Source organism: Pelecanus crispus, chromosome 5 (genome assembly GCF_030463565.1).
Source record: "Pelecanus crispus isolate bPelCri1 chromosome 5, bPelCri1.pri, whole genome shotgun sequence".
NCBI classification, from domain to species: Eukaryota; Metazoa; Chordata; class Aves; order Pelecaniformes; family Pelecanidae; genus Pelecanus; species Pelecanus crispus.
Window position 1 is genome coordinate 469,177 of NC_134647.1, and position 144,179 is coordinate 613,355.

At 40.6% G+C, this 144,179-nt stretch overlaps 1 protein-coding gene across 7 annotated transcripts; it reads right to left on the reverse strand.

The window, feature by feature from the left end:
* Positions 1-21,774: 21,774 nt before the first annotated feature.
* PKP4 (plakophilin 4) lies at positions 21,775-99,492 on the reverse strand. 7 transcript variants are annotated; one of them, XM_075711694.1, is made up of 22 exons: positions 99,432-99,492; positions 98,213-98,349; positions 85,004-85,116; positions 72,702-72,736; positions 67,964-68,095; positions 67,615-67,805; positions 66,226-66,784; positions 61,818-62,009; positions 60,030-60,250; positions 57,208-57,336; positions 52,899-53,112; positions 34,955-35,138; positions 33,438-33,555; positions 32,758-32,949; positions 32,442-32,615; positions 31,445-31,595; positions 29,081-29,276; positions 27,051-27,135; positions 26,828-26,945; positions 23,464-23,595; positions 22,604-22,677; positions 21,775-22,023 (listed from the first exon to the last, which is right to left on the reverse strand). In XM_075711694.1, the coding sequence occupies exons 2-22, from the start codon at positions 98,339-98,341 to the stop codon at positions 21,775-21,777; spliced, it is 3,588 nt and encodes a 1,195-aa protein (XP_075567809.1). In that variant the 5' UTR covers positions 98,342-98,349; positions 99,432-99,492. The 7 variants fall into 7 exon arrangements, with proteins under 7 accessions (XP_075567809.1, XP_075567807.1, XP_075567808.1 ...); XM_075711692.1 differs by lacking the exon at positions 99,432-99,492 and having other exon boundaries at positions 67,970-68,095; positions 98,213-98,341; XM_075711693.1 differs by lacking the exon at positions 99,432-99,492 and having other exon boundaries at positions 21,775-21,951; positions 98,213-98,341.
* Positions 99,493-144,179: the final 44,687 nt, after the last annotated feature.

The following is a 144,179-nucleotide window of genomic DNA, read 5'->3' on the forward strand; positions in this document are numbered from 1 at the left end:
TGGATGACAACTGTTGGCTTGGATTTTTAGAGCAGAAAAAGTTAAAGGACATCCAGTCTGAACCAGGTCTATTTGATATTTTAGTTCTGTATGTATGAGGCAGGGAATAGCTTTGAAACGCAGCAATTTCCTCCCTAGAAAAGCAACTTACTTTGCAAATATTAAAGTCAATAGTACTGCATGTCTCTGCTAATAAGTATTTAGCTTGAAATGGATGATGACAGTTTTGATTGGGGAAAGGAATTCTTTCAGATAAAATAATCTGAAGGAGAGATAATGTCGTGGTTCAACCCCAGCCGGCAACTCAGCCCCACCCAGCCGCTTGCTCACTCCCCCCCGGGTGGGATGGGGGAGAGAATCGGAAGGGTAAAAGTGAGAAAAGTCATGGGTTGAGATAAAGACAGCTTAATAGGTAAAGCAAAAGCCGTGCACGCAAGCAAAGCAAAGCGAAGGGGTTCATTCACCCCTTCCCATGGGCAGGCATCTCCAGGGAAGCCGGGTCCATCATGTGTAGCGGTGCCTTGGGCAGCCAAACGCCATCGCTCCCAACGTCCCCCCCTTCCTCCTCCTCCCCCAGCCCATCGTGCCGAGCACGACGCCGTGCGGTGTGGGATGTCCCGGGGCTCAGCTGGGCTCCGCTGTCCCGGCCGTGTCCCCTCCAGCTCCCTGTGCCCCCCGGCTGCTCGCTGTGGGGTGGGTGAGGAGCACAACCGGCCTTGGCTGTGTGCAAGCGCTGCTCAGCAGGAACGGACACATCCCCGCCTTAGCAGCGCTGCTTTCAGCACAAATCCAAACCACAGCCTCGTGCTGGCTGCTGTGAAGATCTCTATCCCAGCCCAAACCAGCACAGATAACAAAAGAAGCTTTTTCTGAAGTATTTATTCAGTAGTAAGGGTTTTTCATAGTAATGTTACTCTGCCTCAGCAGAGAAATATTTATTTTTTAGTTTATTTACATGAACTTGGGTATGATACCCTCCTTGTATCAGAGCTGAATGATTCGGGAGCTTTTTCTTAAGATAATGCAGCATTTATTTTCTCTGTAGCTGCTAATAGCAATGAGAAATGTACCAAAGTCAGTATCTCTTTACACTGGTTAGGTATCAGAAGTTTCTTTTTTCTCTTTGCATGCTAGTCACTATTAGATATTGTCCACAGGTTTCAGTCCTAGAAGTCAAAGCATGCAATAGCAAACCTATTAAATCTTTACATCATTCCTTCTCCCAGCAGCAGCGTAGTTCTCAGGCAGACATTGTAAAAGAGCTATGGAGTTACGTATTTCATTATTGACATGTTTTGGACAGTTGTGGTGGTCATTCCCATCCATGGTGCTTTCATTTCAAATATAAGGCCCCATTACAGCTTATCTACTCAGATCAGACATAACCCTCACCAGTGGATACTTTTTGTAAATAGCTGTTATTTTAATGTGCTGACACAGCCTACTTTACTTTTTTGGGAGTGGACTTAGAATTTACATAGGAAAATGAGGTATCTTGGAGATGCTGCTGAATCTGCTGGCAGGATAAGAAAGAAATAGATGTCAAGAAAAGCAAGAGTGAGAAAATTAAAATAAAAAAAGCACGGAGAGCAGAAAAATCTGGAAAACCCATGTGAGCCTGCTTACCTTGCTGCAGCTTGCATCTCCTGCATGCAGGCTCAGTGTCAAACTCTTCTCCATTACTCTGTTCCCTCAGTACCCTCAATTCAAACTCGGAGTTTGGCAGCTGAACTGTTGGGATTCTTTTGATACCGTGAGAACTAATAATTATATATATTGGCTTCATGTTTCTGCTTAAAATACTAGCTGTGTTAGTGAGGTAACCATCTCTACCCATTGTCTACAAGCATACTTCAGTATCGAAACCTAGTCCTTCTTGGCTTCAGTTAAAAACAAAACAGTATTCCTACTGAGGCATAAAAGCCATAGCAATTCTCATCCATGCTTCCTGCAATATCTTCCACAACCTTTATAAAACTGATTGAAAGGCGGCAATTCTGAACAGGTTTACATTTGTACCTGTTGGTTTGAATGTTTGAGCTTGGATTTTGAGGGAGTTGTCTAAAAGGCAACTCCTTCACTGCATTTAAAATCCAGACTTCAGGTCATCTAGTAAGCGTCTATGCTTTTAATGCTAAAACCATAGCAGCAAACCGAGCCATTGACCCATGCTAAATTAGTCCCATAGTATGCAAATGTAAGTGCAAAAACGAAAACCACTTTGTGCAATCTGATAATGAGTGTGAACCATGAAATATATGGAACATAAAAGAAACTGATTTTTACCGTACAGATTGGTGAGGTGATGGTTCATAACTTAGCACATAAGACAGTCATGTAATATGGATTTGGTGTGCTGCCTAAAGCATTAATAATAAAAAAGTTTAGTGCCATTGTACATCTGTTCCAGAAATTCTTGTGAAAATTGTGGGAACTTGGTTTAAACAACAAATAGTAAGTTGATGTGGATTTCTTATGATATTAAATATAATTCACCATTTCTTTTTTGTTTTTCTTCCACCCTCTCTCTTCAATACCTCTGTCACTGTTGTGGTTTAACCCAGTAGGCAGCTAAACACCACACAGCCGTTCGCTCACTCTCCCCTGCCCAGTGGGATGGGGGAGAGAATTGGAAAAAGAAGTAAAATTCCTGGGTTGAGATAATGACAGTATAATAGGACTGAAAAGGAAGGGGAAATAATATTAATAATAATAAAGGATATGCAAAACAAGTGATGCACAATGCAATTGCTCACCACCTGCTGACCGCTACCCAGTGAGTTCTGGAGCAGCAGTTCTCCACCCCCCCCAGTTTCTATACCAAGGTCTTAAAGGTCTTTTCCAACCTAAACGATTCTATGATTCTATGATGCTGGGGATAGATTTCTTTTAATGGTAGTAGCCTGTGAATGACTGAATTAGGAATGGAATTTATATTGTAATGCTTCTATGTATTTTTAGAATGTGGGTTTTTTTATAATGGAGGCAGATGTGGGAAAGGACAAGGAATAACGGATTTAAACTACAGAAGAATAGATTTAGACTGGCTATAAGGAAGAAATGTTTTACAGTGAGGGTGGTGAGGCACTGGAAGGGGTTGCCCAGAGAGGCGGTGGAGGCCCCATCCCTGGCACCATCCCAGGCCAGGCTGGACGGGGCTCTGAGCACCCTGGGCTGGTTAAAGCTGTCCCTGGCACTGCAGGGGCTGGGCTGGGTGGGCTCTGAAGGGCCCTGCCCACCCAAAGCATTCCATGGTTCTACGAAAGCCTGGGGGCAGACACAGAATTTTAACTGTGATGAAGAGACAGTAGTCATAGGAAATCTTTTTGAGTGGTGTTCTCAGTGCTCTGGAACTCTTTCACCTTTCATGACAATTCCTCCTTTAAAATCTACATTCTACAGGCAAGTTATTACCTGATTACAAAGTTTGAAAAGTCACTTGGCAGAATCAAGAGTCAACATGTTTCCAAGCTGACTGTCTGATTACTTGATCTAATCTAGCTAATAGCTATTAGCATAATTATACACCAGGCATAGTCCACATCTAATACAAGCACTTCAGCACACAGGCATATGGAATATCTTTCTCATGTATCATGTTTTAATTCATATCTCTGTGTTGTTAAATCTATTGCTCATGATTCTGCAGTATTTTCCCTTATCCACGTTATCTCCAGTATTGCTCGTTTTCAAATGTCAGAATTACTAATTTGTGGCTACTGATAGAAACTCATACTGGTTTTGCATCTGGTAATTGAATGGTGAAACACTATTGCTGTTTTCTTAAGCTCAGTTACAGATAGGCAATACATTTTTCAACTGAGTCAATGTAGCTATTTTTAGATGCTGCAGGAGCATGATGGAGACAACATATTCTGGTGCAGGTCTGTGACTTATTTTTTATTAATACATGCTTTAAAATTTTTTTTCCTCTGATCTGGGTTTTTATTGTCTGTTTATAGTAGTTCAGCATAAAGATAATAATGTTACAAATAATATAATTGTTAAGTAGCTAAAGCATGGAGAAGACCAATTAGTGAATGCAGCCATATGTTCAGTGATTTTTATATTGACATAATTGTTCACTAGTGCATGTATTATGCATTTGACAAAATCTGTAGGAAGTCTGGCTTCACTTCTGTAAAGCTTACCTGTTTCTTCCAGGAAACTTCAGAAATTCAAGTCCTGGTTCTTATCTGGATGCCAGTTGTTTCACAGACTACAAGAGAAAAAGAAGTGTCCAGGCACTGTATGATAGTGCTGGAAGGTAAAGGGTAATATCATTAAGGTGAAGATATACCTTATTGGCTAATTTTTGGATATAATCAAACTTCTTTGACAGTATGACTAGAAAGATACACCTTTGTCATCACGTGTTTTATCCACCTAAGTGTCCTTGTTAAAAAAAAATATTACTGGGTAGTGGAATAAGTGGATCAGTTCTAAAGGATTAAATTGCAACACACTGAGCTGTAGGGAAGCCCTTACACAGATTTCACCATTTCTGTCATATCATAACAGCAACACTTGTTTCCTCAAAGGTTAAACTTGAAAATTCACTGTATTTTGTTGCTGTTGATCATGGCTTTGGACCTTCACCCTCAGAAAACAGCTTAATGGTGGGAAGCAAAGGAAAAGCCAAACATCTTTTGTATCTTGGAGGTTTTACATGTCATGTGATATTGAACTCCTTGGAGCTAGCCAACTGCAAATTACTTGTCATCGTATGTATTTTTCTGAGCAAGTACACAAAAGCAACTTTTTGCATTAGAGTGACTAGCCACTAGAGGGCACATGATATTCGGTGATGGAATGGTAATTCTTTACCATGCATGACTTCATACTGGGACCCAGTGGTAAACAAGAAATTTACCTTTTTCATGGTGGGTAGAAACTGGTTCAAATTCTCCGGTAACTGCCATTGGAATAGCAGCTTTCTGAAACAGTAGTGATTACAGGATACTCCTTGGAAGCACATCAATAAGCTGGAAAATGCAGGGAGAGAACTGTGAATTGCCCCTGCTCTTGTTTGGCTGGTTATCGTTTATAGCAGGGTTGGGATAACATTGTAGTAGTATGGAGCTAAAATGTAATTGCTGTATTTACACAGAGGAATAAAAATGAAAGTTAAACAAGAGGAGAATATTATAATTTATAGTCTTTGCAGAATGTCATAAAAATTATACAAAGGTGCTAAAATTGAATAATCAGAATTAGTTTTAGGATACACATTTTTCTTCTGTTTGTGTTGTTACAATAGTTATGGGGAGATTCATCTTGCGAGGTAGATTACAGTCTGTCTTTGTTTGAGTGTACAGGTCAAGGTTAAGGATAAGTAAACTGCAAGTCTCCTCTCTGGTTGCTACCCAGTTAGCTTTGTCAAAGGCAGTGTTGTGCAGACAGAGTGGGTTAGTCCGTCTGCCTCGTGAGGTGCCAATCACTCAGAAGAAAATGAGGAGGAAACAGAGACACAAGGCTTCCTCTCTTTCCCCTGTCAGACTACAGAATAGGATCAGCATGTATGGGACAGTAATACATATTATGCTATATAAATAATATGTGTTGCAGACTGTGGAAATAGAAGTTTTGGGGAAGCACATCCTCATGATCTTACTTACATGGTGCTTGGAAAGTGCAGGAAGTTATTTGTCTGTACTGTGTTGACAGGGAAACAAAAGTATTTCATATTCTCATAAACGTAGCTGTGTAGATAAACTGCCACTAGATGGTGGTCATGAAGCAGAGGATTTTAGCTTTTGTAGGACCAACAGAGCTGGCAAGCTGAAATGAGTTTTCCCAGCTCTTCATATCTCCTCTTAACACACAGTCTTTGTAAACTACACAGCCTATACTCCTGTGCATCACTAGGGCAGTTTCATGCTATTTGAAGAGAAATCTTCATCTTAGTATGTTTGTCCCCATAGCAGCATAGCAGCTATAATGCTATAGGGACAGTTTGTCCCTATAGCCCTATAATTTACAGCCAGACAGTTTGTCCTTCTAGCACCATGGCAGGGTAGCGCTGCTTTCCACACCACCTTCTGTGCCATTGGACCAACAGGCTTTATGGTCTTACTTGTTAACTGCCACCATATCTAGCACATTATTTTAAAACCACTTAGATTAGGGAAGATAATTACTGAGGCAAAGAAAATTGCATGGCAGCTAGATCTGCAAAAAATATATGGAGACACCTAGTAAGCATTTTCAGAGCGACTTGCTTTTTTGTGCAATTTGTTAAGTCAGTAGGCCCTGTTGAAAACTGTAGTCTTAGGTTTCAAGTTTGGTTTCAAATATGGGTCATTTTCAACCTTGTTCAAACAAATGGATTCAGAAGTTTACTTGTGCTATATGGGAAAAGTTTAAAAAAACAGCTGAGAGTGGTTCTGCTTAGTCTTTTTTACAAGCTTCATTGTCAAAATTCGTAACTGGTAAACAGTCAAACAGGACAGATGTTGCAGAGAGTTACAGTCATGTGAAAGGAGTAGGGTTATAACAGAATTTCCTTTGTAGCCCTTAGTATGTCAGACATGAGCAGGGGTTAACATACCTATAAAATTTAAAAGATTTTCTTCTTTTTTGTTTCCAGTGTTTGAATGTTTAATAATATCAGCAAGCTAGACAAATTCAAACTAAATGTCTTTTTTGACAATTGATGAATCACCTTATCCCTGTTTCATTGTATGGGCTTATAATTGTATGCAATATTTGCAATTAGATAAATCGTCTTCTAAAACAACATAGTAACCTCTCTGGATGAGTGTTGTGGTTTAACCTGGCAGGCAGCTAAACACCACACAGCTGTTTGCTCACTCCCCCCTGCCCAGTGGGACAGGGGAGAGAACTGGAAAAAAAAGAAGTAAAATTCATGGGTTTGAGATAAAGACAGTTTACTAGGACAGAAAAGGAAGGGAAAATAATCATCATCATCAAAATAAGCGATGCACAATGCAATTGCTCACCACCCGCTGACCGATGCCCAGCCAGTCCCCAAGCAGCGATGGCTGTACCCCAGCCAACTCCCCCCAGTTTATATACTGGGCATGACGCCATATAGTATGGAATATCCCTCTGGCCAGTTTGGGTCGGCTATCTTGGCTGTGCCCCCTCCCAGTTTCTTGTGCCCCTGGCAGAGCACGGGAAGCTGAAAAGTCCTTGACTTAGTGTAAGCGCTACTTAGCAACAACTACAACATCAGTGTGTTATCAGCATTATTCTCACGCTAAATCCAAAACACAGCACTATGCTCGCTACTAGGAAGAAAATTAACTCTATCCCAGCTGAAACCAGGACAATGAGTGACAGCTTTAAATAGGATCTGCATCAACAGGAGCGCTGGAGAATTTACAGCCAAACGGAAGTAATGTCTATTTTGTTCCCTTATTAAGCACTCATATACAAGGATTGATTTTTGGGGAGAGAGGAGATTGTCAACAGTAGTAATTCAGCATTTCATGTGATATGATGATCTCAGTTTCCTGTATCTCTCTGGCCATTCTGGATGATGCACTGCAAGATTCTGGGTTTACCTAACTATTTGAATAATTTTAGGACATAGTCAAATGAACTGTGCTACAATGCAGTGACTTGATTATAAGCCTTTTGTAATGAGCTGGAGGTCTTTTCTTTTTAGTCCTAATGGAGATCAATCTCTTCTCATAGTGTGTGATTACTTTGTGCTGATGGACAGGTAGATAATTCATTTCACACTCTTCCTAGTCAAGAAAAATGAACCCACATAGGACTTTAAGAACTAGTTGGATATTACCCCATTAAATATCCTGCTGCTTGTGTTATTCTTTTGCATGTAATTCATATGAAGTAGAACAGACTACAAGGTGATATTTAGTATAAAAATGGTATGTGTACAGATACTAATATTTAGGTGCCCTAAGTGGTAAGGAGATACGGTGCTGGAGACTGTTGTGCCTGAGATTATTGGCCTGCTCTAGGACTCGGACTGGTCAACTTCATGGCTAAGGTCAGTGAACCAGCTGACCCTGACAAGCTGATCCAGCCCTTCAAATGTCTGTGGAAATGCTACTGCTGTAATCTCCCAAAGGGAATGCCTGCTTTGCTTTTTACAGCATTATCAGCCTCTATTGGCATGACAAAAAGAAGTTGACCTTCGTTTCTTCCTGTGGCAGGATAGTGCTCTTTGCACAAACCACCTGCAGGCAGTTGGACCAGTCAGCTGTTGTGACCTTGTTTGTTATTAGCTGCTGCCACACCCATTACATTCTTTTATAACCACTTTTATTCCCTAGACTAACCACAGAAGCAAGAACTTTCTATTTTTGCAATTTAATAGCATACCTTTGCAGTGAACACTGCCTTACTGTGTACTTTTCCTGGTCTGTGTTCAGAAGGGGTGTGATCAACACCTGAAATTTCATCTGTCCACATTAACTAGTCTGCCGTCACTCGGTGGTAGCACTCCTCATATCTTCAAATAATGTGTAGGAGTTGAATCAACTTTTCATGTGGCTTGAGCAGAAAGAAATGCTTTGAACATATAAAGAGAATCAGTACCTTAATATTATCTATGGATACCCATGTTCAACAATGGAATGAGCAGTTACATATGATGGTATCTCTGAAGAAGCTGTTGCATTCTCTTTTTAAAACTCCATAAAGTATTCCTGTTCTGATATTTTTTCTTGTCTTCACATCCCCCTCTAGAGCTTGCCAACGGATGTGATTAATTCCTCAATTTTCTTTTTCAACTTCACTCTCCGTCTTTTTTTTCTTTTTAAACTCACTAGGTTCCACAGAGAAGGGAAACTGTTGTCTTAATTCTTTGCTTGCATGAGTCAACACGTCACTGAAGATTTAATGTGCAGATTCATAGTATTCTCACTGGCAAAGTATTTTAGGACAGATCATCATCATTCTTTGAATTACTAAATCCTTTTGCTATTGGGAGAGAGCCTATTTTAAAATATTTACAGCGACAGACTTCACAGTGGAAGAGCAAATGTTTAGTTTTCTGCTCTGTGGGTAGGCTTAACCCTCCTCCTAATAGTTCCATTGATGGAGCTTTGAGTGTCTGCCGTTTACTTTCCTAGGGTAACACTGCTGCTGGTGACTGGCAGGTTTTCATTGTTTTTCATGAGGCCTTCTGTTAACACACTGATGGATCTCTGAGTCCAAAAACGTCCACTGTGTTAGTGGTCAGCTCGTGTGAACTGATGGAAGTCTACCCTAGAAATGTCAGACAGTCTGCACATTAGCTATGACATGTAAAGCTTTCATGTGGCATGCTGGCTTTTTCCCAGCTTATCTTCAGTAACTCATGAAAAAAAAAAAAAGATCCCTTGTGTGAAAGTACTGCAGGACTCATTTCAACAGAAATAGGGATTAAAAGTTCTTGTCCACAACATTACTTTGTAATTGTTTTCTAACATTCGTATGAAGCTTTGTATAGATGCATGTTACAGTCTGAGGACATATATGTCCTATCTAGGATATACAGAAGTTGTCTTTAAATTTGCTAGTGTGAGCACATCTAGGAATAACAAGAAGCTCAATTAACAACCTGAGTATTTATGGAGCTTCTTGGATAGGTTTTGCAGCCTCCACTGACTTCCATACTATTGAAGCTACACATTTAACAATAATCAAAGTAGACTAAAGCTTTAGTTCCCAAACTGTGCCACCTGGGCCTTTGGGGTTATTGAATTAATATTAACTGTTTTAGAGAAGTGCGTTGTCATTACAGCATTTCCAGTTACACATAGGAAGAGACAGATTGACATGCAATACAAGTTACCAACACATAACTGTAACCCCTTTCCCTGCTCCTTGCAGGACACACTAACTGTGTTACCAGTCTATTGGTTTTAAATCTCTTTGTATTCTATAAGCTCCTCTGGCCAGACAATTAGTTTCCTGAGTGAAAGTTGAAACACACTAATATCATTAGATAAATGAAATCAATGTAAATTCAGGGTTAGTCTGAACTGAATGTTGTCCAATATGCTTTTCCTTCTCTCATGAACTGTAATTGTTCTATTGTGTGGAATATACAAGTAATTCCCCCCGTTTTGCAGTTCTCCACTGACCTTTGTCAAGAAACAAGTCAACTCTTCCTCATGCATTTTCCACTGTGCTGGGCAGTCATACATGTAGATGACAAGGTGGAGCAAAGCAGAATGCCAAAACAGTAATAGGTCATGAAGGCTGCATCAAAGTAAGTCTTTTGACTTGCTCTTATTAGAAGAATGTTTTGTTTCTCAGGCACAGATCCTCAGTCTTGCTCTATGGGCGCTTGCTTGCTTTGTTTTGGCACTGCCCATTTTAAAATGCTGCCATAAATGAAATTGTGCTCATGGCAGATTGAAACTGAAGTACAGAAGTCTCAGAGAAGTCCCCATGTTTTCTTCTCAAAATTGAGAACATGGGCTTTTGACAGTTAATGTTTACTCTGGGAAATAATCTATTCCAGATATTCTCCTGAAACTTGTACCAGGTTTGTGGAGACACAAACACAGTCCCACACAGACTTGAGGAAGGGCTTAATGAAGCAAACTGGCAGTGCAGTAGTTGAGTAGTTGGTACATGCTCTGTGTGTTACTTCAGTTTTATTTATTTGGTTGGTTGGTTTTAGCAGTATGGTTTCAGAATAGATGTCTGGTGTGGAAAGCTATATAGCTGATGATGGATTTGATTGTCCTACATCATGTTCACAAAACCCCACAGAACTGTTTTTCTGGGGTTAATCTAAAAGTCCTCTAGAATGTTCCAGTTACATGTTTTCAGCATACCTGATTAGGTTTTATGAAAATAGCACATCTAGGATGATTACACTAGCATGTCTAATTATGATGTAATTATCAACTCTACTGTTAATTAAAATGCCATAAAGAAAGCTAAGTAAATATTAAAATTTTTTGATAGCCTGAAAAAACTAGTAAGAGCAAAAAGAAAACTCCATATTTTTTGAGAATACATGCATTTTAAACTGATGAATGCCCTGTAAGTTGTATGCATCTCAATATAAAATATTTAGAATCTCTAATAAAGTAATGATACCTTTGGGTAAAGGAACTCACAAAATAACACTTTGATGCTAATTGTGAGCAAATGAAGTACCTTGCTGCTGATTTCTGCCTTCCTTTGCAGACTGTGACTTCTCCCAGCTATCTTACGTGTTTGGAGAGATGTGTCTCTCCATATTCCCTGACAGAACTCTCTGAACATTACCCTGCTGCTGATTTAGGCTCCTCTGAGATAAAACGTCAAGGTCTTCTCCTTAACAAGAAGTAATTGCATACTGCAAACAGTGCTTTATGTACACCAGTCTTATATCATGTTTTCATACGTTAAGGGCTTGGCTGGGAAAGAATTGGACTACTGGCTGTTTTCCTGTCTTAGATTTGCCAGACTCAGTGACTGACCATTTATTTCAAATCTGTCTTGATGACTAGAAGTGCTAATCTTTTAAGAACTTGTGTTTTGGATCCAGGCTTTGACAATATTCAACCCTAAGCTAATCGTGGGGTGCTCAGAGAATACAGCCAGCAGCATAATTCAGATCAGAATGTCCTGCAAGTTCATGGCTCTTTATTCAAGACCACTCACCGAGTGGCCACCCAGTAGAAAGCAGACTCATCTTCTCATGAGAGTGTGACAGAAAAAAAAAAGGAATAATTTTATGATCAGATGTTACAGGATCCACAGTGCAGTATATATGTTGCATTCCCATTGTGTTGAAGGCATGTTTTAGCTTTGGAAAATGCTGTTACGTGCTTCACAGAAAATGGTTGTGATAGGTAGTAAATGTTGCTCAGTACTCACGGCAGGGCCTGAGGCCTCTGCAACCAGTTCCTCTGAAAAAGTTGGTCTAAAAGGCATCAGACATTTTGCTGTAGGTCTAAACTGACAAAAGTCAGCCTTTTCAGGTCTTCCTTTCTGCAGTCCAGTTGCCATGCTTACACATTCCTTGGCAAGATGGGAGGCAGCGTATCCCCTGTGAATTGTCTTTTGGCAGTCTGCTCTGCTGGCTTTCAATGATATGATGACGATTGTACTGACATATTTCCTGTCAGGCTTCCCATTCAAACCAGTAGTGCAAAAGGGGTGTGTAGCTGTTAGTTGTTTGTAAAGAGATTTGCAGAAACTGAGAGAGATATTTCTTGAAACTAAAAACTATTGCCATGTGTGTGACAAGTTTAGCTGAATAAACTTTGCCATAGGTGAGCAGGTTTAGCCAGCCAAAGCTTATGGTTGTGTTGCTATGGCTATCACATTTGGCATAGTTCTTATGAGTAAAGCATGGCATTTGTGTCACTAGCAGATCATTTTGGAAATGTTCTTTCCTGAAGCAGCATGGCATAGGTTTTGAGATTATTGAAGCTCTCCTTGGAGAAGAGGAAGTATGGTATGGCTGTCTGTAGAGAACTGGACATGGGGAGAGTGAGTGTTCATATGAATCTACTACTTGGATTGCTTGAAGTACTACTGGTCGTATAAAGGAAACGTCAACCTTACAGAAGTCAACATAACTCCCCTGCAGTTTTGGGCATATGTAAATGTTGGAATCCAACTGAGTTTGGACACTTCTCTTTGGAATGGTTGTACTTTGGATACAGTTTGTCTTTTGTCAAAGTTTCCCTAAGCAGTGAATGGCAAATCAGCAAGAGTATTGAAGTATACTGATTCACTGTCCCTTTTAGCTGGAGGAAAAGAATGATGCTTAGAAGAACTGAGAAGAATGTAAATTAATGATAAGAAGCATTTATACTGTACAAACAAGAATTTAGATATCTCGGCTTTAGTGAAAATAAGGCTAGTGTGGCATCTCAGATACGAACTCAGATAAGAATCAGTATGGCAAACCGACAGCTTGCAAATCCTGTTTAATTCTCTCATTACTCTTTTGTAGTGTAAATATGAGATGGTTGATAGATCATCTGGAAGAAATTTCAGACCAGACAAGTTCTTTCACTGAATTGAAACATGTACAGTTTTTAAAGGGGGAAAATCATATTTATTCTGAAATTATATCTATGCTGTGGCCCTGCCTCTTTTGGGCCAAAATGGGCAATAGAAAGAGTGTACATTGTCTGATTTTTTAAGAGCAGGGAAAGACGTGTACATTAAAAGGATTAATCGCCAAGTGCTTTGATTAACAACCAGTTATGTTATAGTTTGTGGTGTTTCTGTGCAGTTCTTCAGTTCTGTGTGTTAAATCGTAATCCTGGCTCTATGAGTGGAGTGGAGCATGCAGAAGTTGACTGTGCTTAGTATTTTATGCAGTAGTTGTTTGCCAAGGTGTGGTGGGGTTCTGTGTTTGGGTTTTTTTTTTTTTTTTAAGTGGGCTATATTAGGAATTTATAAGCACAGGGGCAAGGAAAATGTGGGACAGGAAGATAATGAACAAATGGGATATCAAGAACATATGGCTCTGGAGTTATGAGGGAATTCTTGGTCTCACACGCCAAGGTACTGATGCTAAAAAGGCATGACTTTTCCCTGGCAAGAGGTGATTCCATCTCTAGGAGAAAACAGAAAAGCAAAAAGCAGTGAGCTGTATGTGTTTGCATATCAGTGAGCTCTATGTGTTTGTGTATTCTTCTGTTCACTGCCTGTGTTTAGAAAGGACCTTTTTAAATGAAAATACGCATTTCGGATGAATCAGCCTTGATTTGAAGCCTGCAATTGTTGCTCTCAAAACAACTCAAATGGGCTAGTTCCAATGGAAGAGAGCTTCCTAGAAGTATGTGAATGCTATGCAAATGCAGTAGTCTCTAAACACTAGTTTAGCTGTTATTCAGGAATGGATGGAACTCTCAATATTAGAAAGAGGAGGAGTTATTGTGTCTATCAACTTGAAAACAAGGTATTTGCTGGTTCTTACGTAGAAGCAGAAAGCTGTATTCAGTGCTATTTGCAACTGCTGCGGAGATGAGAAAGTTCTTAGTGCTTTTTCTGTCTGCGGAAAGATAAAAAACAGGGACATTTTCCATGCAGTTCAGAAGAACCCACCTTTTGTTCTGCCATATGCTGCTCAAACTATGGACTAGACATGGCCCCTTCCACCTCCTTAACTGGCACGCTGAGTGGGTGAACACATGTACTTATCAGATCATGCTGTGCTAACCATATCCTTTTCCATAATATTTCAAATCCCGTGGGGAAGGGCATGGTCAAATTTTAGCTTAGCATAAAACATAGAGTCACTGCTGTGTATTTTCTTGTCATCTTAAGAACAGGCCATTAATTCTGTCTGTAAAGATACTCAGAACACACAGACTACTTTGCTGTAGAAAAACCAACCCTGAAATACAAGTTTTGACAGTCTTTTTTATATCCAACAGTACAAAACCAGTAGATTCAGCTCAGTTTCTTTCCTTAATTTGACCTTGTCCCACAGGAGATACTTTTTATGTGGTCAGGTCTGGAAGTTCACATCCTGTTTGATACACTTGTGTTGAAAACCATCCCTGTTCTATTTATTAATCAGAGCAAAAACATTTAAAAATATATTGTCTGATCTTCAAACAAAAATAAATAGGGGAGAAACATGCATTAATGTAAATATCCCCACATAAAGTGTGTAAAACAGACATGCCCCGGGAGCTAGACAGATCTCCCTCTACAGAGATACTTGGCTTGTATTTATGTTCCAGTTCTTTCATAGAGATGATAAATATGATTGCTGTTCTGATGTTTTCTGAAAAACAAATAGCTTTGCAAATAGTAATGATCAAAATAAAGCAAGAAAATGAGAAAGTGATTTACATCAAAGTTCCAGATACTCATCATCATAATGGCCCCTACGTACTGGGTATTTCAGTAATTATTCTTAATCCGCTAGATGAGTCTAAACTTAACTTGTTTTACATAAAAAATAAATCTCAGTTAGAATCTCAAAAGATTTGTTTTTCCTTCTCTTGATGTTTTTAAGCTTTCCTGCTCTCTAGCTCTGCATTTCCACTTTAGCTCATTAACCTAGGCACTAAGAAACTCAGTTTGTCCTCTTTATCATCTTCACTGCTGAAGGTTAATGACAGAATGCACAAAGCTTTTGAAGAGACAAGCAGACTTCAGAGGCATATGCTAATAGATTTTTTTTTTTTTTAAATGTAGTATAGTAGCACATGGACAGATAAAACACTTAAGCTATGGAATGAAAGCAGTACATCTCGAGACCTAGTGTAACAATCCAGGAAGAATACCTAATAGAGACGGTCATGGTCATTTGCACTAAGCTGCTTTGGACAAGCACAATTCGAGCTATTCAAAGACCAGCTGCGGTGCCTTTTTTTCCCCTCTCCTGCTAGTGAGCCATGGTAACACAGATGAGCTGCTGACACATAACGGCAACAGAAGAAACAGTTCAGGAGCTTCACTAATGAGCTTGTTAATAGTCATAATCAATAAAGCCTAACTATGCTCATGCTCACCGTGCAAGCATACAGCGTAATTCAGACCATGTTCTCCACAGTGCCCTCTGTAGACAGGTGCTTTAAGACCTTTCCATATCCTTGGTGTTTTTTTCAGAACTCTGCTAAGTGGTTTGGGTTTTTTTTTTTAATAGTTGAAGGGGTGAGTTGCATTGCTATGGCTTGCATGTTCCCTTAGCATGGCAGTAAGTGATTACACAAGCACAGATGAAGGGAGGGTGTCCTGTGGACCAGTCTGAAGACTATGTAAAAAATGCTCAGTCCCTGCTTGCTGCTGTCTTTTTGGCAGCAGCTAGAAGGAGCCTGGGGAAGAAATGCACCTTTCGTCTGGAGCAAGGTACTATGTGTCAGTGGTAGTAATAATCTCTGCAAACAAAGTGTTAAAATGCTTCATTTGGGCTCTGTATAAAGGTACAAGTTGATGAAATAGTAGGTCTAGGGAGTCTAAATTCCTTGATGTGGAAATAAATCTACAGTAGCTTTAGGTGAATCCATACAGCAGTCAGACTTGGAGTTAAACTTTGTTGCACAAGGTGATTATCACAATTAAAAAAAGTACTTGATAACAAGCCCCTAAATCTGTAAATATTAGGAAAAGTTTATTCCAAATTGTATATCTATTCTGTGACACTGAAGCAAGGTTTGTACTTTTCCAGAATGTTAAAAAAGTTCTATTGGAAATAGGCCCCAGGTGAATTGTATACACATGGATAAGTCCAGGTATTTTTGAGATCACATTGGTTATGATTATTTAGTGTTACGAAATCTGGCTGTATCGGATTTGGTGTGAGGATGTGAATTGGCGTTGCCTGCGCTGCAAGTTGAGCAAAACCCGTGCAAATGCAGTCTGTCTGTCAACCCAGACTTTTAGAAGCCAAAAGTGCAATTCAGCATCTTATTTACCCCCAGTAAATCATTAAAAATAATGTTTTATGTATTTTTGGTCTTCAGAAATGCTATTGTCCACCTTAAACCTAGCAACAGCTTTTCCCTGTCAGCCAAAAGACCTGAGCACTTTGCTTTGGCAGCGACCTGTTGGACTTGGCCGGGAATGGGATAGGCCCAGCGCATTAAACACTCACTACCTGCAGTGACTGTATTAATAGAGACAGAAGGACTCGCCTAGTCATTTTGCAGTGTACATGATGTTTTAATAGCCATAATATCCAGAGGCAAGGGAATATATGTGTTAGATGTTTGGCATTTCTTTTTTTTTTTTTTTCTTTTTTCCCCTTTAGCACCTTCAGGTGTACCTCTGTCAGGCTTACTCATTCTTCAGTATTTGAAAAAGGAATTAGTTTTTAAAATCCCTTCCCAAGTAAAGCACTTTTTTTTTCTCTTGGCAGAGTTTACTGTAGTTTTTTGCATTTAACCAACCGTTTTGACTCTTTTTTTCTTTTCCTCATTTGTACATAACTGCAGTCTTCTGAAGGACTGATGTTTACCTCTCTCTCATTCCGTTACCTTGCTGTTTAATCATACTAGCGCTTTTTTTTATCTTTTTGAAATATCTTGCTAGATATTGTGCGTTTTCTTCGAGCCTTTAATATAGTGTCATTAAGTACTCTTTCTGATTCACAAACATCCCTTTCACAGCACTTTTAAAATGTTTTTTACAAACTTTCAGTTCTTATGTAATCATAATTTTGAATTTAAACATCATAATGATAGCTATCTGTCTTTTCCTTAGCCTTGTTTAAAAAAAAATAAAAATGGAATAGTGAAAAGATTTCCTTAGCCTTGTTTAAAAAGATTAAAATGGACAAGGACAGTTCCCGAGTCCTAGTTCTGATACACTGTAGACACTGCTTGTGGCGTTTCAGCGTCATCATTTTGGAGCAGGAGCTGGGTGTTTAGGAGCAAGTCAAGAGTTACTTCCCCTCTAATGGAATATTTTTTTTCTAGGGAGAGGTTGCTTCCCTCAACTCAGCATTTATTTTCAGAGCTTATAAATGCTATTGTTATTCCTATCACCATTATCAGTTACTACCTCAGTGATGTTTCATTGCCTTTATATAAACAGGAGCTGCCCTCAGATGTAAATTCAGTGAAAAAACATCAGATGGTAGAAAATTAATGAAGGCCATGATTTCTTTCTGAAGACCTGTTGATTTCATATGTAGCAATGTACAATGTTAGGGGCTATTGCGTAAGAGTCATATATCAGCTGGAGACTTAGCTCTGGAAAAAGGCACAGAAAAAAATAACCCTGTTCTTGTCAGCAATTTACACGGCTCTCAAGAGGTGTAGTACCTTTGCCTAGCTTACTGTGGGTCCGCTTAAACATTACCTGACTTATTTTTTTCCCCTCATGGCTGATTCTGTCATACAGAGCCCATTACAACAGAAAAGTCTCTGAATACCTATTCAGAGGAGACTTTTTTTCCCCTTCTGTATAGTTTTAGTACAGTTAGCCTAACCAACTTTTAATTCCTAACCTGCTGAATTGTTACAGGCTATAGCACAGTGTGACAACTGCATATTTTAAGTACCTAAATAATTTTGTTACTCTCTCCATTTTATAGGCTGCATAGCAATTTCTCCCCTTAAAGTGTTTTGGAAGCCTAATGCTGCTGTATTTATGCTGATATTCAGCTTGACCATAGTTTGCAGAACCAAGGTTTGCTTGGAAGGCAGGAGTGTCACTGGCTGTGGGCTAGGTATTCTGAAGTTGTTTTGTTGAAAAGGGGCTATTTCCTTTTTGATGATGACTAGTGGATCTTTTCAAATCTGCAAGACAGACATCTCACTAGATGGTGAGCATTGTTAGGAAGGCAACATTGTGCACAACAGCATTAGACAGTCTTAATAATTGTAATAATTGTCCAGTTCCAAGGACAGATGGAGCGAAGCAAGTGGTGCAGCCAGAAATGAATCCTTGCACCTGTATGCCACAGCATGTGAAGATTCCTCCGGTATCTTCTGTCCAGCCTTACCTTTCACTTGGCAATTCACCCATACTCGTTAGGCCTGTTTGCACTTCGTGTAGCTGTGCTGTCATGCCACAGCGAGGTGTTCTCGCTGGAGCTGTATGCCTCTGTGTATGTGTCTAGCATTAGTATTTTAGGATATATCCTAGAACTTTGTGCTGCACTAAGATGAGTCACTCCATTTCTCTCCCTTTGAGCATACAGGAGAAATTTCATACGGCAGTGCAAGACTGCAGCACTTTAACTTCAGTTACAGGGGACTCTGTACGAGATAGCAACACCCAGCTTGGGCAGAAGCGATCTGCTGACTACCCTAAACCCCTGCACAAACGAAGTGCACGGTGGTCAAGAACGTGAGCTACAGCGTCTGAGGAAAGGTGCAAGCTGACTACAATTCAGGCATATGCTTCATGACAACGAATAGAGGTCAAAGAATCATCTCATGAATGCTGTTCTGAAAAAGATTTCTCATTTGTCCTTTCATACAACTTGTATGTAACTATGTCAGACTGTTGGAGTTATAAACATTCATGTATGACTTACATTGCCTAACTCTTCATAACGGACACTTCTCACTCAGGAAGGACTAGAGATCACAAAAAAAAAAAAGTCTCTTTCTAGGGGCCAGCAGTCTTTTGGGCCTATTTAAATAATAATCTTAATTCAGTTAGGATTCATCTCCTTTTTAAGCGTATTGTATTCAGGCTTTTTACAAGAGAATCATGGGCACATGTTACTTCAAGCACTTGTTTCCCATTGTTCTCTGGCATTTAGGGAGCATCACTGTTCAGAGGCCAGCGCTGCTTCCAGTTGTCCTCCATGGGAGTTACTTACACAGGACACATGCAAGTCTGCTGTTGAGTCTCACTGTACACCGTCTCAATCTGTTCGAATCCAAATCATATTTAACTCCCTGCTTTTGAAGTTTAATACCTCTTTTTTCTTTTAATTTGCAATTATTAAAAAGGTGGAAACAAAGCAGTGAATTTCCCCGGGCACCATTACTATTTAACTTCCAAATTAGCATCACCTTCTCCTAGACATCCACTTTTTCAAAAAGTTAACAATTTTTATCTTTCTCGGTGGACTAAGAATCTGAATTCAAAACTATGAATACAACACATTTTAAAAGCATTCAGCTTAAATTTGTGCTCCTGACATTTTGAAACAGACCCAAAAGCCAGACCGCACTATCAAAGCGAACAATGAAACGCAGTTGTGCCCTATGTCTTCCCCACTTCCACACATTCAGTCTGAAACTACACATAAAGGGAAATTAACCAACAAATACACTGTACAGATAATTTTAATCAGTATAGCACCAAGACATAATGTGTAAAAATACATAAATAAATGAGACCAATAAAACCAAAAGAAAAATAACATAATGAACTATATATATATTTTTTTTTCTACAGCATGAAAGATCCAAATTGGGGGTGCTGTCCCAAATCTTGCTGGTTTTGATCTTGATGAAACCCTCAGATGAGAAGCAAAAATAATTCCATCACACAGCTGTTATGTGGGACTACCTCCCTCTTTTTTGGAGAGTTATTAGCACATTCAAAGCAGCAAATAGTAACGGACTATGACCCTTTCAGTCTATTATTTTGTTATCTGAAGCTAATTTATGTCTTCCTGGGACAATGAAATGCCAACAGTATATTTGGCTCAGACACCTTACCACCTCTAGCAGGTTATAGGCATACCAGATAATCCACATTGATCTGCATTCCTCTGCGTGCCAAAGCTTCGGTATGATGCCCAAGGTAGTTAGAACAATGATGAAAGGTCAGTGGCGGAATTGTTGTTACAAGAAACAATCTCAAAGTCAAGTAAATGGAAACAACTTTCTATCAGAAAAGGAAAACCGGCGTCCTCTCGGACAGGAAAGGCACGACCTGCGCAGCCCTGGCCCTCACCAGCCCGTGTGCGCTGCCAGCAGCGGGGAACGCGTGGCTGCGCAGCCAAGCTCAGACCTGACTCCCCGCTTCCCCTGGGCTGTTCACCCCTTCGCTTCTGTTCCCTGTTACAGTCCAGGGCTGAAGTAGTCCAGCCTGTTAAGGAAAACTGAATTTGCCTTCTAATCTAAACTTGGAGCAGTTCTGCTTACCTTTTCTCATTTCACTGATGCAATCAGGGTATTTGGAAACACTGAAAACCAAAGTGCAGTGATGGGGAACAGTAATTATGATTACAGACAGTATAAAGTTAACAGGCTCTACGGCATGAGGAAAGAATGTGATTTAGTTACTTAAAATAATCAAAGATTTTTATTACAAGTAAATCCAAGCAGAATGTAGTCAATATGGAGACTATAATTTCTGTGAAAGCAAGATCATCTAATTTTCTTGGGGAGAGCAAGGAAAGGAGTGAAGGAGTAAAGGAGTGACAGGAAGAAAACAGGAGAGAGGTCTGAAATATCTTGGATTGCCCATATCAAAAGTAAAAATACCAGTCTAAGGAATAATGGGAGGAAAGTGCGTAATTTCACATTTTGGTCTGCCAGCCTGACAAATTCAGAATATATGCAGTGAAGAAAGCTGAGATAATGGCCCAAATGTTTTGATATATTTAACCTGCTTAAAAACATGCAATTAGACTTCATATTCATGGTATTTGTTTCCGAATATCACACACAGAAAATTTAAAAAAAAAAAAAAAAAATGAACAGGGAACAGCTTTCCATGGATGAGACTTCCATATTTATTGTTATTCCATGTGCATAGAAAATGGCAGTGAAGTTTCTTATGAAATAGGCAGGGAATGGGAGAGGTGTAGATATACTGGACTGGACTTTGTGCTTCAAAATTACACTATTCATTTTTAAAAGTTTTTTTTTTCCCTTTTAAAATTTATAACATTTTCTTGGATTTTCTTTTTGTGCATGATGTTTCAAATTCCTTTTAAAATGACACACTGCATTACAAATGGATGGCACTTTAAACCAATGTGGCATTTCCATATTTACACCAACAAAAGAAATTTACAAGACGTAATAGCATACAATCTTGACATTTAGTAATAGCAATAAAACAAGGGCATCCATTTTATTTTTTCTGTACAAACTATCAGAACAAGACTTTTATTCACATTAAAAAAAAAATCAGCTTTAATTTGCTCTGACCTACACACTTTCCAAATTCATTTTACTCAATTCTCAAACCTTTCATCACATCGCCCACACCCTCACCAGACTACAGGAGCTACGAGTAATTATACCTAACATCTAAACAGAGCAAAACCCCATCCCTTCCAGTTTTTCTTCCTGACAATTCCTCACTCAAAAAAATTAAAATTTAAAAAGAAAAAAAAATCTTCCTTGTTCCTTCTTTTATTTCACTTTCACATTTCATAACCAAAACAACAAATGAGGCCATTCCATTTCTTCTCAAGCAAGATGAGAAATACGCTGTTGTTTTTTCTCTTTGATGCTACACCCAGGAGTCAGGTGAACCTGGGTACTGTTCTGCTCTATAAGAAGATCGTCTGGTGGAATAAAAGTCTACGTAATTTGTGGTTGATTTCAGTCCATATTGTGTCGTGTAATCTGAAGTAGCAGGAAAGTGAACTCGATCATCAAAATATGGGTCTTCATAGCTATGCGGGGACTGCAAGTACAATCTGTACGCATCATAGTTTTTTCTGTTGGTGTCTTCTTGACTGTAGTACAACTGCTGATGCTGTTGACAAAATGATAGAAAAATAATCATTCAAAATATAATTAGCAGAGAAAATACTTGTTTCTCAAACTTACACACATTATACAGAACCTCTCCCTAAAAAGTTAAGCGCAGCTCTACCAGTGGTGATAGTAACATAGGTTTCAAACCTTCACGAAATGTACCTAATTTTTAAATGAAACTAAATGGAGGAAAAACCTCTAAGCCTGCCTGCATGTCTCCTTCCACGTTGACGGGGAAGCTAGTAGCTCTCCAAAAGTAGTACTTTTAGAACGTAAGTAGAAAATACAGAACCTGACCATACCTACAAAAAACCAAAAAGTCAAGTCAGCAAAGTGGTCTCCCACCGTAAGAATGCGCTAAAATATGTGACTATAAAAAGAAAGCACAAAGGTAATGGAAGTACATAAGCAACAGGCAGCTTGAGCACACTGATGCCCGATAACTAACTATGCTTATAGATACACTATAAAAAAGCACTTCTCATTACAAAGTGTACTCAAACTCCCGTAAGGTCTGTCAAACACTATATGCTGAGTCCAGTTACCAGTGTCATTTCAAAACAAAATTTGGAAGTCACCTGTAGTCGTCTGTTTTGTTCTCTTGCTGGTGAGGAATAGGAACTGATGTAAATTGGTGAAGGTTTGCTGGAACCTGTGAGAAAACAGTTTATGGCATAAACTTCAGTCTTTATTCTTTCGTCTGTAAGTCTATTTGCTTCTATGTTACCTAGAGGAAATTACGTAGCACCCAAACAATTAAGTCTGCAGATTTTAGTATCTACTAATAATATAACATAATATAATATAATAACACAATACAGGCAAATTTTGTCCCTCAGCAGTAGTTACATTGAAACCAAGAGGCTTTTTTGTGTTGCTGGTTTTTCTTTTACAGACTAATAACCTTTAAAACAAGGAATTTCCTTCTCTTTATTCACTGTCATCTCTACTGTTTTGTGCCTTGTGTCAAATAGTAAGAAGGAAAAGGGAGATCAGGGAAAAGATGAAATCTTGGTATAATTCAATAATAATAATAATAATAATAATAACAACAACAACAACAACAACAACAACAACAATAATAATATACAACCGCATGTTATTATTTATAACATAATAATAATTTTTATATATAATGTGCATAATAAAACAATTTTTTGTAATAGGATTTTAAATAAAAATAAAAATTCCAAACACCTCTCACCTCCCAATATAAACAGATCTTCTCTGCTAATGTGTACAGTTTTAAAGAAAATAGCAGACAGGTGAAAAACCTGCTCTATTCCACATGCAATGAATATAATGAATGAAAATGGAAAACAACCTTTAAGTACTAACAAGCCTGCTAATGCAACTGTCCATACTGTGATTGTATAAACTCCTCATATAAAGAATATTTACATATTCCAGTTAAAAGTTCACCTAACCGGTATCTTACCACTATATATGTCTTTATGTGTAATGACGTCGCCTTGGTTATTATAATACTGCATAGAAGGTTGTGTTCTATCGTACTCAGAGCGGGGTTCTCTAATTCCTAATAAAGCCGGTGATGAGGATGTGCTGCCAACTGATGAAAAAAGAAAGATTATCAGTACATACAAGAAAAGCCTTTCCCATACCTAACCACCTCTTTATTCTCTCCTCATCCCTCCCTTCCTCAAGGATTAACAAATGAGCGAGCTGTGGGTATTGGACAAAACCAGTACATAGTTCTTCCTGGATGAAGAGCCCCAACGACAAAAGCCATCAACAACGTACCACAAGATTGTAATTTTATACTTTAATGGCGAGTCACTGCCCTGTAATGCTTACAACTGAAATAAGAGCCCCTATTCATTTCAGTTTGCATATGACATAATTTGTTTGCATTTAGAAGATGCTACTCCTGCTGATGTTTATGATTTTATGTAAGTTATATTTAAATAGAATCTTTAAGTCCATCCTGCCGCTTAGGACAGGACAGAAAAACTTACAGTCTGCCTGGCTGAAGTGATCCGTGTACACACTTGTACTGCTGTTCTTTGATTAGCATGCAGAAGCGTATCTTGGACATTTTGTGCTCCAGTTGGCCGACAACCGTTGTAAGATCGTAACAACGGATTACTTACTTTATATTCTTAGAGGGAACAGCTGAATCTCTACTGTAGCTGTAGAAAGTTTGTTCTGCTGAATCTTCCTGTTTTACAGATCACTCAGGTTTTGTTGGCTTAGAAAGACTCCAGTAACACAGGAAAAAAATACTTGAAAATAATTTCTAGAAATTTTGCTTCAAAATATTAATCAATGATATCCTCTTCCATTAGCTGCGTCCATTACATCATATCTCACAATCTTGTGTTATTATGGAGAAGTTAATTACTGATATTATCCTGGCATATTCATGGCTAAAAAAGCTAAATTTGGGGGTGTCATTAAAATTCTGACATGGGTCAACATAATGCGTGTGTCGTCGTGGTTTAAACCCGGCTGGTGACTGAGCCCCACCCAGCCACTGGCTCACTCCCCCGCGCCGTGGGGCAGGGGAGAGAATCGGAGGAGTGAGAAAACTCACGGGTAGAGATAAGAACAGTTTGATAACTGAAATTAATAATAATAATATTATACAAAGCAAGCGATGCACAATGCAATTGCTCCCCACCTGCTGACCGATGCCCAGCCCAGCCCTGAGCAGCGGCCTCCCGGCCAGCTTTCCCCGTTTCTACGCTGAGCACGCCGCCGTATAGCACGGAATGTCCCTTTGGGCAGTCTGGGTCAGCTCTCTCGGCTGTGCCCCCTCCCAGCTCCTTGAGCATCTCCAGCCTTTTCAGTCGGCAGAGCACGGGAAGCTGAAAGTCCTTGGCTAGTGTAAGCACTACTTAGCAACAACTGAAACGTCTGTGTGTTATCAACATTATTCGCATACCAAATCCAAAACACAGCACTGTGCCAGCTACTAGGAAGAAAATTAACTCTATCCCAGCCGAAACCAGGACAGGGTGGTAATAACTGAGTGACTGAAAGAGGAACAACTGTTACGGGCCAGGTGTAACTGTTCTACCGCGCTCTGCTGTGCATGCTGCAATCAGCAGGGCCGCTGCCACAGCACCCTCTGCGGGCACGTTCTTGGCACCAAACTCCCACCCTACCAGTTTAAGCTTGTTCGTGCTCTGGAACAGAAAAGCAGACACTTCCATTAGGATTTTTTACTAAGCGTTCTTTGAAGTACAACAGCCCCTGAATATTATGTTAGAGCTGCCGATCTGACTTCCTACATATAGTTCAAAGAATGGGAGTAACACAGTTGTTCTGCTAGCGCATCTCAGGAGAGAAAGTGCGGAGATAAGAATTTGACAGTATGTATCAGAATATCCCTTTACACTTTCGTATAATCTGGTCAGTTCCCTGAGCCTACACCATATTTGCTTCCTTGTCATTGCTTATTTTGAGAAGATATTTTTGGCTCTGGCAGTAGATTCATAGCTTAAACGGTCTGTGAATTCAAGGTGGTGTTTTGATGCCAGTATGTGCAACTTGGCAACTAGGTTTAAAAGTGAAAACCACCTTCAGTACCATGTGCTTTGAGAGTGACAAAGACACTTGGTCGGGACATTCTTTTGGAATCCCGAAGGGCTGGGAGAAAACCAAACGTGGAACACAGTAAGATCGGAATAACAAAATCCTCTCGAATTGGTAACGGCAGTCTGCTGTTGTATGGCACGAGACAAAGGAATCGGTCCTGTATGTTGTACTGTGGGGCTTGAGAGGAACTCTGGGCACGAAAGATACATTTTCTTTCCTTTCTTAAGACACTACAGGTATACTTCTCATAGGAAAATAAATCCCTGGTTGAGTCCTTGCTTTTCAACTCAACCATGTCACGAAGGAATGTGTGAGGGCTGTTACTTTTATGTAAAGAAGTAATTAAACAAGAGTATTGTAGGAACTGGTCACTTATTTTTGCAGTCATGGTAGATAGATACTTCTTGGTATTAACAGAGATCTATTCACATAAAAATAGAAGAGTAAATTGGATAAAATAAAATGCCAAATGAAGACAATATATAAGGCTTCAAGTAGGTTTTGTATCAGCCCCCTCATGAAGATCTAAATCCTAGCACTGAAGATGTTAAAGGAACAAAGGTGAGAAATAAATGAGGAGGAGCCAGGAAAGTACAATTTTTGTATTTGTCTTGCTCATCCTAATGGGACATTATGTAAATGGGAATGCAAATAGCTTCCTGGCTGTTGGTCTGTTGCTTTCTATGCTATCAAGTACCCGTGTTCTGTGAGGCTACCTCTACAATGCCAAGTCATACAGCACAGGAGTGGCTCTGTAAACAGAAATAGTTGGTAACAAAGTCCAGGTGTGTACTCCAAGGATTTTACTGAGCACCAAACCTAACCCGGTCCCACAAACTGAACGCCCATCAGCAGCTGGAGTGTCTTAGTGGTCTGGAAGCACACCATCTGATTTGGTTTCATCCATAAGGAATACAATTCACACATTTGGACACTGCAGTTTGATTTGCATTAAGGAGTAAGTGGGGAGATTTGCTTCAAAGTGCTCCTTATCCAAACTAAAATGCTAATGTAGAGACATCCACAAATCCTGTGGAATCTGAAGCCTGCCAAAAGTAACAGCTAAGGTAACATTTGGAGTACGTGAAGTACTTATGTTGAAATACAGAGGAGAGACAGCATAACCTCTGTGTTTCAGATAGAATTATAGTAGTAAAATTGTAGTAAACAGAGGGTATTTGAGTCTAAAAATGGGATACCAGGTACCCCTTCAGTAAATCTCTTCACATTTCTTGACTGACCTGACTGTATGACAGGTGACATCTGTTGATTCGTTGTTGATAAAGAAGGATGTGATTTGAATCTCTCTCGCTCTAGTGTTGATACTGGTGTAATAAAATGACTTTGATTCCATCCATCCTGTGGAGTGACAAAAAGAAAAAAACATCAAAATAAGTTGCTTTTCATTAAATCAGGATTTTTTTGTAGAACTACTTTCCAGTGTAGGCTAATTTTATAATTTACCTTTTTATAAATGCTACGGAGATCTCGGTATTGCCATAATGTATTCAGTACCTGGGCGGCTGCCTTGACAACTTTCAGTGACGATCTAAGGAAGTAAAGAATATGACATTATTAGAAAGCCACTTAATTCCACTTAAAAAGAACAATGTTCCTGAGCTACATAATAGCCTAAACCTTGATGCTGTGAAGCAAGTAAGGCCATCTCTCCAGGTGTCAATAAGGCATGCCTGCATTACCACAGTGTGAACACAGCTGCGTCAGCAGCCTCGCCAAAAGGCTAGTGCAGAACCTGATCAAACATGACAATCATGCCCCTCCCCAGCCTAGAAACTTTCTCTTCAGGTCACCCATGTGAGGAACACAGATAGAAGGGCTGAAATAGCTACTGTCATTGTCTGCAAGAATTAAAAATCATGAAAAGAAACATTCTATTTAGTGCATTTCACAAAAACTGAGACTACATACTTCAAATCACTGTACAAAATTCCTAACTGTAGAAAAAGGATAAACAAATAAAAGAGAGCTGGTATTAAAAGTCTCCAGACATCCTCACAGTGAGACTTTGTTCTCAGTTCAGTGTTGCACTGCTGAAAACTTTTATTGGTTGGGAAAACACTTTTCCACTCTCAAGAGCAAAGCTAGGAAAATTGCTCTAGCTATTATTAAAAATAAAATCATGCCATCTTTTAAAAGAGACGTGGTAGTAAGCTGGTAGTGGTACTGAAGCAGTGATTTGACATTAAATGCCACAGCATGACATCTGTGTTAAACATACGCCTTTGTCTGTCACTGTGAAGATTCATCCAAATACAGTACTTGAAAGAAAAGACTGAAAAAATTTGCAGTTGATACTGTTCATCAATGAGTACATGCTCTTAATATGTTGACAAGATTTTAAATTTTAGCGTACTCTGTTGCCTCCTAAATCTAGGTGCAGATGCAGCTTTGCACATTGTCTCCACCGACCAGTGAAGTCACATAAAGGATCACTGCATTCACACCTGAGGTTGAAATGAGCCTGTGTCCTTGGACATATAAAGCATTATCAATTGTGGATACTCAAAATATAGCCGTTTCCTTTTAAGACAAAACCTTTGTTAAAAATGTGGGATGTTTAATTTGCACTGACCAACCTCTCTGTGAAGAGATCCTTTTCTCTGCCTTAGCGCCTGATCACACGCTGGAACAGTCCGCAGGGCGGACTGTACAAGCAGCTTGCCGCTGCCCACAGACCCCCGGCTTGCACAGGAGTCCTGCTAACACGCTTTGCATCAGCCACGCTGCCAAGGAGCGCAGAGCAGCCACGCTGACCACAGCCAGATGGGGTCCACGAGGCTGACTTAGGGCTGGCCCCGCACCACGCAGGAGCCATCACACGTTCCTGTCCCTCGATGCTCAGCTGGCCAGTTCTGAAAGGTTTTGTTACGACTAAAGAAACACGATGCCTGATCGGGCCCGGTGCTGAACTCGGCTAACACACCCCCTAGCACAGGGCTTGGCACAGCCATACCCGAGTGAGTCTGCAGAGAGCCAGGTCTTCTCAATCACCACTGGCTTTGCAATCCTACTCGAGAAGATGCCACTGGCCAGGTAAACTGCTTGGCAGGCCAAGTCTTCCTTTCAACCTACCTAATGGTCATGCTAGGTGTAATTAGCAGCTATTGCGATACATCCTGACAAAGGTGCTAACATATTCTGACTTTGAAAAGCTCTAAATATTCTATTAGTCTTGTAGGTGTTTAAGAGGGGACAATTTTTTTTTTAATACCATTTAGCCTGAACAGGCCGCACTAATGTGATGACTGTGTGCCACTGCAAAAGCCTCCGGAAGCTTCAGGAAGAGAACATGCTGCAGGAGAACGGTGGGACCCGCTGCCTCTCCCTTCCCAGTGTGATTCAGACTCAGCTACTCAGATCAGCAGTGCAAAAGCAGATCCTTTTTTTTAACTCAAAAAAACATTTCCTGCATTCTTAAGCATTTTGAATGGACTAGAGAAACAGTTCAGGTATGAACTTTGTTGCCTACTTGCCTGTCACCCCTTCCTTTCGTTATGTTCACCAGCTTTTCTATTCCTCCAGTATCAGCGAGGGCTTTGGCATTTTCCATGTTTTTACTAGTGACCTCATGCAACGCACAGCAGATTGCCGCTACAGTCTCATCAGACAATACGCTTGGACCATTGCCTCCTGGAAGTCGATTAACCAGATCTCGCATAGCGTATTTACCTATAAAAACCCATCAACAGAACCGAGTAAGAAAAAAAATACATTTTGGTACTTAAGACTTGAAATTACAGGACTCATCACAACACTGTGTCTGAAAGCAATAAAAAGAAACACACAATCAAAACCATGGAAACTTTCCAAGAGCTCACATTTTACACAGAGTCAAGAGAGACTAGAGATCAATTTTTGAATCTTTTTTTCCGTTTAACTTAAAAACGTGAGAAGTTGCATTTTTGCATTAAACCAGGAACATTTGTAAACAGGAACTATTTGGAGAAAGAATCATTCAAGGAAAAATGTTACACTATTTATTATGATTGAAGGAGTGGTGCACATTCCTAGGCTTCACTTGTGGAAGGATTAAAGGAATCCTTACAGGAACTTGGAATTTTTTTTTCTTTCAGACATTCTGTTCACCTTATTTGTTACCCATAAGAGATCAGATCTCAGCTCTTCCAGATTTCAATTACTGACTGATGCACAGGACTAATCACACTGCAGACAAAGGAAATTAACTAAAGCTAAGGTAGTATTTTTTTTTCCTGTTCAGGCTGTGCTGTTAATTGAATGATTAATCAATTTTATTTAAGACATATATTTGTACATAACAGTGAATAATGAATAAGCTTTACACAAAGCCATTAGCTATCTATTTGCATGATGTGCCTGAAGGGAAAAAAAAAAAATATCCAAAAAGGAATTCTGCAAACAAAAGGAACAACTTTTCAAACACACTGGAAAACTATCACCAACAATGCTGTGTACAGTAGTGCCCTGTCACTGCCCAACTTTTAGCAAGATCATCAACACGTTTGCATATACCAATTAGTATTGTTATTTGAGGAGTCCCCAATCTCTTATTTTCTTCAGAGTTTGGACTAGGTAAACCCATTATTCCTGCCCCTACCAATAGCAGTAAAGTTGCATAAAACAGATTACTAGCATGGAGTAGTTCATGGCTCACTTCATGTCTCAAAATACTTTATACAAAGATTCGTTTCCAAGTGTATCTGGAAAGCCAATAATTCTTTCATAGTTAAGGCTTTGACAGGGAGAGGGACAGGTGGAGGTGCAGTCCTGAACTGAAAAGTTCTGCCAGGAAGGGAAAAAAAAAATAAATCCTGAAAAGAGAGTATCACCTGAGTAGTATGACCTGTATATGTCTAGTGCTATAGAACAGAATTTTCTTTTTACTAATTCCTTATGTATGTAATACCTAAACTGCAAGAAGACATGTTCTGAACATCCAGGATGGAGAAGCTCAGAAATACACAATAAAATTCTGTTCGCCTGCATTTATCTCTTTGAGAATAATGATACTCTTATCTGTATAAATAGTTGTTATGTACTTATCGAACTAGTCTACAACACAGAAAATACTTCTGTAACAAAAATGAAACTTTTAGATCATGCCATGTGTTAGCAGGGCCTGCTAACCTGTTAGCAGGTTAGTTTAGGCCAGAGCAGCCTGAAGCGGAGGGTGAGGCATGTTCAACACTTGCTGTAATAGACTGAGATTCCTGATCAAGGCAGGAAAAATGTTGTTTGGGTTTTTTTTAAACGCTCGATGAGAAAGGCACAGATGAATGCTTAAAGTATTAAATATTAGAACTGACAAAAGGGAAACAGTTTTTCTAGCAAGCATCCTTGTTGATTACTTAATTCAACAAAGGCACATATATATTGCTCTGTATCTGGGTATTTGTGGAATTATTGTACTTGGAGAGGATTTCTTCCCCCTCTCCCTATCCAGTACTATTAAATAAAGTGTTTACTGATGCACTGGCAGCCGAGCTGTCCTATGCTCTTAGAATATGTAAGGGACCTTGAAACCCTCTAAGGAGGTTACTGTTTAGCTCCAAGGAAGCAGAGCTGTGTTTCCCATCATATTTTGTACTGACAGCTTCCTGTCCAGTTTCGTTTAGCTGAGGTGACTTCCATCCACTGTAAAGAGATTGCCATGCAAGATGGCTAAAGGCAAACTAAAATGTCAATATCATTCTGAAAAGCTACTGTTGTCAAAAAGATTAATTTCTGTGACACAACTGACATGATACAGTAAAATCAAGCATGCTATTTCTATTGGTAGAATCTCATCCTGGTATTTTTGCAGTACAAGGTCTGACAAGTTGGTAATTGTGCTTTCTTCGGTACGGTTCTGTACTTACCAATAAGCTCCTTGTTACGAACGTCTAATGCCATATTCCTTAGGGCAGTGGCCACAGATGAAACAACTCGATCATTATCCATTCTCAGCAGCTCCACAAGGATTGGTAGTCCTTTTTCTTTTCTTACAGCAGCTCGAATGTATGCTGCAAACTATAATACAACTCCAGTTACTCACAAATATACTACAACATTCTGATTGAAATAATTTCTTACTAGATTGTAATTCTAGTATGTTAGGGGACATTTTCCAAAGAAAAGATGACATGTTAAATACATATCTTTTCTATTGTTATAAAGGGTTGGCTCTTTGTTGTTTTTCACTCATTACTCTTACAAAACAATGTTTAAAAAAGGTGGTCTAACAGACAAAATATCTTAATAGATGACAAATTATTGAAAAGGGAACAGGGTTTTTTTTTTAAACACACCAATTTTATAATGGTCATAAAATGAAAAAGTCTTAGCTGTTTTTCTACAAGCAAAGGAAGCAATTAACTTCTTTTAATCTCTCCATAACAAATACATAAGATTAATAAGATGTTCTCATGTGGTGCTTTGGTAACATATTGTATGCAAGGGCCACAAGCAAGAATGTATGGAAATAAATAATACAAATAATAAAGCAAATACAAACAATTTATTTATGCTGGTCTTATTTTGACACTACCTTCCCACCAGAACTCACAGCTAGAAGATGCTACAAGATTATTTTGACCTAATATGCACCGGAAGAAAGCTTTTTCTGTTTATTTAAAACAAATGGTACCAATTTCAAGGCCAGTTTCCATATTGCTCTTCCTGTCTACCATCTTTGTCATTGCTTTTTACCATGGAAATAACATTACTGCAGCACATAAGCACTAATGGTACACACTAGAGAGAAACGCTCAGATGCATGCTAGAAAATGACACGTTCCTTCCAAACACATGCCAATATCTAATTAAAAAAACCCAGCTAAAATACGACAATAGGAGGAAGAGCAGGAATTCACATACCTTCCAGTTGCCTGCAGAAAGATTCTGGAGGGATCCTGCAGAGCCCTCGAGAGTAGCTGGGTTGGAGCTTTCTGCTAGAAGCGTCAGGTATGGCTTTACCACAGATGGGTGCCACAGCATTTCCACCCCTTTAGGAGACTTGGAAAATCCTGGTATAGGGCCAACTCCATCCCACTGAGAAATGAACATATATTTGTAACTACATGAAACCTCTGTATTTTCATTCAACATACGATACTTCTTCAAGCTACGTACTCCCCCCCATCGTTAGCTAATCTACAGCTGATACATTCGTAATACAAGGAAAACAGCAAACCTGATCCTCCTGCGAAGTTTTTTTTTTCTTCTTCTTTTTTTTCCCCCAGCAACTTGGCTCTGAGTCTTTGCTAGGTGATTCTTTTCCTAACAAGTCATCCAATTCATTGATTCCTAGCAGACGTGCCTGAGGTACCTCCAGTTCCAGACGGTAGGAAAGGTTTCTCAAGGTACACACACAGTTTTCCACTGTCTGAAGCCAAACCAGAAAGACGTCATGTAGTTAGTTACTTTCTTACATAGTGATAAAGCAAACCAAACAAATTAAGTAGAAGTGAAAAGGCATTTGGAGCACAAGCACTAAATTCTAAGTCTGGGCCTTGGGCATTGCTTTGTTTCTCTGGGAAAACTGCAATCTCTCTGCTGATATCCTCCAATATGAAAACATTTATAACAGTGAACTCTACTATTTTTTCAGTATTCTGAAAATGAAAGCACAAGAGCTTATTATTATTTTATTAACGAATGAATACTTCAACACTGATGAAAATGAAAAGCGCAGAACAAGTTACGCTGTACTATGCAACAGAATTTGTTTGTGCATCAGTAAACTGGGGTTGGGAGAGAAGCCCAGTTGAGCTAAGCACATCACAGTACTACACTGTACTATACAAACCCCAAAAGATCCTGTCAGACACACAGTTTAGCACTCAAAATCACTTGGATGGAATGCGCACACACCTTGCTGTCATAATCTGATGTGTTCACACACGTGTGGATTACGTAGAGCAGTGAATCAACCAGCCCTTCGCAAGACCTCATCTGCTTCCGGGCTTCTTCACCTGCGGAGCTTAGATTCCTAAAGGTTTGAAATGATAGAGGAACACAGTGTGTTCACAGACAGACACACACACAATCATTTTATTAGCTAGTTTGCAGAAGTTTTTTATACATCTGATTGATAACTGGGAAGTTAAAGGCAAACACACCATTTTGCAACAACCCACCACCAATTCTTATAAAAGCTAAATATGATTCAAAACTGCCATTTCAAGATCGCATTGACTCATTGGCAACACCGGCCATAAGGAGAACCCCTTTCCCACAAGCTCTTCCATTCCAAGCCCTCTCTTGTAAAAGCCCAAATCCATGGTTTGTATGTGCTGTAGAACAGATTGCTGAGTTTGTCTGTGTTAGAAATGCCCTTTGTTACCTCTTTTTTAAATTGGATCCATTCAGTGATCCGTTCTGTGGTGCAGCCTCATTAACATTTGTAATAGTGCTACACAGACAGAAGTATAAATGTCTAAATCAGGGTGTAGGGAAAATAAAGGCAGCAAAGGATGTGGCCAAGTATTTGCCTTCAAGGCCACCATGCTGCAAAACCTGAGGCTTACACTGTGACTGGATGCACGCTGAAAATGGTACTGCTGCTAAAAAAATACCACCGTGCCTGTCCGTGGAGGTGCTGCTTCTCTAGACATCACGTTTGCACTACTATGCTAGCACAACCCTATGTTCAAAAGCAGCGTGAAACTCGTCATCTGGAAAAACCACCCAATGAACAACAGCAAAAAAGTAGTTTATGACAATATGCTGAAGTTCAGAAGGGTTACCAGCAAATAAAAAGCACTTGCAATTCTGTTTAAACACAGTGGCCTTACTCTGCTGTTTAACAGAACACAATTTGAAATCTGATAAATCAAAATTATAAACAAACCTACAAACGAACAGAAAGAGCTCACATACTACCCCAGCCCTTAAATTCTCTTTTCAGATATTTTAGTTTTGCTTTTTGTCGTTGTGAATACTTTTTTCTTCTTACTGCTGTTTGAGAAATCCACAAAGGGAATAGTCATTCTTTACTGATATGTATGCATATACAAACATTAAATGCATACAACAATAAAGAATCACCAAATGCACAATTTTTTTCATAAATAATATTCATAAGCCCTACACACAATACAAAAACTGCAGTAATTAATGAAAGTGCAGTGATTGTAAATTATAAGCAAAAAGCCCAAATTTTAACCACTAGCCATTATAGGTAGCATCTGTTAGTGACTCACTTCATATTGTTCATATTTTTCTAACATGGGAAAAAAACCCCAAATGCCAAAGCTGCCTAAATGATACAACTATATGTAATTTATAGAACGCAACAACTCCTTTGTCTTAAAAATTACAGTATAAAAAGGACCTGTTGGATAACATGATTACTCTGTAAAAGGGAGTCTTCTAGAACAGAGAATTACCTCAGGCATCCTGTAGTATTGCGTAGAACTAGGGAAGTCTGAAATTTAATTTTATGATCATCATCAAAAGAAGAACTGTTCCATCCAGAATGTGGCACTATCACAGTGTTTGTTAGTGTTGACAGAGCATCTCTAATGATTGTCATCTTTACTGCATCGCATGAAGACAAGTTCCAGAGAACCCCTTAAGAAAAGATTTCCATTGCAGTAAAGTCAGAAAAGACTCAGCAAACGAATATAAAGCAACATTGACAACTTAAAACACATCACTTTAAACAGGAGAAAGGTAATTTACCTATGCAAAACCAAAAGCACTATGATTAGTCTGCAATGTAACTTTAACATTATTCCAACATTATTGGTCACTACATGGTCAAAGCTGCCATTAAAAGATTCACTTTACAGACTGAAATAAGTATTTCTAAACTTCAGGTTATAATGTATTCAGCAGCCTTCACTCTAGCTGTCTGGCTGCTGCGTAAGCTCTTTGATGAAGAAGTTGGAATGCGAGACGATGATCAGAACAACCCCAACAGGTCAGCAGCGAGGTCTCCCACAACACCGAGGAGGAAAACATGCGTATCAGTGAGTAAATACTCTTTTCTTAAGGAAAAATACCCAGCAGAAACACACACTGACTGACAGGACACATTCCCTTCCTCCTTTCCTGAGGAACAGCTCATTCTGCTACCCGAGAGGAGACGGGCAAGTCCCCACTGCACGACAGGAGTCTAGAGGAACATTCCCTACAAGCACTCAAACTCACCTCACTCGCAAAACATCTTTCCATCTTTCTGAAACATATGTGCCTTGAGCTCACTGTATCTCTCTAATGCTCATATCTTTCTTAGATACCTAAAGATCAATCCCATACTGACTACCTGGAATGGGAAGAAAAATCTGTCTTTTTTTGTAGTATGCCAGGCAACATGCCAATCAGCGCAAGCTGGTGTAAACATGCCGTAGCAGACACTTCTGTTCCTAAAGAGGTCACTAATGGATTGGCCAGATTAATTCAGCACAAAACTTCATGAAAAACAAAACCAGAAAGTTTTACTGTTGTCTGTCACCTATACGCACATTTGTAGGTGCGCACGCAGTCGCTGCAGCTGGAACGGAGCAGGGCCCCAGCGGCACCGCTTCCCCAGCGTGCCCGGCAGGAATGGCACCCTACACTACTAGCTGGTTCCTCTCCCAGAGGAGAATTCCGGTGTAGAAGGAAAGGTGTGAATATTTACATGAACAGAAAAAATATCTCTGAAGAAAGCAGCTGCTGGTAGCCTCCCAGCAGCTCTTGACGTGGACATTGCAACTCTGGGTGACCACCAGCAGCGAGCTCCTGGCACACAGCGGCTACGTGGAGGAGGTCGCTACTGGAACCGCCGCTGCTCTGCTCAGAGAAGCGCGTCATGCTTTGTACTTCAGACAACGGTACAGCCTTCAGTGGAAGGGCAACTAAAACCAGGCAGCTAAATCTCAGAAATAAAAATGCTCCTTACAGGTGCCATTGAAACTGCATGCCCTCTGTGAGTAACCTGATCCCTAGCGGTATTTTCGTTTGGTGCCTCATTAGTTCTAGCCAGTCGGCAGTCTGAGATGAGAAGGTATATTTATCAGAAGAGATAAGGCACTTTCTGAACTCTTCATCCTATTCAAAAAAAGGCATGAACATCTGACCTCCAAAGGGTGAGTCTTCAACAACCCTGTAAGAAAGAGGTTTGGGAGAGGGAAGAAACAGATCATTATCCTGATTCATATGAAACTTGGAGATTAAAGTTATAAAGTACTTCTTAAAAAGGAACATGGAAGAGATTGGGCTATATTCTTAAGAGAGAGATTGTTTACATTCTCTACAACTTTGCAGGCAGAAGTTAACAGCTAAAAGAAAGGTCATAGGAATACAAGAGCAAAAATGAAGCGAGAAGAAACCAAATCTATGGATGTCATGGCTGAAAGATCATCAGTGTTTTGCAAACATGAGGTCTTGTGGAAAAATTTCTGAAAAAATGACAAAGAAGGTAGATTGGCAGGTGGGTGGTAGCCATTAAAGAGTTTTCAGTAAAGGTCCCAAGTGTGTGATGTGACATGATTCTAGATCAGGCAGAACCTGGAAAGCAAGTACCCAAAAAGGAGGAATGCAAAATGAACAATGGACGGGGGATATGGTTTTTTGGTTGGTTCCCCCCCCCCCCCCCCCCCTAATGATAAACATGGGAAGAATGGCCTGCACCAATACTACTGCTTTCTTGCCTTGTATGCCTGGGATATTAGATACTTAAGTGCAGAACTGAACATACAAGAGCTGATGTAAAAATCCTACAGAAATTTTCTTCCTGGAAACTCTAGCAAGAAGTCTAGAGTATTTCACCTATTAGTCAAATGAAACTGCTATCAATCTTTTATCCTCACGCAGAATTCTAGAGTTCCCTACCCTGCAGAGTCTTCTTACATGACATTCAGATACAGAAGTATGAGATCTGACAAATTATCAGCAGAACTGTGTATGCAAGTAAAATGCTAAACATGGCATTTAATCAGCTTTTCCATCATCAAACACAGCTTAAAGTCCCTCTAAATTCTCAGCAGGTACTCATCTTACTCTAAGTATTTTACTAATTGTAAAACAGTATAGCTGTGTACACTCAGCACAAAACATTAAACAGCATTTCCACAATAGCCCAATAATATTGCTACTATAAACCATACGGTTTTCAGTTTGACTGGGTCTTGAACATTTAGTTTCCTCAGAAGTAAATTATGGGGGGACAAGACGGTAAATGTTACAAGAGTTAACAAAACCAAAAAAATTCTAAGACAGCAAAAGTTTTTAATACAGCCACATAAAAATAAGAAAGAAAAATTTTTGCATGAAACATCCTGTCTTTTTCTCTTCAGTAAAGCAATTAAGGGGGGGCTTCATGGGGGGAATATACACGACGAGATTTATGACTGATTTCTAGTTACGACATAGGCAGCCAGAGTGCTTAATGCGTCATACAGCGGTTCCTAGAGATTCTTATCTCTGTGGTTTAGCTCACACACAAAGATTACTTGAATGTTTGGATGAAGATTATGGTTGCTAACTTGGCTGTCCTTGAATAATGCAACTCTCTTCAGCAGCTCACCTACCTAGGCAGCAGACTTTTTGGCAATTAGGTGAAGATTGTACAATGAACTCTCGTAAGAGCCAAAACACCCTCCCTCACAAACCTTTCAGCTGCCTTGTCTAAATCCAAGGCATATTTCTATAATTCTACCATTCTATTTGACTGCAGTTGCTTCAACGGAAAGCGGAATGAGCTTGAGACGGGACTGTTTTGATCATGTCCTTATGCTGACTTCCCCAAAGACAGCTAAAAAACTTTAAAAAATCAAGAGTCTCATTTTGTCGGAATCTAAACTAGGATGTCTATCTTTTTAAAATGCAAACAAACCACATAACGATGGAGTTAGAAACAGTTTACAGACAATTCTCCTGGCTGCAACATTGCTGAAGAATCCAGGTGTGGCTTCACTCAACCAAATGGCTTTTGAGCTATGGAACGTAAGCTACAAGCAAGACAGGTACCAGGACAACTTTCCAGTTTGGCATGTTGTTGTAATTGTGGCTTTAGCTGGGTAACAGCTGGAGAGCAGCCCTGCAGAAGGGGACCTGGGGGTGCTGGTCGGCAGCAGGCTCCATAGGAGCCGGCAGCGTGCCCTGGCAGCCAAGAGCACAAACTGCATCCTGGGATGTGTCAAACCCGGCAAAACCAGCCAGTCAAAAGAGGTGATTATCCCGCCGTATTCAGCACTGGTGCGGCCTCACCGTGCGTACTGTGTGCAGTGCTGGGCTCCACCATTTGAGAAGGACGTGAAGGTCCTTGAACACGTCCAGAGGAGAGCAACCAAGCTGGTGACGGGGCTGGAAGGCATGTCCTCTGAGGAGCGGCTGGGAACTCTGGGCTTCTCTAGTTTGGAGAAAAGGAGGCTGAGGGGTGACCTCGCTGCTCTCTGCAGCTTCCTGAGGAGGGGACGTGGAGAGGGAGGTGCTGATCTCTTCTCCCTGGGATCCAGGGACAGGATGCCTCGGAATGGCTCAAAGCTGCACCAGGGGCGGTTCAGACTGGACAATCAGAAGGACTTTACCGAGACGGCGGTGAAACACTGGAACAGGCTTCCTGAAGAGGTGGTCAATGCCCCAAGCCTGTCAGTGTTTAAGAGGCATTTGGACAATGCTCTTGGTAAGATGCTTTAACTTTTGGTGGGGCAGTTGGACTAGATGATCATTGCAGGTCACTTCCAACTGAAATAGTCTATTCTGTTCTATCAGGGATGTGCCTGCCTGTGGTACACACTTAAATCACGGATTCCCTGGATGGGGCAATGGACTGACTTGTGTTGGCTGAACTCCTAGGCACCTTACAACAGAGCTTTTGACTAACTGGTGCAGAAGCTCTCCAGATGGGAATTTTTGGACTGTCCTGAAGATCTCCCCCAATCACCTCCTGCTGTGCCTAGACCATTTTTTGTGTTTTAATGTGTTGATTAACATAATGGATGAAGAATCTGGTTATTCCAGGGACTGCCCTATGCTGGTCCTGTTACACAGTCGGCTAAATAATATATATAAAAGACACTTGTAAGTAGCCCATAGAAACAGCATCTGCAAAAACAGTCACGCAGGATGGTTTTCTGAGTATGATTAAACTCCATACAAAACGTCTCCTAGCTACCTTACAATGATCACTAGCAATGGATCATGCATACACTGGAGAGATCTCATAGGACCATGCGACAGCTGGATGTAAGAACTCAGCAGAACAGCAGTCTGGGGAGTCTCAGCTGATGCAGCCAAAGCCACCACTGGCAGGACTCTTGCAATAGAGACTCCTGTCACCATCTGGAAGTGACAAACCATTGTGTTCAAGTAATCTGCTTCCCCGGGCGTTACCATATGCCAAGACCCCCAAAAACTAGGTTTTTTTTTTAAAAAAAACCCCACAGTCTGTGAATGTCCATACAGGAAGCAAACGTTGCACCGTGCCTGTGCAGTCTGGTTCTTGTTCCTCTTAGCTGTCCCACTGACACTGCGTGAGCAGCAGTCTGCTCTGACTCTCGCTCCTTCCTCTGCCTGCTCGTCTTCCCATCAACAGCCTCTTCCCACCTGATCCAGTCTTCTGAAAAGGGACTGCATATGCAACCAAGAACAAATAAACCAAACCTACTGTCTGTTTAACAGAAACCTTTGAAGATTTCAAAGAACACATGCCCAGCTGCTCGCTTTTTTCTTATTCTTCATACCATCTATTTATTAGACTCATCTTGGTGTTCAGCTGTCCTCTTCCCACAGTTCCCGATCCTCACCAAACGATGACAGAAATCTGACAGCCAGCCTCAGAGCTGCTCTTTGCCCCTTCCCACCTCCAGGCTCCCAGCAAACCTCCAACTCTTCCTTGTTAGATTCGTCCCTCCTGCTCTCCTCCCCCTTCCGTGCTCTCAGCAGCTGATGTACGGGAGTGAGCGAGGCTTCTCCAATACAAGAAGCGCTTGCCTTGACCAGTAGGCGTTTACCTCCTTACAAAACTGGGTGGCTTTCTGGCACCTCCGCAGGACGCAGCGTCTGAACTCGCCCGTCAGCAGTCCTGCGGTGGCAGACAGGACAGGCAGACGCAGGCAGAGCTCCGCTGCGCGGGTCACGGACCCTCGGGCCACGCAACCCTCCTGCTGCCGCGCCCACCCAGCCAGCGTCCCGGGTGTGTTTAGACCTCCCCCGTGACACAACACCTGCTTAATGTTCTTACCTACAGCTGGACTTCCTACGTGTACCCACTGTCTGGTCACTTTTTAAATCAACTGCTATTTCACAGAAATATTACTCCTGTGAAAATTATACATTTCCTTCCAGTCGTTTGACGTAGATTAATTTGTAAACAGCAAAAAGCAGACTATGTCATTCACAGTCCGATAATCCTGAGGAACTAAGTAGGAAAAATCTACAACAATGGATATGATACTTCACATGTGAAGTGTTCAGCGATTCTTGATACTTTTAATACCACGGACCCATTTTAGAGCAATGTTAAAAGTATTATTTTATGATTTTTATATAACTCCATAATAATAGTTATTATATTATGACTTTTAACTCCAGCTCCTATATAGCAAGACTTCCAGTTACAAGAGAATTGATTACAAACTGGGAAATAAAAAAAAAATTTAAAAAAAGTATTCTCTAAAGTTGTTGGGTATGTTTTTTTCACAAAGTTTCGAGTGATTCTCAAAAATTGTTTATGGCTTCACCAAACTTTGTACTGCATTACATTTACACACTCAAAATAAGCTGAAGTTTACTTATTCTTCAGGTTTAACAGTTTGATTACATAAAACAAGCTATTTCAAATACATATCCGATTTCGTACCATAAATCTCTTCTGTGACCATATGCCCTTGCTAAAGAAAGGTACCTCATGGGTGACTAACAGTGAGGAATCTAAATGCTTCACTGGCCTACAGCTTTAAGTTTATAAAAACGTATTTCATGCAATTTGTGATGCAAACTAGAAATTACCTCTCACCTAAACCTCCTCCCTGCCCCCCAAACATTTATTGCTAAAGCAAGTTATGCAAGAGAAAAAATTCTGAGTCTCAGACTACTATTAGTTACCTAACACATACAGGAAAATAGCACGCTGGAGTCTACGTGACCTAGCTTTGAAAATATGGCTGTATGGTTATTCACAGAGGTAAGTCTCTATGCCTGCCTCTAAACGTGCACTGGCTAACCCACAGCCGGTGGAAGCCGGCGCAGCCGGGTGCCGCTGGCAATGCCAAGGCAGCAGCCGGATACACTGCTTACCCGGGCGCTGCCGGAGCAACGCAGCGCTCGCTAGACGCGTGCGGGATGCGGCGTACGCCACCCTGCCTTGCCGTCAGAGGAACACACGCTCACGTGCTGGCTACGGAACGGGAAGCGGACAGCCAGCAGCATCTCTTCTGCGTGCGTGGGTACGATGGCACGACTGCAACGCCAGCCAGAGCACCTCCCTGGCCTCGACCCCTCCGGGAAGCCTCTTAGATTGTCGCAAATATTAACTTGGCCACGAGGATTAGCCTGGAAGTGCCTGAAGCGCAGATCACTGGAGTTCCACTGAGAAACTATGTCAAAACTTGCCCGGAAGCAGGACTCTCAAGGAGGCAGCTTGATTAAATGATGAATGATTTATTACCCCTGTGTTCATTATGTGAAGGCAAAAGCTCTCACCAGGACACTCCGTTCCTTAATTTGGGACAAGTCTTCAGCTATTTATTTTACAAAGCAGAACTGTGTATCACAGAGCCCTTCATGTTAAAAATGAGAATAGAATCTGATTATTTGTAGAGTGCTTATTTTAAGGTAATTTGGACCAAATTTAGTGCTTATTAGACATAAACCCTGAAGGAAAAGGCAGTTATAATTTGGGAAGTTTCCATTCAAAGATAAGGAAAATGGTGGTAGAAGCTGGTACAATGCTGTATTAAGGTAAAGTTTAAGAGACTTCTGGGATTACAGTGTAATTTTGCATGTCATTTAAATAACAGTGCCTTTTTATTCCTCATTGTTGTGAAGGTACACTTAAAAACAAGTACTTAACTGTTACAGAATCATCTGCCAAAGTCCAAAGAGACAGTTTGAAACCATAGGCAGAGGACGAATTTCCAAAAAATTATTTTTCAACAGCCAGCTGCAACTCCCATTGTTCTGGCAGACTGGTGAGCATCCCATCCACAAACAGCTCTGTGCAGCAAGGGGAGCGCCAAGTCCCTTTACCTACCTAAGCAGCTCTCTGTTGTCCCTAGCATCTCCGGGCTTGGAAGGAGAGCAACGCCTGCTTGCTAGTCATGTTACACTTTAGTCTGTGTGTAATTCAACTGACTGCTTCAGCTGGCCTCACATTTCTTGCTTATACTGTGAATGTACTATAAAATACAGCAGAAAAAAATCACACACCACTATTAGGAAAACCTGAGAAGAGAAGGCTAAAGTTCAAAAGATACCAGCATTATCAAGCATGGATAATTCTTAATGGAGGAAGGAAATCAGCAGTAACACCACCAGGAAAAAAAAAAAAAAAAAAAATCAGTAAGTTTTGCAGGAGAGTTTAAAATGCCATATGAAAAAGCTTCTGTACTAATGAAAAGTGGGTCTCTGTGTTCTTTTTTTGATCAGGGATTGCCTGCCCTATTTTTTGCCTGAAATTCTGACCCTTACAGCTCTCAGAAGATGACCATGCTAAAATAACATTTCTGTGAACATTGTCCAAAATAATCCTACTCAGGAAATTAAAATAAGTAGCATAATAAAGTTGAGAGCCTTATCTACATGAAAATTTGCAGTTGCTGCCATTGACAAAACTGCTTTGGTATTAGCAACGGTTGGACATTCTTGTCATAAAATTTGTTTTAGACAAGACAGAGAATTTACCTTGACGTTTGCATCTAAAGTGACAAGGAACACAGATGTTCAACAAACACAAATACCCATCTCCAAAGTTTTAGCCAGTCATTTAAATGGATTAGATCATAAGAAGAAAAATGAAAACAACATTTAAGGAATGTGTCTGCCTTCTCAAAAATGAAGAAACTTTCCAGGTCATGTTTAATATTACCTAGTATAGAAAAAACCTAGACATCTGGCTCTTGAATGAAATATTCTAGCGTAAGTATTAAAAAATAATGAAAACATGTAACCTTGATTTAACTGTAGATAAAATGCTTTTGAACAGCCAAGATGTATGTATAAGATATAATAAAATACCTATCAAGCTATATAAGCTACTTTGATGAGCCAGAATACGGTTTTCTCTAAAGAGGCTGAATGGGAGAAGAAAAAAAAAAATAGTTCAAGATCATGTAGGAAGATGAAAGCAGAATAAAAATGCTCAACAGGTTATTCAGAGGTATAATTGAAGTTTAAAGATGTAGATATACATTTTCTATAAGATCAGGTCCCAACAAAGTCAATATAAAAATCCTAATATCTTTAATAAAAGAAACTTGATGGAAAGTGTATAGGTTTATGCACTAGATCTTAAAATTAGCGAAATTTAGGGATTATACACTGGAGTACTGACAGAGTCAGATGAGTTCTTTAAGTTAGCTAACAGAAGTTACTCACTGACGGTATTTAGAGCCCCTTCATCTTTTTCCTGTCCTGTCCCGAAACAACTTTTTAGAATTGATGTAACACGATGCATCAGGGTGTTGGACAAACAGTTGTCACACAGGCAGAACATGGACATGGTCCTGGGCAATCCGCTCTGTGTGACCCTGCTCATGCGCAGGGGGTGTGGACAAGAGGATGTCCAGAGGTCCCTTCCAACCTCAACTATTCTGTGATTCTGTGAAAACAGAAGCCCGAAGTCCTGCATAAGAGGACTCTCAAAAAGAAACACTTAAACCAGTCAAAAATATTGAATTATACAGCCTCCTAAAGCAGATCAGAGGGATTGTTCTTTGACCTCATCTCTCATCTTCCTTGGCATAACAACACTTGCTGACAGTGGACAGGGCTTTGAAGTTGTTTCGGACCTTGGACAAATGAATAGAAGATGCAACAAGGGACAGGACCAGCTAGTGGTAGTTGGTAGAAGTATGTGGAAGTAACAATAATCTTGTAGATGGGAGGCAACAACAAAACATAACCCTCCAAACACAACACCACGAATGAAGTTGAGGGCTACCGATACAAGGACAAGGTATCTGAGGTCTGCCTTATGGCTGCAGAACAGTGTTTGTTTTAACACCGTCAACTTCACAACAGATACGTCATGTTTGAAGTTAATGGGTGCAGATAGGGTGAGGAAAGCCAAGGTACTCTATTTGCTAAAAATGATGGCAACTAGAAATAGTACCGGTAGGTGCTTTGAGGATGATTTCCACATAGATTTGGGACATACATTAACACTTGCAAATAAAAAAAAAGGAAGAGCCTTGCCCATAAACTTCTGCTTTTCTAGACTGAAACACCTACCACATAGAAAATAAAGGGAGAAGAAATCTTAAATAATTTAGATCCCATCCTTGAGCCCGACAAGCTTTAAAGCCAAATGATCTTGGCTATCTAACATAAACGCTGGTCCAGCAAAAAAAAAAAAAAAAAAAAAAAAAAAAAAAAAAAAAAAAAAAAAAAAAATAGAAAATAGGATCATCTGGAAGACTTTTCTGAGGAACTGACTATAGAAGTAAGTGCTTAAAAGGAGCAGAAATGAACCAAACTGAAGAAACTCATACACATAACAGAGAGTGCAGCAGAGAGAGTTTGGTTCAACAGTTTTCTCCTAAAAATTTGAAAGAATCAGCTTTTTGTTCTAAAGGTCCAGGGTCTCTGGCTCCAAGATGCTGGTCAAACTGTTCCAGTACAGCTTTAATAAAAGAAATTGATTTTAATTGATTATGTTCCTTCCTCATGTACATGACATTTTAAAAGCACTTGCAATTTTGACAAACTGTAACAGAGCAAAAAGAGAGACAAATCTAAACCACTAAGTTTCAATGATTGAGGTTTCTAGGGGGAGTTTTCTGGTTTTTTTCCTAAGGATTCAAAATTTAGAGAATAATGGAGAAAAGGATTCTTCCCAAGAAGGAAATTACTATTAAAAGGAAAAAGGACAAAACTCTGGAGTAACACACTCCTCTTTTCAGTCTTCATGTTTTTGTATCGCTTTACACTCGGAACGAATCCGGAGGTTCAAAGATCTGTGATGAGGAAATGTCTGCCAGTTAGGTCCAGAGATCAAACTCCGCAATGCCAGCTACAACACTCCCTGTAACAGCAGTGGACACTAAACAGCTGATCTAGCTGTATACAGAGAAGACAACTTGGGTGAACTTCTGTGAGGATGATGTATGCTTGACTTAACTCACACAACGTACCACAAATTTATGCAGAAACAAAAAAAGACCTCAAGACTTAGGCAGCAAGGATCAGAGTTTGTCCTGGAAATGTGATCCAGACAAGGTGATATAAAGTAGAATGGGGAAAAAAAAATTTTAAAAATCCAGAACTGGAACATGTAGTGAAAACAGGTACTTTGGAATCTATAAAGACAAAACTTAATGTTACTGCACTTAGTGATTGCAATTGTTTTTAATCAAATCCTACTGCATGTAGATTGGTCATAGAAATACTGAAAAATCAACTGAATTTTCATAAGTTTCCATAGGGTACTTTCAACTGGGGAGAAATTATTTATGAGGAACTGTTTTTTCAACACACTAAATACTAACAGTCTGTTTCTATATGCTGGTTGCTGCACATAATGCTCTGGGGAGGAACGGATGCAAGAAAAGTATGTGTAGGCAGATGGACCTGTGATGATGCACAAGACTACTACAGAGAGTATTACTGGAACCCATGACCTGACAACAGCTGTGAAATGCCTCACTTGGTGCTGTAATGTATGGAAGATAGCGTGCTAATTTAGATCTGCAAGGGTCAAGATTTGGCCTATAATCAATTGTCATAACAGAAAGAAAAAGAACAGCTCTGTGTTCTTATAGCACTTATCTACTGTAATCTGAGCTTGGAGAGGCTGTGTCCAAAGTTACTGTTCTTCGTAAATCTCAGCAATCTATTAATTTCTATTCCAGTGTAAATCAAATCAACACTAGCATTTGCTTTTCTACTGTGTCGACATAAAGAACTCTGTGTATGTGAAGTATATCTTATATTACTGTTGAAACATGTTGGTGTCATATACCTCTCAAGAAAAATAAATGGGCATTTTCTTTTGATACCTTTAGCAGTCCTTCTGCTAGTCCTATTCTAAAAACAGTATCTTTAGGCAAAAAATTGAAAAGAATCATTACTTTAGACAATTTGATTTCTTCTCAATCACAATTACAAATCCTGAAATGAAAGGTTATGTGATTACCTAGTACAAATTCATTAAATCTCTTACAGGTTCAACATAAGCTTTTCAGTAATGAGTTTAAGCCATCTCAGATGTGCAATTAATAATGCTACTGATGGCAGACATCAAGTAAGACTGAAATTTAGACCCAAAATATCCTCATGTAAAAAACCCCAAAATATAGCAATCAAGATTTATCAGCTTGTAAGGAAACAATACAAGTTTCTATCTAAACTTTCCAAATACAACAATGAAAGCGCTAGAACTAGCATAAATATGGAAGAAACAGCACCATGGTTTTTAAAACCACCCACCACCTCAAAAAAAAAAGGTTCTCTCAAATTGCTGGAAATTATTCAGGAGTAGCATATTCAAGCATTCCAATTGCTGGCCTTCTATCTAATTAAAATACTTTATATTAAAAATGCTACTCAGATTAATAAATGCAGTAAGCTTCATCTCCTATACTAAGGTATGGAAAAAGACTAGCATTGGAATAACACAAGCACAGTGCTCTTTCATTTACTTTACAAATGGCAGCATCAGCTGAAAACTAAGAGCGAAGTATATAATATACAGTAGAAACTAACAGTGAAGTAGATCATAGCTGATCTTACTGAAACACAAAGGTATGGAATTAATGTATATGAAATTTCACTGGCCTTCTAGCATTATGTGGTAAGGCGTATGGAATGCAGAAAATAGTGCAATAGCAGGACATCACTTGTAAATATTTTACTAATTAATATAAAAGTTAATAGCTTGTTAACTAGGATTTCTCAGATTTACAGCAGTTTTGTTGTTGCAGACTGTAAGCACCTCACAAAATACAAGGTTTTATTTTTATTGATTTTGGAAGGTCAGTGCCTCTCACAGTAATGCTGCTTGAAGTCTTTGGGCCCTGGTGCAAGAAAACCAGTAGATTCCCCTTTACAGCAACATACAAAAACATCATCAAATGCCGGCTACTTCACTTACAAAACGTGGCTTTTCTTCATAATAAAGAATTTTTTATCCACTTCCGGACTGAACTTAGACAAGATTGGTTAGCTTCTGTAACAGCAAAAATTCAGCAGGCAAGATAAAATAATTCTGTTTAGGTCTTTAGCCACTTCACTAACAGTTGCTGGAGTTACCAGAAGAGCTGTATTCTGTAAGCAGAATTTTGGCTTCATCTTCCTCACTGCTCGTCAAAGGTGAGTTGGGACCGAATGAGTTTGTTGATCCTTAGCAGCACCTCATGCATGACAGGCCGGCAACGTTCCTTAACCGAGAGAAGCAGCTGCATGGGAAGCATCTCCTAACATCTCCTTGTCTCTAACATTTTCTCCTCAGGGAAAAGTAGTAAGACAATTGTGTACTGACTGTTCTGATGTACAAATTTTTTTATATTTATTCAAAATCCTTCTGGACTTGGATCTATGGCAATATTTTCAGGTGATAAATCTGTCTTTTCCAATAGATAGCCATGAAGTATGAGGATAATTGAAACCCACCTTCTCTCTGACTCAGTAGCTTTTGGTGTTGTAAGGGTTTTCTTTTGTTGGTTTGTGTCTACCGGTTACGGGTTCAGTGTTGAACTGGTTACATTACTGATGTAACTTAAGCAACTGTAATAAGACTGTAAAATAATTGCTCTGTCCAGAAAATCCCTTATGTGGTAACTCTGCAAAGCTTTAGTTTGGCACCTAATTCAGAATACATGAAATGCATACGGTAAGGCAGCAATTTCATGAGGACTACAGGATGTCAATGCGTAACGATGTCTATGTCTCCAGTCAACAGCTTTAGCTGTTCAAAGTCAAGCCTAAGACATGGGTCAGAAAAAAAGAAAAAAAAAAAAAAAAAGAAAAGAAAAGTCTGCAGATAAAACTTCTGGATGGGAAAGAGGAAAGTATGATTTGCGCATTCCTTGCTGAATGGCTTTGTACTCTGGGGTATTGAGGGGGCTCAACTATTCACGGAACCCTGGCATTACCAGGGGCAAAGAACTGGTTCTCCTCTGTATCCAGCCGCGTTTTTTCATGCTTTACTTTGGGTTTGAATCTTGGCATTTTAACCCAGATTTTGAAGAGCCTTGATGAGTTTACTGCAACGAATTCCACTGCCGCTGCTCACATCAGGCACTGTTAACCAAGCGGGTGGCAGGTTTATTAAGAGTTCTTCAGCAGCTGCACCAGCTTGGAGGTCCGCTGCTGAACATGGACTATATGTTATATGCTATATGTTATATGTCATATGCTACCTCTGCAGGTTTTACACAGTTGAACAAAGTACTTTGGGTTGTATACAGAGTAGAATCGAGGTAAATATTACGGTAACATCAAAGTTGTGAAAGGAAACTATACCCATTTCACAGGGTGCTTAGTTTGCACAATTGTGTAGGACTTGCAGCTATTTCTGTGCTTTCTCACAAGTTACCTCAGGTTGCCTGGAATTGCAGAACCCTGGGCCCCTTTTCCAAAAGCGCACAAGCAACAACGCACAGTGTCAACTGCTGCAGGAATGCAATCTCTCATGAAGATGACACTGTGTATACAAAAGATTGTGCTGCTGGACAGAGAACAGCATTTCTCAGCTGAGCTGGCTGAGGTAGTACTAATTTGAAGAAATAAACTATGAAGAATTGCCAGAAGCATCAACAACAACCTCCTTCCCCTTTAAGGACAGAGCTTTACCGTGCAGCTAAGCTGGTGATTAATTGTTGCTGGAATTTGTGCTCATTCTTCCTTCCTTGCAGCTATAAAATCGTACCGCTCCCCAAGTTCAGCACTGTCACTCGCTTGACCTTTCAGGGAGGAATCCTGACAGAAACCCAACCGTTCAGAAGAGTGCATCAGAGATCCTTCTCTGGGGAGGGCACGGTTTGGGGCTCTTCTCTGCTGCTCAAGATCTGATGAAAATCAAGTAACTACTGTATTGAGGTACGCATCTGAGTCACTTTCTCTGGAAAACTTGCAGTAGTGGAGTACACCAATATTTCCTGCATTTTAACATATTAAGGGCTGTTTTCTGAGGGTCTCTTGAAATAGACTCAATTGTTATAAACTGCACCTGGGTTCAAGGAACATGCATATTTTGATCTCTACCTCATAGACAGTTTTCTGCTGTATAAGCCTTCCAAGACACGAGATCCTAAAATTCACAGACTGCTTCCAGGCTGCGCTGACTGCACTGTTAAAACATACCCAGACAGCGCAGAGCCGCGCACATCCGTCGCGCCACCTGCTAGGGAATGGAGCTCTTGTACGCAGTCAGGAAGGCCCCGACAGTACTCCTGCTGCCTAGTGCTGAAGCTGTGCTGGAACGCAAAAAGCCAGTAGCCTCCAGAAAGTGCTGCGCTGAAATCTAATGAAGCGTGCGGCAGTTGCCAAAAAGAGTAGTTTCCCTTCTGAGGGCTCCTTGACTGCAGAGCACAGGACAGCAAAGCTGCCACGGGTCAGCAGTGCTGGAAACGTACGTGGCTGGAGCAAGCTCAGTGAAGAGTTACCCTCTTCCAATGCATTCCAAAGTCCAACTTTGGAAGACTTAAAAAAAGAAAAAGTATTACTTCATTTTCATATAATGATTATGAAAAGTGATTTAGCACATTTCACTTTCTGAATAATCTATAGCCATTAAAAAGGTGACTTGCTTCCCTCTTCAAAACATTCTTGTGGTTTTGCAATTACACTTTCTGTATTTTTTAATGTAACTTTCTATTCCATTTCCACTGCTTTATCTCTCTGCATTTCAATCTTGTCATTTCAGTTACTGTTAATTGAATATAGACCCCGGTATTCCTACTGTTTACTAACTCCTCTAAGACATGTTTGTGCAATTAATACCCTCCCCCAGTATGCTAGCTTTTCAACCTTATCATAGTTAATCTTTAGGGCATGTTCCCAAATAATTTCCAGGGTTAAAAGATTGCTTTTGACTAAATAATTCCTCACAAATTTTATATAAATGAATTAATGTGAAAAATATCTATAGATATTGCAAGAAGTTTGCCATTCTAATTTCACGTATCTGGGATAATACAAGTTTTCCCCTGTCTAACTACATATTAAAGTAAACGGGATGAATTTCACTTGCAATGATACCAGATATACCTGTTCTCTTTCAAAGGCAATTAATACTGCTAATAATGAAAGTATAATTCATTTAGTAAGGAAGACAGACCATCATCAGGAAAAAGAAAAGCACTGCAATTCATTAAGAAATGTTACACTGGAAAATCCATTTGATATCAAAAATTATGAATAAACTACAGCAGTAATGAATAGTGCTAATTTTAAACTGGAAATCAGACGTACAGTGTGTCTAGTGGTGTAGATCGATACTAATTTCTCTGTACTTACATTATCTTAATCTGGGAACATAGTAAACTGGGTGTGGTTTGCTAGTTTTAGTTCTGACATGGGTGGAGTTTTTTAATTATTAAACAAATAATCATTGGATCTTTTCCACTTCTTTTCTTTATATTGCTATTTATAGAAAGCATTTAAAAACACCTAAGCTCTGAAAGTCCGCTGTGGATTCTTCTCAAGCATTCAGCGTTGCCCTAACATTAACAGAAGTCAATGCCACTGATTTAACCAGAAGACAATTAGGTCAAAACTTTGCATTTTGTTGTAGCTGGTTAAAAAAATTAAAAATATGTGTGTTAAAAAGTAACAGTCACTTTTTCTGAAGTAGTCATCTTTAATTATAATTCAAATTAAATACCATATTTATTTGAAAAATCTTTTTACTTACAGATGATGTGCTATATCTTTTTTGAAAGATAACAGGGTAAGGTGGCTTTATTTTTTAATAGTGACTAAATACCTTCTATAATGAAGAATTTGACTTTGGCTTTGGCTGTGGAACCATACCTAACATCTTAAAAGCACAAATAATTTAAATGCATAAAACATGAATTTTGTAGAGCAGACAAGGCAGCTATTGTGTAATTCTAGTTTTAACTATTCCATTTACATAACTTCTTATGGAAGGAACTGTATCCTTCTAGAGAGAAGATGAAAGCTGCAGGTTATCTTAATGCTTGCTTATGTGGAAAATAATCAAGGAAAACAGCCTGCATATGAACTTAAATGCTTTGGATACATTCTGTACAGAGTCCTTTCTCTACTTAATAGCTTTTCTAAACACGGAAATAACTTGGAAAGGCTCCCAGTATGACACCTCTGTTACTTCTAGCTTGTACGGCGTTGCTTAGTAGGTAAGTAGTTAAGCTTTGTAGCTTAACAAAATCAAGAGAGGGAGCTACTAAAACTTGAAAGAGGAACTGTTTAAAGAAAACTCTGCTTTTTTCTATCCTCTCATATTTTTCAATCCCCTAAAACCTTCATAGTCAAATCACTCCCATATTAAGAACAAGAGATAGCAGATGTATGCAGTACCCAACAAATCCACCTTGTTTTGATAGAAATTGAGTTCCTTCATGTGTTAGAACTGCAGATCATTTATTATTTCTGCACTTTCTGTCTGCACCAACTGTCAAGTTGGTTCATGGATTGTAAGCTAACTCCGCCACTCCATACTCAAGAGACTAGGAGTGTGTACACAGTCACTTGCCATGACTCTGCTAGCGGGCTGGGAGCTGAGATGCTTCTATAATTTGCATACTTGCAATTTTCTGTCTGTACTTTAACACACACATACACACACATTTACATAGTTTGGATCAATCTCACAAATTCTGCAAGATGTTATTTAAAACCGTTGTCAGCAGATGATAAAAAAGGCCTGTAATAAAGCAGATGTTAGCAGTCAATAAAGAAATACCTATCCAAGCCCTAGCTGTGTATGTAGGAGAATCGCACCGGGGAAAGTTTACCCTCAGTGGAGCTTTACTGCAACTACCTCAAGATTCACTTCTCCCAGTGAATCTATACTTCTATGCTAATACTTTAACTGTCAGTAATCAAAGTAAGTGATTTTGTATCCACAAAAAGTATCAATGCACAAAAAAAAAATCCAGTCAATACACTCAATTCCAGTCACTTACCAGCTTTTCCAGTCTTGTCCACTTCAGAAAAATAATCTGTATTACAGTTCTCTGTTTGTTTCTATTCAAAACTTACCAGTTACAAGCTCTTTTATTTCGGCATCAACAGATTTTCTCAACAATCGTAAAAGGGCAGGTATCCCACCAACATTCTTCATTGCTATTTTGTTTTCATCAGTAGACTTTCCGTACACAAGGTTTCTCAGTGCGCCGCAAGCATTCTTCTGAACTTCCAGGACTCTGTGATCCAAGAGATCAACCAGGTGCTTGATTCCTCCTAGCCTACATACCTAGGAAATGGAATGTTGGGAACATCAGCACCCACTGATTTCATGCATTTCACTCTACAGATTTAAAAGGCTTATTTTTATAAAAACAGTACATTCCATTCTACTTCAAGAAGAAATATTGTTCGTAAATCTTAATAACTTGATCGTTACACTGTACTGAAAATTCCCATGAACCACTCACATCCTTGTTGAAAAGGCTGATGGACATTTTCATTCATTTGCTGTGTTCAGAAAGGAATTGTTACTGCTGAAGTTTTGTTTCCCAGTAATGCAGTTTTTAAAGTAATTCCTATACCTCAAATATATTTTTAGGGAGTACTAGAAATAAGTTGCAAAGATTTAACTGCCAACTTTTACACTTAGCTACACACACACACACAAATCGTTCAAATTAGCATATATCCAGTCCTATTGGCACATCTGAAGTTCTTTTTCAAAGGAAGGTCTACTCTGCAGAAATTTTGCAAAACAAAAAAGGAATTTTTATATTGTTTGTTTTAAGCAGGTTAGTTGAATTTATTCTTTGTTATATATTTTTTAAAAAACTTAACATTGTGTTTTGAGATCTGATTTCCATGTAGTACTTTTCTTTGTTCAAAATAACTTACAGAAATGATAAAATATTAAAGTATTTAGAATTCTGTAATATTTACTAAATAAAAAAATTTAAAAAGATAACTAAGTAGTAGTACTTTGAAGATTAACACTAGTTTTACATTAAAAATCACCACCAAAAAGCTACCAAAATATTTTCTACGAACTGTTTTAAAAAAATATGAGCTATTTCGCAATATACGATTGATCTATTATAACCTGGTATTATTTTAGCACAGCACAATAACTTTTATGCCATACTATCCACAGAATATGCCTAACGTAGTTGGCATAGGATCTCTTTAAAAACTCCACACCTACAGCAGCTAAAATACTGCTGCCCTAAGAAGGAGATCCCATGGAGAAAAGAAAGAGATACACCATCATTCTGGAACACTTTGCTTACACGGGATGTGATTCTGGGCCAAACAGAAGAGATGTAAAACATAACATCCTAAGGATTCTCTAGTTCAGTATTAAAAGCACTTTTAGAGGCCCCCTTTCTATTCTAAGCTCTATAATAATCAGTTTGGCAAGCCACAAGGCTAATTGAAATACGTTAATGTGTACAAATTTTCATGGATTTTTGGCTTAAAAGGTTCAGTGTCTTTTATTGCCCATTACACAAGAAGAATCAAATTATTCTCAATGAAACCATTACTGAGACTTAGCCAAATCATTTTAAGTTAATACTTTGAAAAACAGAATCTTCTATTACATTCTTGAAAATGGCATTGGGTATCAAATCAGTTAATATCTTTATTTACACTTTATTTACAGCCAAATTGAAGAGGCTTGGAAAAAAACAACTGAAATGCAAGGTCTATGACCAATACTGTATGCGATTTTTCCCTGTACCTCTGTTTAAAACCTGTGTTTTTCAAAAGGAAACCTCTATTTACATGCCTAGATATATCTACCATCTAAGTTATAAATCCAGGCAGTATAAAGTTTGGCGTTGATCAATTAGACAAGCCACTGCTATGCCAAAGGCCACCAGGAAGCTGTATCTAAAGGCATTCACTGGACTTTAAGCTTGAAGTTATTCACCTGGCAAGACTGCTGTAGCTAGGAAATGAATATTACTTACAGGTTATTTATTTGATACAGACCACATTGAAAGCATATACTGCAGGATGCTATTAAAAAAAAAATTAAGATAGTTGTTCTTTTTCAAGGCAAGTAGCTCTTATTTCTGTTACTAAAAAATGAAGCAACAAATAACCACTCATACTTTTCAGTAAAATCTCCCTCTTTTATGTCAATACAGCACCTCAAACACTACATCTACTCTACACATCCACAATACAGATACAAGTTACAACTGACAAAATAGCTTTACTGTTTTTTCAATCTGCTCTCAAAACTTGGTGAGACAGTTTTTGTGTACATAATTCAAAGTAAAACCGGACTAGAAATCCATTCTTAAGATTTATATTTTGCTGAGTCATTAACTATTTTAAAACATAGTAGCTGTTGCTAGTTTGAACAGGCATTTCAATTTCTAAATTAAAAACCCCCAGAATTCTTGTAACAAGGTACATTCATGAACTAATATATCAGTATTGTATGTATTTACAGCTAGATAGTCTTTGCATAGAAGTGTGATTTATTCATTCTGTGTAGTTTCATAGCTAATTTAAATGGTAAAGATTCCCGCCCCCCCCAATAAGCAGTTTCTTATGCTTACCTTCAGGTTCTAGCAATGCAAGCTTTCTATTCAAGCATTCTAGTTCATTTTGCTAGGCTTTTAATATCCTTAATAGTCTAGCAAATTAATCTGGTCTTTACCACAGCAATAAAATAATGAACTTAAATAATGAATGAAAATACAAAAGCAGTCCTCAAATAAGGCTTTACTGAATTGGGCACTAAAATAATTACGATCCTTTTCAATTCCAAGTAGTTTCTCGTGCCGGTCTCTGCTTTGAAGGGCACATGAATTGCAGCTTCCCTATTGCCACAGATACCATCATGTTTTCAAAACATGCGGGTCCCTACCCACCATCCCAGCTCAAGGGACAGCTGCTTCTTCAGAGACTGAAAGCCTCATCAGGAAGCACTGACATAAGGCTCGCTTTCCCAGAAGCACAGGAATAGTCTTTCCTCCTAGAAGCCAGATAATTTGCATTCTTTCTGTCACAGTATTCTATGAATTCCTAACAGCTGATTATTCCCATTCAAAAGAAAGAACTGCCAGTACATAAGTCTTCTCTGTTTGAAAAGGAGAAATTTTCTGTTCCAAAATTCCACACGCTAAGTGGAAGGCAGGCTACATTTACAGTTGTGTCTCTGACTACTGTAACTCATCTTGCCTCCTTAATCATAAAACATAAATCAATCCTTTGGATAGGGTTTCATGAGCTTAATTATATAGTACAATATGTCTATAATCCTTTACGTCTGAACTGATTTAAAAACATGTCAAATATTTCTAATGCTAGATAAACAACTGAGACACCACTTCACACATGACATAGCAGCCAGCACCACATTCAAATTCTGCTCAAACTTTGGCATATTTCTTTTAGTTTTGTGTACTTTTGAAAAAAAAAAAAAAAAGCACATGTTCCATAATTTCTACAACAAAATCTGTAATAAAGAAAATGGAAACAGTGAAGAAACAGAAGAGCTCCTACATATGAATGTGTGCAGACAAATAATACCCCAAGAATTCCAAAATAAACTGTCATATCCCTTATAAAATAGGAAGACTACCTTACAAATCTGTCTACATCTGATTATCACTGTGATCTTTACCAGAACGTCAAAACCACCACCGTCTTTTCATTTGCCTTTCAGCAACAGTGAATTACGTTGGGCTATCTTCTTACAGAAGTCGCACCAGCATCTTATTAACATAAAAAGTATTTATACTGAAAATAACAGATAAAACACACATACATGATATGAACAAAAAAGCAAATTCCTTCAGATCAATAGCTCATAGCTGCTCTGCAAAAAGAGCAGCTCTTCAAATGCAAAGTTTCTAGAAATTTCAACAATAATCTGAATTTTCACTCAGATGCATCCTTCCTCCACATCATATTGACATAAATACTATCCTCTCTACATTTCTAGGGTTGGATTTCCTTCCTTTGCTTGACAGCTCACTCGTTCCCTATGATGCCTTAAAATATCTTGATCAAAACCAGTGGAAAGCCTTCCAGAATTCTTGTTTTTCTTAGTCTCCAGTCATCAACAGGTTACACAAAACCAGGCTCTGGTAAACATACTCTACAGTTCTGCTAGGTTACACAACTGGAATGTAACATATTTTCATATAATTTCCATGCGGCCTCTTATGACAGGAAAAATATATATATGTGTGAGTGTAATTATACACACCTAGGTACTTCAATATTATCATACAGCTGGCACAAACAGAAATGCAAAAGGGTCCAAAATACTGTGTTACGATGAAAAAAACCCCAAACAGGCGAGCGGTCTAGTTTTGCTTTTCTAGTTTCCCCAGGAACAGAAGCACACTCGGTACAGTACCTCCGTTTTCACTTTGTTGTCTCCGAAGCACAGGTGCTGAAGGTAGGCAGCTGCATTCGCCTGAACCGATGGGAATTGGTGCTGAAGCATGTGAATGACTTCAGGCAGCTCTGGATCTCGCCAAGCAAACTCCCTTCATTAGATGAACACATTCAATAGAATTAGTTATAAATGTACATTTATTTACTAAGTAGAACTTCTAGAGCATCTTAAGTGTTTTTCAACAATTCTGTTCTTGTTCTGGAGTATCAGGGCTAGGAGGAAAAACAGGTATATTTCCGATTGGAAAAGGACACTTTATATCCTATGTTCTTCAGCTGGCTTGGCTGTCAATCACACAAATATATATACACTAAAATTATACCAACTCAAACACCGCAACCTACATAAATCTCCCAAAACTTAAATATATAATGCAACAGATACCCACTTAACAATGCTGCTCAGGGGCATCTCTTCCACACAACATTTTTTTTTTTTTCTCAGTGCTCAACATTCTTCCTAGTCTGAAGTCAATTATACTTCAGCAAAAGCTGCGCAGCCTGAAATTTCATCATCATGATCAGATGAAGGAAGTTTGCATAATTTGAGTTATTCAGGGATTGTAAACTTAAAATCATTAAAATCAAATCTCCTTCATTAAACAAAATGATTTTGCGCAGACAACTCCTGGAAAAGTCATTAAACACATCCATGCCCAATTCACAGATTTAGAAATATTAATATTTGCTGGGCTATCTTCCTTCTGTAAAGGAAGATTGAGAAGGAAAAAGAAAGTAGATTCTAAGTTTTCCCATGCTCAAAAATGCAAGTAAACTGAAAAAAAAAAAAAAAGGCTGTCCCAAGAATAGTACCTGGGAGCTATTCAAAGGCTAATGCTAGTCTGGCCAGTCAGGGCTCCCCAGGATTCCTACAGTCACCAAAAAGGAAAGTTGAGTTATGTGCCTACTTTGAGAACTGCTGAACAACTTAGAAGTTTATTTCTTCATACTAATGATAGGAAGACCTCAGGGAGACTGCCTTTCTAATAAAACTAGCAGCTTTCTGCACGTTCCCTCACTCTTACTCTAGAGTGATGCTTTCAAATAGCCCAGTCTGAGGCGACTGTAACACACCAACCTAACCTCTGCAATAGCATGGCATGCAAATCAGAAACTGGAGCAGATTGAGATGTAAGACAAAAACTATTCCACTGTGAGATTACAAGATAAGAAGCTGCATCTGCAATGAAAACTGAGTCAGAATTTCTTTAAAGTTCCTTGTTATGAATGTGAAGCATCCCTGCTATAAGTAACTTGTCTTGTAAGCCATGCCAGAATAGCTCTGCAGTAGCACGCAGCTAGCACGCAGCTAGCAAGCATTACTACTTAGAGGTAAGATTATTCTATTAACATCATTTCAATGAATGTACCATTCAGTTAAATGAAATCAATCCAGTCTCTCAATATCTATTAAAAAAAAAGAAATATATTAATTTGCACTAATAAACAGAACAAAATCTATTAAAACCAGTGCTTTTATTTTTGAGACTGAAGGATGGGGCCAAACTAGAAAATAACTGAATCATGCCACGAGCCTTCCGTAACGCAGGAAGCCCAAAAGATTTCAGTGTAAGACTCTAGTCTGACCACAGCTATTAGCTGTCTTCTAGTGAAGTTTATGTCGTGCCCTAATGTTTCCGTATGAAAGACTCCTGAGGCATCACTGGAGCCCATATCCTCCAGTACGAGGTGCTCTGCTCCCAGTTCTTTCTAAACCAGCAGAACGCGTGACGAGCTTTCATGACCAAGGAGCGCCTAGAAGCTGCCTCAATGACCCGGCACTCTGAGGATGGACTGGAATTTCTAGCAATCACAAACCCATACTGAAAATAAACAGTACCACAAATCCCTCCAAGCTCTGCATCCACTGGGGTTTGATACTCCCATTTTAAAATACAAGGTTTTAATTGATAGTGTCTCTAGTAAGTTCAAGGAATAACGGATTTAAACTACAGAAGAATAGATTTAGACTGGATATAAGGAAGAAATGTTTTACGCTGAGGGTGGTGAGGCGCTGGCCCAGGTTGCCCAGAGAGGCGGTGGAGGCCCCATCCCTGGGAACATCCCAGGCCAGGCTGGACGGGGCTGTGAGCACCCTGGGCTGGTTAAAGCTGTCCCTGGCACTGCAGGGGCTGGGCTGGGTGGGCTCTGAAGGGCCCTGCCCACCCAAACCATTCCATGGTTCTAAGTTATAATATTACACTTGTCACATGCCCACACTCTGTACATACATTTACAACATCAAACTAGTAACTATTTTAAAAATATGAATGTGTATTTGCTTTCAAAATGGTACATTTATATATAATTTTTAAACTTACGCTGTTTTGAAATTTAAGCAGGCTGCTCATGAAAAATTCATTCAAATAAATTAGGTATGTACTTTCTAATTTTCAAACCCTGATTCCCATTCCCATAAAGAGAAAACTTTCTACAATATTACAGGTTGCTCTGTAGAGTTACTCAAAGGTATTTGGAATAATCCAGTCAATTCTCATCAAATTTGTAAGTATTTCCTATAATAACTTCTACATGAAAATCAACATGGAAGAAAAGTGTAATAATAACTAAATGCATAGAAGTTGCTCTTTCTTACTAAAACAAGTAGACTGCATTTATAACTTTGGCTATAAAGGTATAGATCTTACTACCTAAATTAGTCATGATTGTTTAAACAATGTAAAACAGGAATATGCACAAAGTGCCATACATATTCAAGGAATGTATTAAAACCCAACTTATTACAGCAAATACGTATGATTCTTGAAAGCACAAATGGACTTGCCTGGGGTCTTTCTGGATGCTGTCTATGGATGGAGATCGCGTGGTCCCGTCGTCAGCGGGCGTTGCATGCTGCAGCCTGTTATAACTGGACTCTGGCAGTCGATACTGCATTGACCTGTAGGGTTCCGCATAGGTAGCTGTTGTGTTCAGAGCGTAATTATTTCTTTGGTATGTGAGTGTGCTACGCTGACTGGATGATCTTTGCAGATTTCCAACTCCTAGTATAAAATCAGTATTAAAACAAACTAGGTAACAAATGTCTATCAAAAACAAGAGGCAATACAAGGTTAAAAGTATACGGGGGGAAAAAGAAAAAAAAAAAATCAGTCTTAAAAAGGTGTCACGTGCTCACTGTTGAAAGCTATTGCCAGATTTAAGGGAGCAATTACTCAATGTCCCAGGGAAGACAGAGAGGCTAGTTACAGAACTAAAGGTTTGGTGGAATCAGGCTTAGGCCTCAGCTTGCCTCAACAAGTATTTAAAGTAAGAAATGCATCTCATGCCATCAAGCAGAAATGAGGATGCAAAATCTTTTCAAGGTTTATCATAAAATTCAATTACTAACAGTAATGTCAGTTTGCCAACTGTACTAAAAAGAGAAAAGAAAAATAAGTAAACAAAAATTTATATAGTTTATATGATATTTTCCTTTTCCCAACTACATGTACATTTTCCCTGACAAAAAGCTAACAAGAGGATGATTTCAAAGATTATGCTGATCGTTTCAAAAACAGGAATGTGTATCTTCCTGACATAACGGAGCTGTTGTGGCAGCTTTTGTTCTTCCAAGGTAAGTGGCATTAGGTAGACAAGTAAACAGAGAATCCCAATTTCTAGTTATATTTCCTCATTGGCACATCCAGACAAATTTAATTCATTTACTCTAGGTTGTAGAAGTCAGGAGAGTTGCAAAAACCTGTTGCCTCCTTCAACATTCCATACTCTTAGTATTTCAGTTATGTTAAAAAAACATTAAAAAGCAATTTTCAAATGTGTGAAAAAGTGACATATGAATCGGATACTTCTCTAAATATTTCTAGAGAGTTAGTTAAATCACTCTAGTATTTTGAGAGTTTTTGGAAATTACTCCACTATACAAATTATTAATCAGCCTTAAAGAACAAACTGCACTGCAACATGTATTACATTTCTGTTTACAGAAAATCAGTTCTAATACTAACCTAATGCCTATGCACATCATAATATACGAGTAGCGATTCTATGAAATACTATAAAGACTTCAGTTTCAATACATGATCTTCAGATATAGTATTTAAACATTATCCTTTGCCGAGAAGTTGGGTAAAACCAGTATTTTTACTGTGAAAGATGTGGTAGGTAATTTAAGCGTGCAAGCGATCATTTTACTGTGGTGATGAATAAAAAAAATATGAACAAACTCAATTCATAAGAGAATGATGCACAGACAACACAAGAGGAAGCAATAAATTTTTTGTGTCATGAAATACGCTTAGCTTGGATGTACCCGAGTGTGTGATATCAAACAGAAAATATTCTGACCGTAAGCTGACACTGATATACAGCCCCAAGTATTTCTTGCAAACATCGCAAAAGCTTTTTGATTCCTGCTGGTTATTTCAAGTCCGTCAAACCTAGCTTCTATCTCCATTAATTTATAACGTCTGTTTTTTTCTTTTAAACTGGCATTACATATCTCATATATGTTCTCCTATATGCCACAAGTTCCAGAAAAACTCCAGTAAGTAAATTAAGCATGACTTTGGGACACAGTCAATGCAAGAGCTTTGGAAGCCCTGTACCCACCTGACCCCGTTCGATATAATGCTGACTGGGATCCCTGGTGCAGCTCAATTGTTCCATGATTTGGACTACGGTACACAGGACTGTAGTAAGTTCTGCCTTCGTAGATAGGGGTGATGTGCAAGTCCGGAGACACAGCTGATCGTAATTCTTGTCCTAATTGGCTGTGCTGACTAGCATATGAGCTCCTCAGGCCTAAAACCAAGAAGAGGGAAACATGTACATGGCCCATATCAGTGAAAAATAATAAAGCTGTCATGCTTGAATCCTTCTTCGTTTAGCCAAGAAAAGGTGTTAGTTATATCTACAGTTATAAAGATTTATTCATTAAAAACTTCTTTCCATTATTAAATGATCCATATTGGAAGATTGATTGACAAAGCAGCATTTCTTGGATGAACAGTTTTGTCCATACACTGACAACTTTAAGTTTTCCAACTCAGTTTTTTTGGTAGCATTTATAGTCAAAAGTCTAAAACACACAGAGTAAAAGCTAAGCTAGCATGTGCAGTTCACAGATTCAGCAATGACAGTGTAAGTTGTGAATCTGACAGAAATCCAGTTGTGAAATAGGGCACACCCTAAAGGGGATCATAATCCTCAAAATGAAACAATACGTAACTGTAAGAGCAAAACTCTTCTTCGTACTGGCAGCAGAGATTTAAGCATGTGGAGAAAAGTCTTTATAAAGGTTTAAATAGCCCATGATGTGTGTGTGTATATATATATTGCCATGCTGCAGCTGTATGAGAATCTCTTTTTTCACCTTGCCTTTCAGCTATCCTTCTTGAGTTTCTTTTAACTTATTGCTGTCTCATTTAACTTAAATTCCTCAGCAGTGGACCCTCCTGCTACCACTTTTGCAGTGCTAGATCCAAGTACATTATTGGCAGAGGTGTAGAACAGCTTTTCAATAACAGCATTTTGAATAGCACTGCACAAGTTCAGACTTGCTTCTCCCTGTGAAGGTTCCCTGTCTATCTGCTCCATGAAAACTTCACTCATGTTGCCTCGCATTCCAGCGTGTGACTGTATTTCTGTAACCAGCACTGATGTATCTTTCCCCTTACTATTTTGCTAACTGAATTAGCAACCAGTCTCCTATTAAGTTCACTGTTGCCATCCTGATTAGGAAGTTAGTGGTACAGTCTTAATCCTGTATGTCTTCTTTTTCAGCCCTGGAACATTTTTTTGACATCCAGCACCATCCCTCCCGTTGACTATTTAATGCATGCTTTGTGTACACTTTGCTTCCCGGTATTGGTGGTGTACTACCCAGCTACCCTCCAGCAACTGTCTCATCTATTTTTAATGCTTTCATGTAAAGCATCCTCATTCCCCTGTAAGTTACACTTCCAGAGTCTAGAGAGAAGCACTAACATACTAAACTGGGTAGTGGAAAAATAGTTAGAATTTAATTCTGAGAGTTCTTCATTTCCGCCTTGAGTTTTGTTGGCTTCTGTGCTGCTCTTAGAACTGAGGGTACAGAGCTTTTGCAACTAACAGGATGCATCACCCAAAGGAAAAGCTCTTCTGCACTCATCGGTTTCTCCCCTACCCCTACTCTTACAAAAAAAATTCTTTTGGAAGCATGTCAGAATTGCTGTATTTCAATACTCCTCTCTAATCTCCCACACTTCTGTATCATCTGTTTTACTGCCTTACATGCTCCTAACTGACAGTCTCCTTGGCCAAACCTTTAGCTAGCTAAGTGCTAAACAAGCCTCAGATGCTCATATTTAATAAAATATAAGCCAAACATTTATTTTCAAACTTTGTTTACTTATATATTATATAATTGCTACATAACACTTTTGCCACCTACACCAACTTGATTTTTGAATATTACACTATCAGGAAAATTCTCCTTAACTTTGAAAAGCTTTTATTGCCAACGTCTGTATTCCAGTCTGTTGAATTTTTGCTTCCTTTGAAACAATTACGCAATACTTCTGTTGCCTCTGAAATTTACCTTGCCATGGAGTCCTCTTCCACTCTCTGACTTCACTGCACCTTTCAATGGCCTACCATCCCCTTCACCCCTTTTGAACTCACTCCAGTTCCTTCTGCTCTTGGCATTCTTTGTTTATTCTGTGATTTCACCAGTTTTGCTCTTTTAATTAAATTCTTCAGAGTAAAGATGACCAAATATACTTCCCATTGTACTAGAGCAAATAGTATGACAATCACATACATCTCATTTGGTCTCAGACCAGCATTCGTCATGCTTCCCTTCCTAGACTGCTAACCTAATTTTTTCAATCTTACCACTTATTGTCATCTTTCTTGCCTCAAATTATATGGAGAGTTTGTCTATAACATTTACTCACTACATCAAATCATAGATTGTTAACAGAGTTAGAAAAAAGTTGGCAAATAATTATGTAACATATGGGTGGTATAGCCAAGGCAAACACATTTTAAATGTTTAGTTATTCACAAATTCAAGTAGGGCATTAAAACAGCATAATTTTGGGCCTTAAAAGATATTTTTAAAGCTGTTTTATAAAATTAATACTGTTTTGTCCACTTTGGCGTTACCATTATAGGCACTACAGCTTTAGGAGCTGTCGAAGCAAAGGAATACGCGAAGTGAACTATGCAAAGGTAATGAAATGATGGAGATTACGGAACAACTTCAAAATACAATTAAGTAGTGATGCATAACCAAATGTGTCCTGCATTTGAGTATTTTTCCCCCCAAAATCACAGACCTGCTCTATCACAGTGTCTGCAAGAAAACCTTTGGGGGTCTCACAGGTCATCGCTAAGAAAACACATCTACAGGTGGTGAAACCGGAGGGACTTCACCAGAGCAAAGCAGACAGCTGGACCTACGTCCAGTGCAAAGCAGGCAAGCGGACCTACACCTCCCAGATGATGATGCTTTCTCCTGGGAAGACACTCATGAACACGACAGTTCTCCCAGAAGATGCACCACGCGGACACCCTTCCTAGAGCCTGTATGCACAGGAGGAGAGGACCTGTCCTGCAGCCATCCTCTCCTGCAGCTTCCATAGCAGGGAAGAGTTCTGGATTATACTGAAGACTGCCACAGTACCAACCTTCCCCTGCATCCAAACTTCCTCTCAGAAAACTGATCATATACAGACTTGAATTTAAGATTTCAGGTGTTAAATTGAACTGTTCCCTCTAAAGAGACATGAAAGCTAATTTGTACTACAAAATGTAAGAGGTTTTTTGTAATACTGAGTGATTCTTACTCACTTTGTAACATAGAGCCCGGGGAAGTTTCCTGGAAAGATTACAGTGGAGATTGGCTATAAACTAAGATGCTCTCTAAGCTTGACTACCACAGTTGCTAATTACTTCCTTAATACTAAACGCATTAAATTTAAAGCGTCTGTTTCTGAATTACTGATTCACCATCCCAGTAACTCCTTTTTTCTAAAGCTGCATCAGTTCACCTGTTTAGACAAGGTGATATTCTCAAGCAGTGGTGTTTGTAAAGTATATTTTAAGAGAACAAGATTGCTGTTACCTCACAAATTATGCAGCCCACTGGACCGCATTCATTTAAAGTACTGAATAGCCTTTCATGTCAAACGGATTGGGTTTTTTTTCCTCTCTTATCAAGCTGGCAGATTACTGTGTCTTGCAAACAGAGGCAAGGGAGAAGACACCTCACACCTTTTGCTGAGGAATGAGAATATTTTGGGATATCCTGCAGTATAATAGTTTAAAAGAAAAAACAAGACATCGCAATCTGTTCAAAAGAACATACAGTCTAACTGCAAAATCACCCTTTCTGTGCTCATTTAGATGAAGGTCAGAACAAAACCAGTAACACACACAGAACTTAAAATGTAAAATAATTGCATCTTAATAAGAACTGCCTCTCAGATTAATAGATTCTACCTTTTAGGGCTTTATTTTAAGCTAGTAAGTACAATGGTTTAAGCTAATATTACAATGGTTGCCCTATATTTAAGGTGAAGTACTTTGAGATAGCCTAGAAATATTAGGGGAAAAAAAAAGACTAAAATTCAGTAATACTAAGTTACATATTTTAAGAAAGAACTAGACATAAAACTAGTTCCAGCCTAGTATCTTTTACTTCGTGCATAACCTGCACATGCATTTAAATGTACTTTCTCTTTGAAAATACTGAAATGCCTCTGTTTGGAAGACTCGGAATTTCACTTAGCTACTTAAAATATACGATTAAATTTAATGCATGGCTAGCAATCTATAGTAATTAAAGAGAAACACAGCATTCACAGGGAACTTATGGTATGACTGACACATAGTGTTTGACATCAGTATTTACAACTGATTTGATACAGCCACCATACAACGTTTCATCCATAAAATGACTATTGCATTACGGTTTTTCTACAGCTGTAGGTTTGTACCAAGTTTTAAGCTGTGTCTTTACCTTTTTACTAACCTGTAAGGCTATCTGGACGCGGAGGGACCATTCTCTCATATATATCAAACTGTTGTCCGTATTGTTCAATATCGTGAATTGCCCTTTGCAGTGTTGTTCCCAAATGCTGTGGAACTGCAGTCATGCCAGAACACTTCGGGGAAGAAGATCCCAGCTGAGTTTGGGATGGAGAAGCTACTCTGGTTTGTACATCAGTAAGGGCAAGAGGAGAGCCAACTCTCACCGATGTTTGGTACTGGGAAGTCCCGCTATTGGGATTTGCTGTCTGTCTGGATGTAACCGAGCCGATGCGCCGCACAGCCGTTGGGGAGGCAGGTCTCTGTGCAGCATACGGGGATGCTGCCCGCTGTACCGGCAGAGTAGTGGATGAATACGCATGAGAAGCAAGGGATCTTTGCTCAGTAACCGATGGAGAGCCATACCCACTACCCAGAGACGTTCGCAGCGACCCCCTTGAAGGGGAAACACCTGTGCTGACCATGTAAGAGGGAGACTGTGCTCTGGATGGGACTGAACTGACACGTCTCATGACTCGGTTGGTAGCAATATTTACCGAAGGCTGTTTAAAAACAAAAACATTTATTAGTTTTATCATTTAGGCCATGTACTGGATACTTTTCTGCCATAAGACAGAGAAGTCAACAAGAAATGCACACAATATAACAGTACAGGAAATCATCTGAAGAGTAGCTATTACCCAAAATGTAATTCCTTCAAGTTTTCCTATAGAATAACTCTTTTCTAACCAGTATTTCTTAACATATAAAATGGCAGTGTAACATTAAAAAAACATTTGTTCCTCATTCTTATTTGGCCTTCTATGTTAATATGCACCTCTGCTTTCTTTCCTCACTACCACTTTGGAAATTCAGGAACAGTAATGGAAAAGAGTTCTAGTATAAGCTAATAAAGTTTTGCCAATTACTGTCTTACTATCATTCTGATTAATGAAAAAGGTGGGGGGGGGGGGGGGGCCAGAAACAGTATAAGGTACAGGAGCACAAATACCATCTTCCTTTAGAGCACTATGTTTACACACAGGCTAAATTCTAGGAGGTTTTCCCCAATATCACAACTGAATTTTAAGCGAGTGATACTTTCTTGATATTATATTAGCAGCGTACTGTGCAATCAGGAGTCCTCAGAAGTTTTACTTAATTTCAGCTGCAGTGAATGAACCAGATAACATGCATGCCGATTTCAGCAAACAAGTCTGTCTGCTGCAAGTCATTTCTGCTTTTTAACCAGTGAAGGCGTTAAATAAAAGTGTAATTTAATAACATTAATTCCAGCCTGTACAAAGGTAGGTCCAGCTATGCAATTATTGTCTTTAAAACTGTGTTACAGAAAGCGTACAGACAGAGGCAAAATGTACTCTTTTGAGCATACCTGGACTGATGTCTGCCCTTCAGCTCGTGAGCTTCTCACCAAATGGTTATTAGCGGTTCCAATAAGGGAATGCTGCTGTCTGTTTTCTGATTTGCTCAAGTTCTGGCTGTTATGGAAACTGCTTACTTCCTGGTAACCACTGTCAGAATAAGAATTCATTTGTGTTGAACTTCTTGAGTTACCTACAGACCCTGTAGATAGGAAGCCAGCATAAGAATAAAAGCATTGAACAACTTCACAAAAATAAAATATTACATAACTTTGTTATTTGTTGCATTCATAATTGTATTACATTTTTAAACAGTCAATACAGAAATATATTCTAATATTTAAAATGCACACAACAGACCCTCACTTTCATGGAGAGATGTCTGTTCTGGTGAGTAGAGGTTCCCTTGTTCTGGTTCTGTCCTAACGTCATAGGCGTTGGTATGAACACTCTCTGACACTTGGGGTTTGTTTACACTGGTGGTCGGAGGATCTGGAAGAACAAGTTAATTAGATAAATCCAATGTTTCATATGCAAGTTTCCTGCAAATGCAATCATAATAATTTTCTCACACATACTAATGAAGAACTCACTTCCACATAAACAGTCTACTGGTAGACAGGTATCATCTACCAAACTAAATGAAAATAATGTTAATACGAATGTCTGAGAATCTTGTTTCCTGTAGTGTTGATGTAGTTCTACAATTCTAATTTTTCAAATATACGTTCTAACCTATTTTAATGAAAAATGTAACTGATTACCTAGTAAGTATACTATGCGGAGTAGAAACATTGTGCAACTGTGTTGTAGTGGGCAGAGGATAGCTATCATTTGTCTTAAGGTCCTATAATCTCAAGAGCTTCATAAGTAAAAGGCTGAGTTGAATTTCATCCCTGTTTGTGTACCATTAACACAAGTTGCGGCAAATTTTATACATTTTTTACTTCATATACTACTATCCAAATGTTTACTTTTTAACAACTCTTAAGCTAACTTCAGTTCTAAGAATATTAGCTGAACTTTACAGACAGCAAAGGAAAGTGTCATCATACATAAGAGAAAGCAAAGGAAAAAGTTCAACCTAGTCTGGAAAAAAAGGACAAAGATGAGGACATAAAACAACAAGAAAAACTGAATCAAAATTATTTTGACAGAAATATTAAGCATTCATTTGCCATCATGTTACGCTTACTGATGAAGAAAAGGCATCCGAGATGCAGTATAGAATCATTTAGGTTGGTAAGACCTTTCAGATGGTGTCCAACATTAACCCAGCACTGCCAAGCCACCACTAGACCATGTCCCTGAGCACCACATCCACACGTCTCTTCAATACCTCCGGGGATGGGGACTCAACCACTTCCCTGGGCAGCCTGCTCCAGTGCTTGACAACCCTTTCTGTGAAGAAATTTGTCCTAATGTCCAGTCTAAACCTCCCCTGAGGAAGGGGACTAGGAAATCTGGGTTACATTTAAAGGTAACACCAGACACGTACATTCTTGTTGAAGAAATACACGAATGAGCCTTGAGTGGAAACCAAAAGAAACATGCCAAGAAGCAATAGTCTAGTAAAAACTTCTGCGACTGCTTCATGTCAAAAGTTGTGAGTTGTGGACATGAAGCCTGCTAAGTGTTCTTTGGAAATGAATATAACAGCACATTACAGAAAGAAGCAAAACTGTTAGGAGTCTGCAGAAATCTGATGATAGAAGGAAGATGGAAAAAGTAAATTCTATGCAATAGCTAACAAAAACTCTCTCAAACTGACAAAGAATGCCCCGATATAAAAATCTAGTGGCCCTCATGGAAAAAACATCCCCTGCAAAACCAACAAAACACAAAACAAAAAAACCCTGACAAATGAACTATTCTTTATAACAGTTGTTATTACAGTATAATTCAAGAGAGAAGTGAAAAACAGAGTATTTGTACATACCGAGCTGTAAAGAAATACTCTGATTTTTGCCCACAGCTGTACACGACATGCTGGTGTCTATTTGCACAATTAGCCATTATGGAACATTCATATGAAAAATGTTACTCATTAATTGCTTTTATGAGGAATGTTTGAACACTATTCAAATACCAGATTAAAAAAAAATATTTAAATATCAATACATCTTAGAAATTACAGGCAGTCAGCACAGTTATTTATCGGTAGTACATACTTAGGTCAAAACCGTCCAGTAAAATTTGATGCTAATTAATTTACTGTAATAGGAGTGATGTGACCAAATTTAATTCAGATTTAATAAGAAGTTATACTACACTTCCATTAATTTAGTCATCAGTATGCCTAGAAACGATACAGAGAACCAACACTGAAATAACTCACTTCCGCAGCTCCTGTTACATGAACAAATCATAACACACATCAGTGGGTATTACATATTCTTCAGAATATAATACTTGCGGGGACTGGGACATTTAAATTACAGTTATATTCAACTTCAATATTTTAATCATCAATCCTTTTTGTTTAAATAATACAAGGCCCTGCTATTTTAGTTACTTGATATTACATGACACTAAATCATGTCAAAGTGACAATCAATTTTGGGAGAAACACATAGGAAGAATAAAGTTCAATTGTGCAGTGCCGTACAGATGTTCCTAAGACAGAGGTCTGAACCAAAACCTCGCTTCCATCACACATTTGCCACTAAGCAAATGCTTTCACAATGCTAAAAAAATAAAGATTGTTTAGGCTCTCTAACAAAGGCAAGAATGCACAATAAAATGAATTGTTGTCTTTCTCTCTCTCTGCTACTATAAATCATGAGGAGAGTGCCCTGAATAAAATAATAGCCTTTTTATAAATGGCTGCTGATCTAATATTCTATTTATAAGCATCTGCAAAACAACATCATTTTATATTTCTGTTAAAAATTCTGTGTAATTCTACTGATGCATAAAGCAATTACAGCTATGGTCACATCTTATCACATCATCTACTGTTATTTTTTGATGTAAACTACTATCTGCAGTCAGGAAAGAAGGTGATTTAAGGGAGTGTTTTCATCCATCTTTAACTTCAGTATTTTTCAGATTGCAGTTGGTAAAGCATCATCTAGCGACACTCCTTCAAAACAAAGCTCAAGAGTGAATCTGTAAGTAAAACCTACAATCACAACATAAATGTAAACATTAAATGAAACGTATATCAGCAAATTCTAAGCAAAAAATGTATTTTTTTTCAAACATGGCAGCTTCTGAGCAATTACTCCAGAAGAGCCTTACTTTACATACATAGAGATGTGAGAAATACACATCTAGATTTATATTAATGCATACAGTATTTAAACAGAAATATGATTTTTTGCCGTATGTTAAGTGACTTTTTAGCAGGGATGTGCACAGGAGATTTCTAAAGAAACAATTATCTCTAAAGAGGAGAGAATTAAAGGAAAAAATGAGCTGGATAGACGAAAAAGAGAGTAACTAACAAAGTCAAGGAGAAAAACAAACAACAGACAAAGAATAAGTTATAGGAAAAACTGAGGAGGAAATACAGAAATGGAATGCAACTGGATGAGATAAATCAGCAAAACAATGACCAAGATCTGTCAGAAGGTATCTTTACCAGTTGCGAACTGTCACTGGAACATTATAGAACCAGGGGAAATAATGTGATTTAAAAAAAAAAAAGAAAAAACTAAACAAAAAAACCAACCCACAAAAATAATTTTCACACTGGAAGAATAAGTAAAACCAATTTCACAATTACTTGAAAAAAACAGATTTGACTTCCGTTTAAAAACATTCCTAAACGAATACCTGAAAAGCACCACCATGACTAGCAAAATTTAAATGCCAAGACAAGCAGGCTGTTGAGAACATTAGATTTACAAGAAAGGAAGAAAGCTAATGTGTACCGCACCTCAGCTGAGGCGACACCGGGATGGCAACTGAAACCACGGAAATACAATTATACACAAGTTTGAGAGCTCAGTCTCTAAATAAAGCAAAAACAGGAAGAGGAAGGGAAAGTAGATAGTTTGAGAGACTTATTTACCTAAAATAGTCAGAATTATCATAATTATGAATACACTTGAGTGAAAAAGCAGATAACTACGATGTGTTATGCTTTGTACAGCAGAAACTGGATAGCTCTTAAAACTGCATGCATCCTGATACAGAGATATATTACACTACACAGAACTTGGTTAATAAAACTTTTACCAAGTTTCCTAAAATGCTCATTGCATTTTGATTACATTAGACCAGTTTCACTTAAGATGACATTCTGTCAAGAGTACACGACTGAATTAGAGAAACATGATCCAGTGCAAAAAGCAATTTGCAGGGAGTCAAGGTCCCATTTCTGGTCCTGCGGTGTGGTTTTGACATGTTGACTTCTGCACATACGCTTTTTAGAGACAACCACTGTTCAGAAGATTCCTTCTTCATTATTAAGTATCTTAACTGATGCAAAAACCCTGACTAGTTAAATGCTCTGATTTGTGAAGGACAGATTGGAGTATTACAACTGACACCTGAATGTCACTTTTAAGATACAGTCCTATCCATTCCACCTAATATACTCAAGTGTGAACGCAGAAGTACTACAAGACAAATGTTTCTTGATTTGGAAAGAAAGTTCAAGCTATCCTGAGATAGAAAAATAGAAAAAGCACTCTCAGAAAAACCTTTGTTTACTGGAGATTTTCTCAGCTAAGTAAGAATATCTGTAAAATTAAATCAGGTTTCAAGCTTAAAACATACAGTATTTTTTCATGATCCTTACCTGCCAAGAGGAAGACTCAAAAGTACTTTTGAATTAATTGCAGAGGAGACCCAATACACAAGACTTTTGTTACCGTTGTGTCTCACACAAAAACGCAAAGGCGCAAAAAGGTGCAAGAAAAGTACCCGCAACCACCTCTAAGCCAAAACAAGCCTTAACAATAACACAGGAACACACAAGACTTCATGTGTGAGAAAGAGGATAGTAATGTTATACTTTAGAAAAGATACTTGAAAAAGATACATAGTATTGCTGCTAATGTTCAGTTCACTTCAAAGCAAGCAATGAATGCCAAGAAAATAAAGGTTTTTTGGGCTTAAAGCAAAATGTACATGTAAAAGATAATACCTGATGATCTCCAAGGAAATGATTTCTCAGTAGAGCTGCAGAAAGAAAAAAAATTATCACAAAACCGAACCATGTGGCTAGTTTGGATTTATTTTCTATTTTTTTAACCAAAGCATACAAAATTGTACAAAGCCCCCCAGCAGATGAAGTTTCAATGGCCCATGTAAGTAACACTCTGCAGCACTTCACACTTCACAACTAAACCGTAGGTTATTGATTTTAGTTTTGTGTTATGCAGCGGGAATGCCCTGTAACTTACTGCATGGCAAACTATCAAGCAGCGTAACCTATCTGCAACGGGACAGGTAAGAGCATGACTTACGATACGCACTTCCTTTTTAAGGTGTAATGACGTAGATAAAATAGCATACACACGACCGAATGCTTGTTGTAAGCGATTAACAGTAGACAAACCACTTCAAAGACAGGAGCATTCGCTGCTCATGGTAGGGTCTAGCAAAGGAAGTTTAGGAATCACAATGCTAGAGCATTTTGCTTCTACATGTAAAGCGGTTTGGGAAAAAAAAAAAAAAAAGGAACAGAAACAGATCTACAATTTTTACTGTTACTACATTTTCCAGTTATCCAGAGAGAATTCTGATCTTTGGCTATGATGAGAAGTCAAACCATTTGACATACCAAAACACGTACACCGCTAAGTGCAAACAGGGAACAGATTTAACATTGCCAGGTTAAAGAGATGCCTTAAGAAACAGCTATTTCACAAGATCAAGCAGGTGTTTAATATCCGTGTAAACCCCTACTTCTCTTGTACTTTTCCAACTGCTTTATATCCAACTATTTTAAGCATTTTGTTTCTTCTACAAAGCAATGTTCTTTCATGTGTTGATAATAGTATTGATGCACGACTACTTTTGCAGACAAATGCAAAATTCATCCATGTATTATTAAAATTAGATACATCTTCCCAGAAAAATATGTAGTGTATTTCCTCACTTTACATATGAGCTATCAAACTTTGAATATTAAATAATTTTTGCAATGATTATAAGCTGCTATTTTCCAAACAAAAAGCTATTTACAGGAGAAATAGGCAAGTCCATCAGATTTTATGATGTCTAAATATCAGCATGAAACTGTGATTTTGGACGAGACGTATCTATTTCTAAATTAGTGTTATTTATTTTACTTCTTTCTACCACAGCTACCAATTACAAAAAACTTTAGCACAGCAATATGAATAATACTAGATACTTATTTTCTAAAATAAAAACAATCATTTATGAGCCTTTTTTGGAAACACAGTATTTGTGTATAAAAGAGTGCTAAACTTCCATACTAGTACAAACTAAACTACAATTACAATGAAATTTAAAGAAAAAGGCGAATTCTAAAGCAGGCTTCAAGTGTCTGAAAGCCAACTTCATATCTAGGCAGTAACAGAATTTTTACTATGTATTGGCTATTCTTTCCCTCAGTCTACAATTTTAGCGTCTTTTGGGGTGCTACACTATTTTTTTTTTCTTTAGAATGTGCATAAAGTGGACCAGTTAAATAGACTGAAACTTGGTGTACAGAACTACAGGAGAAAACCTGAACTCCAGACCGAGACCTTGCAGGCTCACCTGCCTTCAGAGTTTGTGTTCTGCTGTATTTCTGAGATGCTTGTGGAAAGAAGGGTGCTCAGAGACTCCATCAAATTCAGATGCATGCCTCAACTTTCACAGGTATTCTCTCTTTCCTGAAGGACTATCTTGTCCAAGCCCAGAAGCACAAATATCTTAAGTTTAGACAAAGATGAAATCACTTAGCCAGTACTGGGACACAAGTCCAATGCCAGAAACACTAAAAATGAAACTAAATGCCAAAACAGGGTAAGCAGCTAGTTCAATTGAACGTCATCCTGGGGGTTTAACTAGGATGGTTTAAGAACTTACCCTACAACAACCAGCAGCTACCTTCCCCAATACTCGCTACTGTGACCATGTGCGTTCTGTCATCCCACCTGAGTGCAGTCAGGTGGATTAGTTTAAGCTACCTTTAGTGGTATAGTTTAAACTGGGATTTAAGCAAACCCAGATTTTGCATGACAGAACCTGCTAAGGCGTTTCAGGAAAGGTCAATAGCCTCCAGCTAACAGGAGATAATAAATGGCTACAGATGGTTACTTCTTAAGCTATGAAAACTTTCTCTGCAGAAGAACAGATTAAGTGAATGTAATGCACAAGCTAGACAGCTCTGTGAAAACCCAAAAGTATCTAGAGACACGTGGAACTCTGCAGCAAAGGAACCGTGCTACCATCACCTGGCTACTCCAGAGCAGCAAGCAGCGCCAAGACCACCAAACCTCAATTTTTGCACAGCCTTGGGCTAAAGGTCATTCAATTTAAATAAAAAGTTAAAAATATTTCTCATTTCTAGTACACTACCACCGCATCTAATTAGTGCATTAACTCCAGAATGTTTCTTTGGCATATTTTGGGGATTGTAACTACATGCCAAAGTCAATTCTGTGCAACTTTACTGTTTTTATGCTTGCAAACTGAACCTTGTAACTATTTTGATGAAACCTTTACAAATATTTCTATTGTTAAAAATTCATGAGGAAATTTGTACCAAAACTGGTATTGAATTCAAAAGAATTTGTATAAAACTGAATGAATTTTAATTATTGAAAGCTGAGTTCTGAATGTTAGTTCATCTACATGAACTCTTTACAGAGTATATTATCCACTCTTCACTGAGCAAACCTGGATATAATGGATTATTTAATCAATTACTGTTAGCCTACTCATTAATACTTTGCTCCACTGAAATGAAGAAATATAAAGACTGTTTGACAGATACTGTGAACACTGGCCCCAGAATTCTCATGCTACCTGAACATCAGGTTTTACACTCTTCACCTTTTACTTTATTCCTCAGACTTTCTGGAAACTCAAGATTATAAAACCCCCCAAACTTATCTCGACCCAACACACCTGGCTAACTGAACTTTCTTTACATGTACGGGACTTATGAACGACAAAGATTGCTCGGACTATGGGTCATAAGTAGAAAGCTGCTTATGAACAGTTAAACTGGTTAAGAAATGAAATGTTTTGAAGTTACCAAATCTTTCAGCTTTGGTGAGCAAGTCTAACGCATTTTATTCCACTGTTTAAAACACAGTGTGGTCAAATACTGCACTACCAATGAGAAGCAGCTGCCACTAACTACCATTATGCTCTCTCCTCCTAATATTAACATATAATTATCTAAAGAGGCACATATGTGCTGCACTGCACTTCTGAAAAGACTTAATTTCTGCCCACTATTATCCTTGAAAAAGAGTTAGGTTAGTCAGGTAGACATGCAGAAATTATATTTCTCTTTCAGAACAGTTTGGTATGATGAATATTCAATTAAAGAAGTTAAGAGATAAATATTACAGTATAGCAGCTATTTTTAAATACCATAGAAGGAAAACATAGATAAAATATCAGATGTAGGGTCATGTACATGAAAAGAATTTTCTCTTTCCTTCTGTATCTGCTTCACAAGAGCACAAGGAATAAGTGAAATAAAAACATAACTCTATACTAAGTGCATATAAAATACATACCCTGAAACAGTAATTTTTTAGCCAGTAACGCAAATATTTGGTAACGGAAGATGGAGCATGCATACAAACTCTGCTGAAATCAATCTATTAACTTTTTTTTTTTACTCTCTGCATTTTTTTTCCCCTCACTTGTATTTCCTAAATATCTGGACTTTTTTGTTTGTTCATTTGTGGTTTTTTTGTTGTTGTTTGGGGTTTTTTTTGTTTTGCCTCCCCCCCTCCCCCCCTTTCTTAATTTCACACCTTTTCTTTGCCATCCTCCAGCTTTAGTTCAAATCTGATGTCTTAGACACAAAATTGAACCAGCTGCCAATCTGGAAAAAAATGATAATCTGATAAATGGAAAAGGTTTCGTATGAAGTCATTTAGAGACAAAATGTCCTAAGTATCACCAGTACCATTTCACATTCTTCAAGCAATAGATCTCAGATAAAGACTTTCCAGCTTTGGATTTCCCAGTCAGAGAAGGAGGCCACCATCAGTCCCAGTGGCACGCCACGCCAGCTCAAGCGCTTGGCCGCACTTCCAAGGCAGAACCGGCCGGTCGAGGCCAGGGCCAGGCCTCTGGCACCAGCTCTGTATGGGACAGCAAGGCTACAGCAACAATACCGCAATTTAACAAAATTGCAGATTTCGAATTTCTGTTAAGATGTCTTAAGCAGTATGCTATTTTTTAAAAATAATGTAAACACAGCTATGATCTTCAGTGTCTAGACTGGGCAGTTAACTTACATTCTCGGTGCTACATACATCCTCTGCAGGTACTGTATGACATGGAACAGTTTAAGCCTATTATCTTAGCAAGCATTCCGTAAGATGAAATGTATTTCTGATTTAAACAGTACTGCTTGAGAGAAAAGCAGTGATTTCCACTGCCTATCTTAACTGCTTGAATATACCACTGTTGTCATCCCAAAAAGGCAACAGCTGAAAAAATAAGTATTATTTATTAAATATTTCTAAAATGGTGAAAAGCTGTAAAAAGCTAAATATATGATTCTGTTGAAAATCTATGTACTTCACACATTTCTTTAGTATTTTAGTTTACTGCTTGGCTAAGCTTTCATCACTGGAATACATCTGTTCTGTCAGGCACTCTAGCAAATGCTTTATTCACAGGGATTCGTGTCTGCTCCTTAGGCGGAGCTGCCAGCCAAAACTTAAGTGCCTGTTAAGACTGAATGTATTGTTTTACCGGTCCTTTATCTTCCATTTTAAATATCTACATCAAGAACATGTTTACAATTATATGTAGTATGAAGTCTGAAAGCTTTATTGAACTGTAAATTCTTGGTATAGGGGGATTTTGATAAAAAAGCATATATTAAACTCCATAAACTTGTAATGCACATTACAAGCAACTGGCAACAATCAAAACCAGTATAAAGAGATTTCATATTTTTGCTTTTCTTGTTGACAAAGGTCAGCAGAAGCTTTCACAAATATTTTAACTGAGGTAATTTTCAGTCTTCAACTTTTCTAATAGCTATCTTCTTGATTTCGCTAATACACCTAATTCCTGTGCCCACTCTGCTAGAGCCATCTTATGTCCCACATACAAAAATGAAGCAGCTCCGCCACCAAGAGCAAGCGGTCCGATGGCTCTCTAGATGTTTTCAGCTGACACAGGCAAGCACTAATGTTGTGGGTACGAACTTTGAAAGCTGTACCTGGAATACTGCACCCAAACGTGGTCGCTCACACCGAAGGATCCTACTTCACTTTGAAAGCCAATGCTGGGAAGCGACTGAGACTCCCAAGCCCCCGCAGCAGGCAGCCGCGCAGAACAGCCGGGCACGGGAAACACGGGCCACCCTGCAGTCCCGTGCCGTCTGACAGCGCAGGCGGCTGGCGCCGCGACAGCGGGACAGCATCCTCCCGTCGCCAGCGTCCTCCTGGTACCGCAAAACAGCAAGTCGAACTGCAGGTCTCTGGCACGTCTGACTATCTTCAGAAAGGATTAACTGTCCTTCAAGTATTCTCGCAGCTAACTGATGCAGGCACAGTACGGCCATGACACGCACTGCCCTCCCAGCACCTGCGGCACTCTCAGAGGGTGACACGTTAACACGTACCGTCACGATCGTCCACCAGACTCTAGGTCATCTTGCAGGAGCGCTCATACGAGCAGTTACCGTAATTCAGCTGACATGCAGTCACTTACCGCATCTCAATCCGTAGCGCGCGGTAGATATGCATTCATGGTAAAAATAGGAATCCTATTTAGTAGCCGAGTCTACTGTTGGGTAAGATAAGCATTTATATATGAAGCTGAAGTCAATATTAAATCATTACTCTTCAATTTATTACCAGAGCAACTCATCAGTAAGCTACAATTTTTTTTCCTACTTGAACATTGGGAAATTACATTAAAAATCCCAAAATTCCTCAATGCTACTGGCATTCAAAAGCTTTGACGGAATTTCAGAAAGGCTTACAGTCTGGGCAAACAGAAACAAAAAATATGAACAGTGGAGCTATAACAAGAAACTTTGCAAGTTTCACTCGTTTTCCATGTAGACATGCAAAAAATAAGCATTTCAGAATTTCTGTGGAGTCAAGACACATGACAGCACACCCTGTAATTTTAAATGAACAGTTGATGCTGCCTGAGTGCCACAGCTGAAGTGCCAAAGGAAACACATCGCATTCAGCATCACAGACTTGGAATGAAGTCTTCTGTATCTCGAGGTAAGTGCTTTTGATCACTACGCTAAAAATCTTAATTAGCCTTATTAAATGATAGACTGACTGGAAATATAGCGACTCTCTAGGTCCTAAAAGTTATAGAGTAGGGGACCCTATGCTTCCTGAAGTAATTTGGTAAAACTACAACCTAGAAAATAAGCAACACATATTGCATGCACATCAAATGTTGTATGCCCACCTCAACCACTAATGAAACTACCTATAAGCGTGATTCTTACTGTATTTACATTCCCAGGACTGCCTGAAGACCTGAACTAAGCAAGTAAGAAATGGAACAAACCAGAAGGAAACACATCAGTGGAAACTTCTGTCTAACATGGAGGTACAGTCAAAAAAGCAAATCTGAACCAGGCTGTGAAAAAATCCTGAAAATTTGCTGACATTATAGACCAATGGTTCTGTTCTTGTTTCTTCTTTTTTTTTCCCCTTTCTTCCCCCCCCTCCCCCCCACTAGGGAATTAGCAGAAATGAAATATAAGAAAAAATAAGTTCATTTCCTAAGATAATTCTAAAGGGCATTTCAAAGTTCAATCGAATAGTAAAGACAGAGGAAGAGACACTCAATGAGGCTGGTTTTTTAAAAACGGGAGAACAAACCTAACACAGTCCATTCTCAAGTTCTGAAATTTAAGGTCACAAGGTATCATTACAGTCTAAACCGTAATAAAATAAACCCCAAATCTTTATATGTAATTATTTGTAATATAGAGAATAGAAACTCTACAGCTAGATTAAAGAAGGTTTGTTTATAAGACAGGAAGAACTGTAACGCCTAAAACAGTCATAGCACGGACCAATTTCTAACAAAAGGAGATTCCTTCACTCTGCGACAGAGATGGGTACTTCCTCCAAATGTTTAGCATCAGCAACTGTCAGGTGACCTGATGACCAGGTATTTTATCTAACATGGCAAGCAGTCCCCAGCTAGCTACTAATGCCGGAATTCATCATCATTTCTTCTAAATTGCTAGGATAAATGGACTATTAATATCTGTGCCCAAAATATTCTTCCAACAGCTCTGTAATGATCAACTAGGCAATCTAGATTTAAGATTATTCATTACTTAGCTATATTTTGTTGAATACATTTTAGCCCTGCTTTTATTGTACGCTGAAGTTCTGCAAAGAAAATTAAGTACATCTTTTTTTACTTACTTTTAAATTTAATGTAGCCCTTTAATTGATTTGTTTTCAAATTTCAGTAAGTGTAACATTGGTGTAAATAAATAAATAAATAGTTTAAATTACTGTGATTCCTTTCCTCTTCCCCCCTCCCCTCCCCCCCCCAAGCACATACCAATTCTAAAGGTAATTTTTATGGAGTTTATAATTTGCCATAAAAGTTTGGTGACATCATATATTGCAATATATGCAAACAATTTCAAATATACCCTTTGGAGTCGCTGAAATATTCGATACGTCATACGAACAAAATGAAACTAGTTTCCTGTAAGGATAATTACACCCAGATCAGCCCACTGCGAACAGTCTTGTCAGGACAAACTTGCTGCTGCATGCCGCGGAATGCCCCGAGCACGGGGGCGGCACACAGTTTGGCAGTGTCTTGCATGTTACTGCTCCTCAAGTGGAACACAAGTTAACAGCTTAACACGATGGGGTGCTGGTTTTCAAGGAAAACTACTTGCTCGGTTTACACTCTTTATACGCATTCTCCCATTTTATGAGAAAAAAAAATGCGTGACCGTGAAATGCAATACATGGTCATCTCACAGAAACTTTACAGTGTTCAATCACAGAGTGCAGTATTTTACGGAACCACTCTGGAATATTTTCTGCTACTACAGAAAGTGCACGTTGTATTTCAGCTGGCACTGGGAAAAGAAGATTATCTGCTACGTAAAGCAGAGAAAATAAACCATCCTAGTAGCAATGAAATACATTTAATTTTACAAAACTCAGAAGACTTCAGGTAGGCACATCATTACTCAAACTGCCCGTTCAGTACTTGGAGTGTTAAAATTTTTTTGATTATTTACTGTACTGCCAAAAGGGCTTGCATTCTGATGAAGGCCAGCGTGCCATTTACGTACTTTTGTTAAAGTGCTTGTGACAAGCTGCTATTATGAGTGCAGTATTTTACAATTGAATTAGTAAGTATGAGCCTTTTGGTTCCCAACACCACTCAGTTTTCAGGAGTTATACACAATAGATAACTCAGGAAAATAATTAGTCGACTGTGAGAGTCATACAGCCAACTCCCACCTGAGAGGTTAGGCAATGCATTTTACAAAGTGAGTCTGACTACCGACCCTTGATACATACTGCTGTCTGCCTGCATCAGCACACACGCCAGCACACCTGGCAGCCCAGAACTGAATCAGTAACACTACAGGTGGAAAGTTAGCTGCAAGGCTGCATCTGTTTGTACGGGAGGCTGAGCAGCCCAGTGGCTTCTTCACAGAAACCTGTGCATGTTATGGCATGAAACGAAAGTAAGAAGATACATCCGAAACCTCACATTGTTTTTCCCAGTCTATCAAATCCCATCTTGTCGTGTATAACATGGGTAAAAATCTTTAATACTTACATGTAACACTAATCATGTATCATTTCAGGCTCTTAAGAGGTTTGAAAGCGTACGGGATGCCATGAAAGATCTTAGAAGTGCTGAGCACAATACCCATTTATAAAAATAATTATGAGAAGAAATAATTTTAACAGGTAAGTAACCTACAGGTACACAAAAATAAGCCATATTGGAATCCAGGGCTGCAGCTGATTAGTGCTTCCTTCTCCACCCATTACACCACAATTGCTTAGGATCTGCAGATCTCTCTTGTGCTCGTCCTTCACCCTCCCCTTCAGAGAGCAGAACAGTCAACTACTCCTATGATTGCCTGCACTTACACTATAGCTGTAATACAGGCGGGCAACAGACTGACAAACCTAAGCTACAAGTGCCTTCTGTTTGTTTTGCTTTCTTCATGTGTACAGAGCAGTACACACCTTTCTTAAGGACTAGCAGTGACAGAATGAACCGTGCTTCCGAAATGAGAGTCCTCGGGCACGCTCACGTAGGTGACAGTCTGATCGCCGGTGCCTGCCTCCAGCTGGATTTATCCAGGTGTACATCCGCACGGCCAGCGCGCCATGCTGTGCTAGTGATGGGCTCACGGCCATGAAGACCAGCTGAGAAGACATGCACTAGCTGCACAGAGGTTTAAGCTGGTTTAGGGCACCGACGTCGCATCTCCCCATTCCCTCGCCAGCTGTTACCACTTCCCTTGGGCCAGCAGCACTCGTGCAGCTGGGGGATGAGCTGGCTCAGAGGGAGCACTTGACTGACACCCAGAACAGCTTGAGGCCCCAGCTGCAACCACCGAGACAGGCGTATGCTGCCACAAAAGCACCTCTGACTTCATGGCAGCATCTGTTTTGCAAAGCAGCACCACCTCCGGGCCAATGCCGGCTTGCAGGAATCCAGTTTAGAAGCGGGTGAACCAGAGGCATTGCCATGACCACTGAGGTCAACAAAACCTTCACTTGGACCTCTGAAATGAAATGCTCCCAAACTTCTTAACCACGTTAAAGGACATTAAAGCACTATCTTTGAAACAAAGCACTGTTGGTTTCCTCAGGGACAGAAAACATGAATAAAGGATAAAAATAAAAAGGCGTATGCATCTTATGGTTTAGTTTTGCTTGCTTTTTTAGTTTTTGTCATTGTTTTGGTTTTGATTTTTTTTTTTAATGTAAGACTCCATCAGACAATTCTTATATCTGACTAGGAGAAACAACATCCTGCTCTCTAAATGCTTAACTTCTCTGTCTCTGGGAGCAGGCTGTTAGTTGTCCGTGACCAATCTCTCAACACAGCGTTCAGTTTCCAAGCCCTGTCTCCATGCCCTCTTTGTGTTTATTTAATTTCTTGGCAGCCTTAGTAAAACATTTATATCACCTAGTTTGGGGAAACACATGTACCTTTTTATGGCTATAAATTTTGCTGCTATATTTGTGTCTGCTGTGATACTGCTCTAAGAGGTTGTTTTACCTTGATTCCTTCAACAACTCTTCTAACTACACTGGAAGCAACTGGTTATGAAGGAATGAAAGCATGTAATTCAAATACAGATTTCCCCCCCCCCCCCCAGCTTCTCACACATCTCTTAAAAGGAATACCCACATTAAAGAATAAATCAAAAATTAACCAAGGACACACACATCCCTGAACATACTGTCCAAACCAAGCTTTAATCCCGTGGCCCTCAGTAAAAAAGTAATGTAGCATAGCGTTCTCATCTATGCAGGACCATACTCAGCTGGGACAAGGAAATTTAGAAAAACAAAAACAGCGGTCAGAATATAGAGGTGTCTGTAAGAACTATGAACGTAATTAGGCTTTAATTTTAAATGTGTAAAATATTTTATTAATAACTATGGAAAATTTATGGCCCAGAAAACAAGAGCTTGAAGATTTCGTCTAGATTCACAAATGTACTCATACCAAAGTATACTACAAACCAACTTATGTGCTAGTATTTTCTCCCCCTAAACTTTTATCATCATCTTTTACACAAATAAACATCATTTAGCCATAAGGAAACAACCAAAAGAAGAAATGACTCCATGATGCTATAAATTATGTTTTCCATCTTGGTAAGTGATAGTGTTTGATAGAAGTCTAAGATCTAACTTACTGTGTAGATACTGGTAATTGTACATTATTTCAAAAACTATACAATATTATTTGTGGGATAAGCTAACACTGGTGTTCTTTGTATGTGAAATTCTCTGGACCTGGGATGCAGAAAACCCTTTTCCTTTGTATTACTCGGGCAAATTCACTGAAAGTGAACATTCAAGACTGAATGAAAGGTGGCTGGAGGCATAAAATAACTGAGGCTTTTTACTTATTCTTCCATAGGAATTTAACTTTTTTAGCCTTCAAAACAAAATCTGAGCAACAGCTGGAGAAATATGTGGATCTAGAGGGAAGATAGGCAAGCACGAAGAGTATATAATAGTCATCTTGTCCAAGGAATATTTTTGAATATTTCAAAATTTCTTAAACAAAAGTTCTCATGTTAGTAATAATGCTGTCAAATGACAACTTGGGTCGAGTAGTTTGATGGATAAAAACCAGCTGTCTTAGCTGGTACACTGGATTTTTAAAAATTTATTTTTAAATAATCGCCTCCCGTTTAAGTTTTTGTAGGAAAAACTTCCCATTTAACTTGCAGAAATTATTGTGGCCACAGAAGGAAACATTTCAGAATGACACCCAAGTTTATTGCTGAAAGAATATAGAAACAAACAGTATTTAAGGCAAGAAGTTATGCTGTAACCCAAAATGCAGGTATAAACGTTTTATAAGAGAACACATTGTTATCAAGGTTTTCAGAATCAAAAGCTACCACTCATTTAATATGTTTGAGATGAATGAGTGCCCAAACACGTTTAGAGTTAAAAAGTTTGCTAAGGAATAATAATTAAAAAAAAAATCAGAATACTAGTTAAAGCTGAAATATTAACAAAATGCTTTGCTACAGTTATTGTCATTGTATGTAAAATATTATTTCACACTATTTAAATATGCTAACAATACACTTATAGCAAGATATTCCCTGAAAACAAATGTAACAACAGAAAGCATTTCAGAAAAGCTGGATGAAACTAGACAGTTAATTCGGGGGGGGAATGGGATTACTGCATTTAACTAGCACTGTTACTTTGATACAGATATGTGTAAGTCTACTGTATTTCTCTTCGGCTGAATCTTAAGAACAAACTTCAGCATATTTAAAGAGAAATTAAAGCTTTACATACACTCTGTTGAAAATGTAATCAATGATTAGAGAGGCCTCTTTAAACTGTCCCATAACTCTTTACAGCAAATCTGGGGTTTGGTTTTTGGTGGTTTCTTTTTTTTTTTTTTAAATACTTCAGATATCATATTAATGGAAGGTAAACAGCTATCAGTGAAAATATATGTATGTAGGACATAAGCACCACTAAAAAGCCCTTTAATTTACGGGACATATGAAAGTAAAGTCATCAGGACTTGTACCTTGTGCTGGCGATACTTGGTGATTCTGCTCCAAGCCTACATCTTTCTAGCTGATTAGCCACAATTTGCCTTTCCACTTCCAGTTCTCTGGTAAGTCTTTGAAATTGGAGCTCCTGAAATTTCAAAATAAAAAGAAAAGCATTCTTGATGTTAAAAAATGGGTGTGGATTAATTCTGAAACAATCACTGTTTCATCACAATCATGTTTCTTGTTTTGACTCTTCCTCAGTGGAATAAACTATTAGAAGATTAAAGTGGGAATTTAATGGTTCTTTAAATCATTGACTCATGCAAATATTGATTTATCACCTGTTACAAAAGGAAAAATATGTTTAAGCATTTGTGGATTTTTATTCCTCCTGCAATTAAAGTTTTTGTATCTCCTGTTGCCACAATCTAGCAAAATCAGTGCCTATAAAGTCAGCCTTCAATTTCACCTATAACAGAGGTATACTGGAAAATACTGTATTGTAACCTTTCCAACTCCAAAACTTCAAATCCCAAGCTACGCTATGTTCTGACTTCAGTATTCAAAAGCTTAAAAGATATTATTTCAAACTGGGTGAGGGTAGAGATGTGCTATTTCACCTTTCCTCATTTCAGATTTTATTGTATTTCTTGGTCAAAGGTACCAAACCTCAGCCTTTCTCAAAGGCTTTTGGAACATAATGCTCAGAGGAAGACATGGGAAATACACCCACTGCACAGAGTGTTTGTGTTATTAAAATCTGGAAACATTTTCCATACACTTGATACTCTGAAATCTATACTATGTCATCAAGGGATATTAGTGATCTTTTTGTCCACAGTTAGCTTTCGTTAATGATAGAAAAGGATTCCATCACAGCAATTGTATTATTTTTCAAACTGATATTCTACATCCCCTAAAGTTTAAGTAAACTGTTCAATACTATTTAAAAATAGATGAACACCAATATTTAATAATCTGACAAAGCAAGCTTTTTTATACAAGTCAAATACAGCACTGAAGCATTCTTTTAATTTTAAAGTGCAAATTACTAACAAGGGGTTTTCCCCTGAATGTAAATCATGTATTACATAGTAGTTGCATGCCTTGCCATATTACAAAAGTCACCTTCACTCACCATTACAGTTAATGCAAGCTGCTCTTTCACACCTTGCATTACATGGAATGAGATTCAAATACTTCACTTTCATTAATGGTCCCTGAAAAAGCTCTCTACTTCTTGCAGTTTGTACACCTTTTCAGTAAGGTAAAGCGTGATGCAGCAATGCACCCCATGGCTTTCAGCAGCCTGCAAGTACCTCTCCACCTCTCACAGTCTTGGAGGGCTTCATGGCAGGACAAAAGACATGTCAGAGTCACACTGTACTAAAAAGCTACTCTAAAACCAAGGTTCACCTTGCAGAAGTAGGGATAAAATTTTTTCTACCAACACCACAATGAGATTACCTCCCAGAACCTCCAAACAGAAGGCTAATTAGGAGTGATTTCATTAGGAAGCCAGCTGAGTGCTAAGTCAAGCAGCAGCTGCCACACTGCCAAAACGACCCTATTTATTAATGACACCCCCCCAAATAAAGCTACTTCTGAAAGTCTGATTCGAGCTCCATAGAACAAGCTAGCCTGTTAAAGATATGCCACACAAGCTACTGCCCCTCCCAGACAATATAAGGAATTGTCGATGCTTTCAAACATTCCTCAGAGCTCACTAGCCAAACTGAATAAACACCCTAATACTCCAAACACTGGCCAGCAAAACTGTTTGCCTCCAGGACGTGGAACTCGCCCACTACTGCCATAGGACACAAGCATCTACGACTGTTTTTCTACTATTGCTCTACTAAGCACAGTTCAACAGAACAGAATACTCTGTAGCTCTGTTAGAAATAAATACGCAAACCACAGGAGCAGGGGGAGGGAGATGTGGTCTCCAACTTCCTCCTGGACATCCCTTCCATTAGGTTGGTATTTACTGTCAAGCTTCGGCATCAGAAAAGCTTAGCACAGGCAATGCTCAGACACGAAAGAGCATTTTAGGACATCTGTCCTAAACCCAGATTTTATTAAAACCTGCTTCTAGACAGAATTCTAGAGCTAAGTCCTTCTAATCCTGAGACCTGATATGAAAAGGCTCATGAGCATGATAACCTCCAGACCACAGCAAATCTTATGGGCCTGTGTACGGACTAGAAAGTATGGGTAACAGCAGAAGGTTTGGACGACACGTCCCTGATCCGGCAGCAGAGAGCCAGTCGTCACCGCCTGATACCAAGTCTCAGCTTGATTCAGCGTCATTTATACCAGAGGTACACACGCACCCAGCCAGTTTGTTTGGACAGTTTGCGTTTTGGAGAGAAAATATTAAAAAGTGTATTAACCAAAAAAAGTCAGACATTTATAAATAGAATTTATTTTCCAATTCTAAGTCTGAATATAGATAATACACCCATCTAAAAGCTGATTCATGAGCCAGCCATTAACACGCTAGTGGACAATGCCATGATTTCCAAAAAACATTCAGATGCTGAAGCTCTGTAAGTTTTGAAGCAAATGACAGGAAGACAAGCTTCTGCCCAAGTAAAACATGATATATTATATAGCACATAACAAACATAAATCTTGAAAATAAACAGTATTGCACTGCTTGTTTGCAGAAATAATATAAAACATTTACGCTGTGTTTAAAGCTGTTTCCTGCCCCTTACTTTTAAATCAATATTTAAATAGCAATGTCAAATTCGAACCACAAATTTGAACACAAAACTCAAGTTGCCTATTGTTGTTTATTGATCTTTTAATTAGATGAATAAAATAAAACATATGCTAGCCATTATTCGCTTTCATTCAACCAGTCTCTATTAATTTGCCTTTTCATTACAGGCAGAGGCATTAATGAAAATAACATTATTCTAGAAACACACTCTTAATACATGCTATGAATATACATTCATCTGAGCTCTCTCCTCCCTTTGCTATCTTCTCCTGCGCTCTAACACAGTCCTTTACACCAGCTCACATGTATTTCTGCAGCAAGGCATTTTATAAGGCAAATATTATCACTAGGCAACTTTTGCCATGTTGTGTTCCAGAAGGAGAAAATTACAGTAAATTACCAAATACTACAAAAAGGTTGACATTGTCTAGAAAGCCTTTTTACATAAAGTGAATCAATCAAAAAGGAGCATGTGACAAAGGAAACAGGACAAAGCTCCAGTTCCAACAGTTACAACAGCAGAAATCAGATACGCAAGAGGGAAAATAAAATCTGGGCTTATCAACCAAGCTTGCATCTGCATGATCACAGCCTTTTAAACTAGTTTGTCACACACTTCTGTCCTAATGGTGTTTAAGAGATGAACCAGATAATTGAGATCATCAGAAAAATCAATAATGATTTACATTTTACAAGTGTAAAACAATTACAGGTATAAAAGACAAAAGAGACCCATTGAAACTAAAACAATGACCACTGCAAGAGAAGTCTTCTCTAAAACATGACAAAAGTGTAACAGCGACAGAAAATACTATTTTTTTTGCAGCACAGAAAAGTGATCAAGGTAGAATACAGAAAGAGAAATGGAAGATATGCTGTAGTTTTCTCGTTGCACAGTGTACTTTCTTTATACAGTATTAATAGGTATACAGTTTCCTTCCCACCCTCCCTGCTCAGAGTACATTCAAATTCTTTATCTGGAAAATAAAGGTCCACCCAATTCCAGTACCTGCCTCAAATTTTTGAGGATTTCAGGCAATTGAAAAACAATAGGGTTTCTGAGAATAATGTCACCAATGGTGACAGTAAATAGTTTTGGTCCCAGTACGGACACAACTCATTACTGGTTTCCACTTAGACGTTGAACCATACTATAACTCTTTGGATGTGGCCATCCAGCCAATTCCTTATCCATCTAACAGTCTATCCAACAAACCTGTCTTTCTATGATTGTCCTGGTTTCGGCTGGGATAGAGTTAATTTTCTTCCCAGTAGCAGGCACAGTGCTGTGGTTTGGATTTAGGATGAGAAGAATGCTGATCACACGCTGATGGTTTAGTTGTTGCTCAGTGCTGCTTATGCTAGTCAAGGACTTTGCCGCTTCCCATGCTCTGCCAGGGGCACAAGAAGCTGGGAGGGGGCACAGCCAGGAGAGTTGACCCCAACTGCCCCAAGGGCCATTCCATACCATACGGCGTCATGGGCAGTATGGAAACTGGGGGGGTTGGCCGGGGAGCAGCGATCGCTGCTCGGGGACGGGCTGGGCATCGGTCGGCGGGTGGTGAGCAATTGCATTGGGCATCACTTGCTTTGGATATTATTATTGTTGTTATTATTATTATATTGTTATTATTATCATTACTATTTTACCTTATTTCAATGATTAACCTGTTCTTATCTCAGCCCAGGAGTGTTTCTCACTCTCACTCCTCCGATTCTCTCCCCATCCCAGTGGGGCAGGGGCAGTGAGTGACGGCTGCGTGGTGCTGAGCTGCTGCCCGGGGCTGAGCCACGACAATGATTTAGTGGCAAGACTGTTGTGGGGGACCCTATCAAAGGCTTTACAGAAGTCCAGGTAGATGACATCAGGAGCTCTTCCCTTGTCTACTGAGACAGTCGCTCCATTGTCGAAGGCCACCAGATTAGTCAGGCACAATTTGCCCTCGGTGAAGCCATGCTGGCTGTCTCTGATCTCCTCCCTGTCACCCATATCCTTTGACATGTCCTCCAGCAGAATCTGCTCCATGATCTTACCGGGCACTGCGGTAAGGCTGACTGGCTGGCAGTTCACAGGGTCCTCATTTTTACCTTCTGAAAAACAGCTGTGATGTTCCCCTTCTGCCAGTCACTGGGGTCTTCACCTGACGGCCGCGACTTTTCGAATATGACGGAGTGTCCTGGCAACTACGCCAGCCAGTTCTCTCGGGACCCTTGGATACACCTCATCAGGTCCCGCAGACATGTGTCCGGGTTCCTCAGGTGGTCTCAAACCTGATCTCCACTTACAGGGGGAGAGACATCATACCTGCCTTCAGGTTCAGGGACCAGAGATGTGGGAAGAGATTACCATTGGAAATTGAGGCAAAAAAGTAACTTTTAAAAATGAAATTAATTTCAATTACTTTAACTGAAAGCAACATGGTAGGAAAAGGGAAGAACGCTTCTTTTTCTGCTGATACTTCATTTTCTAACTCGATACATAATGTTGTAAACATATGCAGTTTGCTCTCCACAGTGAGAGCGTAAGCCCTACCTAGAAAATTATACAATTTGGTTTTGACTGGCAGAATGATGCAGAGAGATATACATTTAGTACTGGACTGTTGTGTGGCGTGCCCAACAGAGTTCTTAATACAGACAATTTTTCTCTTAAAAAAAACCAACATTGCGACATAAAATTGGTACAGGTAGTTGCACAACATCTGAAGTAACAAACTGGCCATTTAAGTAAAAAATCCTATTTTTTTACCACACTGCAAAAATCCAAAGCCAGTTAAAACAAAAGAACTGTACTTCTATTTTTCTTGAGGGTGGAAGAGGTGAATGCAACAAATGGGCAATGTAGCAATAAATGTTACTTCATTTATTTATACTATGTTTAAAAAGTAAAACTCACTAGTATTCTATCAGAAAAACTCTGCTAAGTAGAAATAAGAGGAAAAAACCCACAAAGCCATGTTTGGCCACTTTTGAGGTACTTGCACTGTTGATTTTGGACGACCATCAGTTGCCTATTTACAATATTCTTCATAACTTTATATTTTGGTGCTACCAAAAAAAAAAAAAAAAAAAAAAAAAAAATCACAGCACATGGAACCGCAAAGGTGTAAAACGCATGTAACTAATTTGCCATTTTTAGATCATTCTGATGCTTAGAAACATCTAATTATTTTGCAAGTTCAAGCAAAGCAGCAAAAATAGTTCAGCTCTATTTTCTAGTCCGAGTAATGTTCTTATGTGTGCAGCCTGTGGTTCCAATAAGTAGTGAAGTTTACATACTTTTTGAAACAATGAGTGCTGACTTTTGTATGTTTCTTCTTAAATTTGGTATCTGCAGCTGTAGTTGATATGTCTTAAATACCTGCATAAATACATAAGAGGGATAATTTTAGAGGTACCATCTTCTTCATAGCTGGAATACCTCACGTTTTTAGCCTTTTTTTCTTTTAGCTTAAATCATCATTATTATTATAGAAAACTAAGTCCTAATAAATTCTAAATAAGCGCACTGATCACCTTCGTAGCCTATGCTTCCTTATAGTGAGATTTTATAACCACTCTGAATGGATACCTACCACCACCGTGTTTATCTATCAGACAGTATACTATTTATTGCAGGAATCTATTTGAATTTGTTTCTCTAGCCAGCCTCTCTGAAAGCAGTGGGAGAGCACGCTCCTCAAACAGGATGCTCCCATACAATGCTGGCTGCTAACAACACAGAGAAGCTGCTGCCCTAGGCAAAAATCACAATTAACTCATTTTTATAGTACTGGCTTGTGACAAAATGACATGACAGGAGTCAAATAAGACAATTAATAAGCTTGTTTCCATTTGCAGAAGAACATCTATGTGGCAAGATAATTCTATTCACCTGTTTAGCAGTAACTACTTAATCACCTTATAAAACTACAGTTTTTGTATTCATAACCTAAATTCCCCTGCAAAACCACAGACCATATTTCTTAACAAAAAATGACAGCTTTAAATACAATTACATTTAAGGAACAGGAAGCATATACATGGTTCAAGAAAGAAAAGAAAGTAACTTGCTTTGGAAAGGCAATCATACAGACTGCAGGCAGACAAGCTTCCATGAGCAAAAACCAAAACCCATCAAATTTTAGAGCTGTGTAATTTCCTTTTGGAGGCTGAAGTTTCTGGAGGAGGTACAGACCCTGCATGGGGTGTCAACGTTGCAGTGTATACCCCAGGCGACCAACAACAGCTCCTACCTGGCAAGCTCTGCATGCCAAGAGGTCATTCATCTGCAACAATGCTGAGATCTCACTTAAGACGACACTTCAAGGTCTTCAATGCCACAAGATGCACGAGGCAAGTTATACCAATCCTGAAAACAACATACTCTTTTCATTTGAAAGCTGCGAACCTCTGACAGGTCTGTGGCTCCCTGGCAAGTGAAAATAATTGCCAATACACTATGCTGGGCTATTAACAGTAAATATTTGAAAACAGGTAATTAATGGGAATGTAATTTGTACGACTGACCATGAAGACTGTCATTCTCCTGTTGCAGGCTTTGGATAATAAAAGAAGGTTTAGAGGCAATTCTCTGCTTTCTGTCTGCATCCCATTATGATACCATGTTGCAGAGATCCAACATTTTCATTTTTGTTAATGAGGAACTTTTATCCCTCAGTAACATGGATGAGAATGAGAAGTCTACATTCACAATGTTGAAAAATAAAAATTACTTTCTTCCTGCATTGTTGTGGTTTGAAAACCCCTGACAAAACACAGATCACTTAAAACTTTAAACAAACAGTGGTCCAAACGGCTAACTGAAGGTTTTCTGGTGACGACGACGAAGAATCAGCAGCCATGGCACAAGCAGCTAAGACAACTCCCAAACTGTTTTTGAATGGTACATGCCTGGCTAGTCAGACCAGGATCAGGCAAGTTGGGATATCAGAGATGATGCCAATTGACAGAGATGCACCTCTTGCAGCGTCCTGGCTTCCACCAGCTCTCAGAGGTTGCTGTGGTAGAAGACAGGGCTAGGATGGGATGTTATCTCAAGTTGTAGTAACACTGGGATATGCTAAGTTGCTTCAATTGCCAAATGTCACTTTCTGTGAAATATTAAGAAGGTAATCGTAAGCTGAACTAGGAAAAGTTTTCCTAATCATAAAAATGCTGCCTGTTGAACAATTCAGCTGAGCATCTTCCAGTAGTTCGAGCTGATGATCTAAGAAAGCATAGCCTACGCCTGAGAGGAACACTTTTACCTTGCATTTACGGTTTCTCATTCAACTGCAACATACAGTGCAGAGACACACAACTCCCATTGCCTATGAAAGTTCAAATGGTGCTAAAGAACAGGCAATTACATTTTGGACATTTTTATCATATAAATGTGCCACAAAGAAGAGGACAAACAAAATTAAGTTCATTTATACCTTCTTCACATTAACCTCCTGCACTGATCTATGTAGAGTTCTACCTTTCCACTTGCTGTAATTCAGAGCTAGATCAAGCAACTGACTACTTAAAAAACACACCGAATACTGTGTTTTTCCAAAATGAATATCATACTGTAGTGACCTAATATTTAAATTTTCTACCAGAATCTATGAAGAAAAACACCTGTACTTTTACCTAACCATATTAGATCAACCTTAACATTCTCCAGAAAAATAAAGTTTACTCACGCACACAACTGCATTTGCATGCTTTCAGTATCTCAGTATCTTCCAAAATAGAAGACAAAAGATAAAAAATTGGACAGGGTAAAGAGAATCACAGATTACAGGATGTGAAATGACACAGCTACAATTATTGGCTGATCGCACTTACTCTGTATTCAACAGCAGCAGACCATTAAAGCCCTTAATACTTTTATGCCTGCATTGTTCACTAGTCTGATAAAACAGTTTAGTGCTGCTCTAGCTGACGGGGGACCAAAATTTAAGCAATCGATAGAAAGCTTACTCTTAGTCAATGGTAGAAAGGAAGAATGCCACTTCAGGTACTCACTGCCTGCATTTGAGCCGCATCCTCTTTGGAAACTAACTGTTACAATGCTCGATTGTTTTAAATTGGTGCTGAAGCTAAGTATACTGTTCTGCCAGCTGGTGATTGGAGTTCAGTTGCTGCTGAGTAGATAGGCAGGTAATCTAACACAAAAGAGTTACAAAAAGGTATAAATACTGCAGTACATTTCAGGGGTACCCACAGTTCTAGGCAGGCTCTTTTTCAAGGGGAGTTTCTCCTCAGAAGCCTAACTGTACATGCCAGAAAGAAAAATTAATTTCTAGACCTTCATAAAGGACTACACAGAATTTTGATTAAGGAAATGAGTTAGTCATTTCACCTGAGACAGGGGTGGCATACATTTTGTCCTAGAATAAGACCCTTGGAAAGTGGAATTCTCAGACCTGATTCACCAAAACTGGAAATGCTTGTAAACAGCAGAAACAGTAAACTTCAAAGTTCTGGGATTAAACAGGGAAGAATGACCTATGCAACTGAACACAACACTACAAGTTGGGAAAAAAACAGTTCTTCCAGTCATGCAGAAAATGTTGACAGAGATTTTTGTTTCACCCTTGCAAAGCTTAGAACTTCATTTAATAAAAAGTACCGCCTTCATTTCAGAACCGATACCCGTTTATCCACCTAATTGATCACTAGATGCATGCAAACCAGAATTTCAAAGTGAGGCCGTTCAATGTTTGTGCCTAATTACTGAAAGTGCATTTAATAAGTCTTTTTTCAGGTATCTTGTTGAAGCGACAAGCCTACACAGTCAGATTACAGAGTACTTGATATAAAGCACTACATATCTGAATTAGTAAAGAAATCTCCCAAATTTAACGTCAAAATACCATCATTCTAGTAAAGATGTTTTTAAACATGCAATAATAAATTCTTTGCTATATGGAGAATGCTATATGCATTCTTTCCTCCACTTCCACCTGAAAAACTTAGGTTTTTGCATTTCCCCTCTTCCCCCTGCAAACCCTATAAAAAACAGGTCAAGAACTATGTGAAGAATTTTGTACTTAAACAATAAAGAAGGGAAAAAAGTGCACACTTTCTAAGAATACAATATGGTTCAAAACAGTTATACAAAAGGTAAAGGTTTTGCTCAAGTGTTGAACAAAAGTGAACACTTCCAGGAAAACACTTAGGAAAACACAAGAGATTTATGATTATTAATCCGAAAGCATATCCAATCATCCTTACTCTATTGTCACCTATTTACAAAAGAAAAGATGAAAAGTTGTCCATCTTTACGTGTCAAAAACAACTAGCCCAAAGAACAAAAAACTAAAAAAAAAACCCTGTCACTGCTGCAAGTGCTTCTCTCTTAGCAAAGAGATTAAAACCAGCATATTCATGTTACTTTTGCAAACTGGATCAATGGGAAGTTTTTCCTGTGAGACCTTTTCTCTCAGCCCAATCACTGAAAAGAAAAACTAACATGCTAAGCAGGAAATTCAATTCCAAATGATCCCATTTAATCTTGCCAGTTCAGCAGCAGTTCATTCCAAGTTGGGCAGCATACAGCTTGCACATGTAAAGTAGCAGTGATTCCACAACCTATCTGGAGTAGCTGGCAACTAGCTGCCCCCACGCTCCCCACCCTGCCAAGAAAGTTACTGCTCTGATGCTGCCCCTCCAATTTGTAACAACTTGTTATTTTAGCATGAAAATAGTCAACTTGGTTTAATATGGAAAGAGACTCCCTACAGAACTCAACTAAACTTTTATCCAAGTATGCGTCAGTCCTTCCCTTGATTTTCATCCAGAAGTATATCCACTAGTGTATCCGCAAACAGAATAACTTCACCTGGTAAAAGAACTATCCCCCCTACCCCGATCAAAGCCAGTGGTGGTTGTGGTGGTAGTGTCATAATTTATACTCATTAGGGACATGTTTTCACAAGTTTTGTTTTAACAAAACTTGAGGTTTGTCAGAAAAGCGCAAAGCTGTAGTAATCTAAATTTCTTCACAGATTACACGTGTTCTGCACATGTTATTTTATAACGCTAAAAGTAAGTTGAAATGTTTCTTTCCTAAAATATAATCAAGGTGGATTTACACAGCTGTATGATAATTTTGTCTTGATGAGACATTGTTCAGAGTTCGGGGACACACTGGTTTGGTAAAAAGGTTGCTTTAAGCTCATCTGGAGTCATAGGAGAAAGAAACAAATGGAGAAAATGGCTTGTAGGGGTCATAGACTAATTAGTGCAACTTTTTATATAATCTTATCTATGCCACTACGGTAGAAAGCTTAAAGTCATTCAATATACTTATCTACCTATTTCAGAACTACGGTAGTAATTTTCAAAGTTTTTATTAAGTTAAAATCTTGCACAATTTCACAAGTACTAATAAAGGCTTTTCCGAACGGTGTTTCCACTCTAGTAAGTGTTTCTGAAGCAATGAAGGTAAGGTGTGGCAACTCTATTTTACAAATGCAGACCTACTGCCAATAAAGCAAGATTCCTGTATAAAGGGAAGTTAGACCATAGCAAACAGCATAGTAGTTTCTGTTCAAGCTTAATAAAGTAAATAACTGCACTGGAAAATATGCTGTTCTGGGCTTTCTGCCATACAGGAAGGGTGTTGAATATGTCAGTGTCCATAATTATTATCAACCCAAAAAATACCAGAAAGCAACAGTTCAGCTCTTAATTCTTTCACGTTATCATTCTCAAGAGTGAAGCGCAATTTACATCTTCCTCCCCCTTGTATTCATTCTAATGTGTCTATACATTTTAAAGTTAGGCTACAGTTCTGAAGTTTGTGTTTCACTAACTATTAAACACAATTTTAACTTTATTTTTTCCCTTTCCTCAGAACTGAATTACTTAATAGTCCACATATTTAATAGTCTTTTTATGAATGGAAAGGGGAAGAGGTTTTAACCTCCTTTTTAAAATGAAGAAATATTCCAGTACTATTTTTTCTCTAAGAACAAGATAAAAACATTTCTTGGGTAGGAAAGGGGATGTTAACAAATGCCTTTTTACTGTATACTTATCATGTATCAACCCAATATAGACTACGCTGCCATAATTGTACGTTCAGTTTAAGCAATCACTATTGCATCAAAACTGCACAAAAGCAATTCTGGACAGTAATCACAGCAACAGGATTATTGGCTGGTGATCACTAGCAATTACAGTACTGTCATTTATTGCAATGCTGCTCATCAGCTAAGCTACCATTATGAGCATGTTCTTTGTGAACTGCAAAATAAAATGGACCAACTTAAAATCACCACAAACGTACTTTAAGCATTTGAGCCCTAATTGACATTTGTGATAAGCTAAGACAGCACAAGGCAAGCTACTGCCTCAGACGGTGAGAGGAGACTCAAGATCACTGTAACTCAGATGACTGCAATTACTCGTATCTCCATAGCCTCCACTATTAATATCCTCCACATTTGAAGATTTAATATTAGTTTTAATATCACTAAGAAATTCTTAGCGTTTCTATTGTCACCTTAAAATACTTTGGAAACTATTAATAATTATTAATAAAGATCCAAATTTCATCATCCTGCAGAAAATTTTCATTTAAGACTGAAGGTTCTAAGGGTATGAAATCTGTTGATATCAAGACCATATAATCTAATTCTCACCTTTTTTTTTTTAATATTGGACAACATATGAGAACTAATACATGAAATGTTTGCATTCAGATTTAATATCGTGAATTAAGTACTGATTTATCTTAAAAGAAGTTCTGAAACAGAGACAGCTAAGCAGATTTATTTGGAAATTCAGATGTTACAATTTATGTATTAGGCCAAGAAAGATGACCATTATTTCTAGTTCTGACAATGAAAGCCAAACTATTACTTCTCTGTTAAAAAACAAAACAAACAAACAAAAAACCCAACAAACTTTAGTTAGAATGTTGCTTTGTAAAACTGCAATTTTTTACCCCTTGAATGATCTGTACAAATTAAGGCTGAACTCGATTTCAAACACAATTTTATTTTTCCTATGGAGATTACCACTAAGATACACATCCGTAAAGGTGTTGCAGATTTAAAATATATTACTACCTTGGTACTGATAACTGAAACCAAACTCAAAGTTTAAAACCCATTCTTTAACAAAATACAATTAATCATACCAAAGCCCTTATGTGCAGATTTCTGTAACGCTGTACACAATTTTGCAGAATGTACAAAAAAGACTGGTTCTCAACGTTGTATCAATCCTACACTAGCTTTTCTTTTTTCTGTTTTAAACAATAAACCTGCATTTCAAGTCTGATTTACAACAACAGTGCATACATTCCAAAGGATACAGAACACCATAATGATGCTCCTGTTCAGTGCAGCTAAATGAACCCTTTATATTCAAGATTGTGACATTCTGACCTGCAAAATATACTTTACCAACACTAGGCAACACATTTTAGAAACAATGCTGTTTCTTTCCAGCAATGCAATAAAAGACAATGGTTAACTCTGCAGTGAATACTGAATTTCTGAATTGCTGAACACAAGGCATGTACCTGTTCCTTTACAGAAGCTAAAATGGTGGTGGCAGTAGTCTCTGGTTCCATGCCCGGGCCTGTGGAAGTTTCCTGTGTTGTCTGCGGCAGCCCCTCCTCCACCATTGGGGTCTGCTCAGGGGCTGGCATCTTGCCTGCAATAACAATATTTTAAAATAGTTTACATTTTAAGCCAGTGATGTTTAAGAAAATTCAAGTTTTCAGGATTATAAATTCTCTTTTTTCTAAAAACCCTTCCAAATTTAACCAAATTAAGAAGTTTGTACTATTAATATCAACGTACGTTGCTATTACTGTGCTTCACCTTCACAAGCTGAAATCAGAATTACATGCAGAAAGCGAGGGTTGGGCAGAGGCAACCAGGCAGTGCGACATTTAAAGATTATTTTTAAAATACTATTTCATGGTAGTTACTCAAAGTAGCAAAATCCAAGTTATGTGAAAAATACTAGTGTTAAACATTAAGAACACCCAGGATCAGTAAAAGTTTACCACATGTGCGGTTCTTAGCATCGAAGAATGACATGTAACAGCAGAGTGCTTTGCTGTTAGGAACAAACCATGGAAGAGACTAATTATGGTAATAAAAAGTTAATAGGAATAATGCTTCTAGTGTTCTTTTTGCAAAAGAGGAAATTAAAACAGTGAAGTTAAACCAACTGCCCTGGGCTATGGATAGCGTGGAAAGGACAGACAGGATTAGCATTCAAGAATCCCAAGCCTCGTTAGGGCAGAGGCAGCGCACTAGCAGTTCCAGTGCATGTAAAAAAGGCAATTCATTTGTTTTAACTGGAGAAGTCACTATTAACTAATATTACAGAGCTAGTTATGAAGTGTGTTTAATACTCTGAAAATAGCAAGTAGGTGGTATTGATGTAGTTTCTGCACATATACCAGGCTTTAATTTCCTTCAGAAAAAAGAAAATAAAGCTCATGAGGTCTAATGTTAAAAGTAGTCAATATTTCATTTTAGATTTTCAGAACTCAGTATTCCTAGAGGAGACAACTATGAACAGCAGCTTCCTTGCCGCCGTTTGACAAGGAGCAGCTTACACTGCCAAGAGGCTCCAAGGCTGGGACAGACCTGCGAGACCGCTCAGTCCTGGTGTTTTAACCAGGACCATCCCTCCACCACCCGCCTTCTAAACGCTGCAGCGGCGTAAAGCCGGGCACACGCTAACCTAAGACAACACAGGACAATCTGCAAGATCAGCGGCTGTGCTACAAAGCTGCACGTTTCTGATCTGGTTGGAGTAGTTGAGCTGACGCTGAAGGGATCTCTTCTGGAATCACCCTGTGGGATCGCTCGCCCTCTCGGCACCTCTGCGTCGGTGCCTGCACGCAGAGGCCGAGCGCAGGCAAGGGCTGTGTTGTCAGAGGACTTCTGTGCTACTGCGGCCAGCCTCGGGCACAAAAGATGAGGGGAAACCAGAAGAGGGGTGATGTAAGAAGAAGTGCTTTTGTTCCACTTCGTGTACAGCGGCACATGCGCTGTGAGAGGGCTGACTTCTCTTCAGGCCTACGAGGCGCTCCAAGCGCGTCAGCAGGTGGTCTGCATTAACCGCACTATCTAGTCTGCTAGAGCTGGTAACACAGCCGAGTGCGGTTTCACATCAGCCACTGAGGGGATCAAACAGCAGCTCCAGAGAAACTAAACCAAGATGAGGCAGCGGAGCAGTCACAGGGGTAACATGGTGCAGAGCCCGGTCACCCACCAGCTTCTACCACGGTGAACGGAGAATGAAAAGCTGGCTCCAGAGGCACGCCGGAGCAAGGGCCGCGCTCGGGCTGTCACGTTCTGCAGAAGGGCCTCTGCCCCTCGGCGCCTGCGCAAGTCGTGCGGGGAGCCTGTCCGTTAGCCTGAAACGAGCCTGTAGAGATAGCCCGCTCTCACCTTACGCCCATATTGCATTTATCTTCCGGAACAAAGGAAAAGAAATTGCACAAACACCGCGCTGCCAGGATTCTGGCGCCAGGATTGCAGAGGGAAATCTGAGCAGGCCTGTTTAGCGGCACGAAGAGCAACTCTTCTTCCTTCTTCCCTCGCCTCGGCGTCCAACGGGACCGAACCACCATCACGGCAACGGGCGGGCTGCGCCGTGCTCTGCCCTTCTCCTCATCCAGGAAAACTGAACTCCAGAGCCCGCGTTTCTTCCTCTCCCACCACAACCAGAGCCCCTCAGCGCCCCTGCCCCCGGCCCAGCCCGCCGCGCCCTGCCCGGCTCCAGCCCGGCGCCGCCCCTCCACCGCCCGCCGGGGCCGCTGCTCGGGGCACGGCGGGGCGCGGGGGCCGGGGAGCGGGGCACGGCGGAGCGCGGGGGCCGGGGCACGGGGAGCGGGGCACGGGGAGCGGGGCACGGGGAGCGGGGGCCGGGGAGCGGGGCACGGGGAGCGGGGCACGGGGAGCGGGGCGCGGGGAGCGGGGAGCGGGGAGCGGGGAGCGGGGAGCGGGGCACGGGGAGCGGGGCACGGCGGGGCGCGGGGGCCGGGGCACGGGGAGCGGGGCACGGGGAGCGGGGGCCGGGGAGCGGGGCACGGGGAGCGGGGCACGGGGAGCGGGGCACGGGGAGCGGGGCACGGCCCTCCCCGCCCACGCCGCCAAGCCCCAGGGGCGGGAGGCGGCGGCCCCACCCGGCCCGCGGCCGCCGGCCCGCCCGTTCCAGGCCGGCTCCGAATAAAGAGGCTCCTCGCTGATGCCAGAGGCTTGGCGAGGGGCACGGCAGCAGAGGGCGGAGGGCCCGGCGAGGGAAGCGGCAGGGCGCTCTGCCGGCCCTCCGCGCCCGCCGCCTGCCCGGCCCCTGGGGAGCCCCGGCCCCTGGGAGCGGAGCCGGAGCGGCAGCGCGGCCCCACCGCTCCCGCGGCGGCGAGGGCACGTAAGCCGACCCTTTTAACACCAAAAACAAGGGGAAAGGGAAAAGAACGGGAAACGGCCCTTTCTTCGGCTGCCACTGCCGCTCGCTGCTCCCGGCCCCGCCGCCACGCCCGCGGTACGTCTGGCGAGCGCGAGGCGCGCCCCGCACGCGCCCGGAGCGCGCTCCCGCGGACCGGCTGCGGGGGACAGCGGCTTGCGAGGTGCGCCGGTGACAGCCAGCCGCCTCCGCTGCTGCTTAAACAACGTTGTGATTCACTACAGGCCTGCAGATACAAAGGCTGCCGCACAGATTTCTGTGAGCCAACCGTGAGCTGGGCGTACACCTGAAGCTTCAAAGACCCTTGGTTTCTACAAGAGCGAGTTAAATAGCATTCAAGAAAGCAAAATAACGTGCTCTAATAGTTATATCACAGGATTTTGAGAAGTCCAGGATGTAACTTTAAGGTTTTAGGAGGTAAAAATGAATTCTTTTAAGGTTTTACTTGTAAAAATCAACTCTTTCATCAAGCTGTAACAACCCAAAGAACCATCGAATAATATTACAATTCCCTGGGTCATAGCTGATTTCTTAAATCACATTCCAGAGTTCTTTTATGACTAGAACTCGGTGCTTCAGGTTTCTAAATGGACTGTTAAATTTGCAAGCATATCATGAAGTAATACAACTACCCAGTCAAGCTTTTCCTTGATTTAGGAATATTTGCCAAGTAATCAAAAGGCCAAATCTCAAAAACTCTCCAAAGTTACACCAGTTTCTTTCAGTGATGGGCAGCTTTCTTGCCCACACATCCCAACATGTCTCCACCTGCACAGTACCCAGCGGAGCGTCCACTGTGTTTTGGGACTTCAGGTGAGAAACACAAAATACAGTGCAATAATAAATCACAGTGGTATGGGGGAGAGAACTGAAGGGTAAAAGTGCAAAAACTGGTGGCTGGAGATAAAGGCAGTTTAACAGAGGAAGCAAAAGTTGCACGCACAGGCAAAGCGAAATGAAGAATTCATTCAGTACTCCCATCAGCAGGCAGGTGTTCAGCCATTTCCAGGAAGGCAGGGATTCATCACGCGTAGCGGTGCCTTGGGCAGCCAAACGCCATCGCTCCCAACGTCCCTCCCTTCCTCCTCCTCCCCCAGCCCATCGTGCCGAGCACGACGCCGTGCGGTGTGGGACGTCCCGGGGCTCAGCTGGGCTCCGCTGTCCCGGCCGTGTCCCCTCCAGCTCCCTGTGCCCCCCGGCTGCTCGCTGTGGGGTGGGTGAGGAGCACAAACGGCCTTGGCTGTGTGCAAGCGCTGCTCAGCAGGAACGGACACATCCCCGCCTTAGCAGCGCTGCTTTCAGCACAAATCCCAGATAGAGCACTGTGGGAGCTACTATGAAAAAAAATTAAACTCTATCCCAGCCAAAATCAGTACAATGTGCCACCATGGTCATACTTTTAAGTTTCCAGTTATTTCTAAAGGTTTAACTACGATTTGTGAAAAATAAGTTATGAGATACCTTAAAACACTGAAATCAGTGCAATATTTATTCCATCAAACAAAAGAGACTTCTTAATTTTCTTTAAGACATATGGGGAAGAAAAGCACAGTTTTTGTTTTAACTTTAGAAAAACCCTTGACTTTTTGACACTTCTATCTATGATGCGCCACAAAAGCACTATAAAAATGTAGTGCCGATTCCTTGTGAGTGATCACTTCCAAAGTATATTGTGTAAATGAATGCTTAGAACTGGACCAACTAAAAACCTCTACAAAAATATGATATAAGCACAGATGTGAGATGATCTCAGTTTGTCTTTTCCATAGTTTTGCCTGTCACTCTCTTCTCACCCTAACACTGAAATAACTTCAACCTATCTGTAGTAAATTTCTGTAACCAGTCAAGAAAATGTCCATCTGAACTAGTTGGAAGGTATGGTAATTTCTCTGAGCAGAAAACAGACCCAATATTGAGTCTCTAATAACAACACTCGGATGAAGACCAATCAAATTAATTATTAACAAAGATGTCAGTGTTAAATGTACATCTATCTCGGCGTTAAGAGGTGTAATTAGAGCGCTATACCCTTCCACACAGGCAGTTGTTTTAACCGCTGTTCTTTCAATTAACACATTTCTTGGCAAAGTCGATTTCAAGATCAGACAACTGTTGGCTTTGATCCTACAGACACTTGCGTACATACGTGAGCTATCGCAACGCGTACGCCCGTTCACTCCGACCTCCTGCGTGGCCAGGAGGCGGCCAGGACACGGGCTCAGGTGGCGTGGTGCAGGCAAGGATGGGGTGGGGAGATCTCTCTGCAGCCCAGCCCCACAGAGGACCCTGTCCCCACCACCACGCCTCCACCAAGGCACGCTGTTTGAGGAAACGAACGCACAAAGTCAGTTTAGATTCTCGTATTCACCTTATGGGAACAGGAAATACCGTATGCAGGATTCGCGAGAGCCTTAAAATCAGGTACAAGTAAAACTCGGGAGGAGTTAATAAGAAAACCTCTATCTTCCTCATACAAGACTGGGATTTACTGGCTGAAGATGCTTCCCACGTTGTGTTACTCACTCCTTTGGGTATGGATAACTGGTTCATTATTGGAAAACAAGCAACCAGACTTCATCCCGCAAAAAATTAGGTCCATAGTTATATTGCCTGCTGCTTGTGTCACAGCCCAGCAGTTAGATCTCACTCGGAACGGGAGACTCTGTCCCTACACCTCTCCCTGTCTGTCCAAACCCTCATTCCCTACAACCTTTCACTGCAGTCAGGATGGATGCGGGGCTACTTTCCAATTCATCCGCGTATGAGGTTTGCACACAATATACCCAGGTACCATTTATAAATGCACCTTAAAGCTTTCTCGTATTCCAGCTCTTTTAACTCTCAAATTGCTCCTGCACATTAAAGACAGAGATCTATGTAGCCACATAGATAAGAAAGAATAAGAAAAATAAGAAAACTTATTTTACAGTTATTTTACGGTTCTACGGCTTTGTGCAATACATTTCAGTGTATCTTAGTCACATAATCTCTTAAAATTCCTGAATATGAGAGAATAGTTTACAGATTGAAATTCTCTGCTATAGCAAAGAATGCATGAGAATTGAAAGACTTAAACGTTTCAAGATGATCTTTTGGTGGATGTTGCAGAACTACAGATTTATGAATGGTGTACACGGTTCTAGTATAGCTCAAAAGTGCAATGCGAGATCAACAGCACACTTGAGGAGAACAGTCAAGAATTTGCTACTGTTTTCTGTAGATTTCACTCTCTGATCCAAATAACGTATTTTCAATCATTTAAGTAATTTTTCAGAAAAACTGTAAATTACTTCATCTTCTAGCATACGTCTGAAAAAATGCTTAACACATATTGTGAATTTTGAAATTCTCTGTTTAAAAGTAAAAGACAAAAGAACAGAAGCAGTGACAAGTCTAGCTCTAGGCTGGCCTGCATTTACATTTCCAAACTAGATGCAAGCATGCAAGGAAAATAAAGCTCTTCAATTTGAAGCCTCTAGTCTGAAATACCCTACAATAATTCTGAAAATAGTGGCTTTTCTGGGCTCTCTACCATGGAGGCTCGCTGAAATGGTTTCATGAAACCATGCAGTAAGGCAGATCAGAGCAAACCAAGCCACCAAAAAGATTTAGCTTTGAATCCAACAAGTGTACAGCAGAGACCATGTCTTTAGGCAACTGCAGGGATTTGCTTGAGTAAACCACGTTTAAACAGCCACTTTAGCTGGCTCTGTAGAGGATACCTATTGCCTCCGCTACGCACAACCAGCTTGTTTACATCTAGCACACAAAAGCACCGGCTCCTAAAAACCTCCCAGATGTTCTCCTTCTGTACAAATGCAGCAGACTTCTTGGCACCCCAGCACTGATGATGGGGCAGATTCACCAGTTGTCTTTAGTAGCTCGCCAACCCTGGCTTTCCCGCTGGTCCTCTAAGCACGCACTGAGGTTGTAGGTTGCCAAAATGGGTAATGCTTTCTTTTGTGTCTGACTGGAATGGTCAAACAGCTGCAAAGCAAGTAGGTTCCGCGAGTTCATCTGACACAAAGCTATGCTGCTTTTTTGAGGGGGGTGGGAGTGTATTTTTCTGAACCAGCCGATCTTGCAGCCATACAGCCACTGATGCAAGGAAGGAACAAGAAGTTGAGGAGGAGAGAATAAATATGAGAAATCACTAAAATGGGTGTAGGAAACCATGCTTTTAATTTTTCATCCTCATTAGTCTCTATTCCCCACCTTCCGCTGCTCCTCCTGTTATTTTCTTAGAAATATCCAGATAGTTTTGCCGGCACCAAATAATCCCTCTCCCTGTAGGGTGCACCCAAGGAGAACCCAGACCTTTCCAGGTTCCCTGCAAGAGAGCAAAACCTGTGCTTTTGCACAGCTTCCTACTCATTTCCCTCCTTTCTCCTCTTGCCTTCCTTACACAGGCAACTCCCCCAAATTTGCTCCTTACCTGTGTTCCCCGTTTCTGAGCCTCCCATTGCTGACCTGAAGCCAGTAACAAAAGCCACCAGACTAATTCGCACTGAAGAGCTAATATAATTCTTATGGAACACTGTCAACTAGGATAGGATAGACTGTATCTATTTCATGACGGAATCATGAGAAAAACAACAAGCAACATCTCATCACTGAAAATCCTCATATTTATCTAGCTACAAGATTAACTCAAGCAACAGGAGTAGGTCACCAAGGACATCAGGGAGATGTCATTAGTACAGAAGAAAAACTCCAGTATGCTAAAATTAACTTGCTGGGACGCTGACGTTACTTATTATACAACTAAGTTATTCTTACAAATCTACACTTAAGCAACAAGAACCTCTCAGCTCTCGGTCAAAGATTCCTGTTTTTTCATCCTTTACAGTATACGTGAAAGTCAAAACCAAAACAAGACTTACTAAATTTCTACAGTTTTTAGATGAAGACATGATAAAAATTTATCTGATTTTTTGAGTTACTTCACAGACATGTCAGTACACTTCTAGGTATGAGCAGCTCCCATTAGCTCCACCCTGCTACAGGATGGAGTGTTGCTCGCCTGCAAACTAGGCAGTGATTTACATTTTCAAGCTTGGTGCAACCAAGTGACTGATCTAAGACAATCTGTATTATGCCTACCAGCCTACGGTCACGTGTTTGGATGAAAAGACAGCAGATGACAACTTATCCACTTGCAAAGATGATGCAAGCAATTAAAAATGGATTATGTGAAAGATGGCTCAAACTTTTACATGAAAAATAGATTTTAAAATTTCCAGAATCAGTAAGTCAAGATACTTCAAATATCACACTATAAGCTAAACATTCTGTTAAGATACCACTTTTCTTTATGGACAGTCATCATGCAGAAGTTTTGTTCACATGGACTTAAGGATGAAGCCAGGGAAGTAAATGTATTAGCTGACAAAATCATGGAAGAAATTGACTTCTGTCATTACCAGATTAAAAAAATACACCTGCATAATTGTGCAGACTGAGTCCCTCAGTAACAAAAGAAACCTACGTACATCTCACATGCTGCCTGAGAAATGTGGGAGATGTGTTCAACTAGCTACTGCTAAATTTACCATCTTCCTCATCCCTTCTTCTTTTCAGGATATGGTTTTTCCTCTTTTTTTTTTTTTTTTTTAATACATGCAGGTTCAAAAGGCATCTGGTGCTATGTCCTTTTTAAAATGTTAAAAATTATTACCCTAGATTTTGGATAAGTGTGTTTTTGTTACAGCTCCTAGTAAAAGACAGCCTCCCCCTTCTTTTTGGCCTATGGCTATGTACTTTAACTCCAGTCTAGTGAGCAGGCAAGATTCTACATCCGCAAATATCCAGTCGTAACATGCTCACAAGGTTAGTATTTTTATAGCTTTCAAACTAACCATTCAACAGAAGAGATCAGACAGGTACAGAAGACGACCATTTTGAATAAAGGCGTATTTATGATCATCTCTTCAAGGCCTGAGGCACCATTTGTAGCTCACCTTAAGAAAAGGAGAATCTTTGTCATCTGAAGGATGTCTGGAGTGCGTTCACGCTTCACAAATATATGAAGTACCACAAGCTAATTGGCAATAAATAAGAGATTTCAGTAGTTCACGTCGACAAGGCTCCGTGCCTTAAGGAAAAAGCAAGCGACAGACCCCAGCTCTGAACCGTGCCTTTGGACCATCCCAGGTCTGCACTGCTCTGTTCTGCCGCCATCCCGAATCCACCGCCATTTAGAACCACCTCCCCGGAGCACAGGGTTCAAAGCCAGGTCTGCAGACTAGCACACGAACAGCAGCTTTGTCTCCAGGGCTAAAGTTCAGTCTCAGAGGGAGGAGGGATGCGTAGCGTCACAGAGGATTTCAGGTTTCTACACAGACCGTCAGGTGACAAAGACATTCATCAATTACTCATGCAACCATTCATAGAAGGATGAAGCCTTAGCTTGGTGTTGGAACAGTCTCAATTAATTTAGGGTATGAAGTCATTCAGAATGAATGTCACAGAACAGCATAACCTACCAACTGTAACGGCTGAGTAACGGCAGTGCACGTGTGCTGTGCAGTACTGCTACCAAAAGCTTGCGAAGTGTAGGAGCTCCAAACTGACACTTCTCAACCTCCCACCCGACAAATACTATGAACGAGCAAACAGGAGTTAAACTGAGAGTAATTGTAAGTAAAGATATAAACACTACCAAGCAGAACAACAGCTGCGGGTATCACTCAGTTGCCACTTATATTTTCTCCTAACCCTGTAAAATTATTACTGAAGTATTACTCTATACATTATTGCTAGATGTAATGCACACTAACTGTAGGCAGATATATTTCAACTGGAAGCATTATAAAACCAAATTTATTTTACATGCATTTATAAAAGTATGCCTCTCAATTTTGACATGTATTATATTGGAAAAACATATCATATAGACAATTTTCCTAATTATAATAATGAACAGCTACAACCACAATTTTAAGAGACAGCCAAAGAGTTAGAGACTTCCACAGCTCCCCATTTTGCCAATATAAGTTTTTGAGGTATGTGGTATATAAGGTGTATCACTGAGACACTCCAACTCCCTGTTGCATCCTGCCTTTAAAAACCAACCAGACTAGATCAGTGCTGTGGTTTCACTTGTAACGCAGACTCGCATATTTTTCCTGACACTGCAGTATCCACCTCTGCTTTGAGAACCATGGTTCAGGAATGAGTGACCAACAAGCAGCGGCTTAAATCAGGTTTAGCAGGTAGAAAAATCCAACTATGCCCTTGCAAAATTTAGAAACTGATGATGTTAAGCCTTCTGCTTTTACTTGGGATACATTTACAATTTCTTTAATGCAACCTATGGTTGTTCCTGCTCAAATGACTACTACAGAAATGTCAAATTCTTACATACTATAGACTGGGAAATACCACTGTTCTCTAAATGGCTATGGACTAGCAAAAGGTTTTACTAAAATGAAGTTTTATCAATTGCTAAACTGTAGTTTACTCTTCATTTTGCTCTGAAACAGAACTGCACAGCAAAACTCAAGTTTGCTGCTAAGAATGCTCTACATGCAAACTTCTCTAAGCAAATGAAGCGCTCTCCTGTTCTCCAAGCTAGAAGCTCCAAAAAAGTTGCGTGTAGTAGCAAACTCTGTGTGTATTAGGCAACAAGTGTCTGGCTTTTAAGGCCAAAATTACCAATACTTCAATCAGTTCTCCAATCCCCCCCAAAAGAGGTATCATAGGTATTATTTTTCTGAGGTATATTTGACTTTGCCCTTAAAAGCTTTAAGTACTTGTAGTAGGATTAAATATAACCCTGCTCTAGAGAGAGTTTAGTACTTCTACTAATACCTTATATACTATAATAACTTATAAAGAGATGAAGAGCTGTGAAACACCCAACATTTACAAGTGACATTATGATTAGAGGAGATCAAAGACAACTGAGTAAATTGAGGAAAACCATAAAGCAAGGTGAATGAGCTAATGTTGATAAATACAAAATTTTATGAATTAGATTCCTATCAATGTGAACCATATGCCTTCCCATAGTAGGGGGTAGATGATAGAAGCATAACTATAAAGCTAGACACATTTAGGTTAAAACGTCTGGCTAGGCATGAAGGCTTTTTGCAGAAGGGCCATAACAGAAAAACGTCAGGTCAATGGTACATTAAATAATGTCAATAATTTTAACCACACTCTGAAATAGATATCCACAGTACAAAATGTAGACAATTCAGTATACAGCAACAAGAAAATTCAGAGGGATAAAAAACCCCATATATCAAAGGAATGAAAATTAAGCGTGGAAATGGTCAAGAAGGGAAACAAATACTGCAGGGTGGCAAACGGTTCAGGTTTTTTTACTGATGCTCAGTTAAAACAAAAAGAAACTCTCAGACCAGTATTCACGGGCTTCCTGTTGTGCAGAAGTACTGCATCTTTGTGTAGCACTCTACGATGATGCTAAGATGTAATTTTCTTCTCTCAGTGAAAAACATTTCTTCCTGTAAAATCTCCTACAGGCATGCAATTTTGTCATGAGATGGCAATATTGTGCATCAAAGTTTACCAGTTGGAGATGCAATTTAGATAGCTTTCCTGCCTCAGTTCTTGAAAGACTGAAAATATGACTCAAATGTATTTTAAAAGCTCAAATCCAAAGTTTCAAAGGAATCTCAAATATCGGGCACATCATCAGCATTCTTATTTCTACCTTTTAATTCCCTGCCCCATATTCTAGTCTAATTCTAATTTCTGAGCAGGGAAAATTAAGCACACCAAAACCAGCAACAGGCTACCTCGTAGGCACTAGAACTTCAAGTGTTAAGAAATAGCATGGATTTGTCAAGAGCAGATTATATCAGATCTACCTGATTTTGTTCTATGACAAGAGCACTAGAATAAACACATCTTGAATGTAAAGCTTTTGACACTGCCACGTGGCCTTCGGACAAAGCAGCCTAGATAGCACAGCTGAAAATACCGGGGCGGGGGGGAGGTAACCAGTGCAGTTTGTTAGGAAGTTGTAGTCAGAGCAGTAGTTAACAGTCCACTCGCACCGCAAGAAGGCTTGAACTGGGGCTCTGTGGCAGGTCCTGCCTGGACATGGTTGCCTGGGATAACAAAGGCAAGCAGCACCACTGTCAGCGTTCCGCAGGTGATGGCTGGGGGTGGGGGGGACGCACCTGTCGTTGAGTGGTAGGGGCAGCACTCAGAGATGGTGAACTATAGGAGAATCTACCTAAAAACAAACGCCAAGCTCAAAGCAGCTGGTGCTAACTCAAACTGAACCTTGAAGCTTGTCCGTCCATGCCAGTGATGCGCACTGATTGCGCATCACCCCACGCACACTCCTGCCCTGCCTGTGCTCACGTTCGCCCAGGCTACAAAGACGATCCAAGCCCTGCACTGAAGCAGGAACAAACGCGGTACAGAACACAACCAGACAGACAACAGCCCTGTGCAAAACAACATGAAGCTGGCATGCCCGTAATCAAAGCATGCTTTCCTGCGACAAAGGAGGGGGAAAAAGAAGGGGGGACAAAAAAAAAAGAAAGAAAGATACCTCATTTATGACTCTTGCTTATTTTCCATTTCCCACTGCACCGAAATGCACAATCTTCCCAGTCTGCTTAGCTAAAGAAGTATATCCAGTTTTGCGCACCCAATTTCAAGTTAGATCAATTGGAAGGTCAGAAGAGAACAACCGAAGCTATGCAAATTTTATGTAGGAGTTGCCTGTGTTTGCATACAAAACAGAGACTATGGGGAACAGTGGTAACAGCTGAAACATTGAAGTCACTGCAGGAAAGAAAAAACAATAATCAAGGATAATATTTAAAAGCTACTGCTATCTTCTTGCCAGGTATCAGACAATATCAATGACATTAATTATTTAAGTGTTACTGTCTCTTCTAAATGGGATACTGGGGTGCTCTTCCCCCCTTCCAAATTCAAACAAACTTTTTTAGACCTTTTCATAACTATAGATAATAGAAAAAAATAAATGCTCACAGTTATGACTTAGATATGCCTGACAATTAATACTGATATATTTAAATAAGCAACTCTATGACCAGAAAAGTTCCAGACTTGATCAGTTACTTTCACTGTGCCTTAACATAAAGCTCAAAATGAGGGGCTTAAAACACAGCTATCAAAAGCAAAACCTCTCAATAACATGAAGTAGTTGAAAAATTACGCCATTTTAAGTCTTAAAAAACCACAACAATTAATTACTGTTTTAGGGGATTTCCACTTTCAAAATAGAGAAAGCCTGCTCCTGCTTGCACTGTGCAAGTCCAGGAAAACGTCAATATAATAACTCAGGAAATACACTCATAGATGACAACAGCACAAAAGAATGCACTTCCAGAACTTGCAAGATTGCTATTTCATATAATGCTTAAATAGTCATTGTAGTTAGAGGCATATCTTTCCATTTTTAGAATGCCTTACTTAAGCTTCATAAAAATATAAAAATTCAGATAGCTGATACTGAACTGAACTTTCTGAGCACTGTAAAGTAAGGAAGAGGAAGCAGCTGAGCACCAGGCAGGAAAGCACCCCAAGCCAAAGCCCCAACACCCTCCAGCAGAACAAAGTACTAAAACCAGCCCTGTTTGAAAGGGAGGAATCAACAAGAAACACCCGCAATACTGTACCACAGGAATTGAAAATATTTGTTACACCTATCATCTGTGCTCTCTAAAAATGAAACATTTCAGCAAGTGCTTTAAGTCAGCTGCTAGTTACCTTTTCACTATCACAAACAGCAGGATAAATTACAGATGTTAACAGGCTACCTATCTACCTAATTGCATTTTTTGCCCTTCTATTTGTGAGAGAGACCACTTCAAATCCAAAAATTTTAAAATGGAGCTTTTCAGCAAAGGCACAAGAAGAGGCTCTGCAGAGGGTTTAACCTCTTTTTGCTTTTTCTTTTAAAGCTCACCTAGTGCATTATTAGTTCATGTCTCATTTGACCAGACAGGTAAAGCTGCAAACGCCACAGCAAACGTTAACATGCAAAGTAAGAGAGTGGAAAAATAGGCTCAAAAATCTACCTTACACTTCTCCTGTTTAAGGGAAGCGTGTAACACTCCACTTCTTTTGTCAAGCAAAAGCACAATAAGAACTTGATGAAAACTGTCTGTATTATACAGTCTGCATATAATTATTTCTTCAAATAACTTTTTTAAAGGAATTGCTTCCTTACAATGGCAAATACAGTTTGTAACTTGTTTCTCCACAGTAATGCTGCTGGTTAACTCCAAATAGCTCTCAACACACCTTCCGATGAACACTGTGAAAAATCTTTTTTTATATGTTTTAAAAATAGACTTCAGTAAGGCTATTAATGCAGACTTCAGATCACCATGTCCAAATACGGCAAAGCAAACACACACACTCACATAGTACCTTGTTCCATTTTTATCCGGTTTTAATACTGATGCTGTTGCTGCTGGTCAACATCCTCTTGTTGAGCCACATATGTGCAACAATTTTGTCAGACACATGGAATAAGCCAGAAGTCCCTTAACTTGTCGTTTATGGTCACCTTAGAAGGTAGCATTTACTCGCAACGGGACTGCTAGAGTAACGTGCCCGCGGTGTCCTGGAGAGCTTCTGCCCTCAGACGCGCAGAGCGGCTCAGACCCCTCTGCCCACACAGGGATCCCAGCAGCGCTCGCATTCGACACAGGCCAGCCACCGCGGAACGAAGCACACGCGTCTGCCGCAGCGAGTGCCGGCGCAGAAGGATCACGCGAGGTTGATAACCCGGCCAGGACAACCTAGGCTTCCTGCCGGGAGGATTGCCCTGCCCGCAGACCGCTGCAGAGCTCCCAGCGACAGAGCGGGGAACCTCCGCTCAGCATGGGAACCTCCGCTCAACGCGGGGAACCTCCGCTCAACGCGGGGGGAGCCGCCGCTCAACGCTGCTAGGCGTGCCTGCCCCCACGGCCGAGACCAACGCCAGGGAGCCATCCCTCATCTCGGAGAAGCCAGGTGGAAATTCTTTCAGAACCAAGGTCATCACCATCACTACTCCCATCCTCAATAGGAACCGGAAATACGAAGCGTTTAAACGAAGGAAAACGTAGTAGAACTGGCATGGGACAAAGCCCTGACACGAGCTGGGTTCCTTGTTCCACACGTGTCACCAACTAACACCTCACAGGGGTGGGCTGAGTCTTGAGACCTCATTATCCCCAAATAAGTCTTCATGAAAGTGAAACACTTTATTTACTGGAATGGCAATACGAACTTCAGGTGTCACGCTGCGTTCTGAAGAACTGATGATCTAACCTCACTGATACCTATTTGCAAAAGATGGAAAGACTTGTGTCCACGCCAAGTAGAGCATGCTCAAAGCTACAAACTTTCAACAACAACAAAAAAGTCTTCCTTAACAAACTATTGATTCAGTGTCTTCACAACAGACTGTTTTGTGATATTTCCAATTTATTCATCAGTGAACTGTAAGACCCACTGACCAAAGCAAAATTTGAACAATAGGAATAGTCATGTTACCAGCTTTCAACTTCAGAGAGAACTCATCTCTCTGGACACTGTTCATTTCTGTAGTTGGTCTTCCTTCATTTGAAAAAGGAGAGAGTTTAGAGCATAACCATTAATGCTTTTTAGTGAATCTCCAGCAGCAGAGAAGAGATAGCTGCTAGTAGTGGCCACTCAAACTTTGGGGTGGAAGCTCTATTAGAAACAAATACCACTGGAAACTTGGTCCCATAAGACCTAGCTTTTCTAGACATCGATTGATGCCTGAATAATCATCATAATGGTGGGGCACAGGTATTAATTTCATGGATATGGTGACAAAAGAGCAATTAAACCAACAAAAAAATCAGTTGCCGAAATAGCCACGGACCACATTGTTATGGACTGATTTAAATTTTAAATGGTAGGATAATTTAAGTAGGCAGACCTGTAACTAAAGTCATCGACTTGAGAAGAACAGATCTTCTGAAACAGAAAACAATGTGGTCATATCAACCAGCTGAGCTCAGTAGAGCTGTCTGATGCTGGTGCTTCCAAACAAAACTGTATCTATCCAAAGAGGTGGAAGGGATGACACACAGAAGCACGCAATGTACATCTAAGCCAAAACAGAATTACTTATTTGGGAAGCATACCTACTTTAGAAGGGATACAAGTGAAAAAGGAGAGCACCCTAAGGGGAGAGGAGAAATCTACACGTCCATGAATTTTGAGAACTGTTGTTTTCCAAGTCAAATAATAATGGAATTATGTGAAAGTTACAGTCAAGCCAAACAACACTTGCTAAAGCAGCAAAGAAATTGCAGGAGTAACAAAAACATCCGTATGTAGAAAAAAGAGAGTCAGGTAATACCCTAGCAGGTATCCGGGACAGAATAAGCTCCACATGGTCTCTATTTCCAATGATCATGATGATGTATTCAGCCTGTTTATGGGAAGGAAGCCAAAAAAGTAGGGTTAATGAGAAGCTCCATCTGGAACGAAGTTTCTCTACTAGGAACTCCCTTGTGACTGATCATGTTTAACATTGTCAAAACAGCTGGCCTTCACGTGCCTTCCAAATTTGTGGGGGCTTTGGTAGGCAAGAAGGGCTTGAGGCATTAAGCAGGCACGTTGTTACGGAAGACCTCAGGGAATTAATCTTGCTGCTGTTCTTTAGCCAAGCCACAGATGGTGACCAGTGAAAGTTTCTGTAACGCTCAATAAGGTCATCATCAAGAAGTGACGGGTGAGAAGAATATGGACTCGCTCGCTGTTCCTGTGAGATGGCCACAGTAATGGCACATGCCATTGTAGAATACATCAAAAATACACTTCCAGCAGAGATTCTGAAGTGTTGCTTCCATTACAATTAAATAAAAGCTAACCCAGTGCCCAGCACAGGTCTTGTTTCTGACGTTTGCAGTTGGTTGTGCTGGTCTGACTGAATTCAAAGGCTGTCACGACGATAAAGGGACGAAACCCTCCTTTTTGACAGGCACAAACCTTTCAAAACAGAAACTGAGGAGATACTGTTTTCTATGAATACTTGGGGGTTAAAACAGGATAGGGAGACATTTGAGAGAAGACCAAATAGTTCTTAAATGACAATAAAGAAATTTACAACTATAAATTACGAAATTTCTCAGTGTAATGAACATCTCGTAAAAGTGAGAAAAATATACGGAATATATTACTTGAGAATAGAGTTATTGGTGGCTATTTTCTTCACCATTGTAATTGCACTGTTAGGACCCTTAGAGTAGATTCCTACCATATTGGTATACAATTTCTTTTTTCCTTATGGCAAAAGGGCATGTTGGTATACAAATAAAACCATATCTACCATACAGAAAGTCAAACTACTTCAATCACACAGTTAAAACAGCAGAAAGCAGCCAGTTCCTCTGGGATATGTTTACGCTCAGTATTGTTTTGATTCATATCCTGCTGGCTTATTTGCAATTGGAAAATGTTAAGGTCAAATCAAGGTGATTTGCTTGCTTTCCTTCTGTGGTAGGGCCATTTCAGTTAGGGCTCTTGAATAAAATATACGCAAGTATCTTCATATAGTAGCTGAACTTACTAATAATCAAAGCTATTACTACATTTGGCATCCACCCATAGCAGTCTAACACCACCAAGTACATGTGGACTTCCTCAGGATTTTTAGAATCAGGCATTCAGGTTCCACCATGTTTAAAGGTACAAATTGGCATTTGAAAACAATTTGTTCAAGCCACTGCGTCTCTGTCTGCTAGTTTTATGGTACAGACTTCACATTTAGGTTTAAGTTCACCTGGGATTAAATGGGGATCTGATCCTGCCTGTTCAGTTTAGAGCTAGCCAAGGTGGTCAAAGCCATAGCTGCTCTAAACAATCCCAAACGAGTAGCACAGGAGCAAATCTACAGTTGTAGTTCTGTCATTAGAAATGATAACTTATCTAGGGGAGATGCTGAATATCCCCTACCCAAGTAAATTTGCACATGTAAATCACCATTCTACTTGAAGATTACATACAAACCTAAACATAAATCCTATACTGTGGAAAGTTTGACAGCCACATATTCGTTCATCTAGATGAAGAAACAATCTTGACGTTGGCCAGGTGAGAGGCACAGTCACTGCATCTCACTTCGAAATAAAAAAGGCAAAATGGAAATAAAGTCAGACATTAGCACCATGTCATTCAATGTTACTAGGTCTGCTTCCAGTACACTGGACAAGATTAATTATATTGAATACTAGCTCTACCTTCAAGGAAAAGCTGGGCGGAAAGCTAATGCACACTTAAAACTGAAAAGGTGCAGTTTGTGTTTGTAGACCTATGAAGCCATACGTTTCACAAATTTAACACATTACATCATGAGGCAACATAACATCACACCAAACTGTCTCACATTCATATAAAAAAATACACTGGTAAGAAGTCTAAACTTGGGACCGTACAAGGCTGTCCATCAGCAAGATCCTTTGAAAGGCAAACTAAGTCACCAATACTACTGTAAAGATAGCCACTCACTCCACGCACCATGCAAGAGATTATTAAACGCATTTAAAATAAAAAAGCATTCTATTTCCAAAAATAGCATATCCTCAGTTACAACCATTGTCTTCAGCTTGGATTGCCCTGTTTCAAACACAGACTGAAAAAGTCCAAGTATCAAATGCAAATATCAATCCAGCTACCCATAACTTCAGAAAAGCTACGCTGCATCAGACTAGAGATTCGTCGAGCATAATCCTGACTGACGGTGGCCTGTGCCAGATGCTTGAGGAAAAAGGACCAGAGGAGAAGCATGCAGTTCTGCATCCCAGGTTTCTCTCCCAGCCACCACAAGGAAACCAGTCACCTGTACAAGCAAGATAGCTTCCAATCCTGAATTACTAGATACAGATGAATTATGGGAATTTAATGGTAAAGCAGATAAAAAGTCCCAACTTGCAGTATCTTTTAAAAAGTTGCATAAAATGAAGCAGAAGTATTTTGAAGGAACACAGAATATTAGCCATTTCCCAGGGTTTTTTTTTTCCCATATTCTATAAAGAATCTTCTTTTAAAACCTTTAAATACAACTGCCAGATTCTTGCAACAAAAGATGCTGAAGAACAGTAGTTACTCATCTGTTGTCTGGAACCAAAACTTGATTCTGAAATACAGGCAAGCAAGCTTAAGAGTTTTGAATTTCCATAGACTACACTCTCCATAAGGATTTTCACCTGATGCCTTAGTTTAAAAAATTATAAAACACATTGAAAAGTGTAAATATAAAAGACAGCGGGACGATGGGAGGGTTGATAAAATACAAGTTATAAAAATGAAGACTGTTCAGAAAATTGTGTAGTTACCACAACTACATCTTTGCTCTCCAGGCTGTTACAAATTGTCAGAGCAGAGGCTTGGTAGCTGGTTGTTTATTAGTTAACGAACGTTAGTAGAATGACATTGCAGAGGTTTCACACTTAGCATTTATTCATACTGGGGGGAAAAGGACACACCACACTTGACTTTCTAGAGTTAGAAGGCATTTTTGCACCCAAGATAAAAATCTCTAGCCTGGCTATAATTCTGTGCAACATGCAAATCATTTCGGTCAGCTATAGGCTGTTTTTAAGTTAGGAGACCGAAGCTAAGGCAGACTCCGTGAAATCCTGGGGAAGGAGGGAAAGAGCAGAAATGGAGTTCCTGCAGCAGTACCTCCTGCCACCCTTATAGAATCATAGAATCGTTTAGGTCGGAAAAGCCCTTTAAGATCATCCAGTCCAACCATTAACCTACACTGCCAAGTCTACTCTAAGCCAGTCAAGGGTAGACCAGACTGAACCATGTCCCCAAGTGCCACCTCTGCCCGTTTTTTGAACCCCTCCAGGGATGGGGACTCCCCCACCTCTCTGGGCAGCCTGTTCCAATGCTTGACCACCCTTTCCGTGAAGAAATTTTCCCTAATTTCCAACCTAAACCTCCCCTGGCGCAGCTTGAGCCCGTTTCCTCTCGTCCTATCGCTAACTACGTGGGAGAAGAGACCAACACCCACCTTCTTCCAACACGTTTCAGTTCGCCCATCTAAAGACTTGGAAGCAAGACAGACACATCAAATATTTCAAAAGAAAAGCCTGAGCAGGCAGGTGGCTGTTTGCCACGCAGACAACAGTAACGTGCTTTTACCAATTGCCTGCTTGTTCCGGCAAACCTGCGGGAAAAAAGGTTGCTTAGGATCATACAGAACCAATTATGAGCTCCAAGAGAAGCATGAAATACTGAAGAAGTTACCCGCTTAGTGTTAGCGGTTCTTGATTTTTCTAAGAAAAAAAAATTCCATATAAGAACACGTTTGACTGTTGGACTGCAAGATGAAGGATTTCCGAACTGCTATCCTGATGACAAAGTGCGACGGAAGGAGGTGCTGTCACAAGTTTTCATGCAGTGGCATTCTTCTAAAGCGTGACCAATCTCAGCTTCCATTCACAAGGAAAAGATCCTGTTTATGCCTCAAAATGCAGAAAGCATCTGCATAGCAAGATACCTGGTTTGCACAACACTCCATCACGACACGCAAGTTTGAGAACTATCAATTCAGAAAGACGTTATGCAGTAAATACCAGGGAAAAAACCCAACAAACACTGAGAAGTTGAGGACTCACAGGTGTTCTTTAAAGCAACCAAAACAGCAACTTAAAAACAACCTGCTACAGACTGCTGCCGAAATGTTTCTATTGGTGACAATATTTTTGTGATTTGTATTGATCCATCCTGACACTAAACTTGCATGTAAATTAACTAGTCTACCAACCTGATGTTTTTCCATCAAATGTTTTCATCTGTGAAGATGCGCACATAGGACTAAGTAACTAACAAACGAGCTTTTAATCAGATGGCCTTACTGAAATTGTTAAAATTTGAACACGTGAAAAATAACATCACACAGTTTGCGATGCTATTATTTGCAACTTTCTATAACAAAAATTATCTGGAATATTACCATGGTAAAATATTTTTGTCCTGTTGTAATATGATGCCTGTGATGCTTTGAGATGAAGGGAAAACAAAGAAAAACTCTGGAAAAATTGCAATAACTTGAGTTATCTTTGGTATCTAAAACAAACAAAAAACAAATTTATCTTCCTTTTCTATTTCGAATTTCAGGCCTTTGGAAATATATTAATAAATATGTTTATTATAGAATAAATCCATATCCTAGTAATACGAGACAATTTAATTATACAATATAAAGTAATACAATGAACTCTATCACTAAAACAGCATTTGCTCAAAGTCAAGTAAGTCAAGGCTTTCCACCTGACGAACTACACGCTTCCTGGAAGCATGCAAGTTGTGATTTAAGTTATCTTCTTTTACATCTATTACAGTAAAGCAGATATAAAAAAATCTAGTAATTATGAATACCAATAAATATATTAAGTTTAATAAAAAGCGTAATCTTCCTACACCATGCGAGTAAATTTTTCAGACTTCACTAGCGCAGGAGCAGCTGACTGCAGGACGGTGGCCATCCTGCTCCTTCCAAAGCTCCCAGGGTTGGCCAAACTAGAACTCAGTAGCTCATCAGACAAATCTAATTCCTGTATTCAGTCTGCCTGGCTAATTCAACATATTTGAAGCTACTGAATATGTTTGGGGTGGGTGTTTTTGTTGTTTGGTTTGGAGTTTTTGGTGGTTGTTTTTGGTTTTGTTTTTTTTATTTTTTATTTCAGTCTCAGTACATGACTTGGTGATTTTTTTGTGTTGCTTAAAAATAACTTTGTGTTCCACAACAATATGAAAAAACTCTCTCAGTATTGGAAGACTGATTACATCAGCCTGAACAAAAAAGCATCCCACAATAGGCAGTGTTCTCTACCAGAACTTCAGAACTTGCTTAAAAACATTTCAAGTCTTTGAACCACAGTAAGTTTTTGTGCAGGTCTTTCTATTCTGTAAAGATTGCTAAACAATTCTTTTCAAAAGTTTCTTCTCGAAAAGAATGTATTCAATTACAGTGAAATCTCACAAATCTCAGTGTATGCTGTTGCTGTGATTTATGTAAGAAACAATGGCAAAACTAAAAAAACTTAGTAGTTTTCTTTCTTAGTGGATAATCCAAATAGCACAGGGAAAACAGACACATCTCACAGATCTATGAGCCAGTCTGAGATTTTTGGGTTCAATGTTTTTTCATCTCTTGTTGGAAATATAAACACGCTCCCAGAAACAAGTGATGTATTCTATCAGTCATATCACATGCCAATATTTTCTATTTCAGCTTAAATATGGCACTGGTTATTTTCATTACATTAATTATGAGGACAAAGCTTGATACGAAGGATATAGAACAGCAGCAGATGGCAAATTCTGCTAGCGTATCTTCAATTAAGGCTGCGTCAAATAATATAGACCAACAACGCGGCATTATTGCTGGATGGCAAGCACCCTGGCTGAAGGTATGAACTACAAAAAGTTGTGTTCTTGATCTCTTCTCCTCCGCTTGTTTCATCTATCTGTTTAAATTTTGTCTTTTTCTCTAAGTTCTATGGAGCATGGGTTTCCCTCTGCTTCATAAAAGGGCGTATCAATTTGGAGTTTAGGCACTATGACAGTACAAATGACATCTCCTTTCATGGTATGCTATCATTTTGATACTGTTGTCTTATTTCTTAATAACAAAATCTGGCAATTTTGTTTTTAAATAAAAACAAGACAAAAATATTAACTCTTTTTATGGTCTGTCTCCCTATTTATCTTTAGATACCATGCCAGACTTGCATAGGAATCTGCGAAAGACAAGCCGTGAGCAGTGTCGCACAAGCACATCTGTACACAGAATTTCTCCAATTAACGCTCCAGCACTTCACTTGTCCAGAAGCCCTTGAAATCAATTGCATTACATACACCATCTTAGTTTTACTTCTGTGAAAGAACTGAAGCACTTCATTTTTAAGTACGTCACCCTGACACGGAAGTCAAGGAGTTATCATTTGTCTGAAATTGTTTCAGAGATCAGTGATTTTTTTTTTTTTTTTTAACTGAAATTACTACAAACCTGCCACTATGAAGTAAAAGAGTTAATTCCAAGTGGAGATGTTGTACTGAATTTCAGCATATTGGGTTACATACATCAGCACCGGCATCGTATGCACAAATTGATCCAGGAAGAACCATCTGGGAATTCGCACCCTGTGCGTATAGTGTATCAGCGAGCGAAAGTTTCCGCAGGGCACCTCGGCGAGCGCGGGGAGCCTGCCGGCTGCCCCAGCTGCGCGCGCCGTGCCCCGATCCACGCGCAAGCTTTGGCAAACAGCGCTGCGCGCAACAGGCTCACGGGAGCGACTGCGCGTTTACGGGTCTTCACCGACCGGACTTACCTTCCGATAGCAAACGCACAAATACTCAATTCACGTGTCACACAACAACGGAAAACTGCCAATACAAGGCGGCGAAGAACGCATTTTTGGAATGGAAGAGGTTTCCTCTAGGAGCACTAAGGATGCACTGCCTGCCGCCGCCTTTCTGGGCAGGAAGGGGACAGAAATCCGCAACAAACCGGAAAGTCTCTCGTTCGCATTATATTTCTAGCAGAAATGGCATAAGTAAAATCATTTAAAGCAAATTAAGATATAGATTAGACGCTTTCTATTTGAACACGTGTCATGCAAATGCTTTTGAGTACATCTATAAAAAAGCGTTAGAAGCACCGCACAGGTGCTAGCCTAAGGCCTTCCGTACCGCTTGTGTGCCACAACGAGCTTGGGTTAAGAACGTGAGGAGAGGAGAAGGTTTTTGCACCCATGCAAACCAACAGAAATCCAGAATTTTTCTAACACTTCCTCCCTGTTTCCTTACAGCCGAACCTCATTTGAGAGGAAGCAGCGTCTGGCACCACACCGTCCAGCTCCTGCCCCTCCTCACTTGCCCCAGACCGCTGCCGGTCCCTGCCCGCCGGCACCGGGCACAGCAGCATCGCTCCCACCTCCCTCCAGCCCCTCCGCCTCCGGCCAGGACGCTCTCCCTGTGCTCCTGCTGCCTCTGCAGATGGCCCCAGCTAAGCAAAGGGCGTTCCTGGACCGCACTGACGCCGCGCAGAGCCGCTCCTGCTGCGTTTGGTCCTGCTGCCAGCTAGCACAAGGACTCTCCAGACAAGTGAATCCCACCGGAGCTTTCGCACTTAGAGCTCCGAGACGTGCCTCACTCGTGAGGGAGCGGGGACCTGGCGCTCCGAACTCCTATTTAAAAACCGAATGAACGATAAAGGCTAGCTAATTACACAACCTACACAGTATCTAGGAGCCATCTGCTTTGCAGATCCAATAGCTAAAGGGTAATTTTACTCACTGCCCACAATTACCGTCCCATGGTTGCACAAACAGTAAATACATTAAAAAATCCCCCCATTGAGCTGTGATGCAGAAAGCAAGCTCCGGCTCGTACACCTTCAAAGGATTTACAAGAGATTCCTTTTTTCTCTTTAATAATGAATTAATCACAATACCAATCAGAATATTAGATTAGCTATAACGCCGATTTAAGGTTCACAAAATCACTACACTCCAGTCAGCACACTTAGATCACAAGTCTTTTATAAGCAAAAGGCCCCACTACGTGGAGGTGGGGGGGAAGAAGTCTTCATTTTAATTATTCCTTGAAGAATGAATCAATTGCTCTCAGATAAGGTAAGAGCTCACAGTTTTGTTTTCCCACTGAAATAAAGGCATAGCTAAAATGATTTTTAAAAGCCATAAAACAGGAAGTTGACTGGTCTTCAATTCCTAGTGCTAGGTAAGAACTTTGTAAAATGCTACGCAAATTAAAAAAAGGGGCGGGAGGGGACATCTATAAGAGACGGCGAGGGAGACATTTCGGAGCAAAATAGTAATTTCTTTTTCTTTTGTAACCACCGTATCTTAAGATTGCAATACTAGGAGGAAAACACATGTACATTACAAGTATGCCTAGCTGCTTTTTTTTTTTTTTTTTAATTCTGTTAAAAAGGCATCTTGTTTAAAAATACTGAAACACTAAGAAGGGATTTTCCCTAACGCTTCCCAAGGCGGCGTCTTCATTTGCCTGTAAGAGAGGGGTGCAATGAAAAGGACTAGAGAGTCAAAGGCAGCCACAGCAACTCTCCATGGATGGCTTCAGCCGCAGCTTCCGCGTTTGCCCTTCGGTCCGGACCGGAGGCGAGGCAGGCAGGCAGGCAGCGAGCTGGCCGGGCTGCGACGCTCCTCAGGAAGCGCAGCAATGACTCACAAAGCCGACCCCGAGAGCAGGACAAGCCCGCGCCGGCGTCACCTCCCTGACCCGCGGCACATGCCCGCTCCGGCACATGCCCGCTCCGGCGGAGCGCGGCCGCACGGGAAAGGCGTCCTCCCGCCTCGCCGCGGCACGGAGAGCAACCGGACCTCTGCGAGGCACCGCGCAAAGAGCCTTCTCCCGGCGCCCTTCCTTTTCCTGACGGTGCCGGGGGGTTCGTTATTAACAAAGAGCTAATCTACTGCGAAACTGAAGGAGTCCTTCCTCCTCCCCGAACTGCACGGCCCTCCTCTGCCTCGGAGGAGGCGCGAGCGAGGCAGGAGCAGAGGGAAAGTGGCAGCGAGTGGGAAAGGGGCAAGGGGCTGGACGCCGGCGCCAGCTGCAGAGATTTTCACCAACAAGAGCCTGCAGATTTCCTCCGCGCACGCGGAGCTTTGGGAAGGTCCCCGGAGGCAGTGCTCGCCTGTCCTCATCCACCTCCTCCCTCCCTCTGGAAAGCTCCCCCGAGCCGAGCAAACGAGCGTTCCGTTTGGATAAAAAGAACGTGAAAAGTTATCCAGCGCACCGGGACGCGCCACAGGCCTCGGGAAAGGCAGCCGACCGCCGGCAGCGCGACCCGGCGTGCCCAGAGCAGCCGTGCCGGCAGCCCCCAGCGCCGCCGGCGGCCGCAAGGGCCGTGGCTGCGGCCGTGGCTCGCGCTGCGCTCGCTGCCCTTGCGTGTTTACTCTCCACCTGCACTCCTGTCTTCACTGCCGTATCGCCAGCGCTGTTGGCAGTCAAGATCGGAACGGTAGCAAGCAATATTTACAAGCCGTGCCCTGAACTCCGGTTTCAGCTCTGGCTTTCCATTCACTTGCACATAAAGCCATGCGAGCTCAAGTTTTTTCCCCTCCCTAATTAGTAAAGCTTGAACCAGCTCAGTTTACTTTTGGAGTGACAGCACGTGCAATATTCATAACGATTTGCTGTCTTACCTTCACTAGAGAAAAAAACACCCCACGCAAACCTAACCAAAACCTCGGAAAGTTCCAGAATTTCGGACCGCACCAACGCGAGTTACTCGGGAGACGCATGCGTGCTTTTAGACGACAAAACACGTTCCTCCTGCAGCAACTCTTGCAAGCCGTCTCGCACCAAAGGCTGGCAAACGAGGCCACGGTCCGAACTCGCTCGCTCGGCAGCCTTCCTCCCGCGCTCCCGCAGCACGCGGACGGGGCCGAGCCCTCGAGGCTCCCTGCCACGACGGCGTTCGTAAAAGCACCCGCGTACCGGGGCTGCCCCGTTAACAAGTCGCACGTAGCCTGACAGGAGCGCAGCTTCTCCTACGGAGGAACCCAATTTTAACCTAGACTCACCGATCTGATTGAAAATAATAAGAAGGTAACGGAAAGCAATACAAAGTATCTCTGATAACAAGCTCATAGGTACTTTTTTCCAGGCAAGTATCGTGAGTTCTGCTTGCTTTGTAGGGGTCTCTTCTATACCGTATTACAATAACTACGTCCTGGTAATAAACCCAATTGCTCTTGCTTACACTTGTCACAACTCTGTTAAGCTCACCGAGATCCCTGAACTAGTCGGTGCTTCCTTGCACCAAATAAATAACCAGATAAATGCTTGCAGAACTTACTCATTTTCAGCATCACAAGAAAAAAAAAAACAAATGACAAAATTAAGACAATATTCACAGAGTCCCATTTTTAGGAATTGCCTTAGCCTTTCATCTGTTATAAATCATAGAATCATAGAATGCTTTGGGTTGGAAGGGACCTTGAGAGATCATCGAGCCCAACCCCCCCTGCAATAAGCAGGGATGTATTTAAATAGTCCACATAAAGTGAAGCAAATAAGAATTTTATGTACTTCTATGTTTCCTGTTTTGTTAATATGCAGTTTCTTCCGCTGACACTTCTCTCTCAATGCACACAGATTTCCTATACCAAACACCTGACACAGCTTACTAATTAAGATTACTATTATTTTTACATAGCACACGCTATCATTCAATATAAAAAAATACCCCAAGATGCATTATAGATGCTATTTTGCTAATACATGAAAACGCTATAAAAAAAAGTAATGTACCATATCACTTCCCTTGTTTACATTGCGTGACTGAATTAATCTGTTTGTTATAAAAGGGTCCTGCATTACCATTAAAAAAAGCAAACACCAAAAGGTGCACTATATTGTCGACATTTTAAGGAAAATGAGTACAAATTATCCCCTCTTATAGAAGACTACTCTCTCACGAAACTTGCTCCAGTGGTGTTTTATAGCAGAACCTCTATCATTACTACTACTGTTTATCCCCAACATCTAACAAGATGAAAGGGAAAAAAAACCCAAGACATCATTTATAGCAGAAAAGGCCCATCAGCTGTTCTACCTTAATTACAAATACTAATAGCAACTTATTTCAGTAGCAAGATAGCACTTCACAAGCAACATAAACAAAAGGAGAAAGTTACTACCAGTGGTCTTTCCAGACAGGTTACCTTTGTTTGCGTGTAATATTGTAATATTTGAGCGAGACGCTACAGCTCGTCAGTGCCAGCAACAAGTTTCTGCCCCCAAAATATGCTCCTCCCATTTTAAATGCGATGGACGAGACCGCATTAGTGTATCTCCATGAACTAAACAAGCACGTTTACTAGGTTCCCATATTTTTATCTCAGCAAACGTATTATTTGGTGTTTACCTCAAAAATACAGTTATTAGTTAAAGAGGAAGATGCTATCATCCCTGTCTTCTCCTAATCTCTAAACTCCAAGTTATCAAAAAATGAGAACGCCAAAAAAACTGAAAAGCTAGTTAATGACACATTACTGCTGCAAGTCCAACCACACCTTTTCCTCCAGTCAAATCCTGAAGCAATGACTAATTAACACGGAACAGCAGGTTATTAAAAAGAAAGTACAAAGGTCTGCAGGCCAAGCACAAGCACTTTAGAAACACGCAGTTCTTCGTTAGTGAGATATCGATGCCTTCTGAAAGCCAGCTGGGAGGGGAAAGGGACCAGAGCGGGCTCAATTCCTAAACTGGGCTTTTCCGTGGCATTTGGTATTTCTACTTTCCAGACAAATCACAACTGCGTAAATACATTTTTTTTGGCTGACACAGCCCGGCTTCAGTGTCAGTATTAATTTTATTCTTCCGAGACTTCATTTCCCAGCTGTCTGAGCCTCAGACACGGCAGCTGCGTTCAGCACCCTGCACCTAGAGACGCGGGTACGCTTCGCTGCGAGACCACCGCAGCGCGGCTCGGTACGGGGACCCTGCTGCCCCCAACGCGCAGCGCCAGCGCCCGGCCACAGCACCCACCACCCACCCGCACCCCTCCGGCCCTGCTGCCCCCCGCACCCCCCTGCGACCCTGCTGCCCCCAACGCGCAGCGCCAGCGCCCGGCCACAGCACCCACCACCCACCCGCACCCCTCCGGCCCTGCTGCCCCCAACGCGCAGCGCCAGCGCCCGGCCACAGCACCCACCACCCACCCACACCCCTCCGGCCCTGCTGCCCCCCGCACCCCCCCGCCCCTGCCCGCCTGCTTTTCTCACTTTCTGGATCAGCGGGGCGGGGGGGGGAGTGCAAAAAGTTGGGGGCTGCGGTAGCTGCGCTGCCCGCCGTGCGCAGGGGTCCCCCGCCGGCGCTCCGGGGTCGCGCTCGCAGCCCGCAACTCGGAGCGCAGCGGCCACGCAAAGGGGAAAACAAATTCACAGCTTTAAATCACGGCGGGGCCGGCGGCGCCGGGGGACGCGCGGCGGCCGCGGGAAGGCGGGGGCAGGGCGCGCCGCCGCGACCCCCCCGGGCGGGAGCACCGCCCCGCCCCGCCGCCAGCCCCCGAAGTTTCCGCCATGGCCCCGCGCTCCCCCCGGCGATGCGGCCGCGGCGCGGTGCGTGCTCCGGCGGGGCGGCCCTGCTGCTGCTGCTGCTGCTGCCGCGGCTCCCGGCTCCCCTCCCGGCCCCCCGCTCCCCTCCCGGCCCCCCGCTCCCCTCCAGGCTCCGGGCTCCCGGCTCCCCTCCCGGCCCCCCCCCCCCCCCCCGGCTGCCGCCCGCAGCGCCGCGCACCGCACCGCACCGCCCCGCGCAGACGGCGCCCTCGGGCGCACGGCGGGGCCGCGGGCTGCGCATCCGCCGCGGGCTCGCCCCGCGGTACAGCCCCCGCGCCCGGGGGCAGGGAGGCGGCCGCGCCGGGCTGCAGGCGCCGGGCCCGGGCTCCGCGCCCTCGGCCGCGACCCCCCCGCTGCGGGCGGCCCGGCCCGGCCCGGGCGCACCTGCCCCCGCGGCGCCCGCCCGCTGCCCGGCTCCCGCGCTGCGCCGCCCGCTGAGGAGCCCGGGGCAGGGGCCGGGCGGCGGCAGCTCCGCCCGCAGGGCCCTCGCGGCGCGGCCGGGCACCGGGCGGCCCCATGGCGCACGCCGCGCTGCCCCCCGCGCGGAAGGCGAGCGGCGCGGGGCGGGCGCGGGTCCGCCCGAGGCGGCGGCTCCTCGGCCCCGCTGCCCCGGGCCGCCGGCGCGCTCCGCCGCCTCGCCCCCCGCCGCGCCCGCGGCCCCCCGCCCTCGCCCACTCACCGCGCGGAGGCAGGCGGCGGCGGGGCGGCCGGCCCCGCTCAGCGCGCCGGCGGGCCGCGGCGGGCCCTAGCCCGGGGTCTCCATGGTGGCGGTGGTGGCGCCGGCGCCGCCGAGCCCCGCCGCCCGCTCCGCCTGGCCCCGCTCCGCCCCGCCGGCGACGTCACGCAGCGCCCTGCCCTGCGCCCGCGCCCATTGGCCAGGCGCGGCCCCGGGCGGCGCTCCATTGGCTGCTGCCTCGTGCCAAGCCCGCCAACGGCGGCGCGACTTGAGGTTGCCGTGGTTACCGATGCTGTGAGGCGGCGGGGCGGAAGGCGCCGCTGTCCCTTCGGCGCGGCGGGCGGGGGTCGCGGCGGAGCCGGGCCGGGCCGGGCCGGGCCGGGAGGCGACGCTGCCGGCAGGGACGCGGCGGCCCCGCTCCGCGCTCGGGGCGGCCGCAGGCGGGAGCGCCCGCTGGGCGGGAGGCCTCTCCGGCGCCAGCGCGGAGCCCGCCGGCCTGCTCGCGGTGAGTGTCCGTGCGCGGCGCGGCGCGGCGCGGGCGGGGCGCAGGTGGCTGGAGCAACCGGTTGCAAAATGGCCGCTGCGGCGGTGCCCGGCCGGGGTGCCCCTCGCTCCGGCCGCGCTCTCCCGGCGAGGCTGGCCGCCGCGGGCTCCTCCCGCCCCGTCGAAGGCGGCCTCGGAAGCGGCGGGGACGGCGTCGCCGCCGCCGCAGCGGGAGCGGGAGCGGAGCTGGCCGGCTCAGGCGCTGCGGTGGTTCCGGGCGGGCTGCGGGCAGCAGGAGCGGCAGAGCCGCCGTGTCGGCCGGGCGGGTTTCCCGTCGGGACGTACAGCCCTCAGCGGCGAGACCCTGACGGGTGAAGCCTGGGGCTTTGTGAGAGACGGGGAAATGCTTTCCGTAGCGGTTTAAAAGCTCACCGTTGTGAAGCTGCTGGTACTGGCCTGACTCTGTTTATGGCATAAAGAATTATAGGCGGAGAAAAGAAAAGTCAATATATCTGGAGATGCTGTAAAATAGGTTTTGAGTGAGAGGGCGTGTGTGTTAAATGCTTGGCCGCCTTTTTGAGTTACGTGACCACCCCGAACACAAAACCTCGCTATGCTGCTCAGGGTTTTCTGATGCCATTCCCTCTCCTGCCAGTCTGCCACCGTTCAGTGGCGGTGGGACGCTTGCCACTCCATTGACTAACGTGGTGATGGCACCGTAAACGGCCAAAAGAAGCCAGGACCAAGTCGCCACTTGAATCTTCCCAGAAGTGCATGTATTCTCTTTTTACTCTATTACACTTTTGCCTTTTATCTTTTCCTGATGCTTGTCTAGTGCACTAAGAAGGCTCTAGATGCTCTCCGGTAGGGAAGCTTGTATTTGGGGTGTAATTCGGTGAGCAGCTCTTGCTGTCTTAAGAGGTTGTCTTATTCAACCCCTTCCCCCGTTGCGTTGGTGCAGACTGTGTAGGAATCCTGCTGAAAAATAACCATGAAAATAGTACCTGCGTTTTTACTGATGTCTTTTTTTTCCATCCAGATTAGTTCTCCAGTTCAGTGTGCAGTGGGATGCACTGTATTTTTATCTTGGCCTGAGGACACGTGACAACTCTGATGTGGTTTAATCAGTGCTGACGCTACAAGTAGAACCATGCCCTTGCCCTCTGTTCCGAAAGGAACTGCAAATGAAAAGTAGGGGGTAGCTGAACACGGAGAGTCACCTATAAACTCAGAATTCATATAGTCCCTTCTCTTAATTTCCCACTTGGAATGTAATCTGCTACGCTGGAAACTATGTAGGCCATTGGTATAATTTTTAATCTCTGTAATACTTGTTGCCATTTGTATGGCTTAATAGAGTAGGAACTCCTACAGTATGATCATATGCCAAATGGAAAACATTTGGCAGGTGTAAACAGGGGTCTTGGTTCCTCACTGCCCTGAAAATGTCACGATTCATACTGTGTTAAGTGGATATAAAATGTTACCAAATCAGAATGGTGGCCACCTCCTACAAAATAGGAAACAGGAGTCCAGAAAAATAATAGCAGAAACTTAGTAAAACAAAGAGTAACAAGGGTGAAATAAGATAAGCAGGAGAAGGGTCAAAGGAGAGTGGAGAGCAAGAGAAAAGGCAAAATAAAATGTCAAATCAGAATAAGTACATCTAGAATAAAGGGAGGAGAAAGCACAGAACCTGTGAGAGCAATGACTTTCATTTATTGCAATGTTGCTTCTACCAAAGGTGTACTGAGTTAATTAAATCAACTTCAAATCAGCCTCAACTGGTTTTAACCTGTAATTTGGATATTGTTACATTGGCTTAGCTTCCACAGATAACAGCTTTTAGAAAATGAAGCTTACTTGCCTCCCCTGATAAATTGAACCATTTCTGAATGTTATTGTTGTGACTGTGGAAGGTGCAGTCTACTGGCAGGACATGAAAGGCGGCATAATGCCATCTCCAGGCCTTCCAGATTCCGGGTGGTTCCAGGTGGACGGCTGTAACCCTCAGCATGATTAGGAACAGGCTGTTCCAAGCACCCTGTATCCCTGCAGAGCCATGCACTGCGAAGTCTCTCTGTATTTTAGAGTTTGCCACTCTGGGGCAAGATGGGAAAGGGTAAGAAATAATGGTGAGAAGGAGAAAATGATCTTGAGCCAGTTTGTTTTGGCACAACAGAAGCATAAAGAATTAAAAATAATATTTTGAGGTCCTGTCAGATTTGCAAATACATTGAATGACTATCAGTGAAGAACAGCTATTTCATTCTATCTGGTATTAGTCATACAGACATAGCTTTTTTTACTTGTTTTGGCACCCAGAGCAGCCAATACATTATCTAATTTGACTGCTGCGTATCACAGGCCATCAATTCCCACCCACTTATCACTGTACTGAGCCCAATAGGGACAAAAAATGTTAGGGAAAGGCACCCCATTTTAACTTCCAGTACAAAGAGCTGCATGGTGTAGTCATTCTTTTAATTTCTTGTTCCATTAGCTGACAGTAGCCTTTGTCAAATACATGTTTAAACTCTTACATCAATTTTAGGATCAGCAATGAACAAGTACTGTTTCTTTCTATGCACCTTCTTCAGGATGTGACTTGAAAGTAACATAATCTTTCTTTTTCATTCTCAGTGTCATTTGGAAAGCACTGATCCCATTATGTTTGCAAATCTTATAAAAATCTAATGGCATGTTTTCCTTCTGAACCTTCCTGGTTTCTTATGAGCCTTAAATCTGATCTCTTAAAATGATTGTGCTTGTTTTCCAGCCTTTTAGACAAGCAATTTAGTTAACGGGTATTTGCTGGTTGTTTTGCTGCTGTTGTGCTCCTTCAGTATTTCAAGTCATTAATATGTTTTTCTGCTTCGTTTAATCTATTCTGAAATTAATCCAAATTGGAGTCTTTTTTTTTTTTTTTTAATATTCCACAGATGTTCACAGTTCTTGCAGAACACTGGCATGCCTATCTTTAATTTTAGTGATTATTTCTCTATTTGCAAGATTACCTAGGTTCTCATTTGATGCAGGCACTGTGGCTAGGAAGTGGGAATTGTCATCACAGAATGCTTGGTCCTCGGAAATGCGGGATTATGAAGATAAATATCAGTCAAAAAACCAGTGTTGCCTTTGTTTATCTTTTTTTTTTTTTTTTCCTGGAAACTATTTAGTGCTACCTGTTTTATCTGTAATCTCTTACAGGTACTGAAATTACAAAGGTTTGGAAAAAAATAACTGGAGAAGAGAGTGATGCTCATGGCAGGCTAACTGAACAAATGAGCAGCTGTTCAGCGTTCACAGGGGAGATTATTTAGATGTGTGGGTTTTTTTCCCCTCATTAAAACCTACAATTTGATTTCAAAAGTTACTGCAAGCCATTGTGTTGATGTCACAGCAACTCAGTCAATCATGATACAATTGACTTTGGGTAATTTGGAAACTGTAATTTCATTTGGTTTAAAAAGCAGTAAATGTTCTCCTGCTTTTTTATTGTTGAACTGGGGAGGCGTGGCACCTAATATAAGGTGTATTTCTGAAGTAGTAGCGGACTGACATTTTGCTGTTTCAGCGAGGGTTTTTACAGAAATTTTAAGTTTCGGACGGTGGCATTCAAAATTACTGGGTGCAGATTTCTCTCTCCCTGTGGGAAAACAAAATATTGAGGAAAACTGTTTGGATACTGCCAAGTTGTTTGCATTTTCATAATATTTTTTTCTTCCATGGCTTTGAAGCATCAGGTATGAATATTTGATTCGAGATCCTGCAAAGTGCTCAGCATGATCACCAAGCTTCTGATCACACAGCCACTTTAATCTGGCCCAAGCCCAGCTGCAATGGGAAGGGACAGTGCTACCCTGTCGTGATATCTCGCCAGCTTTTCTTGTGCCAGCAAACATGAGCGTGCGACTGTGCAGTGAGCTAGATTAGAAAATTGATCCAGTTTCCCCAGAAACCTCTCCACAACATACGCTGCTATTTTTTTAGTTGGATCAATTTCCTGATCTAGCTCACTGCTCCTGCCTCTAATGCCTGCACTAAGATATTTGCAAATAGCCATGTACAGAGGGAATGGGGGACCTCCTCTTCTGGCAGCAATGTGAAATGTTTTGCCCTGGGTACCTGTTTCAGTAAAATGAGGGTTTGAGGAACAACAGCTTGCTGGACCACAATATAAGCTCAGTTGCTGAGTTGATTCAGGTTTAAGAAAAGTAACCTTTTCCTGGCAACACAAAAGCATCCTGTCCCAATATATTGATTCAGCTTACAGTGTGGCACCAGGGGTGGTTTTGTTGGTGGTTTGTTTGGGGTAGCGTACTGCAGTGGGAGGGTAGGAAGAGCCCAGGGAAGGGACATCCTTGAGGAAGCTTTGCTGCTAAAGCCAGCTCGTTGTGAAAGCAGGCTCCATCGCACCGGTGCACCTGTAGGTCAGGGCTGCTCTTGGCTGTTACTGCATCTGACAAAACCGGGCAGCTCGGCAGCAGCCAAATGGATAATTTGGTGAGAGGATGTGAGGAAAAGCCGAGTGGGATGTCCAATGGAGAAAAGGTGATTAGCAGTCACTCGGTTCTGTGGATTTTTAAGGTCCTAAGCTTGTAAGTAATTTTTGTAGAAACTAACGACCTTTAAAAAGAAACAAAGCACAAAACACCCCTAAACCCTTCCCAAACAACAACAAAAAACCAGCTCTGGAGAATGCAGGTGCTTGTATCTGCTCAAGGACAGGTGAAGGCCTGCTAAAATCCTTTGCAGTTCCTACTCACTGCTACAATTCTCAAGCTGAACCAAATATTACCCATTTCCTTACTAGGCCGTATTTGAGGCCTGGAAAAAATGTTGAGAGATTTGCCAAATTGTAATCTTTCTTATCAGACTAGGGATACAGAATTTCAAACTGAAGTCTAGAGATCCTTATGAATAAGGAGGCAACAAAGAAAATGCATATGCAAAAAGAAAATTGGTTCTTATTTATGGACTGTACATTTCCAAGGGCTGTAAATGAGAGGCTTCAGACAAGCATGCTTTGTTTTTGGTAGTAGGATATCAGACAACATTATGCATTAATTTAAAGGGAAGGTGTGCCAAATGCTTCCCTGTACATAACTCTGCAAATTTGGCCTAGCAGAACTGGCAAAAGCTGTACAAAATGATACTGATATACCTGACACAATAACCTGCAGTGGCTTCTAAATCATATGAATTATCTAGCCCTCTTGCTTGCTATCTCACAGGCTGCAGACAGATGTTGTTCTCTGACTCCAGCTATGCTACTGTCGGCGTAAGGCTGTAGGCTGGCGTAAGGTACGGTGCTGCAGAGTCTTTGGTGTCAGCACTAACTCACAAGGTCCTGCTTCCTCAAGTTCCCCTTTCCCCCGATGGCTATCAGCCCTCTTTGCATGTCTTCACCTTAAGCTCAGTTCATGAAGCAGTCTGTAAACTCTGAGGACTAATGCAGAATTGCTTTTAAGTATAACCATAAATGTGCAAATCACTGCAACTGAGAAAGCTGTAGCTTCTCATAGGGTGTAATAGGAAAAAGTATCTCGGCTTAAGGATAAATTTTACTTACTCAGAGTAATACGTTCTTGAAGCACTGATACAGAAAAACTGTACCCCCCTACAGTATAAACTAAGCCAGCTGACCTGTGCCTGAAGTTCATTAAGAAAGGCTTACACAAATTGGTCTGTCAGCAGAGCTGTGGGGAGGAGGCCTCCAGCAGTGGGTCAGTGAACATTGCCATACAAATTTGGGTTTTTTAAAGAAAAAAAACATCAGTAACAAAGCTAGCATGAAAATGGGGAAGCTGGAAATAATTTAATTTAAAATACTACACAGAAGGCAAGAGCAAAGACAGGAGCGTGTGCAAAAGGTGAGGATGTAGCCTAAAAGAGACAAATCTGATAATGAAACTCATGCAACTTGATTGTTATGTGAACCCTTATGATATGTGACGTGTATACATATATAGCAGCTTATTAGGGAAGTAGGAAGTAGGCTGATATTTGGAGACAAGCTAATCTTTAAGCTAGGTAACTAATCATTTCAAGGCCTTCCTAAACATCAAATAAGTATTTAAATGAAACAACAGAGATCCTCATTAAGAACGTGGCAATTGTCAAGTCAGCAAATTGTTGTCCTGAAAAGACTTGATACCTTAAAAGGACAATTAGAGGAAGGGTCTCCTACTGCCCACGACCACCAAAGACCACCAGAGACCCCGGGACATGCGCAGAAGGAAATGCTGGCTTAGCAATAAAGATTTGGCAATAAAAATAGTAACTCAGTAATGAGTATGTATTAGATAGGCATATCCCATGCAACTGTGTGTATAAATGCTCTAGAAGTTATTTGTTGGTATGCTTGATTTGTGGAAATGTTCCACCTTGCACCCAGTGCCAAATAAAGCAATATCTCCTCTCTAAACTATTAGTTTCGAGAGTCTTTTTTCAGGTAACAAGGACAACTTAAAATCACCTGTGTCATTCTAGAAGACAAAGAATTGGACTTCTGTTTCTCTTCCTGCTTTGAGAAAATTTGGGCTAGTTAAAGAAAATAAAACTACCATGACTCTGAAAACTATATTTCTAATTGTTCATTTGTAGTGCTGGAAACAAAATCGCATCAGTTGGTTTATCTGAAGAGCAATGGGGCTGTGATTTAACAACAGTAACCCAGATACTTTGTACAGAATTTTTAAGCCCGGTCTTCAGCGGGTAATTTTTTTTTTTTTTTTTTAGAGTGACTTGATGACTTCTGCATACTCTGAGCTTCTTTAGCTGTCTTCCACTGAACTTCTGCTACTACTTAGTATTGAGTATTTTAGTATCTGATGGTTAGTAGTTGTGATGCCTCTTAGAGGACACACTGTTCTGCTACAGCTCCTTTAAGGTCTATCTCCTTAACTATCCCTGCCTGTAAAATTACCTCCTTATTCCATTGGCCCTGCATCATTACACATGGAATCCATCTTTGAAATTTCTGTGGTACAGTGCGTATCCTACCTCTTGATAAGAAGTCATTGCAATTGAATCCTTGCCTACTGCATAGGCATAACTTGTTACCAGAAGAAAGGAGGCCTATGCTTCTTTTGCGCAAAGCCCAGATTGCCTGTGGCATTACAACTTCATTGGCGCTTGTTGCAACTAGGATCCTCTCTACGAGGAGACTGGTGCCTGTTTGGTTCAGCAAGATTACAAGCAACCAGGCACTGTGCATTGAAGGGTAAAGAGATGACTATCTCCCCTGCAAAGGTTCGTCTCTGCAGAAACGTACGATCAGTCCTTCCCACATCAGGGTGGTCACGTGGTGGCAGGAGGCCATCATGAACGGGGAGCTCTTCAGCACCACCTCCCAAAGCGAGCCACCTCCCAAAGCGAGCCACCTCCCAAAGCGAGCCACCTCCCAAAGCGAGCCACCTGAGCGCCAGCCCTTCTGCTTGCACTGCTTCACCTTGCTGAGTGCTCCGTCCCCGGGCCGTGAGCCCTGTGACCTCCCTACTTTCCCTTGTCATTCCGTTCCTTTCAGTCTCCTGAATATCTGTCCTTAAGTGTTTTCTGCTCTCACCTCACTCCTTTCCTCCTTGCTGTTCTTATACCTCTCGCAGCATATTTTCTTGTCGGATTAAGCCTTCCTTTTCTTCTATGAAAACTATAATGAAAAGATCACGCAGAATCACAGAATGGTTCCTTTGTAAAATCTCACAGCTTTTAGGTTATTGTCCGAAAGTTATATGGTAGCTGATGGCCTTAGTCCTATGGTTACTTACACAGGTTTGGTTGGTTGTTTGTTTTTTAATGTATGCTACTTTTCTTAGAAATGCAGTCATTTACTTCCTCTTGTATATTTGTATAGTATGGAGGATATTCAGTACTGACCCAGACTTTACAAAATGCTTTGCTGTGTTTAAGCACCTGTGCAGCTATGTGCTGTGTTGGATCCAGACTGGAATGGCCGTGTCTTACAGAACAGAGCCCTCAGGAGAAAGGCTGAGTGCATGGGAGGAAGAATGGCACCAAAACTGTCATGTGGAAATAAATAGGCAGATATTTTTCTTGCACAATGTGGACTGATCTGTACGGATAATAGACTTTGTTCTGAAATATCTTTTAAATGGTGCAAATACTGTGGTTTTAATTTCCACACAGGTTCAATTTGAAGTACTGTGCCTTGCACGGCTCTGGGTGCCACTTGTTAGGGAAAGAATGCATTTTCTTAAGTTACCAAGGTGATAGTTTTATTTATTTTTTACCATGAAGTTAAATGTTCTCGTTATATACAAGCAAGAAGAATTTATTTGATTAATTTTAGCAGTTAGAAAGCAGGTCAAATTTTGGACCAGGAGCATCATTTCATTGGTGCTATTAAGCAAAGAAATCCTAAACAAGAAAATTACTTCTCTCAGTACTTTTCTGCACTGTTAGGTCTAGTCTCCTTGTTCATGTGAATCAGATCTCTTTTTTTTTTTTTGGTGTAAAAAAGAAAAAAGACTATATTGGTTTTATATGGGTGGCTGAAATGCTTGGTTCTAAAACTGGTAGGCCTTAAGAGATAATGAAATTGCAATATTTTGTTCCATTAACATCAATCTCTGGTCTCAAGGTGCTGCTTTGGCTCTGTTTTTCATGAACAGAAAAAAGGCCAAAAAAAAAAGTCAAGGCTAAGCCCAGATACTTTGTTGTAATGCAGGGAACATTGATTCTATGGCGGTTTTCTATTACAGCATCTTTATTTCTGTTGTACTAAATGAGTAATGTAGGTTTAAGCATTTTATCTGATGGATGCCAGAGCAGCAGAGTGGCAAGTTGCTCACTGCACCATTACAAATATCCTGCTTTCCGCAGAGGCTAGTGAATAAGCAAATATGCTTTACGAGTCACACAGTTAAAGGTCGATTTAACTATACATTTGTTATTTCTTAAGTAATGGAGAAAATTGTAGGGTTCTCTAATGGATAACTCAGGCTTGCATCTTCCAATAACTCTTTAAATGAGTATGTTGAAGCATATTGTTTAATCTGTAACTTACTTTTTGTTATACATGGAGGTAATAAATAGGAAGCTAGATGGAACATTAATAAAAAAGTATATAATAAAACTCTGCAAATTTCTTGTGCTCAAATCCAGAAGTCTGTAAAGGATGTCTCAGGATTTTTGCCTTTAGCTTAGCAAAGCAGGGTTTTGTCCAGGATTGCCCAGCCACATGCCAGGAATTGCCCAGAGAAGCTGTGGATGCCCCATCCCTGGAAGTGTTCAAGGCCAGGTTGGATGGGACTGTGAGCAACTTGATCCAGTGGAAGATGCCTCTGCCTGCGGCAGGGGCTTGGAACTAGATGGTCTTTAAGGTCCCTTCCATGATTCCAACCCAAACCATTCTGTGATAATTAACTACTGAAAGCATCAGAGCATTTTCTCATTTCATCATCTCTTTCAGTTGAACTTTGAAATTGCCAGGTGTGCTGTCTGCAGTTGGCTAGCTTTGAAGTGGGTGCATTTGGTCAGTGAAAATAGATTGTGCGTGTTTTGTTCAAAGCAAAACAACACAAGAAAATGCCAGCTGACTCACTGGATTCAGGATTGCATGGTGGACATGGGTGACTTCATTTCCTACCCTTTTTATGTCAACTTCTCAACTTTTAAAAAGTTTACTTCCTTTCTTTTATTTGCTTGTTGCAATTTTTTTCTAGATGAAGTGTTTTTTAAGTTGATTTTATCTTGAATTTGTTGCTTAGAATATTCAAAGAATAGAGGGGGAATAGTAGTTCTCTTGTAATGTACAGATACTCAGAAAGCAGACGAGCTATTCCCCAACTCAGTGCGACAGAGTATTCCACAAAGCTGATTGTTTTAAGTGTTACTCAACTTGATCTTCCTACTTTGGATTAAGTTTTACTTAATGAGGAAGTAACGAGATTATCATAGACAAAAAAGACTATGCCTCTTCTGGGAACGTACAATTTCTGATACTTGACTGTATTTCAAACAGATCCATAATTCTTTCTTTAGGGAATGCAAATTTAAATGATAATCAGGCTATGGGACTTCTCTAGCAACTGTTTTGACACTGAACAATAAAAGCATTATACTGTGTATTTTCTTCCTGGGGAAAGGATTGACTGCTGCAAGATTAAAACATTCTGGATGGCTGCCATTTTCAGATAGTTAGTTCAACTAGAAGAAGAGAATGGATCTGATTAAAGGATAAAGCTGGTTATTTGTTTGTTGGTTTTACTCCATGCCGTACAATGGGAGTGATTCTCTGCCTCTTTTCCCTAACAATAATTAGGATCAGAGGGTTCCAACAACTGCGTGTTAATATTCCTCTTCTTTGAATGGAATCATGCAGTAGCTAAGCAAATAATACTTCCTTTAAACTTTAAAATCTAGGAAAAAACCTTCCACAAAATATTTAAGAAGTCTCCAGGTATTCAAAAGAGAGCACTGAAAATAAAGGACTTAACTTGTTTTGATTTCCTTCCCTCCCCCCCACCCCACCGAGTTTGTATGTTTTAGGAAACATCTGTCCTAATTTATACTCAAAGTTTCCACTGATGATGTATTCAAAGTTGTCAGTGAAGTCAGTGGTTCGTTTCTGGTTTTTAACTGCATGTGCCCACTAGTAATTTACCTGAGCCACGGACAGGATTGTAACACCTGCTGTTGTGAAATTAAGCAACCTTCATTCGTACAACATATGAGTAGCTATTAAACTGTCTGATTATGCTGTTAAATTGTATTTTGTGTAGAGTTGATATGGCTTCATATTATTGATTTTACATTTAATAATCTGACTGATTTAAAATGTGCACAAAAAGTTTTGTTTTAAATAGCATGTGCAGATCATTAAATGCCGTGCTCCCCCCGCCCAGTAATTTTGCCCTTCTGTTGATTAGCAGCAGTTTAGCTGAGAGGAGAGAATGACGCTCATGACCCCAGCCTGGGAAGATTTATGTAGGCAAATGACTTGTTGAATTGAGGCAGTGAAATCTATGCTCCTTTAAAGTTAATGGTTAAACTCGTTGGGAGCGCTCATGCTTGTGGAATTGGGACCTGAACTGGGCATGAATCGTCACCAGTAGCAACACGTGGCCGGGTGCGATTGGCAGGCTGCAGGCTTTGCTTGCTCCAGAAATGCTGACTAACACTTGTAGAGGTTAATTTCTATTTAAATGAAAGGGAGTAGGATCTTGCCTTAATATTTGCTATTGCCGTGTTTAAGAATATACTTAACTCATATACCTCAGGCACAAGTGACTGTTTAAGGATTCACTGAAGGGTTTAGTTGAATTGGAGGCATAATCTTTTAAGAGGTCGTATTTGTTATTACTTAAAATAGTTCTGAATTGTAGTGAAATATAAAATGATCGACAGGAGGAGAAACGGAGGACTGGTAAACCTTGTGCTTTTTTACCGTTACTAACAGGTTTAGTCATGGCTGGTTGTAAACAGAGCTGATTTAGCATTCTTGGGGAACGGTTTTCTATGTGCTAAAGGCTTCTGTTCGAAGTCTGTTTCGTCTTTTGTACTTTCTCTTTCTAACATGCATCAAGACTTCCAGTCTAGAGGCTGTATTGAAGTTTGAACAAAGCCTTGAAGCAGGGTATCTGAATTCAGGCATAGATAAACTTGTATAGCATTGAAGAGGGTTTTAGATATATCAGCATTAAAGGAGAAATAAATTTAAGTTGCAGTGCTTTTATAATTTTGATTGGTACGTTTTCTAGTTACTGAAGATAAAAAATACAGGTTTATACAGATCTTGCCTTTTCCAAAACCATCTTAACATTCCTTTTCAGTGTTTTAGTGAAGTCATAACGTTGAATTTGTGATAAAAGAAAATAATGTCTGTTAAAAGGCTGAGATCACATATGAATGTATGACATAATTGCAGAAGAGAGAAATGGGTAGGCTGGAAGGGAATAAGCACTTATTTAATGAAACACAGTAGCCCTAAAATTACAGAAAGTGGCCAGTAAGTTGTTTTTTGCATCAGTTCTGTTCCCACAGATGTACTCTCCTGCTTTCTTTTCAAAGGAGTGGAAGCTGAGGCAAATATGTGAAGCTTTGTTAAAATGCTGACATTATATCAGAACCGTGTGAGTAGAAAGAAGAGATACCAACAATTTGCCAAAGGGATAAATAAAAAACCAGAGGGGTAGCTCTCTGCTGCTAATCTTACTAGTATCCATAGTTATTTTTCAAAAAGGACAGCGTTTCTTGTGTTGGAAGAAGCTTGCCATTCAAAGCTGGCCAGATGGACCCAGATTAGGGTGATGATTCCTAAAAGGCGTAATAAAGGAGAATGACGCTAACGCAGCAGCTGGGCAGGGAACAGTAATAAAAGGGTTTTGTAGACAAGTGGGTGTGATGGATCCAGTCTTCTTAAGGCTTTCAAGTACTCCCAATTTTTCATCAATAAGTTATTTTTACCTTTGTAGAGGGTTAGATGAGAGTCACCGTGTAGTACTCTCTGCCCAATTTTATCAGTAGAAGTAGTGCTAGGATGGTCAGAAACCCAAAAGAGCAGGCAGGAAGAAGGCTGACTGTCTGTAGCAGAGGAATAGAATTTCTTTTAAGCTTGTGAGAGACTAGATTGTTAGCTCCTTGTGCAATTATTTTTCTAAAGACACATGTTTTGTCCGGCCTTTACATTAGTCATAATTTTGAAGTGTCTCTTCGGCCTCCTTTGTTTTATTTAACCTAATAAAATCTTAACCCTACTAAAGGTTTGATGCAGTAATGAAAATGTCAGGTCTTATCCCCTTTCTCCTTATTTTCAGCTGAAGTTCCTGACCCTGACCTGTTTTTCTTTTAATTTGTTTTTAAATCCCATGCTGTTGTGCTTTGACCATGTGCAACACAGCTGGAACAGGTACTGTGAGCTGATGCGGAAGGCAGGAGAATAACCAGAAGCCAGCTTGAAAAATCACATTGGGAACGAAAAGTAGGGGTTTGTCTGTGCAAGGCACTGCTTATTCTGTCAAACTTGGGTACGGATTGCTGATACTTACGAAAGATAGTTTGCATCCTCCTATGCAATTGCATAGTATGTAATAGTAATTGGCAGAGCTCCCTAATGCAGCTTTTTTTCTTCGTCCTTTAGAGTCTTGCTCCAAATCTGCTGAGTTGTCTAGTTCTTAGTTCTCCAGCTAAAATGCTCCTTTGCCCTTCCCCTGCTGCTTAGGTCTCCAGGCTTGGACTCCATGGTGGTAGTATCTTTAGTAAAAATGCCATCCTGTTTATCGTAGCATGGGTGGAGAGGGAAGCAGTCGTCCATTTGTGAGAAGTCAATCTGATTTTGCTGTTAGGTACAACTCCTGGCCAGTCCTTGCACTCACACGGTGACCGGAGGTAGCTCATGTCTAGTCAGTGCTCTCAGGTACTTGAGCTGCTCTGTTTCAGCCTGTCCTTGCTTGTTCTTGAGAACAATCTGAGCTTAAACTTCCTTGCATCTAAAGTATTTGGAGACAAGCTTCCACTCACCCACAGGCTCTGGAGCACCTTGCAGACTGCAGAGTGGATAGGAGGAAGGCCTTAGCTTGTGCGGCCGGTTAGCTTGGACTTGAGCTTGTGTCCACCAGTGGTGTGCGAGCGCGGTCATCCTGGCCTGGCTAGCTCCACATATGCCGGCAGTGTTAGGGCAGGGAATCATCCAGGTGTTCTCCTGGAAGGACGCAATGTTATATGACACAAAGTGTTGACAGCTTTGTAAGTACCACTTAGGATCAGCAAACAAAGCCTGGCATGCCCTAGCTGCTTTGCATCAAAGCCTTGTGGGGCTCTATGGACAACGCCAGTACCTCCTCATGCTCTTGTCCAGAGGGCTAAGGGAGTTTTTCTGGTTTATGGTCTGCCCGCACTGGGGCAGAGCCAAGAAAGGGAACCCAGATGGGGTTTTTTTAGTTTTTGTTTTTTTTTTTTTTTTTTTAAATGTTGAGTTACTGGGTAAAGTGTTTTGGATTAAACACTCAAATGACATGATATCTCATTTTGGTTTAGGATGTTTGGATGTGAGGTTCAAAAACCTTCCAAGTAGATTATCCCTTAATATGTATGGATAAGACAACCATCCAATATGTGGGAATCCTTGTGGTTCCAATGCTTAGGAGACCCTTCAGAAAGGGCGTTGGAAACCAGGGTTTCCTCCTTCGTGCCTCTTTATCCCTAACCACTGGGATACAGTGTTTAAAGGAAGGGAAGGTCCTTTTCTCTTTTGTGAATGGTACCCAAATTGCCTTGCAGCTGTATTTTAAAAGTTTGAATGCTAAGATCTCAATTTTCTTGAATCTTTTCTTAATCTCTCTGTTCACAAATATTAAATGGATAGACCAAGTTCCTGGATAGTGTGTTTGGTTCAAACTGCATTTTATGGATGTTAATAAACTAATTGCTAAAAAAGCCCACCAAAACAAACGTAGTCCCAAAGAAAATATACTGTGAGTACCAGAGCAAGAAAAGCGAAGTTACTCTTGTTCTAAGGAGTACTACTTACTGAATAATCTTTCTGTAGAAAAGAAGTATGTAAATTAACGTTACTCTGTTGTAATCTGTGGAGGTGAAAATACTTTGAAGGCAGTGAACTCTTACTGAAATTGATATTTCTACTCTAAGTATTTTAGTGTCAAAACCACATAGGTATATGGAAAAAATCATTAGCTCTGTTCAAGCAGCTGCAAACCTTTAATAATTAGTAATTTTCATCATGAAATGTAAAGTCTGGGTTGTAAGATGTAGAGTTCATTCACTGCAAAATTTCAACTGAAGCTGACAGGGGGCTTGCAGGGTAGAGGTTGAACAAGCACCTCCAGAATTAACCCACTGCTATCGATTCAATTTGTTGTCTTTAAACCTACAAATGATACTATCTTTATAAAAGTGTCATTGTGATGTAAATATACCAAGCCTCACCTTAAACTGATTTCCTTACCCCTTTTAATACAGACTCCACAATTAGGAGAAATACTAATAGATCTCAGAATTTTATGAGAGCATTGACATAGTGGAAATTACTCTTTTAAGGTTATAAGATGCAAAAATTCCAATGGTCTCTTCAAGAGCAAAAGGATGAAGGTGCTTAAAGGCACTGCCACATGTACTGAGATGCAAAATCCAGTGGCTCTTGTTAATAAGTAAAATACCCCCTGAAATGTTTGCGTTACTTGCCATGAAAACACAAGAGTAAGTAGAAAAAAATGCTGCTGCATGTGATTTTCCATGGGTTATGCTTGTAAGAATGAAAAATAGAAGTAGATTTTATGCTCTTTGAAATTGCTGAATCACAGTTCTTCCACTCAGGCCAGGGCGACTGAGATCAGCAGGGATTTCCTTAGACTACTGATGTAAATGCTGTGCTCGAAGAATGCTGCCTGACAGCAGTTTGCCCGTATCAGAAAAAGTCTCTCTGCTGTAATACTGGCATGAATGAATGCTGGCTGCTGAGGGAGGCTTAAATGCCCTTTCTAAAGGCTAACCTTGTGAAAAGAGCAGAGTCAGAGAATCTTTTGAGGTAAATTGTTTATTTTGTACCACTGTAGTCAAATATACCACTGAATCCTTCTCTAACTTAAGTGTGGAAAAATTGGGTGCCAAGAATTGCAAATGCTAGCAAGGCCAGTTTTCATTGTTGCAAATCTCTCAGTTCGACTTTGCAAGGAACTTTGATGTCTCATTCTGTAGTTAGGACTATCCCATGTTGTGTTTTCCTTTGTAGATATATTTTCCTGCTTTTAACTTGAGGAATTGTGCCAGCTTGGTCGAAGCTATTGCTGTCACTGGGCTGTTACAAATCTAAA

Excerpts from the sequence above, each read along its gene's own strand:
- PKP4 (XM_075711690.1), bottom strand. The coding sequence starts at position 98,341 with ATGCCAGCCCCTGAGCAGACCCCAATGGTGGAGGAGGGGCTGCCGCAG. Across the intron at positions 62,010-66,225 it reads GCGTCCAGATAGCCTTACAG|GCCTGAGGAGCTCATATGCT; the intron begins GTTAGTAAAAAG and ends TCTTGGTTTTAG. Across the intron at positions 33,556-34,954 it reads AATACTACAGGATGCCTGAG|GAATCTAAGCTCCGCAGGTG; the intron begins GTAATTCTCTGT and ends TCAAACCTTTAG.